This window comes from Gadus morhua, chromosome 7, assembly GCF_902167405.1.
Source record: "Gadus morhua chromosome 7, gadMor3.0, whole genome shotgun sequence".
NCBI classification, from domain to species: Eukaryota; Metazoa; Chordata; class Actinopteri; order Gadiformes; family Gadidae; genus Gadus; species Gadus morhua.
Genome location: NC_044054.1, coordinates 29256362 through 29363861, shown reverse-complemented (window position 1 = coordinate 29363861; position 107500 = coordinate 29256362). Strand labels below are relative to the sequence as shown.

The 107500-nt window shown below is 41.7% G+C and overlaps 6 protein-coding genes and 1 long non-coding RNA gene across 15 annotated transcripts; 5 read left to right on the top strand and 2 right to left on the bottom strand.

The window, feature by feature from the left end:
• The first annotated feature begins 18030 nt into the window (after positions 1-18030).
• Positions 18031-24061, top strand: ufm1 (ubiquitin-fold modifier 1). 2 transcript variants are annotated; one of them, XM_030361945.1, is made up of 7 exons: positions 18031-18118; positions 18221-18277; positions 18652-18709; positions 19441-19480; positions 20673-20705; positions 21281-21422; positions 23532-24061. In XM_030361945.1, coding segments are annotated over exons 1-6 (294 nt in total). In that variant the 5' UTR covers positions 18031-18116; the 3' UTR covers positions 21385-21422; positions 23532-24061. The 2 variants fall into 2 exon arrangements, with proteins under 2 accessions (XP_030217805.1, XP_030217806.1); XM_030361946.1 differs by lacking the exon at positions 21281-21422.
• Positions 24062-25797: 1736 nt separating this feature from the next.
• zgc:64002 (nicotinamide N-methyltransferase) lies at positions 25798-28884 on the bottom strand. The gene is made up of 4 exons (XM_030362571.1): positions 28781-28884; positions 28066-28271; positions 27112-27319; positions 25798-26341 (listed from the first exon to the last, which is right to left on the bottom strand). The coding sequence occupies exons 2-4, from the start codon at positions 28238-28240 to the stop codon at positions 25906-25908; spliced, it is 819 nt and encodes a 272-aa protein (XP_030218431.1). The 5' UTR covers positions 28241-28271; positions 28781-28884; the 3' UTR covers positions 25798-25905.
• Positions 28885-35586: 6702 nt separating this feature from the next.
• On the top strand, positions 35587-45698 carry LOC115546938 (toll-like receptor 13). Of its 3 annotated transcripts, XM_030360780.1 has the most exons (5): positions 35612-35751; positions 37094-37172; positions 39397-39720; positions 41598-41715; positions 43578-45698. In XM_030360780.1, the coding sequence occupies exons 3-5, from the start codon at positions 39441-39443 to the stop codon at positions 43837-43839; spliced, it is 660 nt and encodes a 219-aa protein (XP_030216640.1). In that variant the 5' UTR covers positions 35612-35751; positions 37094-37172; positions 39397-39440; the 3' UTR covers positions 43840-45698. The 3 variants fall into 3 exon arrangements, with proteins under 3 accessions (XP_030216639.1, XP_030216640.1, XP_030216638.1); XM_030360778.1 differs by lacking the exons at positions 35612-35751; positions 37094-37172 and having other exon boundaries at positions 38031-39720; XM_030360779.1 differs by lacking the exons at positions 39397-39720; positions 41598-41715; positions 43578-45698 and having other exon boundaries at positions 35587-35751; positions 37094-38339.
• A 762-nt stretch (positions 45699-46460) lies between these two features.
• LOC115546939 (uncharacterized) lies at positions 46461-47655 on the bottom strand. The gene is made up of 2 exons (XR_003977307.1): positions 47305-47655; positions 46461-46910 (listed from the first exon to the last, which is right to left on the bottom strand). It is a non-coding gene; the product is annotated as an uncharacterized LOC115546939 (long non-coding RNA).
• Positions 47656-50961: 3306 nt separating this feature from the next.
• On the top strand, positions 50962-79916 carry LOC115546935 (toll-like receptor 13). Of its 3 annotated transcripts, XM_030360776.1 has the most exons (6): positions 50962-51145; positions 52447-52525; positions 52666-52733; positions 54582-55073; positions 57005-57122; positions 57802-58686. In XM_030360776.1, exons 4-6 carry the CDS (start codon positions 54590-54592, stop codon positions 58061-58063), a joined length of 864 nt encoding a protein of 287 aa, XP_030216636.1. In that variant the 5' UTR covers positions 50962-51145; positions 52447-52525; positions 52666-52733; positions 54582-54589; the 3' UTR covers positions 58064-58686. The 3 variants fall into 3 exon arrangements, 2 of the variants coding, with proteins under 2 accessions (XP_030216636.1, XP_030216635.1); XR_003977305.1 differs by adding an exon at positions 78149-79916 and having other exon boundaries at positions 52447-55073; positions 57802-58427; XM_030360775.1 differs by having other exon boundaries at positions 52447-55073.
• Positions 70400-78142, top strand: LOC115546937 (toll-like receptor 13). The gene is made up of 4 exons (XM_030360777.1): positions 70400-70564; positions 72295-74907; positions 76838-76955; positions 77635-78142. The coding sequence occupies exons 2-4, from the start codon at positions 72423-72425 to the stop codon at positions 77894-77896; spliced, it is 2865 nt and encodes a 954-aa protein (XP_030216637.1). The 5' UTR covers positions 70400-70564; positions 72295-72422; the 3' UTR covers positions 77897-78142.
• A 15221-nt stretch (positions 79917-95137) lies between the features above and the next one.
• Positions 95138-104443, top strand: LOC115547548 (toll-like receptor 13). 4 transcript variants are annotated; one of them, XM_030361857.1, is made up of 5 exons: positions 95163-95304; positions 96630-96708; positions 98933-99256; positions 101238-101355; positions 102037-104443. In XM_030361857.1, the coding sequence occupies exons 3-5, from the start codon at positions 98977-98979 to the stop codon at positions 102296-102298; spliced, it is 660 nt and encodes a 219-aa protein (XP_030217717.1). In that variant the 5' UTR covers positions 95163-95304; positions 96630-96708; positions 98933-98976; the 3' UTR covers positions 102299-104443. The 4 variants fall into 4 exon arrangements, with proteins under 4 accessions (XP_030217716.1, XP_030217715.1, XP_030217714.1 ...); XM_030361855.1 differs by having other exon boundaries at positions 95143-95304; positions 96638-99256; XM_030361854.1 differs by having other exon boundaries at positions 95143-95304; positions 96630-99256.
• The last annotated feature ends 3057 nt before the right edge of the window (positions 104444-107500 follow it).

Genomic DNA, 107500 nt, shown 5'->3' with positions numbered 1-107500 from the left:
CGCACACACACACACACACACACACACACACACACACACACACACACACACACACACACACACACACACACACACACACACACACACACACACACGTGTGGGGGCGTGTGCGTCTGCAGCTTCGAGGAACACTTACAGACGCATCGATCTGCACTGGCTCCGATAAGCAAACACAACAGGTCCTCTGGCGTTTAAGGGACGCACATCTGTTTCCGATTTGAAAACCCACGCGACGTGTTTAATTATAGTTAAGCTTCATTAGGGGGGGGGGGGGGAATCTAATCTATCCCTGAAATAATTTGTATTTAATTTGTGTTGATTGCTCAGTACTTCTGCACTCGTGTTAATGAGGGTTTTCTTCATCGGATTTTGAAAAATAAGGACAAATCAAATATAATGGAACAATCCAAGTTATCTGATACCAGACTCATTACCGCCGTAATGAGTTGTTGTGATTTCATCACCGTCCGTTCTTAAGTTCTCATATTGATAATTATGGGCCTCGTATTTATAGACAAGACTTCAGTACTGCTTTCCAAGTCGTTTTTCTCTCCATTCATCGTCACATGCTTATTGTCCTTGAGGGAAGCCTGATTACTGCTTCAGATTCCAAGTGTCGAATGCATCGCATTTGACTTTTAGCGAGTGTGTTCCATCATCACCCCTGTGATTGATGCAGGGCGCTGTCTACATCCTTCTGGCCGGTCCTGATGCTGAGAGGAGTGGAAGAAGATGATAAGAGCCAATGATGAATGAGAGCTGAGCAGAGCGAAGGATGACGTGTGATGGAGCATTGACAGGAGGATAAGGAAGACAAATTTAACGCTGATGAGAGAAAGCGAGAGAGAGAACGTGAGAGAAAAGAGCGAGAGAGAGAGAGTAAGACAGCAGAATGAAGAGGACGAGGGGAAGAGGTGTGAAGGTGTGAAAGACGTCATGCTGGGAATGTCTGAATTTAGAAATATAACAGAGGGAAGGAAGGTGAGGACACTCACAGGGGTGTGCCAAATAATCGTCATGACGATGCATCGCGATTCTAATTTTCACGATCTACTGCATCGATTGTTGACGCCAAGAATCGATTATTAATTTAAAAAATAATTTAATGAAATCATTTAAATGAATAATTATTATTATTCTTTTATTTATTTATTTTTTTATATCGTTTTATAAAGCCTATTCACTTTTTGTGGCATCAGTTTGTCCTCTTATGTTTATGAAATGATATTGTTGTTATAATGGCAGCTACTTCCAAAAGGGGAAATGTTTGAATGTTTTCATTTCATTGGTTTAAAGGACCACTGAGGCCATGTAAACGGCACTGATTATCCTTATTTTGTTATTTTAAGTTTTATAGATCCTTAGCACTTCTTGTCAGTGTAGTAATAGTCGTTTCAATAAATACAGCTATGTATGAATTGAGTTGCTTTGAGTTATCAATTGAACACACTATCCAGATCATACACAGCCAGTCAGCCACTGGTAATGGCTTAATTTTTTTTTAACAGTGTTCAGTGAAAATTCGCAATGCATCGCAATGCATCGCAATAATTCAAGTATCGCGATGCATCGTGATAGAATCGCATCGTGGCATGTGAATCGTGATACGAATCGAATCGTGACTTCTTTGGCAATACCCACCCCTAACGCAGAAACACACACACACACACAGCCAAAGACACCCATTTCTACACTCAAAGACACATGTGAACGCACAGAGACTCATATACAGTACACCCATGCTCCACACACATAAACATTAAGGCCTGCATGTCACACGTTTCTCCCTTTATGCTGTTCAGACGGCTGAATCCTGCGTTGAGACACAGGCAGACCTATCCAGTCTGTCCGTGACAAACAGAAATGTTCAGCAGATATGAGCCTGAAGTTCTCCAAAAATGATAATTAGCTCTCTTAGGGTCAGGGTACCAGTAGTTTAATTTCTTCAATACCACAATGTAAGTATAAATCAAAATTATATGTGACCACCAAATTGCATTTGTTCTTACTTTTGGTATAGGGCTGTAAAAGGTTGTTATGACAAATGCCTGCACTGGTGTTTCACTGACTCAACTGTATTTGTCAACTGTAACTCATTGCTTTGTGTTTGACGGCTAGCTTTGCTGAGAGCGCTCTCTCGATACTGCTGTGGTGGAGCTCTACATAGGCACTGTGACAGACTATCCCACTTTCTGAAAAGCTAGGTCCCGTTGGTATTCCTGCAGACGCCTGTTGAATAAGCATTCTGACACCAGCGTTTGAAATAACAACAAAAGCAAAGAAGTGAAGCAGATATTTGTATCCAACGAAAGACCCCCCGTTGGGATGAGTTCCAGGAAATGGGCCTTCGTGCCCATAAGAATCCCATTTGTGCTTAAAGTGCTTTATGTTGCGTAATAGCAACTTTCAAGTTAATTGAATAACTTAATCATACAGAATCTTGTATGAAAATGTCAATTTAAAAATAAATACACAGGAATACAAATGTTTTACAACACCCACAGAGAAAATGGAGCGTTGCTCTTAGTTGCATAGGGGCCATAAAGATTGAATATAGATTTTGTTTACAGACTCTGCTTCTTAAGGATTTAACTAAACAAGTGTTGCTTTAAATGGTTGCCTTGAGGACAGAGGTTGAGAAAGCACACCGTCAAGGGAAATTCATTTTCACGATACAGACATTATTAACTAAACCAAGGCTATAATTATGGGTATGATTCTGTTTTGACACAGCAGTGCAAGTCCTTCAGTCAACAAACAAACAATAACTGATGCAATTCCCCAACGTGTAAAGTAGCATCCCGGTTGTCAAATCAAGTGAGATTTAGCAATGACCGTATTTGGTTTGCAGATTTTATGTTTTTTGTATTATTTCAAAGACATTGAATTGCTTTGAAATGGCAATCGAAATGCATAATTAATCAGCAATGTTTCAACAGGAAAATACATTGTTCATTATTGGATCAAACTAAAAATAAAATGCACTTCAATGTTGTTGTGGTCCTGAGCCCTAGATCTATACCTTCTGAAAGTTGTTTTTATCTTATCTGCGCTTACTGTAGACATGATTGCTTATATAAAAACTATATGAATACAAATGCAACATGAAACTGTGCCATTCAGTACATTTTACTCAAAATTCAATCAGTTCTTCCAATGTTTTCTTACGTCAACATAAAAGACTTAGACCAAATTTAAAGGCAGAAGGCTGGCGATAAACCGAGTTGATGTTGACCTCAGCTTCGGCTGAAATCAATTCTAATCGGCAAGAGGTCAAACACAATCTCTTCTGCCCGTCTGCACTCGTAGGTGTGGGTGTAACCGAGGTGAGAACAGGCACTTAGTCCTCCCACTCCCACGCTGAATCATCAGGGATCGCAGCAAAAAGGTCAGACGCTTTGTGTCCGTGTAACGTCTCAAACCATTCATCTTCTATTTGGAGCCTGAGACCTTTCTAGATCCATGCGCAGAATGGACAGGGAATGGGTCCCTAGTGTGAAGCGAGCATACTTAGGAGCCTATCTCGGGGGGATAATTTCGCATGACTGACTTAGCTGTGGTATGCTAACACAGAGAATAAAATAAATACACATTTAGCTGGCAAACCTTTCATGGACCTCTTTAATGTATATTTACATTTGAATAATTTAGTACATCGTTTTTTATTGAGCTTTCTTGTTTCTCTGCTAAAACATTGAATTCACTATCTGTTTGTGCTGTTCAGCAGTTTCTTTGGGATAACTTTTTTCTCTTGACTTTAGGTCCCTTGGGAACCTTTAGTTCTGTATTATGTTTAGTCTTGTGTTCTTTTCTTAGTGGTGTTCTGTAACAGAACTTCAGTTTTAAAGGGGGAAATGTGAAGTGACATTTAACAGCATCCCCTCAAATACCTCTTACGCCCTGTCCTAGAATCACAATAACGCTGTGAGTCATGATTAAAAGCATTTTTTACCATTTGTATTTTCATAAGTTCCAAGTCAAAATGTTTATCCAAACGGCAAGGCGTCTTGCAAGAGAAAAAACAGCACACACACGCGTGCACACACACACACACACACACACACACACACACACACACACACACACACACACACACACACACACACACACACACACACACACACACACACACACACACACACACACACACACATACACGTTTACCCTACCAACAGGGGACTATCGGTTTTCATCGACCAAGTGTGGACCTCTATTTCTGGTCATTTAAAAAATACAAAAACATAATACAGAGTTTAGTTTTAAGTTATTTTGTCATAATATAACTTCAAATGTGTTTTTTTGATTTCTTTTAAAGAAGTTGCCAAGAGGGGACTTGAATACTTAAGCGATATTTCAACCCGGTCTCAGGAAAATACTTGACACTGTCAGGTTATTTAATCTATTGAAACGTGATCAGGGACACGTATTTTCAAAATGTTCGTGTCAAAAAGCACAAATTTCAAACCCATGTATTTCAATTGGGAGTATTTGTCGTGTCACTAAGCACGACTTCCAAACTAAGGTTCTGTCCGGGAGCGTTCTCCCTAATGTCCCTTAAGGAGCTCTGTACAGAACATTTATTGTTAAAAATTGTCTGTGATAACTAACAATATGACAGCTTTTGGCCACCCGTTTCTACTTAAACTTGTCTCTGAACAATATGACAGCTTTAGGCCACCCGCTTCTACTTTCACCTTTGATTCTGAGAAATTGTGACAATTCACGGATATTTTAAATGCAGGTGCGCTGCTCAGGCAAACCGCAAAGGAAAAAAGGGTAGCTGCTTCATCTGTTCTTTTTAGAATTGTATGTCTTGATGTTTATTTTATCTAGCCATCTATTCTCTTGTTTTTGGCTATGTGAATGAACGTCCGCGTCGATGCCTCGATCGCAAGTCCAGTGTCGCGAGCGGACGTTGCCATGACATCTAGAAATCATACCGTACTTAATGGGTTGTAGTGAGTGTAACATAATTCACCTACAGTATTTTGTTATGTGTTGTTCTTTCAATTGTGTTAGGCATGTCGTTTACTGTGGTTCAGGGATTGCTGTCCCTTTTAAGGATTACGAGCGTCTCATGACGTCAGAGCCCATGCGGGATTTGTTTACCTTCAGCACGTTTTGATTTCCTGTTTCTCTCTTACTAAATAAACGAGTCACACAACTGTGTGCTCAACGTGCGAAATTGTGTCTCTCACTTATGGCAATTTCCACAGGGTTATCATTAATATTGATGTGTAGGGGTTGTTTATAACTCGTGAATAATATTGTTCCAGTCAGTGTTTAGATTCTCTGCCCGAGCCCGAGCCCGACGCAGGCCAGGTCGGGCCGATATTTCACTGCGGTCAAGCCAGCCGACTCATCAAGATCGTCGGTCAAGTCAGCCGACTCAGTCTTTTGTCGTACCTGTGTATACTAGCCATTACGGTAATAGCATCTCAGAACTAGTTTCAAATAAAAGCATTTGACGGGTACATACAAAAAGACAGTCAATAAAAGCAAATACTATCAAAGGAAGTGTACGGCCGTTGTGGTATTTACTTTCAAAATAAAAGCCCACCAGACATTCCAATATGAGACATATTACATATGATTTTGGATACGATTTAAAAGAAAATGCCCTGTTATTCCAGGCTCATTTCATTGCAGGGCGTTAGTTCAAGACCCCACAGGGTCACCCAAGAAGTTTCAGGACATTCTGATGCGTAGTTTCAAAATAAAAGCCAACCAAAGTTTCCAATATGAGACATATTACATATGATTTTTGATTCAATTTAAAAGAAAATGCCCTGTTATTTCAGGCTCATTTCACTTCAGGGTTATAGTTCACGACCCCATAGGGTCACCCAAGAAGTTTCAGAACATTCTGATGTGGAGTTTCAAAATAAAAGCCCACCAAACATTCCAATATGAGACATATTATATATGATTTTGGATTCAATTTAAAAGAAAATGCCCTGTTATTTCAGGCTCATTTCACTTCAGGGTTATAGTTCAAGACCCCATAGGACCACCCAAGAAGTTTCAGAACATTCTGATGTGGAGTTTCAAAATGAAAGCCAACCAAAGTTTCCAATATGAGACATATTACATATGATTTTGGATTCAATTTAAAAGAAAATGCCCTGTTATTTCAGGCTCATTTCACTTCAGGGTTATAGTTCCCGACCCCATGCGGTCACGCAAAAGGTTTCAGAACATTCTGATGTGGAGTTTCAAAATAAAAGCCAACCAAAGTTTCCAATATGAGACATATTACAAATGATTTTGGATTCAATTTAAAAGAAAATGCCCTGTTATTTCAGGCTCATTTCACTTCAGGGTTATAGGTCAAGACCCCATGGGGTCACACAAGAAGTTCCAGAACATTCTGATATGGAGTTTCAAAATAAAAGCCAACCAAAGTTTCCAATATGAGACATATTACATATGATTTTGGATTCAATTTAAAAGAAAATGCCCTGTTATTTCAGGCTCATTTCACTTCAGGGTCATAGTACACGACCCCATGGGGTCACGCAAAAGGTTTCAGAACATTCTGATGTGGAGTTTCAAAATAAAAGCCAACCAAAGTTTCCAATATGAGACATATTACAAATGATTTTGGATTCAATTTAAAAGAAAATACCCTGTTATTTCAGGCTCATTTCACTTCAGGGTTATAGATCACAACCCCATAGGGTCACCCAAGAAGTTTCAGAACATTCTGACGTGGAGTTTCAAAATAAAAGCCAACCAAAGTTTCCAATATGAGACATATTACATATGATTTTGGATTCAATTTAAAAGAAAATGCCCTGTTATTTCAGGCTCATTTCACTTCAGGGTTATAGCCCAAGACCCCATGGGGTCACACAAGAAGTTCCAGAACATTCTGACGTGGAGTTTCAAAATAAAAGCCAACCAAAGTTTCCAATATGAGACATATTACATATGATTTTGGATTCAATTTAAAAGAAAATGCCCTGTTATTTCAGGCTCATTTCACTTCAGGGTTATAGCCCAAGACCCCATGGGGTCACACAAGAAGTTCCAGAACATTCTGACGTGGAGTTTCAAAATAAAAGCCAACCAAAGTTTCCAATATGAGACATATTACATATGATTTTGGATTCAATTTAAAAGAAAATGCCCTGTTATTTCAGGCTCATTTCACTTCAGGGTTATATTTCCAGACCCCATGGGGTCACACAAGAAGTTCCAGAACATTCTGATGTGGAGTTTCAAAATAAAAGCCAACCAAAGTTTCCAATATGAGACATATTACAAATGATTTTGGATTCAATTTAAAAGAAAATGCCCTGTTATTTCAGGCTCATTTCACTTCAGGGTTATAGTTCACGACCCCATAGGGTCACCCAAGAAGTTTCAGAACATTCTGAATTGGAGTTTCAAAATAAAAGCCAACCAAAGTTTCCAATATGAGACATATTACATATGATTTTGGATTCAATTTAAAAGAAAATGCCCTGTTATTTCAGGCTCATTTCACTTGAGGGTTATAGTTGAAGACCCCATGGGGTCACACAAGAAGTTTCAGAACATTCTGATGTGGAGTTTCAAAATAAAAGCCAACCAAAGTTTCCAATATGAAACATATTACATATGATTTTGGATTCAATTTAAAAGAAAATGCCCTGTTATTTCAGGCTCATTTCACTTGAGGGTCATAGTTGAAGACCCCATGGGGTCACACAAGAAGTTTCAGAACATTCTGATGTGGAGTTTCAGAATAAAAGCCAACCAAAGTTTCCAATATGAGACATATTACAAATGATTTTGGATTCAATTTAAAAGAAAATACCCTGTTATTTCAGGCTCATTTCACTTCAGGGTTATAGTTCACGACCCCGTAGGGTCACCCAAGAAGTTTCAGAACATTCTGATGTGGAGTTTCAAAATGAAAGCCAACCAAAGTTTCCAATATGAGACATATTACATATGATTTTGGATTCAATTTAAAAGAAAATGCCCTGTTATTTCAGACTCCATAGGGTTAGGAAACTTTGGTTGGCTTTTATTTTGAAACTCCACATCAGAATGTTCTGAAACCTTTTCCGTGACCCCATGGGGTCGTGATCTATAACCCTGAAGTGATATGAGCCTGAAATAACTGGGCATTTTCTTTTAAATTGAATCCAAAATCATATGTAATATGTCTCATATTTGAAACTTTGGTTGGCTCTTATTTTGAAACTCCACATCAGAATGTTCTGAAACTTCTTGCGTGACCCCATGGGGTCTTGAACTATGACCCTAAAGTGAAATGAGCCTGAAATAACAGGGCATTTTCTTTTAAATTGAATCCAAAATCATATGTAATATGTCTCATATTGGAAACCTTGGTTGGCTTTTATTTTGAAACTCCACGTCAGAATGTTCTGAAACCTTTTGCGTGACCCCATGGGGTCGTGAACTATAACCCTGAAGTGAAATGAGCCTGAAATAACAGGGCATTTTTTTAAATTGAATCCAAAATCATATGTAATATGTCTCATGTTGGAGATTTTGGTTGGCTCTTATTTTGAAACTCCACATCAGAATGTTCTGAAACTTCTTGCGTGACCCCATGGGGTCTTGAACTATAACCCTGAAGTGAAATGAGCCTGAAATAACAGGGCATTTTCTTTTAAATTGAATCCAAAATCATATGTAATATGTCTCATATTGGAAAACTTGGTTGGCTTTTATTTTGAAACTCCACATCAGAATGTTCTGAAACCTTTTCCGTGACCCCATGGGGTCGTGATCTATAACCCTGAAGTGATATGAGCCTGAAATAACTGGGCATTTTCTTTTAAATTGAATCCAAAATCATATGTAATATGTCTCATATTTGAAACTTTGGTTGGCTCTTATTTTGAAACTCCACATCAGAATGTTCTGAAACTTCTTGCGTGACCCCATGGGGTCTTGAACTATGACCCTAAAGTGAAATGAGCCTGAAATAACAGGGCATTTTCTTTTAAATTGAATCCAAAATCATATGTAATATGTCTCATATTGGAAACCTTGGTTGGCTTTTATTTTGAAACTCCACATCAGAATGTTCTGAAACCTTTTGCGTGACCCCATGGGGTCGTGAACTATAACCCTGAAGTGAAATGAGCCTGAAATAACAGGGCATTTTTTTAAATTGAATCCAAAATCATATGTAATATGTCTCATGTTGGAGATTTTGGTTGGCTTTTACTTTGAAACTCCACATCAGAATGTTCTGAAACTTCTTGCGTGACCCCATGGGGTCTTGAACTATAACCCTGAAGTGAAATGAGCCTGAAATAACAGGGCATTTTCTTTTAAATTGAATCCAAAATCATATGTAATATGTCTCATATTTGAAACCTTGGTTGGCTTTTATTTTGAAACTCCACGTCAGAATGTTCTGAAACCTTTTGCGTGACCCCATGGGGTCGTGAACTATAACCCTGAATTGAAATGAGCCTGAAATAACAGGGCATTTTTTTTTAAATTGAATCCAAAATCATATGTAATATGTCTCATGTTGGAGATTTTGGTTTGCTTTTACTTTGAAACTCCACATCATAATGTTCTGAAACTTCTTGTGTGACCCCATGGGGTCTTGAACTATAACCTTGAAGTAAAATGAGCCTGAAATAACAGGGCACTTCCTTTTAAATTGTATCCAAAATCATATGTAATATGTCTCATATTGGAAACTTTGGTTGGCTTTTATTTTGAAACTCCACGTCAGAATGTTCTGAAACTTCTTGCGTGACCCCATGGGGTCTTGAACTATGACCCTGAAGTGAAATGAGCCTGTAATAACTGGGTATTTTCTTTTAAATTGAATCCAAAATCATATGTAATATGTCTCATATTTGGTGGGCTTTTATTTTGAAACTACGCATCAGAATGTCCTGAAACTTCTTGGGTGACCCTGTGGGGTCTTGAACTATCGCCCTGCAGTGAAATGAGCCTGGAATAACAGGGCATTTTCTTTTAAATCGTATTCAAAATCATATGTAATCTGTCTCATATTGGAATGTTTGGTGGGCTTTTATTTTGAAAGTAAATACCACAACGGCCGTACACTTCCTTTGATAGTATTTGCTTGTATTGACTGTCTTTTTGTATGTACCCGACGAATGCTTTTATTTGAAACTAGTTCTGAGACGCTATTACCGTAATGGCTAGTATATACAGGTACGGCAAAAAACTGAGTCGGCTGACTTGACCCCCGATCTTGATGAGTCGGCTGGCTTGACCGCAGTGATATTTCCCACCACTATACTCGGGCCGGGCCTTTAATCGAGCGTTTTTTATTTGTATTTTACCATTGGTTTATTGGCCTAATCTGAGGAGAAATCTATGCCTTAAACAGAAATATCATAGGCCTTTACTACACGGGTCTTCTCAATGCCGTGGAACGCTCCGTTCACTTGCATGGGTAGTAGTCCGGTGACTTGTCTACCCGAGCGTCTTCCGTTGCTAAGCGACGTCACCGTCTTTGCGGACAAATTATTTCTCTGCTGATCAACACTACGAATGGCCAAAAGACTTGTATCCCCCCCCCCCCCCCCTAAATAAATACTATGGCAGAATTATTATTATTATTCTCATTCAACTTGAACATGTGTTTGTACAGTAGAGTGGTGGAGGGATGACGTATGTTGGCCAACCCGGAAGTGAGCGTCGCCCTGGAATCCCCTGGATTTTGGATTATTATAAATTTAAACAATTTATTAAATAAATATTTGTGAGATGTCATTACTTCTCCTGAGTTTGCTTCCTATTTATGTTGAGTATACACCCCTACTGTCCACAAGCATCGCCCCCCCCCCCCCCCCCATATGGATTTGGAGAATTGTTGCCACGTCCCAGTGGTGCAGGTATCATATATATGAAAGAGGGCATTCAATAATACTATAATGATCAATAAGGAGGCCGAAGCCCTAAAGGAAGTGATGCAATAGGTGACTGAGGGTCAACATTTGAGAACCCCTTTTATCAAAGGGGGTCTCAAAGGACTCATACGCTTCAACCTGTGGCTCCAGCCCTACAGGAAATGACTCAGCAAGTGCTCCATCTCGTTGCACCTGCGACCAGCGGCTCGCTTGCAAGATTTTGGCCTGAAATTCTTCCCAGACCTACACCCTAGCCATCCAACATGCATATCTGAGAATCAGGCCTCTCTTTAATAATGACAAAAAGTTATGAGAGAAATACACATTCACTTTTGTTATCTCATAAGCGGCGTGGTGCCGGCTCCTTTTGACCTTTTGACCCCAGACTTCTGGGGGAATAGCTGAAACAATTCATTAGTCAATCAGAAGTATGTAAATATCTTCCCGGTTGCGTAAGAGGGCGAACAAGGTGTCCTTCAACATCTTCCAGGCGATTGCAACGGTGCCACACATGAGCATATTCGAATATGTTTAATGGTAGTAATTAGCTGTCGAAATTGGAGGCCTTAATCCATAATGAGCAGCTATTGATTTGCTTCCCGATAGAAATTTGTGATAAATGACATGTTATTTAGCATCTACACGTTGAGCTGAGTCCAAAGACACCAAGCATGACACTCTAGCAAATGGTAACATGTATTTGACATGGTACACCTATGGTCTAGGACATGATCTCGGTGTAGCAAGAGGGCGAGCTTGATCTCATTGGACTCAGCTTAACGTGTAGATGCTAAATAACATGTAATTTGTCAGAAATCTCCATCAGGAAGCAAATCTATAGCTGGTCATTATTGATAAAGGCCTCCAAAATCGACAGCTATTTATTTCATTCCATTGTTTCATTGATATGCATTATTGAAAAGATCACGCATATGGATTTAATGCAATATCCACAAACAGTTCAAAATGGTACCATGATACGCGGTCACAGCTACATAGTTATCACCTGACAAACATGTCACGAGTTGAAATCAAAGGCAGTACAAATAGATAAAAATGTAACTGAAGTTTCAAATGTCTTGTTTATTGTATTAACCAGTTCATTTCTTTTGTGAAAGTCACCAAAAGTCCAAAAAAGTTAAACGCAAGGTCACAGGCTAACAGTGGAGCTGTGTTGGGAACCAGCAGCCAAGAGCTTCCATGGAAACTTTCTACCCATGTTAAATAGATTTCGTTGGCAGTTCCTTTTCTGCCCATTTTTTAAACTTGTGGAAGCACTTTGCAGTACTGGGAGACACCATTTCTAACGGCAATGGAGCTAGATTCTAAAAATATAGTTGTGTTTTATCTAATTAAAAAATTTGAGTTTCATTGACCACAAATTGAGCAGAAATATTTTGCATACAAATCTTTAAATAGTTTAACCACATTAAGAAAAATACATTTGTTAATTTTTTTTTATTAGTGAAGCCACAAGTTTTGCACATTATCCAAACAGAATACCTGAAATGTTGATATTTTCAGCCCTTTCGGGTTAAAACAAGAGAAAAGGACAACCTAACAAGAGTGAAAAGTTTGGGTTAGGTGACCTATAGTTCAAAGATGTCCCTGGTCAGGTAGACTAAATAAAAGTGTATTCCCAATTGCTCCAGGACATTCGTGTAATTTACTTGTGAGCTCTCCCTCAAGCCTACAGAGACATCAGTGTTGAACCACCAACTGAAAGGGGGTATTTGCCATTAGTATGAGTGACAACATTTCATGGCTATTAATTTAGTTACTTATATTTAGCCGATTTGAATAGACTTTTCTAGCAGGTGAGGCTGTCAAAGAACTAAATATGGAGCAACTACAAAAAGTAAATTTGCAGCATGACCAAATTATACAAAAAGTATAGGAACTGTTCTAGCAGATATGTTTTAGAAGTCTCTTTTGATAGGCAGGGAATAATTGTCTTTGTCACCCTGTAGTCATGCCATCAAATCTGTTGGGCAAAGTACCGCTACTGATTAATCCAGTAGACTCACCAGTCAAGTCCCCCTAGTTAGAAAATGGAAGAAACCCAGTTAGTCATGTTAATTATTCTGTTGTTACAAATGAAGACTAATACTTTCCACATATTGCGATCCAAGTTACTGGCTGCAGTCTTGGATTTTATAGTTCTATATGAATAGATTCAATTTACTAAACTATTAATCATGCTTCAGAAGAATTAACCTTTCTTGGATGGCAGATCTACCACAAGCCTCCATTGCCACAACCTCCAGATGGCTTACGACCTACAGCAACTCCTCGACTACTGCAAGCCAACAAATTGGCTCTTGCACACCAGACACGCATTTTGCTTTATTTTAGGTTTTCAAGCATCTTAAAATACCCAAATCATTGCTCCAATACACAAGTCAGCTAATGGCCTACAAGGAAATGCTGAAGCTAGTGTTAGTGATGGCGATAGAAATGGACAAGCTTGCGTGTACAAATATGCAACTAGAATTGCAAGGTTCACAGCCCAGTTGCATAAGTGGTCGCAACCGTTGGATTGTAAGCAAGGGTTAAAAAAAAGAAAAAAACTTCCCACAAAGTAGTCAACATGGTCAATTGAAAGCCTGTACAAAACGACCCTGGAATAGACAAATGCAGCTTTACAGCGGATGAATTAAGCCAAATTGCATAAACATCCAATGGTAAACAGTATAAAAATGCAATCAAGGTTGCACTCACACTAGGCCATCTGGCCGTGGCCGTCGCAACTGTGGCCTGGCCACGGTAGGCTCTTGTACATACACCATCATGTCGCTAGCATCCAAACAATTCTACCAAACCTTAACCAACACGTGAAAAATGGAACCAAACTTTAGCACACACCCAGTGACTAATCACCTTGTCCAGGGGTGTTCCAACGTGGTTTACCAGAGGGCCTTGGGGACTTAAAGTAAGCCACACATTTGACAGACAGCACCGAATGACGTTAAACTAAGCTAATCTACAGCTTACCAGTGCAATTACATGAGCATTTTGCACAATATTTGTACTCTAATGCTACGTAAAGCAGGCTTCTTCAGAAACCCGTAGCCTGCTACATTGAAGGGCAACTGTAACAAATCCTGACCAAGACCGAAAGATGGCTCTGGAAGCCACTACGGCCCACGCAGCAGATTACTGCGTGGACCGTGGTGGCTTCCAGATCAACCCTTCGGTGGACCATTCATACACATGTATTCCGAGGATGTTTTGAAGACACTGGAGTCCCATGGCACTAGATTCCTTTGAAGACTAAGTTGGTATGGGGGGGCCCAAAGGGGGCCCCCCCATAGATCTTGTCAGTCATCTAACACCTGTTAAGAAAAACACACACACACACACATCACAAGATACAAATCAGCAAAGCTAGGTTAACAAACAGCGGCGACATGCATGTCAAGGTGCAAAGAGCAGGGATACTGATGGCTTGTGTCTGAGGAGACAGCCCAAAAACGTCAACATTTAATAAAGGAAAATAACTTTTACTCACTGCGGTGGTCTGTTTTGAAGGGCCATGTTGGTAGCAATATTTGTCTGGGCTGTTCAGTCAAATGCCCACAAAAACAAACATGCAACAACGCATACTTTCAGTTTGTATAAAGTGACAATAGTGATCTGCAATCTAGATCAAAAACTTTCAACCCTCACTAAACTCAACCTCGATTGACACAGGCCGATGCGAAAAGTAAACCAAACGCATTGTGTTCACCTTAATAAAGGGGTGCATGACAGGTGATCTCAATTAAGAGCTAATCAGAAAGAACACACTGATCGGCCATGAGTGAGACTATCAAAACGAGGACGAGGATTTAACGGAATTGTTACCATTCAAATTCAAATTTCTTACTCATCCATGTTGGAGTGTGAATGTCACTCTATGCTATCTAAGAGGGAACTTCTGTCATTATGTATAAGCCAACAGTGGACCACTGTCCTTCCATACAGTACAAGTGTGGACCATTTCCTGTGATGCAAATCAACAATTCAAATGCATTTCTTTAAAAATAGAGTACATTGTAAAATGGTAAATTAAGGCTAATTTGGGGATTGAACAATTTCAAAGATCTAGACCCATATTGTATTTTAATTGTATTTGTTTATCATTTGTATTGATACAAATGAATAGATAGGTTTTTGTTAGACTATTCTGTTCCTAAAAACACTAACATATCAAGTTTGACAAATTATTATTACATTAGTTGATATTACTATCTTTCCCTTACATTATATATTATATATATATACATATATATATGTATATGTATATATATATATAGATATTTCCTCTTTTCATAAAAGCAGGAGTGTGAATGTCGCTCCATGCTAAGAAGGGACTTGTGTCATTTTGTCATAGCCAACAGTGGACCCCTGTCATTAGAAAAACTTATGTTATGCAAATCAACAGATAACATGCATTCCTTTAACCGTAGACTAAGCACACAAGTTTGTAGTTGTAAAAAAATAAAAACCTTATTACGTTTAGATATTTGTGTTCATGACAACATTGTTGGGGCAACTTTAATTGCAAAATAACACTATGTATATAGATCATATTTTATTTAGATTGTTATCATCACTTAAGAACTATCAATTTTGCTTATTTATTTTTTTACTCATCCATGATGGAGTGTGAACGTCACTCTATGCTATCTAAGAGAGAACTTCTGTCATTATGTATCAGCCAACAGTGGACCCCTGTCGGACCATTTTCTGTGATGCAAATCAACAATTCAAATGCATTTCTTTAAAAATAGATTGGGGACTGGAGTACATTGTAAAATGGTAAATTAAGGCTAATTTGGGGATTGAACCATTTCAAAGGTCTAGACCCTTATATTGTATTTGTTTATCATTTTTATTGATACAAATGAATAGATAGGTTTTTTGTTAGACAATTCTATTCCTAAAAACACACTAACAAATCAAGTTTGACAAATTATTATTACATTAGTTGAGATTAGTATCTTTCCCTTACAGTATATATAGTTATTACCTCTTTTCATAAAAGAAGGAGTGTGAATGTCGCTCCATGCTATCTAAGAAGGGACTTGTGTCATTTTGTAATAGCCAACAGTGTCATCCAAATTAAATTTATTATTATTATTATTATTATTATTATTATTATTATTATTATTATTAGTGGACCCCTGTCACTGCATACAAAAAAAGTGTGGAACTTTTAAAGCTGAGCCTTTTTTGTTTGCATGTTTCAAGAGACTTTACTAAGTAGTCTGTTTAACAGCCCTCTGCACTCTGACAGACGTGTGAACGACTGCAGGTCGTTCACACAATAGAGGAGTGTTTGAAGCGACGTGTGTGGATTGGTCGTTGAAAATCAAGCTCTGGCCAGCAGAGGCGCTATAGAGTATGGACTAAACACTCACACACTTTCAGGTCCCCTCTTGGCAAAAGTTGTGAAAATGCGTCAAAATATTTTAGGCATGTTTTTAGGTTGATTTAAGGCATGACCAAAAGGGGAACTGAAAAATGTCCCCTCTTGGCTCGGAGGTCCCCTGTTGGTGAAGGTGTTACGACGCCGAAGTCCACTGTTGGATAGTTAGGCGAGTACACACACACACACAGACACACACACACCTACACACCCACCCACACACACGCACGCACGCACGCACGCACACACACACACACACACACACACACACACACACACACACACACACACACACACACACACACACACACACACACACACACACACACACACAGACCTGGTTATGCGAAACGTCACAAACCACTCGGCTCCCTAAGATGTTTATTCAGGGTAAGAGTAAAGGCTCCGATATGCTTCATCCGAAATAGAAATTGGCCTGGGACGTGAGGGAAGGTTTGCAACACATCGTCAAACAGTGCAGGCTTTTGATTTCCTGCTGTGTTGCACGGGCCGTCTGTCAGAAAACAACATGAATTAGCATACAGTGTGTTCACCCGCACCAAATACACAGCTGGACAGAATTGGTCAACAAACACGCATGCTTTGTTATGTTTCTGCATTTGTCCCCCCTGACTCCTGCTTCCAGTACCAGTCACCTCAAGTAAAGCCCTTAATCACAGTTACGGGCTTGAAGGGCTTCAAGTGGCCCACAGCGGAACTGCATAGAGAATACAGAACGTGTTCATAACAACATAGCAGCATTGAACATGAAGAATGAAGTAGCCTGGAAGGCTGAGGATTCTCCTCATTCATTATCCCTGTTGTCAATGAGTTTCAGTTTCGATGCGTCATTAAAACAGAAACAGGGACGTGGAATGCTGGGAGGTTTTGACTGGGTTCAGATTTGTGTTTGTTTTGTTGGTTCTTGGTATGTTTTAATTGCTATGATATATTTGGTCTTCATAATTATATAGTTTGTCGTTGCTTTTAGGACATTTGGTACAATAAATAAACAAATCTAAAGTTAGACCTAAACTGATACGGTGATACGGCTGCAACATCAGTCAATTTCTGATGCTCTGCTACTTCATATACTATTCTACTTAACCGTTAGGCATACCTGATAAATAAATGAACATCAATTTGTAACGCAAACGCACAGGAAAGATTGAGAAGGTAGCTCTTTTAAAAGGACATGATATAATAGCAGTCAACATCAACACTGAGTTTAATTCAGACAGGTTGAAAACACACAATTAAATGCCTTGATTAAATAAGGGGAATCCGGAATAAATGTACCAATAAATGTTAACGAAGAGATTATTCCATTGTGTTAATGCAATGCTCGATTCATATATGTGAAACTTTTATCCTATAGGCCTACATGTACACAAAGCTTAAAGTTAGCATAATAAATCCGTCACATATCTGTGTGCGTGTTGATACGGCAAACGTAGTATTCCTTATAATACTTAGTATAACAATTTTTCCTCGGACTTACCGTATTTTATGTTCGCTGAGTCAACGTCAATATCTGCAGGGGAAAGCATGACAAAAAGTCCGTCGTAAAGAAGTAAAGGCGCATGCAATGGTCCAGTACGGTAAAGCCTGCGTTTAGAAATGTAATACATCAGCCTAAATACATTTATTTTCAATTTAAAAACATTACTTTCTCTATGGAGAACATTTTAACAGGCGCGTATTGAAAAAAAGTTTGCTATAAACGCTAATATAAATAAATACATCCCTCAAAATGAGTGATGACGTGTTACTCGGGTCCTTTGGACTTCCGGGTCTGTGTGTACTGTGGTGAGGAATCCATCTAGCCAGAAAAGATGTGAGTTTCAAACCGTTTCTGGAAGATTTGCTCTTTAATACATGTTCCATTTCTGGGCTCACACTCTAGCTCTTAATAACGCAATATAATTATCTTCTTCAGGTCTAAAGTAACGTTTAAAATCACACTGACGTCGGATCCTCGACTACCATACAAAGTGTAAGTCTAGTGACAGCTCATCATACACACCGGTTTGTGTCTTGCTGTGGTCATTCATGGATGTATTTAATGGTTTGATTTACAGCTCATCGCCATACATTATCTTAGACGTGCAGCCTAAACGTACACTGTCAACCTAATAGCTGGTCCAATTGATCAATATTCCCCGTGTTGTTTTTATGTATCTGTGGGATGTCGTCCTTTTTGTTTACTCTGTTTTAAAGCAGGCTGCTCAATGTAACAGCTGCTAGTTAGTAGAGAGCCCGTGTTCTGTGTGTTTCGTGGTTGATTCATGGTGTGTGTGTGTGTGTGTGTGTGTGTGTGTGTGTGTGTGTGTGTGTGTGTGTGTGTGTGTGTGTGTGTGTGTGTTACAGACTCAGCGTCCCAGAGAGCACCCCATTCACCGCAGTGTTAAAGTTTGCCGCTGAGGAGGTAAGATTTCACCAACAGTAAGCCTTGATATTGTGACGGTTGTGTTGTTTGTTTGGAGGTTGGTACAAACATGTTTGTGGCGCATACAACTGTAATCTAGAATATAAGCATCCATACAGGTCCTACATACAATAGGCTTATTTGAGTTGTGCAGTGATTTAAGAAGAAATAAAAATCCAAATTCTCCAATATATCAGCGACCCTTTTAATATATATTAATCTGAATGGAATAAGAAGCCTATAGTCATGATTATTCAAACAGATGGGTTATCATTAATCTAACCAAGGCTACCCATTCCCAATATACATACATATAGTACAAGTACTATTTTTAAGTACCAGAAGGTACAACGTACAATAAGTGCAGTGGGGGGTAAGGAGGGAGGCTATGCAGAGTCAGGGTGAACATATTTGTGACTATTTGTGAAATCAGTTAACACCTATTTTTAATGTACTATAAAGACAGACTAGTCGCTGCTTACAGAATACTTGCTTGGAATACATGGTGTGTGTGTGTGTGTGTCTGTGTCTGTGCTTCTGTGTGTGTGTGTTTGTGTTTACCCGTTTGTCCTAAGGAAAAAATCGACACATAATTACCACCACTGGAGGGCTATGTGTGTTTTCTCGTTATGTGGGGACAGTTTTAAGAGCGGGTAACAGCCTCCCACAACGTCCTGCAAATTGGAGCCAGTGGGTAATAGGTAATGGGTTTGTGTGTCTCTGTCCCACAGTTCAAAGTGCCCGCAGCAACCAGCGCCATCATCACAAACGGTGAGCTCCCTCCGATACCCTGCTGCTGTATTATGGTCTGGTTTGACACTGCCTCCGGAGGGTTTCTCGTTGGAAAAATGGGCTTGGATTCAAACACTGGATCTCTATCAATGACATTGTAATTGGCCTTATAATAGGATACTTGTAATTGGAATTAATGCGTACTTTATCTTATTTTTATAAGATAAAGGGATAAAAACAATCATTCTTTGCACAATTGGTATTCTTAGTTACAGACGAAATGTGTGGTATCCATTAGGGCTGCTCGATTATGGAAGAAATCATAATCAGGATTATTTTGGTCAATATGGAAATCACGAAAAAAAAAAAAAGAACTTTGTAACTTGGAACTTTGAAATTTCGCCTTTAAAAAATACAAAAACGGTCAAAAAAATATTTTTCAAATCTAAAATAATGTACAGATATGTATCCAGCTGTAGAACACTTGTTTCAACTCGACAATGTTTCAACTCGATTATTTTAGTTTTCTGATCGTTAAAACGCTAAAATCAAAATCGCATTTACTATTGTTAAGGGTGGTACTGGTAACCCTTACCAGTACTTACTGCTTGAGACAGGAATCGTTGAAAATGTTGAAAATGGAGACTGCCGCTTTTCCACCGCACATGTAGCACGACTCGACTCGACTCGACTCGACACGGTAGCAGCACGGGTCGTTTTCCACCGCAAATAGTACCTCCTGGACGTGGGCGGGGTCGGCTGCGCGAAAGGGCCGTGACGTATTTTTGTACGCGACGCAAACAACACCTACGCAACCCACACATGGACAGAACCCACATAATAACAATGGAGGACATCGATGCGATCGTATTCGTGTTCGTATTATTAGCTGGCATGTTGAAGAAGTTGAAGAAGTGGAATATGTTGGCTGCGGCGCTGCTATGGCTGTTACCAGCATGGTTGCCATGTCGCTCTCGTGACTTCGTCACACTCTCTGGCCAATCAGTGGCCGGCCGTCTGCTGACGTCACCTTTTAGCATCGGCTCAGCTCGCTTAGAACCTAGAGCGAGGCGGTACTAAAAAAAGCAGCCACTTCAGGCACCAGATACCATGTTTTCGCGGTGGAAACGCCAAAAATGCGTGCTGAGTCGAGTCGAGCTGGTACCATGCAGTGGAAAAGCGGCATAAACCTCTGTTGACCCAACCCCTCTGTCTCTCGGCTCCTATGCAGATGGGATCGGAATCAACCCGGCGCAGACGGCAGGTGAGTCTTCACTCTCTCTTCGCCTTCTTCCTGATCTCTCAGCGTGACTGCAAAGGATACTATTGATCGAAGCCGCTGTCGCTGTTTTGGGCTTTATTACTTTGTATGGTTCTGCACATGGCTGAAGAGAATATGTGTGCAGGGTGACGTGTACCAACGCCCACTCGGCCCTATGTCTCTCGGGCCGCGCTGGCCTGTCGGAGGCTAGTAGGGCCGTACGTCTGTCGGGGTCTGAATATTAGGGCTGATCTCGTGGTTCAGATTTAATCAGCCTGATTCATTATCACCTGGGTGGCTCCCAGCCCGGCTTGTAAGTCGTCCTGGATAACAGCGGCTGCCGAATGCACGTGTCATTAGTCACAGCAGAAGGGTGCTCGTTTGGCTGGCGTTGTTCACTGTTTATTATTGACGCATCTTCAGATGCGAGCCACAGTGGAATTAAAAGGGGATTAGTGAAACACCAGAGGACCGCCCCCCCGCAGTCACTGCTGTTCTCAACAATATAATAAGCTTATACTTCTTATAGAGGTGTATCAATCTGGTCCTTCACTTTATGGCCTTTTGCTTCGACACAGATCGGGTAGCGGAAGCAACATGGAGGCTGAGCGAAAGGCATGGACCTGTAACCAATGGCATCGTTAACTCAGAGGGGCCACGAGCTGAAGTTCATAGGCAGTGACGCATGGTGGATGTTCAATGGCTGCCGACGGTTTCTGTGTAAGACGTAGATAAAGGCCGGCTGAGATGGGTGGTTTAATGGCAGCCCGAGTCAGGCTTCTCGCTCTGCCATTCATGCTGTGTCCGTCTAAGAATAGCTGCTATCTTGAGACGACTCTCTCAAAATGGTTCTCGCCTCCCGTCGAAGCTTTCCCTATCGCAGGGAAGAAAGGCACTCGTTCTTTTTCTTCAAACCCCTTTGTCTCGAAAGAGGCGAGATGAAAAGCCGAGCCTACTTGCGCACCGCTGACCCGTCAAACAGAACGAATGATTTGTGCGGACAAAACGGCTCACGAAACCTTCCACGAGAAAGGAACCCTCTTACAGTCGACCCGTCTGCCCTGGTGTACGGATCGTCTGGGCCGTTTTGCAATACGTTGTACATTGAGATGTTGAGCTGCAGAACAAACGGTATGCAAATCGCCGGCTTAGAAGCCGACGCGGTTGCCCCCGGCTGCGCTTTGATGCGCCGCACCTCAGAGCCTGACACCGCATCAACTCTATTTGTGGTCCATTATATTTCCATAGCCCTCCGTCTCGGTCACACTCGGCTCTACTGTAGTTTTGTAAATGTAAACGGTTCAAGGATTTATAAAAGGTTAGCGAATGCGTGATTCATTTTGAACACATGAATGGAGAAGGAAACCGAATCACTGGCATGGTGTCATAAACGGAGTAACCCTGATTTGATGAACGGCCAATGAGTCCACGGTTGCTCGCTGCACCCACTGGCTCGGCCGTGGGAAAGTGGGTGGGGGGGGGGTGACATCACCGTGTGTAGGGAGCCTCGCTTGCTTCAAATGAGGTCATTTCTGTCAAAAGGGACGTCCACTGATGAGGGACGGACTCTTCTGTTGCTAGGTCAGTCCTAGCAACAGAACAGAGTAGACAGCCTCTTGACGGATTTCACTCGCAGGCCATTGACACGACCACATCCGTCAGCCAGCAGGTGTACATAATCCCGCCGCAGTACTGCTGGATGCATAGGCGCCGCATACTCCCTCCCTCCGCCCAGAGCAACGTCGTTATCTGCCTGGCTTATGTAACCACCCACAGCTTCGATAGGTATCCATGTGTGCTTTGAATCTTTCTTTAGGAGCTTTAGTAAAAAGGTTTATATTAAGCTCTGCAGTGTTTCCTATGGGGAAGCCACGCTTTCAAGTAGTTGTAAGCAGGGTTTTTTTTTTTTTTTTTTTTTTTTTCTCCTTCCCTTGACGTTGAAGCCTCTTCAGATCCTCGCGTGCTGCTCGTTAGTGACAACGCCATGGTAACGAGGAGGCCGTATTTCGATCAGAGCGGGGAAAAGGGGCCCCCGGGGGCCCCGGAGTGCAGTTTAATCACATTCATCCTCTCGGCCCCGTGTTGAAGATGATCTAGGTGTCTGCCGGGGGCTGTGTGTCTCCGGAGGTCTGTCGTCGGGAGACGGTTACTGATGCTCGAAGGAACGGGACTCGAAAAGCTGCTGGGGAAGAGAAGCCAAGTCCGCCGTTTTCTGATGATTTAGTCGTGTTATGGGACATATTAATCATGTGATTGATGAGTCAAAAGCCTTCTATGATCGTAAATGCGTGGTTTTGAATTCAAGCCCTGTGGTTTTAATATCATTTTAACCATGTGGACCAAGGGACAGTAAATCCTGATTTAATTAACAATTTTCTACTCGTCAGTCCAAGCTTTTGTTTTTCTCAATGTTTTTTTGTATGACATATGCGTTTAGTCTTGTCAGCGGAGGCTTTTTTTAAAAAAAGAAAAGAAAATACAAAGCAGACTTAAGTTCTTAGGACATGTGTTCAAAGTGAGCGTGAGAGCAAGCATCAAAGCGCACAATCAAAACATTCCCTGGGCAGCCGACCTAGTTCGTAATTAACGACGAGACGGAAGTTCAGTGTCTCGCTATAGGAACCTGCGCACCTTAATAATTAATAATAAAAGCCCCAATCTCATTGCAGACATAGCGTGTAGAAAGTTTATCACATCCTTCTTCACATTTCCGAGAATGATGTGTCTTTTATTTGTTCATTTATTGATGTTTGACTTCCCTGTCCGCTAGACTACCGCTGTGACACCCACATCTCGTGGATCGATAACGTCTAACCTCTGCGTCTGCAGGCAACGTGTTCCTGAAGCACGGCTCGGAGCTGAGGATCATTCCCCGGGATCGCGTGGGAGGGAACGGACGGACGGGCAGCACGACGCCACAGTGACTCACCCGCATGGACCCCTGTAACCTCCACCACCACCACCTCCACTACCACCGCGACGACTCATCAAACCCAGGAAATACCCCAGACATCGCTTCTCGGTTATTTTTTCTTTTGGTTTAATTGTAGTTTTTTTTTTCTTTCTCCCCTATATTTATTTTTATCTGCAATGAGTCACCTGTATGGAAGCTTTTCAAATGCCGCGCATATATAGATATGAACGGACAGCATGCCAGTGGAAGTGTGTATGTCTGAACACTGCTTTGGCAGGGTTTCAGTCAAGCAGGGTCGCTCTTAACTGCACTGGAAAGGTGGAGCTGTAACAACGCGAAAACTCTTGCAAAAAATAACGAGCATGGAGTTGGCATTGCTAAATGTTATACCTTTTTTTTTGGACAATAAAACATACTACTAGGCCCTACGTGTGTCTAACCATCATTGTCTTCGCATGTTTACTTTCCTAATTGATCTGTCATACAATCGGGACAATAACATTGCTAAATTATTGAAAGCTTTAGCTTAAGGTATGTTTACATAGCTCTATAACTAGAACTAACGACGTTATTCATTCCCACAAGAAGATGCACTTCTTAATCAGTCAAACCCGGTATGACCCATCATGAACAAGTTTTAAACGACAGGTTTGAAACCTTGCTAAGTATATCATGGGCTATGGAAGAAATTACTATTTTTAAAATGTTATAAAATATGTATTGTGTGTGTTCAGGGACCTCTGGCATTTAATGATCTATTAAGCTTCGTCTGTAAGGATGTTTAACTACTTACTATAGTTGGAATAAGTCCCGCTTCTCACGAGCAACAGATCTTTGCTGACCTCTGTTGGGTTGGCGCTGTAATTTCACCCTTACTGTTTGAACAAATTCTTGAAAGCTCATGAAACACAGATTCACATGACGAGCAGGTTCATGCAGCATGGAAGATACTGGAGTCCATCTAGCCGGTGGTAACTGTCACTGTAGAAGGCTGGTAGGACCTATTCAAAGGTCAAACATGTGTCATGGACCTATCGGGTGACCAGAGTGTCACATGATCCAGTCGACATCCACAATCTGTGCCACCATTTATAACATGTAATTACTGAGAAGCTATTTTCTTTGTGTCTATTAAAGAACAACATTTGATCGTATCAAACTGTTTTCTGAACACGATAGTTCACATTGAACACAGCTCTGCTTGTCATTTGCATGTTTGACTTGTGCAACGGCTGCCATTAGTAAGTGTTCAGACTCGCAACACTTTCTTCTCAAATTGATCGCTTTCTTCAGCCTAGGTTTGAAGTTTCCTTTCACAACACTATACACATGTAAAGAAAAACTAAATCTGTGGCGCAAAAAGAAAAAGTGAGAAAGCCAATTTAGTGACCAATGTAGACTCTCTCCATAGCTCTCTCCTCAGTAGCTCAAAAATTCTAGCTGACCTTGACCGTGGTCGACTAGGAGAGAGATGGATGGATTGCTCCGTGTACAACAAGAAAAACAACCTTGTTTATGCTAGCCTGTTTTATTTCAGGGTTATGACACTGGAAACGTGAGATGCCCCCAGGGTCAATAGGTCATTATCAGTCAAGTCTAATAGGTGTAGGTTTGAAGACTCCTGACAATCTAAATTGTCAGGAAGTGGCATAGAACAAAGAAATCAATGTAAACCAATAACATTGAAATATCCCAATAATATTAAAGGTGGGGTATGGGATTTGCGAAACGCCAGCAGATTTTGAAAATACACAGCTCAAATGATCCTACCCCTTCTCCTTCAACGCTGATTCTGACTCCCCCCATTCCAAGTACATGGACGTGCAATCATGCACGAGCGAACACAGATGCGCGGGAGCGAGCCATTAGCTAGTTAGCTAGCTCCAGTAGCTACCGCAGGATAACAAACAAGCTTGCTCTGGGTCACGAGCTTTGAGTACGTGCACGAAGGGGTCGTGCGGGGAGCGGGGGAGAGGGAGTGCAGTACGACCGTTTGATTGACGTACTTACTGTCCAATGCCACTCGGTGGGTCTGGAAATCATTGGCTGGAGTTTTTCGAGCCCTGCCCGTTCCACAGATGATTGACTTGTTTAATTGCATGTCAGTACTTCTCACTCAGTGGCTGTAAGTGGGTTATGATAAGGATTTCAAGTAATTTTGCAAAAATGGCCAAAAAAGAGAATTCCATACCCAACCTTTAATAGAAAGAAAGCTGTTTGAATATAGACTTCCAAAGTGATACATATTGGTCTATATGGGTCCAGCTAAATAGGGACAGGGGTTACGGGTCATGCAGGGCCCATGTTCTTGCGGGCCACCAAGAAGAACGAGGCCTCGTAGTCGCATTTGTGGTTCTGCTCCCGGTTCTCCGCTGTCTGCGTGGCGAAGTCCAGCAGAACCAGCCCCAGCCGGGTCAGGCTCTCCTCGATGAAGTCCCGGCTCAGGCACACGATGGGGAACCTCTGCTCCCCCACGGTGTAGTAGTTCTCCCCCAGGTCCCCGATCAGCACCAGGACGCCCCCGGGCCGCAGGTGGCCCACCACGGCCGCCAGGGACCGCCGGTACGAGTCCCGGTCCGGGCAGGCAGCCTCCAGGCACAGGGAGGACAGGACGCAGTCGGCGGGCTCCAGGACCACGGGGTGGAAGGGGTTGTCCAGGGTCACGTCGCAGGCCAGGACCTGGCCGATCCTCTGCCGGAGCGTGGCGCTGATCTCCTCGGGCGTCCTCCGTTTTGAGAGGAGAGAGAGCGGGGAAGAACAGGGAAAAATGATGGAACGTTACGCCGGCGTCACAGTTTAACGATGTGCGATTTAGGAGAATGATAGAGACGGCGTACTAGACACGCTACTACCAGACATTGGGATGGAGCCCCCACAACCTGCTTTAAAGTGGTCCTTCTCCACCTGATACCCTACCCCCACCTACAACAACAGCGGTCATCTAACCACATTTGTGGATAGTGGAGACAGAGATTCCGGTTTTTTTTACTCTGTGTGTGCCGATTGTTTGATATGTAAACACACCATGGAGCTAGCTAGCGTGGTTTCTAGAACCTTTCGTACAGCAATAATGTATCAACAACTTGACCAGTGGAAGTTAAGCAATTGTTGTCATGGTTAAGCAAGGAAGCTGCAAGGAAGCTCTCTCTCTCTCTCTCTCTCTCTCTCTCTCTCTCTCTCTCTCTCTCTCTCTCTCTCTCTCTCTGTCTGTATATGTCCGTGTGTATGTGTGTCTTTGTGTTTGTGTGTTTTATTCGTGAGAGAGAGTGTATGTTAATCTGTGAGCGAGTGTGTTCTTTAGGGAGTGTGTTATTAGTGAGTGTGTTCTTAGTGAGTGGGTTCTTAGTGAGTGAGTGAGCGAATGAGTGAGTGTTCAGAAGGCCTCCCGACCAAAAAACAGCATCTGACCCAGACATCTGGCTCTCCTATCGGGCTGTCTTCCACTTCTTCCCCTGGGAGGTGGTGATCAGCATGACCCCGTCCTCCATACAATACCTGGTCCCCTCCAGCTCGCAGACAAACTGCATGTGGGCCCCCCAGTCGAAGTGGCCTTCCTCGGAGCGCAGCCACTTCTCCAGCTCCCTGCGGTTGACCTCCGTGTAGTCCGACAGCACAATCTCCTGGTAGTGGGCGCAGGCACTGAGTACCGTATGCAGGGTGGGGCCTGTCCCCACTTCAATCAGCCTCTGGCCCTTGTACTGGCCTGCACAGTCAGGAGGAGCAGCAGGTATAACAGGGACATCAGGAACCGACAGAGCTGCTCACAAAACAATACACTGAATTGAGCATTGTTGTGTCTTGTGTATTGACTGAAATGCTGACACTCAATCACAGTGTGGTTGTGTTATCCTCATGGTTTATGTAATCCATCTTTTTTTTTTTTTACGATTTTTTCTTTTTTTTTTGTATGCTTTATTGTAGATATATATCGACAGGGCGGTATCGGAGGAATGAAAATAGGTGAGGAGGAATAAAATAATCCTAACATTTTCTTTTCGAGATAACAAAATCAATATCTTAAGTAATAGATATCTAATATAATTAATATCTACTCACCCACAGGTAACTTATATCTGTGGTTACTTTGGGCGACAGGGCGGTATCGGAGGTAGAGGGGAGGACATGCAGCAAAAGACAACGGGCAGGAATCGAGCGCGGATCGCTGCGATCAGGACTAATTTGTATACGCGCTCTACCCAGTGAACAACCGGGGCGCCCCTTAACCCGTTTTTAACAGAAACGGCCGCGAGAAAGTGCAAAGCTCTTTGGCAGCGATTTGTGAGATTGATAGTTTGTCGCTAAACTGGTTGACCCTGTAGTAGGGTGACATCACTCAATCACAAAATCAAGCCATCCCATCCGCCCCGATATAATGGTTCTCTTTCTCTTTATCAAAGTGAGTGACCAGAAGAACGCAGTGTCAGACGTCTCAGTCCCCAGTAGGCCTACCTGAGGAGAAGGTGCGGCTCAGGTGGGACAGGACAAACTTCACAAAACGCCAGTTGTCGCTTTGCTCCGGGGACTGAGCTGGCTGATAGCAGTAGCCCAAGTACGTTCCGGCGTCGAATTTGGTCTGGTAGATCTCTTTTGAGGAGACCATTGGTGGGCTGGAGTCATGGTCCATGCCTTCTGAACTGCCTTTGAGGACGTATGGACTACATGGAAGAGACGACACAATGGTGAAACTGTTGTGGCTCGCTGCTCATTCTGCCTGTCTGTCTGTCTGTCTGTCTGTCTGTCTGTCTGTCTTCTCCTGCTGTCTGTCTGTCTTCCTGTTCCTGCTGTCTATCTGGCTGTCAACTGCCTGTCTGTCTAGTCGTCTTAGTGTCTCTCGTGTCCGCACCAAACTCAAAACTCAAGCACCCAAATTTAGATTGTGACTGACGGGGTAAAGAAGGTTAATACAAATAGATGGACAGAAATATTTAGTAGATATAAATAAAGTCATAATGAAATATAAATGGCCTGTCTCCGTTTATCTTGAAACAATATGACAGCTGATGACGACAACCACCAGTCAGTCTACAAAACGTCAGGGCTGAGTTAAACCAAACCGAAGTGCAAGATGAATTGCAAAGCAACCGTAACCTATAAACCTATAATAATAAATAAACTTATTCCTTGCAAATCCCTTGAGTAACCGTAAGGTCAAAGAGTAACTGACCTGACAGCCGTTTGTGAAGGACCGTAGGCTCCGACGCACTTTATTTTGGAGCGCCGGGTCTGGCCACGCCCACACAGCGCCTCGGCCTGGACGCGCGCATCGTCTCACCTTTCATATCTTGTTCGGCAAACTTGTTCAGCGATCAAACCCGTTGGAAAATCACGGAATGAAAATTGGTGAGGAGGAATAAAATAATCCTAACATTTTCTTTTCGAGATAACAAAATCAATATCTTAAGTAATAGATATCTAATATAATTAATATCTACTCACCCACAGGTAACTTATATCTGTGGTTACTTTGGTAGAGTAAAAGATGATAAAATAAATAAAAGAGCTGAGCATAAGTACAGACAGAAACGAAAAACAAAAAAGGATAGAAATGAAGACCACAAACACATTTGTCAAATATAATTTATGAGTCAAGTATTACAATGGGTCTGGCTCTGCTGGACTTCAACACGCAGCTGGAAAAGAACCGAAAGCAGAATACGAAAGGCGACTGGTAGGCCTCGTTCTTCTTGGTGGCTCGCAAGAACATGGGCCCTGCATGACCTGGAGGGGGAGCAAGAAGGCTTGTCTTGGTCCGGGTTCTCCGGACTTCTGAGGCGCTTGACAGTAGGGCTCTTCGTACAGGCCAGGGGCTACTCAATTTGACATTTGACTTCAAATTGTTTCAAAACACATGCGATTGCAACTCAACGTAGAAGAGACGTCCTTCACAAGCCTACCCGATAATAATCGAGCACTAATTCAAAACCAAACCTCTGGCACTGCGTTTAAACAATCCCTGCAGAATAAATAATAATAATAATAAATTAAATTTATATAGCGCTTAATATGGTACTCTAAGACGCTTAATATAGAAAATGAATAGAGAATGTATAGTCATCACGCCTGTTTATCATTTTATTATATAATTAAATGACCTTCGCATAATTTGCTGTTCCCCGGTATTGTACTGAGTAGGTGGTTCAGGTGGCTTCTACGTCAAACACAGCATTTGCATAATGTTTTAATTGCACAAATTCTCGTTTTATTTATAGCGCACCTACGCGCTATAATCCTCCAATCATACTCTGGCGCGTGTAGCGAGATTAGGGAAAGAGCAGCTGGTGACCTTCTCGTATTGAGGAACTAGATCTCTAGAAAAGGTTAATCCCGATTGGGTTTAATTTTTCTAATCAGAAAATTAATTTCAGCGTCTCCTCGTCGTCCCCTTATCATTTTGACTAGGTTTAACGTGTGGCTCTTCAGGTGGTTTAGGGGCTGATTCGAGATCCTCGGGTCCTACTGCAGGGTGGCCGTTTGTGGGTCGATTGCTCAAAGTCATTCAATGTTTTATCGACCCCTCCGTCTATCTCTCTCTCAGACGTCCATCCCTTCTTTTCTTCCCCCTCTCTATCCATCCGTCTTACAACTTTCATAAATATTGCTGTACTAACATCGTGTCAAACAACCATCATACTTGGATGCACATGTTCCATGTTACGTGCTTGTGATTGGCCAGACCCGGGCAAGTTCGGTTGCTAATCTGTCTGAGCGGGGCAGACGCTTGCACATGCCAGAGCATAGAAAAACATGAGCTCGCAGATTCGTCTGGTACCTAGGCTACCAGTACCCTGCAACACAAAATGTACCATGTCCCATGTCCCCAAAATGAAACAAAAGCATTCCTCAGAATGGAAATCAGCTATCCTGAAATGGAAAATCCTGACAGTGCATCGACTCAGAGTTCTGGTTCAAGTTTCCAGATATCCTAACCTTCTTCATTTTAAAACAGGCCTCCATTCTTCTGTGACTACCTGATATCCCGTCTGGGGTTCATAAAGTAGGGCCTACCTTCCTCTAAGCGTCTTGACATAAAGCCTAGAGGCAGTGGCGCAAAAAGTGGGTATGCACTATATGTGGCACATAGGGGCACCAAAGCGATGGTAAAAATACCATCAAATGACAAGAATTTGAGGAGAATGTGGAACCGAGAGGTGACGATGAGGTGGAGGAGGATGTGGAACCGAGAGGTGAAGATGAGGTGGAGGAGGATGTGGAACAGAGGGGTGAAGAGAAGGCCTTACTCAGAAGATCCATCTGGCCACCACCACACCAGATTGTGGACTCATTTATGCAGTGCATGGTTTAGAATGCCCCACAGAAATGTCCTGTTGGGCCATATCCAAGATCAGAGAAGAGTAACGGTATTTTTCCCTAGCATACTAACTTCGTTCAATGTCCAATGGAGAAAAAGTGCAGTGGGATTGGTTACTGGACTCCAAAAGTAAGAATAAGGTGTAGTGTTTTACATGTAATTTATTTGGTGGAGCTAGAGTTGTTGCACACGGGTACAATAACTGGTTGTGTCTTTCAAAAACATTTTGGGGCCCTAGGCATGATTGCTTAGTGATGTTTAACCCATCCAAGATCTTTTGTATCTTTTCTAATGACAATGATCCTCATCTTTTCTATCTTTGTCCCTTGTTACCTGATTTCTTTAGCCATATTTGTAATATTTATTAAAATAATGCTGTTTTTTGTGTAGTATTTGTATAGTCCTGATGTTTTTTCTGTGTCCTATTTGGTATATGGTTACTTAGTTTGTAGTTTGATGAAACCCCTCCATCCTCTTCGGTCTTCTGCCTTCCGATCCAGTTGTTGCCATGTCAGCCCTTTCGTCTTCATCTCCTGCTCTGTGGTTCTTCTCCAGGTGACTCTAGGTCTTCCCCTCTTTCTCTTGCCTTGTGGGTTCCATGGCCCGCTTTGTAATTGATTTGCTTTTTCTGAGTGTGTGGCCTATCCATTTCCATTTTCTCCTCCTGATTTGGGTCTCTATTGGTTCTTGTTTGGTGAGTTCCCAAAGGTTGGCATTTGAGATGGTGTTGGGCCAGTAGATTCCCAGGAGGCATCGTAGACAGCGGTTGCTGAATGTCTGTAGTTTGTTGAGTATGGTGGGTTGTCTTCCAGGTTTTGGATCCGTAAAGTAGAGTGGACTTGACATTTGAGTTGAAGATTTTTAGTTTGGTCTTGATTGGTTTGTTTTTTGTTTTCCAGATTTTATTCAAGATGTTAAATGTTGTCCTTGCTTTCCCAATTCTGGCTTTGGCATCCTCCTCCGATCCTCCTATATTAATTACACTCCCAAGGTATGTGAAACTGGTTACATCCTCTAGCTGGTTTGGATCCATGCTTATCTGTGTGTTGTTCTTGTTGTTGATTCGCATTAATTTGGTTTTTGATGAGTTGATTTTGAGGCCGAACGAAGCAGCAGTTATCTCTAGTTTGTGTGATTTCTCCTGCATCTGTTGGTGGGTGTGTGCAAGTAGGGCCAAATCATCAGCAAAATCCAGATCCTCTAGCTGTTCGGTCAGGCTGAAAGGCGGGACCCCTCTGGAAGGGCCCCTCTCGCTTCCTCTTTCCTGTGAGAAGCGAAGCAGTAAGCAATATACTAGGCTTGATCACGATGAACATTTAGCCAGTGAGCAACAGACTTTTACAATAAAAAGAAGAAACTGTGTTAATGCGAGATAAAATAATTGTCTGCGATAATAACGCGTTAACTTGCCCAGCCCTAGTAACAACTAATGTTAGCTTGCCATGGTTATTTGCCTCATGAACAATGCTTACAACATTAGAGATGATAAGATATTTGTTTGCTTACTTTATCAAGCTGGCTCAAGATGTTTCCTACCATAAATGTAACTTGCATGCCTAGATGACATATTTGCAGGATTTAAAAAAAATCTGAAAGAAAAGGTGAACTAAAACGTTTTTAACCTTAAATGTTGTCAGGGCCTTAGCTTGTATCATATCTTCAGGTAGTTTATTCCAGCTATGTGTTGCATACTAGCCAAATCTTTTTTTTTGTTTTGACTCTGGAAATAATTACCTGACTGAACCCAGTTGATCTTAAAGGTAGAGGGTTCATATCTGATACTTAGGGTTGATTGATGCTACAGCAATTTGAAGTCATATTCTCCTATTAAATCCCATTGTATGTTGAGTTTCAAACAAACCCGAGTTTACCTGAAGCAAAGTCAAATAATACACAAAAGGGTAAAATAGGACCTAGGCTGCTTTTATTTTCACTGATTGACATATCTTAACAATTTAAAAGCATTTTTGGTCATATTTTCCCTTAAACATCAAAACAAAAAGTTGGCCACCGATAGCTCCTAGGCAACATGTGGGCCCTACGTGGGTTTGAAGGCATGGGACATGCTTGAAGATGGGACCCCGCCTTTTTTCCTGCTCACCTGATTTATCCCCTGTATTCAGTGGCGGACTCAGGGGGGGGGGCAGGGGAGGCGACCGCCCCCCCCTCGTGGCTCAATGGTTGAAAAAGCGCGCTAAAGTGCCCTTCAAGAGTGTCGAAAACGAGAGGGAATGCCTTATTGGCTGCCCTTTTCACGTGCAAAACATGATTAGGTGCCCTCTAGGGTGGCCCTCTAGAACAAGAAAATTCAATGACGTGCCTTAATGAGTGCCCTTATAGTCCCCTTCTGCCCGTCTGGTGCCCTTTTAGTGCCCCCTTTAGTACCCTGATAGTGCCCTTCTGCCCGTCTGGTGCCCTTCTAGTGCCCTGATAGTCCCCTTCTGCCCGTCTGGTCTTTCTAGTGCCCTGATAGTCCCCTTCTGCCCGTCTGGTCCTTCTAGTGCCCTGATAGTGCCCTTCTGCCCGTCTGGTCCTTCAAGTGCCCTTCTAGTGCCCTTCTAGTGCCCTTCTGCCCGTCTGGTCCTTCTACTGCCCTTCCAGTGCCCTTCCAGTGCCCTTCTAGTGCCCTGATAGTGCCCTTCTGCTCGTCTGGTCCTTATAGTGCCCTTCTAGTGCTCTTCTGCCCGTCTGGTGACCTTCTAGTGCCCTTCTGCCCGTCTGGTGCCCCCATGGTTGAAAAAGTGTGCTAAAGTGCCCGCTATGGTGGTGAAGATGAGAGAAAGTGCCTTATTGGCTGCCCTTTATACATGAACAAAAATTAATGAGTTCCCTAGGTTGCCCCTGATGATGATGATGTGCCCTCTAGAGCAAGAATATGGCAAACCGAAAAAAAACATGTTGTGGTTAGCTATTGAGGTGCAGACGTTCCTCTCTTTGGTAGCTGAAGAACGGGGAATGCGAGGCGTTGCTTTCATGTGGCGTCGCCATGACAAACAGCTACATCGAGTGGTACTTAAATCTCCACTGGCTAACGAAGCAAAAAGCGGATTAAGAGTATGTCAGTACCCATAGTGGAAAAGCGCAATTAGATGCTACGTAATATTTTCAGTTTGCATAATCCGTTTAAAATGTATGTACATTTTTTGAGCGTTCAATATCATTCAAGTGTAGTTCATTTCATGCAAGAGAGACGATAATGGTCAGCTATCCCCTCAACATGAAGGAAAACTTCCTTAAATGTTTCTGTAGCTGGCTGTCAGCGGTCAAAGACTGTATGGTAGCGGCACATTGAATTTTCTCCAGTCTAATTTTTACTTAAATGTTAGTAAAGATGAAAGCAGTAAGGCATCCTCCTTTCTTTGGCTAAAATGTGAAAGTGCACAATGATGTGAACAACTCATTTTGGTGTTGATAAAGTCGCTAGAATAAGGGGAAACAGTGTCTTTGAAGCAAAAGAATGTCTGGGGCCCCAACATGGGGCCCCACCAGCGGACACGGTGGCTTTTCTAACTTGATGGTGTCTTGTTCCCCCAACGCACTTGTTACATCTCCATGTAACACTTAAAAGAATAGTTGGGCTCATAATTTGAACGGGGGGTCTGCGCAATGTGAAAGTGCACAATGATGTGAACAACTTGTTGTTCACATCATTGTGCACTTTCACATGATGTGATAATTTAAACGGGATGTGATCACATGATGTGATAATTTAAACGGGGGGTCTGCGCAATGTGAAAATGCACAATGATGTGAACAACTTGTTGTTCACATCATTGTGCACTTTCACATTGCGCAGACCCCCCGTTTAAATTATGAGCCCAACTATTCTTTTAAGTGCTACATGGAGATGTAACAAGTGCCCCGAATGGGACCTTCAAGGCAGCGTTTGCTAAGGTTAGGGGATAGGACCTTCCAGGCAGCGCTGCCTTTAAGGCTCCGTTGGGCGAACAAAACACCATCAAGTTAGAAAAGCCACTGTGTCTGCTGGTGGGGCCCCATGTTGTCCAGAATGTGCCCTTTTTCTTTTTTCGCCCCTGCCTTTCAAACAGTCTGAGTCCGCCACTGCCTGTATTGTTAGTGCCCCCTTGACAGATTGTTTTATGCTGTTTCTTAGCTCCCCTAATTGGTTCTCTCCGTCCTGTTTCTGCATGCCTACTTGTCCGCCTGTTTTTGGATTAAACCACAGTTTTGAAAAGCAGGGGTAGATTCTTTAAAAAAAAAAATATTTGCCTTGCCCTGCTTCAAATCCATCTTTGGAGCTTTACTCTGCTTTTGGGTTCAGATTTCACGCACACACCTGACAATTATGTATGTTGCCTACTTACCAACCTAGACCCAACCTAACACCAAGTTTAATCCTGCATGAAACCCATGTGGGCCATTGACATTGGGCCATTATCGAAACCGTGGATATTCCCATACAAGGCCCGTTTTTATGTTATTTATGTTTAACATTAATAAATAAAATGTCCATAAGAAAACAGCAAATTAGAATAAACTGATTCATTTTCATAATTAAATCAATGTGTTTAACCTTCAATTCTGATGAGGTTATTGTGTTGAATCCTGGTTGCATATCGACGTTGTCATTTATTAAAAAAAAGATAGTGTCAGTTCCCCTTAGATAATTCCCCTTTTCTTACGTCATTTGACCACTTCCTTAGCACCCAATAGATCACACACAAAAATACCATTTCCAACCAGCTTTTATCATTAACACATTATTTTGATTCGCCATAAGCATCGGGAAACAGACCAGATCGAGGAACATTTGTTTTGTGGAATTTTGATATTATTATTCTTTTTTAATAATAGAAATATGCACAGTAAGTATTTAACTTAATTTAACCCACTTCTTTCACTACAATACAGCTACAATTCAAGTACATTATCTTTCTGCAAAAAGGAAATTAACCTATTACCATTTCAAGCATGTGTTTATTTTTGCCTTTTATGTTAGTTTTTGATGAAAATGCTTTTTATTTCATCACTATTATCATCATTATAAGAAACCGTTGGAGGGGAGAGAGTAAATCAGTTGACGATCAAATAGGAGCTATTTTTTCTGAATTTATATCAAAATCATAGAATGTAGATTCTAGTTGTTCTCTAAAAGCTTGGTTGTGCAACCCGTCATGTTTTGGAATTATGCCAATATTAATTTCCTGCTTGGACTGTTCTCAACCTCACCTGAAAGTCACTTGGGATAAATGAGTCCATCTAACTGCCTGAATAAATAAATCAAGTAGGCATGCAAGCTGACTAAATATATGTGTAGAAGGTATATAAGGCCTATTAACTGATGCTTTCTCGATCTGTCCTCTGATGGTTGAGTTCTCTGGTTCAGGATAATCTTTGCGTAACCTTGCATAACCTAGCGAGCTGAATCAATGGGACACAAGGCATTATTTCTCAGAGAAATCAAACGTTTATTCAGATGCATTCAACCTAAATAAAGTTTGTTCAAGGGAAGAACACAACCTGGACTTGAAAAGTCTATGCATCTTATCTGTTATCTTCAGGGCTAACAAATAAGAGTGAAGCGAAACAGACACATGCTCAGAAAAGGGGCACAGATTGTAAATAGTGAAAATCGATGACATAAAATAACAAAACTCCAAAAGAGAAAGACATCCTTCACAATAACAAGATATCTGAGTGACATACATGCAGAATGTCGGTTACAGAAGTAGAGAATGTTCTACTCGGAAAGAAAACTCAATATAAATTATAACTTGGACTACTAGTTGACTCATATAAATGTAAAGCAGGTCTTCTAACTGACTAAAAATAAATGTAAGCAACTCTACCAGAGCAACAGGGACATCATCTCCTCATGTTAAAATTGGTTTAAGGCCAGCACTATTTAGCCTGAAAAAAAAACAGTTTCTCCTTTTTTATATATATTTTTTTATTATGGTTAAAAAATATATAGATTATAGAGGACTATGGCTATGACTCAAATTCATTATGTTCTTACAAAAGATTAATTACCATGTGATTATGTTTAACTGAGGCTGTTTAAATCATGTAGGCCTCGTGTAGGCCTATAGACGTTTTCATGAAATCTCAAACCCATAGCATCAGGATGCTATGCTTCAATTGCAGTATTTTGATAGCAGATTGTAATGACCGCTGTCTGTGTATCTTTGTGTGTCTGCTTGACAGTCTTTTAGGATTGGCGGTTTTAACCTGAGGGATTCCTCGGACTGAAAGAAATTAACAAACAAAACCAAAGATCCACCTGGTAGGACTCGAGATCCATTGTGTTGGAAATTAACAACATCACCAATCTTCTTTTTGTGCTGGAATGAAAACGAAAATTGCGATGCCGTTAAGGGAAATTTGTTTTTGTTCATTTGGAATATTATATTTCTCTTTGAATAGTTTTATTTTTCCAACTGCTGGTTACGTGGTGAAGGGCTGCCAGATCACACAGAACACACGGGCCATATGTAAGAACAGTTTAAAAGTGTTTCCAAAGGAAATTCCAGAAACAGTCACATTTATAGACCTGTCTGGAAACAACATTTCTAAATTAAATAAAAAAGCGTTGGAAAATTTACCAAATCTGTTGCACTTAAATCTGGGACACAACTTCATCTCCAAGATTGAATCTGGCACTTTTGTGGTTCAAATCTCTCTAAAGGTGATGTTTTTAGACAACAATATGCTTTGTAAGCTACAGGATGGTATGTTTGATGGCTTGGTCAATCTCATAGAATTGCATCTGACTTCCAATCAGATCCAAACAGTAGCACCGGCCTCTTTCATGTCTCTGAGCAAGCTTGGGTTTTTGGACCTAGGCCACAACAAACTGCGCGACTTAAAAAACATCTTACATCATACACCACATTTACAAAGCCTATACATTCCAGCAAACAACATTTCCATTTTTCATTCATGGGAGCTGTCAAATAAGTCTACAGAACTTGTTACACTTGATTTGTCTCAGAATGAGCTTATGTTCTTTAGGCTCACTGCAGGTATCTTTCCCAAACTCAAAAAGTTGCACCTTGAGGATAGTATAAAGAATGGTATCGTCTGGGAGGTGAGTAACACATCGTACCTTAGAAGTGTGCATAAACTAGATATCAGTGGGGTTCGCTCCTCATTACATGGACTGCAGGAAGTGCTAGAGACATGTAACTCCTCACTGCAGTATCTGAAGTTAAACCATATCAATAACAACCTGCAGGTTCTCATCAATATTTCCTGTAAAATCCCAACGCTGAACTCATTTTAAATCCGAAATAACTGCATCAAAGATATTAGATTAGACATGCTGCACTTGTGTACTAATCTAAAAGAATTGGACTTGGGGATGAATGAGATAACTGCCATCTCTAACAATTCGTTCAAATCACTTAGGAAGCTTAAGACTTTAATCATAAAGTCTAACTTTCTCACATCAGTCCCCTATGCCGTAAGGAAAACTCAAATCTTAAAACTGGATCTCAGCTACAATAACATCAATGCTCTTGGCTGTGACGATTTTGCCGATATGAAACAGCTCAGACATCTCAGTCTATACAATAATCCTCTCATGGCTCTCAAGGATTGTGTTTTCAAAGATTTGGTCCATTTAAATGTCTTAATGTTGCAAAACAGCGGCATTGATAAATTAAATGGCGCCTTCAAAAAAAACACGCCGAATCTTGAAAATCTTATTTTGTCAAACAATCATCTCACTGTTCTAGATCATGGAGAATTTAAAGCCCTGAATTCCCTCAAGAATTTGGCATTAGAAGTGAATAAATTAAAACAACTTAATGATGGGACTTTTTTTGGACTTTCCAGTCTTAGACAACTTACTCTCCGATCAAATGAAATAACTGAAATTACAAACGGTGCTTTCAGTCACTTGGAAGCTTTAAAGACATTGAATTTGGAGAGCAATCACATTAAATATGCATCGTTAGAGCCTATTCCGTATCCGCCATTTGCTGAGCTTTCACAACTAGATACTTTGTTTATTTCAGATCAACACAGACCTCGTAGGGACAAATTCCCTCAAAACTTTCTGCAAGGCCTGACAAATCTGTCAATAATCTATATACAACGTAACCAGCTTAAAACCTTGCATCCACACACCTTTAACTATACTCCTAATTTGAATAGGCTCCATTTGTCTGAAAATGCTTTCGCAGACATTCCCAACAATTTGTTTTCCCCGATTCAAAAACTAAAAAGGCTTCACATTTCACAAACAAACCTAAGGTCTCTAGATTTTCTGCTCCATGCTAACCTCACAGAGCTGGAGTTATTGCAGGTGGGGAAGAATACATTTTCTGTTATCACAGAGCCAGTGATGCTGTCTCTGTCAGCCCTTGAATACCTGGATTTGCAGGGTAATAGCTTCTCCTGTAACTGTGACAACGCGTGGTTCCTCCAATGGGTAATCAACAACAAGCAAACACAAGTGTTTGATGCTAACAACTTTGAATGCAACTTCCCACCAAACCTCAAAGGGAGAAAACTTTTGGAGATTGACGTCCGTTCATGTACGGTCGACATGGGGTTCATCTGTTATATTTCAACGACATGCGCGGTCATCATGACCATAGCAGTCTGCTTCACCCACAAGTTCCTGCAATGGCATCTGGTCTACGCGTACTACCTCATGCTGGCGTTCCTCTACAACTCAAAGAACAAGGACAAGGGTGCTCATCAATACGACGCCTTCGTCTCCTACAACACAAACGACGAGGGTTGGGTGCTGGGGGAGCTGCTGCCCAAGCTGGAGGACGAGCAGGGCTGGAGACTGTGTCTGCACCACCGAGACTTCCAGCCAGGTGAGGAGCCCTATCCTGAACATCCTCTTCACCTCTATTAGCATACATGCTAGCCTACAATATTTCATATATCGTACATGCCAGTGGATATGCTATTAGATATGCTCATCAACTTGGTAGGGAGATTTTTCCTGACTCAGAATGAGTTGTTTTTTTCATCTTGTCTTTGAATCAATAAATCTTGGCTTTGAATCTTGTCTAATGCCCACTGATTATATCCTGCTTGCTCACACTCACCTCTTCTCCATGTCAAATATAAAAAATCCAATGCGGCGCTAAACAGGGCGTTTAATTACAACAGATTTAGTTTGAAGCCGCACAACGCACATATTATTAAATTGCGTTTGAGCATTTCTGACATGGTCTATGTGGTGCACACATACGAATTGAACTATTTGTATTCATTGCAAGGCTGTTCTTGCTTTATCTTTTATAATTGCTTTGCAGATTGAAAGACAAACACATTGAAGGCAAAAGACAATTCGTTGCATGGTATAGTTCATTGCAGGAGCAGTTTCAAAAGAGACTAGAGGCCCAATACAGAGGATCCTTGCATGTTTTGTTTGTATTAAAGGCAATGGTTTCTGCATTTGCTCAGTTTGTTGGTAGGTTTTATCTATTGTGAATCAATGTTGTTTGTCTGTCTCTTAAACTTGTGGCCTATAGATATTTGGGCAAGAACATACAGACATGCAATATAAAACTAGAAAGCTATAAGCAATGGTAAGTTTCCAAATAAGACTTAATAAAATTCGGTAAATCAAAAATCAAACTTTGATATACTGAATATTATGAGTTGTATAGATAAATAATATAAATTGCACATTTTGCCTTATTAACATAAAAAACTATAATGAAAGCTAATCTTCAACTCGATTTCAAAGCAAGACTATCTTTAAGAGTTTAGTATTCAGACTGTAAAACATGTCAAAGAAATACTTAATACTTATAATATCAAATAAATGAAAACGGCTGTTCAACACATGTTGTGTTTGAGATACACCGTGGAATGGCATTGTACAGAGGCGCCCGCATGATGGGCACTGGTATAACAACTGACAAGCTATAACGCAGAGGACGGGACACAAATGACAAACTAGCGACAGGAAAAACTCTCTGGTTTCATTATATCTACTTACCTCAAATAATATTTTATCATTTTAAAATCAGTGTTGTTGGCCTCAGAAGTAAAGTGTGAAACAGAACAGATGCATGACTGCGTTAGCATCTAAGCTAATGAATGGTTCAAAGATGGCTAACATTGACTGACTCACTCGTCTCACTAGTCAGACTTTTTATTTATATCCTAAGTCTGACAAGCTCAAAATGGTGTGTTTTTCTTTCTCTCGATTCATTTGTTTCAATCAATTGTGTTTCTTGAGGATCTGTAGGCGAAAAGGAAAGAGGAAGCATGGCGTACCTCCCCCCGTAAACCCCAAAAAATTCTGCTATAACAGTCGGACGGGTGGACCTGAGATGAGTGACTAGCCAACTGATCTTAGGCAAGATCAGTTTGGCTAGTGCGAGAATGGACCCGCGTGGCTGGAAAAGCTATATTCATTAAAAACAGAGTTTAGATCAAGGACTAATCTAAATTATTTAAATTGGTTAAATCAATGTATTTTGGGGCCATGCAATCATGGTCTACTAATTCCTAGGATTTATAGCTCTGAGAGAGCGACAGAGCAAGAACGTTTCAGAAGAACTGCATTCTTACTGGTCGGAATTGGCGCGATTAAGAAGTTTATTCTGTTTGCCTTATCAATTATTATTAATGTTAGCCCTTCATTCTTTAGCGCTGTGATGTAACAAAGCTTCAGTTTGTTGTTTTACTTTTATATAATTTTTGTGCATTTTCACTGACCAATGCTTTTCAGGTAAACCCATTATGGAAAACATAACAGACGCCATCTATGGCAGCCGGAAAACCATCTGCGTGGTCAGTCGTGATTACCTGGAGAGTGAATGGTGCTCCAGAGAGATCCAGGTTGCCAGGTAAGAATCCAGAGTTTACATGCATGACCAGAATATGGTTGATCATTAATTCAGCTTCACATGTGTACTTGTGGTCTTATTGTATGACCCCCTCATACCTTCTCCCTCAAAATGTCAAGTGCAACGGACCAAAGCCTTAATCACACATTTACAGACATGCTATAACGCTCTAACCACTAAGCCAGAAGTTTGCAACCGGCAAACCCAGTTAGTTTGGAAAAGGAAAAAGATGGTATGGCAATAATTCAGTGCATAAGGACAAGTGGCCAAAACAATAGTGCTGCAACTCATTTTCCCGCAATGTGTCAGATTGACTGTGCTGTCCATGGAAAGAGTCCTGCATTTACCCTGTTTGAGCAGGGCACCCAATTATCTCCAACACGTATGTCAGTTAAAGAACCACAGGGGATTAAACGATTCAATCACCGCATCGCCATGGGTTCATTTTCCCTTAACTGACTTGCTGATCAATGACTGGCTACATCAATGCATGGAAAATGCCATAGGTTGAAAATTTGTCAAAAACAATCAAGTAAAGTACTTCAGTATAGTAGGAAAGTATTTCCACTCCAGGGCCAATACAACCATGTGGATAGGTATGGTCAACACATTCTCACTCTGAACGCGTCGATTTTTGACGAACGGCCAGTGACTTTGGCTTCAGTTTCTGACGCAAAAGGGTACCCTTGTGCTTCTTTTTTCGACGCATGGGGTTTTCAACTCGTTACAATGTAACCCCTTCACGGGGGACCCGACGGCTGCGCATAGAGACGCTATGAGCATTCATCCCATTGGCTAACGGTGGACCTTGCGCTTCTTTTTTCGACGCAGGGGGTTTTCCACTCATTGCAATGTAATCCCTCCACGGCAATATATGAAGCTATGAGCATTCATCCCATTGGCTAACGGAAGACCCGGTGGCTGCACATTAACGGCGATGGTACAGTGAAATCTGTGACATTCCTCAACACAACTACACCAACGTGTCCTTGTTAATTACAAAACATGTATGGGTTAAGTTTATGGGCAATCGTTTTTCTGATCAGCGTTGGCCGTTGGGTAGCTGAGGTCGTTGCTATAGAGGCCACGTCCGTGCGCTTTTTTTGACAACTGACAGAGCAACCCTTTCTCATCAAAATTACGTTCACAGAGTACTTTTCTGCATTCTCAATTACGTTTGTCTAAACAACGTATTTTGTCCGTGATTACGTTTTATTGAACATATTGTTTTGTAATTAACAAGGACACGTTGGTGTAGTTGTGTTGAGGAATGTCACAGATGTCACTGTAACATCGCCGTTAATGTGCAACCACCGGGTCTTCCGTTAGCCAATGGGATGAATTCTCATAGCTTCATATATTGCCGTGGAGGGATTACATTGCAATGAGTGGAAAACCCCCTGCGTCGAAAAAGTATGCACATGGTCCTCCGTTAGCCAATGGGATGAATGCTCATAGCGTCTCTATGTGCAGCCATCGGCTCTTCCGTTAGCCAATGGGATGAATGCTCATAGCTTCATATATTGCCGTGGAGGGATTACATTGCAATGAGTGGAAAACCCCCTGCATCGAAAAAAGAAGCGCAAGGTCCACCGTTAGCCAATGGGATGAATGCTCATAGCGTCTCTATGCGCAGCCGTCGGGTCCCCCGTGAAGGGGTTACATTGTAACGAGTTGAAAACCCCATGCGTCGAAAAAAGAAGCACAAGGGTACCCTTTTGCGTCAGAAACTGAAGCCAGTCAAAAATCGACGCGTTCGGAGTGAGAATGTGTTGGTATGGTTTGTGTAGGCTGGATGCCCAGGGTTAAACAGCTCACACATATAAAAAAAAAAAAAACTCTCCCTGTTTCCATTTCCCCAGCTTCCGTCTGTTTGACGAGCAGAAGGACGTGCTGATCCTGGTGTTCCTGGAGGACATTCCCATGCAGCAGCTTTCTCCGTACTACCGCATGCGGAGGCTCCTGAAGAGACAAACCTACCTGAGCTGGTCCCGCGCAGACGCACACCCAGACCTGTTCTGGGAGAAGCTCCGGCAGGCCCTGGAGACCCGAGAGCACCCAATGGGTGAGCATATACGGCTCACCGTGGAGGACGGACCCCCTGGAGAGAGACCAGACCATTAAAAGGCTTAGAAATGCTGGGGGGAGGGGGTGGGGGGGGGTACTGTATTGTAAAACACCTTCTTTTCATTTTTATGCTGATGATTCTTGGGTGTACTTACCCATCAAGCCCAACGACCCATATATGCTAAGTGCATTTCATGAATGCCTAAATGACATTAAAAGCTGGATGGCACTAAATATTCTGCAGCTTAATCACAAAAAGACAGAAATCCTGGTCATTGGCCCCCAGCAAATATCCGAACAAATACCGCCATCTAGCCTACTAGTGACCTGCCAAACTTATCAAACCTGTTGCAAAAAGCCTTGGAGTCCTGTTCGACAGTAATTTATGTTTTGAGCAACACATCACCAAGATCGTACAATCTTGTTTTTACCAACTCCGCAATATTTCTTAAATAGATCAATTTCAAATCTCAGTGATGCAGAAACGTTGCTACATTCCTTCATCTCCTCGCGACTTGATTATTGTAATAGCCTTTTTACCTGCTTAAACCAGAAAACACTCAAATGGCTACAGACGGTTCAAAACTCAGCTGCCAGGCTTTTGACAAGATCTAGAAAATATGACCATATCGCACCTGTTCTAGCGTCTCTACATTGGCTTCCTGTTTGTTTTACGATTGATTTTAAGATTTTATTGATTACTTTTATGGCTTTACATGACTTGGCCCCAGCTTATATCTCAGAGCTTTTAGTCCCCTATGTGCCGTCTCATAGTCTGAGGTCCTCAGGCTGTATACTGCTGTTCCTCCCAGTGTCCAGGCTCAAAACTAAAGGGGACAGAGCTTTCTCCATACAGCACCGAAGCTCTGGAACGACCTGCCAGAGGAAATTAGGTTGACTGAGTCACTGCCCATTTTTGAAACTCTCCTCAAAACCCACTTTCATCTAAGAGCTTTTCCAGATTTCATTTGAGCCTGCCTGTTTTTATTCCTGTCTTTTATCCTTTCATTTTCATATGGCTCATTACTGTATATCACATGTATTTTATGCTTTGTTTTAATTGTGCTTTTATTTTTTCCGCACTTTGTAACTGTGTTTTGAAAAGTGCTATATAAATAGAGTTTATTATTATTATTATTATTATTATTATTATTATTATTATTATTATTATTATACTAATATATACTGATCTCATGCATAATTGAAGACTCCTTCAGGGTGGGAGTTCTGTTGTTTGCCAATAGCTGAGTTTATTAGCTCAAGTTCTAATCATCATTAGCATGCAAAGGAATGTAGACCGCCTGCATTTCACCAAGATATTCCAGATCGGGTGGGCAGAGCCTGTCCATGACACTTGTGTCTGCGTACCAAACAATGTTATCGCTTGTTTTTTCCTTAGCTCAATAGCTTATTATTGTATCTAGGCCTTTCTAAAAAGGGGAAACTATGGTCACTGTTAATTTGAAATAAATCTTGTTTTCTAAAACACAAATCAATGACTGCAACTTTACCATCTGTAAAAAGTTGCGCGAGTATTTCTAAGCCTGACTTTGCCCCTGAGTCTATAAGAATCAAGTTTTATGATATTTATAACTAAGATAATTTGTAGTGTGGAATTGTTTGCCTGTTCAATATTAACCTAAGTTAGATAATGAACTTGAAACTGCCGTTTTCTTCAATAGTAATTGTACATCGCTGTCACACTGCACTCAATTTTGAAACCTATCACTATGTCAGACGTCATGATTATATACAAATGTAGGCTATACAGTGGTGTATAGTTACAAAGTAGAAATTCCTCGTTAATGTAGATCTACTTCAGTTTTTTCGGGATTTGTACTTCACTTGAGTATTTACATTTCTTGCAACTTTCACTTTTACTCAGCTACCTTTCCTCAATATAATGTATACTTTTACTTCGTTACACTTTCCCTTTGCATCTTTGTTACTCGCTAAAAAATAAAAGCTGAAGCAATGAGAAATGTCATGACGCTTGGACATGCGGGAACAGCGTGTTTGGCCAATCAATGGTGGTCCTAGCTAGATTGGTAACTTTAATTGACAAGTGCTCTCAACCAACACCAAATTTTGTTTACGTTCCCATTTGACCCAATAACATTAGTATTAAGGGATGTGAGATGGGCATGTCAGGACCACTTGGCTCGAGTAGAGCTGACATAACAAAGGGAGGCCACGCTGATTATAAAGATGGAACAATTATTTATTTAAAGTGCTAAATGCATCAGTAAGGGGAAGCCAAACCAAAAGTGTAGTGCATATCAGGGCCTAGATGTAATATAAAGCAAAGTGAGGGAAAGATGAGGAGCGAAGCTGCAGCCAGCCCTTCCCCGTCAGGCCATAGCAGTAGTGAGAGAGACCGAGCCGACGGGAAAGGCGTCTTTTATCTCCAGCTCAATCAGCCCAGTCATTAGCCTGGCACGGCCAATAGAGACAGCTCCCCCTAGTGGCGATAGAAGGAACACGGACACGGAACACGGATGATCATGACACGCCAAGCAAGGCAGGTAGAGAGGCACATCCAGCACGGCAAAGCTGGGCGTGACATCACTCCCCCCTAAAAGACAGAGGCCCATATTAACGGGGCTCTGTATCTACCCAACGATCCCAAATCACCAAAACACAATGAGTGAACTAACCAAATAATAAATTCACACTGGAAGACTCATACACTTTATTGTGCACATTCACCCATTTAACCGTGCGGACACAACTGTTAGAAACCATCACCAACACCGGCCATTCTCACCACCCGATCTTCACCCCATCATACCACCAAGCAGATCCTGCGGAAGCTACTTAAGGGGGACAGACAAAGAAACGGATGGAACAATAACACATTGACTCATCCGGTGCCCGACAAACTCAGAAATTAAAACCTTCAACTCAACACATGCCACTTGTCCAAATGTCCCAACAGGCTGTCCAACTTGTCCAATGTCTGTTGTTTAGCCGAGCCCGTAGGTCCCCGTACGTCCTGCCGCTCTTCGTCCGTCCTGCCGCTCTTCGTTTCTTCCTGCCGCTCTCCGTTCGTCCTGCCTCGCCGAACTCAAGGGGCCCGCAGACAATACCTGTTTCTCCTTTAAACGCTCCCGAATGAAATCCACAAACTGATCTTTATTAGACCTCTTTGGAATGGTCACCTCAATCAAATAATAATCTGCTATACAAAACAACTGCTCTTTTGTCAACGCTACCAATAAACTCTGATGGAGCAACCAAAAAGTCATCATATCCACTCATTATACAAGCTCACAAATTATCCAATAACATGATCAATGTAGGCTACACAATCCAAAAGCAGAACTAACCATCGGTCTTCCAGTACTTATCCAATAATCTAACCACATAGCCCAAACAAAACAAAAGATATAATGCAAAGTGAAATCAAATCACGCAGAAGAGCAGACCAATTAGAGCCCTCCCCCTAAACATTTACCCCCACTACTATAACCTATCTTCGCACTGAGTCCGAGGACCAGGATGATGACATCATTTCCTCACCAAACGCTGCTGAAGCCCGTACCGTCCCGACAGAAGCCAATGCGGTCGGTTCTCCACAGCGGTGCCCTGGCCCAGAAACAGTGACACGGCAGCCTATAAACCCAGCGCGGAAGCGCTCTAGAATGGGGATGACAATGGCTCCAAATGACTGGTCGCTCCACTACGAGGAAAGCATTCAGCCTTTCAAAAAACAAACAAAAACAATATGTGGCTAAATGAAAGCTCCCCAATTTTCCTCAAAACCAAGCTTAACCAAAGGATAACCAGCGCTGATCTCCGCAAATCAAACAATCGTCGTTCAGAAGCCGGTAGACCCAAACTACGCCTACCCCGACTTCAATCACAAAAAGTAATCGCCGATCACGTGACTACACCACACTCAGCTGTTGAGTGGGAATTAGAGTAAACCTACCAAATGACCACCAAATTCAGGGTTACAATACGGCTGGACGAGCCCCCATTATGTCAGGACCACTTGGCTCGAGTAGAGCTGACATAACAATTATTTATTTAAAGTGCTAAATGCATCAGTAAGGGGAAGCCAAACCAAAAGTGTAGTGCATATAAGTAGATGTAATATAAAGCAAAGTGAGGGAAAGATGAGGAGCGAAGCTGCAGCCAGCCCTTCCCCGTCAAGCCATAGCATGGACATAATAAAGGACGTCAGGCCATAGCAGTAGTGAGAGAGACCGAGCCGACGGGAAAGGCGTCTTTTATCGCCAGCTCAATCAGCCCAGTCATTAGCCTGGCACGGCCAATAGAGACAGCTCCCCCTAGTGGCGATAGAAGGAACACGGACACGGAACACGGATGATCATGACACGCCAAGCAAGGCAGGTAGAGAGGCACATCCAGCACGTCAAAGCTGGGCGTGACAGGCACCTGTCCAATAATTATTAGGGACAAGGGAGGGCCATTGTCCCTAGTTTGGCACATGTGCCAAGAGATAGTTTCATTTGGTGCTAAAACAGAAAGGCTTCCGATTTACATTTCGTCAGTCACATCAAATCTGTTACAAAATCGGCCTATTATCACCTTAAAAACGTAGCAAGACATAGAGGGCTCATGTCCACTCAAGACTCGCAAAAACTTGTAGGCCTACATGCCTTTATTACTAGTAAGCTTGATTACGGCAATTGTCTCATTACAGGTATTTTTTTTCAGAATGCTGCTGCTAGAGTTCAACAACAGCTTGTTCAGAAAGCTGGTGCTAGAGATACATATTTTTTAACACATTACACCAATTCTAAAACCGTTACATTGGCTCCCTGTATGTCAGAGAACTGATCGAAAAATCATGCTGCTCACATAAATCCCTACATGGTTACGGGCCAAATATGTAACTGATATGCTTGCACTACATAAGTCTTCTATGTAGACCACTCAGATCTTCTGAGACCAATCTGTTAATTATCCCCAGAGTAAACACGAAACATTGACTTTGACCACTTTTAAAACAAGACTGAAGACTTTTATGTTTAATTTAGCCTTCTGCTAAATGTATACATTTATTTTTCTATTATGTTCTGTCTCTTTCGGAGGGATGTATCTACCCCTCGAAAACATTTTTTTTTACAAAACAAGTCCTGTTGATTACGCAATGTATTAATGCACTGGGTGTACAGCTCAGCTACGATTAATCGTCCAAAGACGGAGGATGAATCGGATGGCATGCTAATGGTTGTTTTGAAGCAGGAGCGATTTACACTAGGCTAGCCAAGATGAGTAGCTATTACTTCTATTCTAAATATGGCAGAATATCTCCATTTAGTGACGTAACCACTTGGGCTGGGCAATGATTAAAAGATTTAATCGCATTAATGGCGTGAGTTCCTGTGATTATTCACGATTCGTGTTAGTGTCCTTTTGCCATATTGTAATTTAGGCTCAGATTTAGATATTATATTATTCAGATTAATATTTTGTGATTGTTTATTATATTGAATGACTAATAGTTTTGCATAGTTTTGCATTTTAGTTTAATAACTGTTTAGTGTAGGCCTACTTGCGTTCATTGCTTAGAATTACAGATGCATAGGATATATTAGTTGACTTAGAGCCAGCTGTTATGACGTAGGGATTAGCACATTAAGGGAGATACTGTGTGTATTTGTTCATTTGTTTCATTCAACCCACTGTTTTTCTACCGTTGTTTCAACACAGTAAACACGCGTAGACCTCGTTCTTTCTGTCATAGAGTGGTTAAATGACTGAATATGTTTAGAGATATTTACTGATCACAACAAGGGAGCTTTAGCCACTACAATCGCATTGTCATACGCAAAATCCAATAAGGAATTCAAAAGTAGTGCAAAGCGCACTTTTAATGTAAATGAACTGCCATATGAATGAAAGTGGCTTAACTTGTATTGTGCAAACACTTTTACATCAAGTTCCGTACCCTTCTCCATGTTTTTTTTATCTGCCTTTTGGCGGATTGACAATATACAGTTAGATTCCTTCCTCTTTCCTGTGAGAAGCGCAGCAGTAAGCAACATACTAGGCTTGATCACGAGGAACTTTTAGCCAGTGAGCAACAGACTTTTACAAAAAAAAAAAAAGAAACAGTTAATGCGCGATAAATGAATTGTCTGCGATAATAACACGTTAACTTGCCCAGCCTTAGTAACTGCTAATGTTAGCTTGCCATCAGTGCTTAATTTGTCCAGTGGGAGCTCCCGGAGCGCTGAGGACGGGGGGGGGGGCGATTGTTGACGGGGGGGGGGGGGGGGGGGGGGGGGGGGGGGGGGGGGGTCCGTAGCTGAATGTGTCGTTCAGCTACGGACTTCATTGAGGGTTTCATTCCATCTATACACGGGTGTACGCCTGCAGCACGGGGCGCCAAAGTACCTATTCCTCACGCAATGTTATGTCGTACTTCATTGATTACCGCTACGCAGCGCATTTTTTTTTTTATACTGCTCATGGCGGAGCTGGCGGAGCGCACGTCGGAGCTGGCGGAGCGCACGTCGGAGCTGGCGGAGCGCACGTCGGAGCTTCCGGAGCGCGCGTCAGAGCTTCCGGAGCGCGCTCCCCCTTGCTCCCCCTCAAATTAAGCACTGCTTGCCATGGTTATTTACCTCATAAACAATGCTTACGACATAGAGATGATAAGATATTTGTTTGTTTACTTTATCAAGCTGGCTCAAGATGTTTCCTACCATAAATGTAACATGCATGCTTAGCTGACATATTACAGGATTTTTAGAAAATCTGAAAGCAAAGGTGAACCAAAACGTTTTTAACCGTAAATGTTGTCAGGGCCTTAGCTTGTATCAGATCTTCAGGTAGTTTATTCCAGCTAGGATATGTGGTGCATAGCCTACTAGCCAAATGTTTCTTTCCCGTTATTTGTTTTGACTCTGGAAATAATTACCTGACTGAACCCAGTTGATCTTAAAGGTAAAGGGTTCATATCTGATATCTAAATAACATATCTTTATGTTATTTATGTTCAACATTAATAAATAAAATGTCCATAAGAAAACAACAAATTTGAATAAACAGATTCATCTTCATAATTGAATCAATGTGTTTAACCTTCAATGCTGATGAGGTTATTGTGTTGAATCCTGGTTGCATATCGAAATTGTCATTTATTAAAAATAGATGGTGTCAGTTCCCCTTAGATAATTCCCCTTTTCTTACATCCTGACCACTTCATTTTGCTTCATCACTAAGCACCCAATAGATCACACCCAAAAAGACCATTTCCAACCAGCTTTTATCATTAACACATTATTTTGATTCGCCATAAGCATCGGGAAAAAGACCAGATCGAGGAACATTTGTTTTTGTGGAATTTTGATATTATTATTTTTTAATAATAGAAATATGCACAGTAAGTATTTAACCTAATTTAACCCACTTCTTTCACTACAATACAGCTACAATTCAAGTACTTTATCTTTCTACAAAAAGAAAATTAACATATTACCATTTCAAGCATGTCTTTATTTTTGCCTTTTATGTTAGTTTTTGATGAAAACACTTTTTTATTTCATCACTATAATCATCATTATAAGAAACTGTTGGAGAGGAGAGAGTAAATCAGTTGACGATCATATAGGAGCTATTTTTTCTGAATTTATATCGAAATCATAGAATGTAGTTTCTAGTTGTTCTCTAAAAGCTTGGTTGTGCAACACGTCATGTTTTGGAATTGTGCCAATATTAATTTCCTGCTTGGACTGTTCTCAACCTCACCTGAAAGTCACTTGGGATAAATGAGACCATCTAACTGCCTGAATAAATAAATATGGTAGGCATGCTAGCTGACTAAATATATGTGTAGAAGGTATAGAAGGCCTATTAACTGATGCTTTCTCGATCTGTCCTCTGATGGTTGATTTCTCTGGTTCAGGATAATCTTTGCATGCAAAGCAGCGAGCTGAATCAATGGGACACAAGGCATTATTTCTCAGAGAAATCAGACGTTTATTCAGATGCATTCAACCTACATAAAGTTTGTTCAAGGGAAGAACACAACCTGGACTTGAAAGGTCTATGCATCTTATCTGTTATCTTCAGGGCTAACAAATAAGAGTGAAGCGAAACAGACACATGCTCAGAAAAGGGGCACAGATTGTAAAGATTGTGAAAATCGATCACATAAAATAACACAACTCCAAAAGACATCCTTCATAATAACAAGATATCTGAGTGACATGTATGCAGAATGTCGGTTACAGAAGTAGAGAATGTTCTACTCGGAAAGATAACTCAATATAAATTATATCTTGGACTACTAGTTGACTCATATAAAGGTAAAGCAGGTCTTCTAACTGACTAAAAATATCTCCTCATGTTAAAATTGGTTTAAGGCCAGCACTGCTTAGCCTGAAAAAAAAAAAAAAAAAGTTTCTCGTTTGCTTTTTTATGCATTTTTTTTTATTATTATGGTTTAAAAATATATATATTATAGAGGACTATGGCTATGACTCAAATTCATTATATTCTTACAAAAGATGAATTACCATGTGATTATGTTTAACTGAGGCTGTTTACATCATGTAGGCCTATATAAGACGTTTTCATGAAATATCAAACCCATAGCATCAGGATGCTATGCTTCAATTGCAGTATTTTGATAGCAGATTGTAATGACCGCTGTCTGTGTATCTTTGTGTGTCTGTTTGACAGTCTTTTAGGATTGGCGGTTTTAACCTGAGGGATTCCTCGGACTGAAAGAAATTAACAAACAAAACAAAAGATCCACTCGGTAGGACTCGAGATCCTTTGTGTTGGAAATTAACAACATCACCAATCTGCTTTTTGTGCTGGAATGAAAACGAAAATTGCGATGCCGTTAAGGGGAATTTGTTTTTGTTCATTTGGAATATTACATTTCTTTTTCAACAGTTTTATTTTTCCAACTGCTGGTTACGTGGTGAAGGACTGCAAGATCACACAGAACACACAGGCCATATGTAAGAACAGTTTACAAGTATTTCCAAAGGAAATTCCAGAAACAGTCACATTTATAGACCTGTCTGGAAACAACATTTCTAAATTAAATAAAAAAGCTTTGGAAAATTTACCAAATCTGTTGCACTTAAATCTGGGACACAACTTGATCTCCAAGATTGAATCTGGCACTTTTGTGGTTCAAATCTCTCTAAAGGTGATGTTTTTAGACAACAATATGCTTTGTAAGCTACAGGATGGTATGTTTGATGGCTTGGTCAATCTCATAGAATTGCATCTGACTTCCAATCAGATCCAAACAGTAGCACCGGCCTCTTTCATGTCTCTGAGCAAGCTTGGGTTTTTGGACCTAGGCCATAACAAACTGCGCCACTTAACAAATATATTACAACATACGCCACATTTAAAATACCTGTACATTCCAGCAAACAATATTTCCACCTTTGATTCATGGGAGCTGTCAAATAAGTCTACAGAACTTGTTAGACTTGATTTGTCCCAGAATGATTTTATGTTCTTCAGGCTCACTGCAGGTATCTTTCCCAACCTCAGAATGTTGGACCTTGAGGATAGTATAAAGAATGGTATCGTCTGGGAGGTGAATGACACATCGTACCTTGGAAATGTGTTTACACTAGACATCAGTGGGGTTCGCTCCTCATTACATGGACTGCAGGAAGTGCTAGAGACATGTAACTCCTCACTGAAGTATCTGAAGTTAAACCATATCAATAACAACCTGCAGGTTCTCATCAATATTTCCTGCAATATCCGAACCCTTAGCTCTTTTGAAATCCAAAATAACGGCATCAAAGTTATTACAGTGGAAATGCTGCACTTGTGTACTAATCTGAAATTATTGGACTTGGGGATGAATGCGATAACTGACATCTCTAACAATTCGTTCAAATCATTTAGGAAGCTTAAGACTTTAATCATGAAGTCTAACTGTCTCACATCGGTCCCCTATGCCGTAAGGAAAACTCAAATCTTAAAACTGGATCTCAGCTACAATAACATCAATGTTCTTGGCTGTGATGATTTTGCCGATATGAAACTTCTCAGAATTCTCAGTCTAGACAATAATCCTCTCCTGACTCTCAAGGATTGTGTTTTCAAAGATTTGGTCCAATTAAGGGTCTTAATGTTGCAAAACAGCAGCATTGATCAATTAAACGGCGCCTTAAAAAAAAACACACCGAATCTTGAAGATCTTTCTTTGTCAAACAATCAAATAACTGTTCTAGATCATGGAGAATTTAAAGCCCTGAATTCCCTTAAAAATTTGGCATTAGAAGGAAATAAATTAAAACGACTTAATAATGGGACTTTTTTTGGACTGTCCAGTCTTAGGCAACTTACTCTCCGATCAAATGAAATAAGTGAAATTACAAAGGGTGCTTTCAGTCACTTGGAAGCTTTAAAGACATTGAATTTGGATAGCAATAAAATCAAATATGCATCGGTAAAGCCCATTACGTATCCACCATTTGCTGGGCTTTCACAACTAGACACATTGTTTATTTCAGATCAACACAGATCTCATAGGTCCAACTTCCCTCAAAACTTTCTGCAAGGCCTGACAAATCTGTCAATAATCTATATACAACGTAACCAGCTTAAAACCTTGCATCCACACACCTTTAACTATACTCCTAATTTGAATAGGCTCCATTTGTCTCAAAATATTTTCACAGACATTCCCAACAATTTGTTTTCCCCGATTCAAAAACTAAAAAGGCTTCACATTTCACAAACAAACCTAAGGTCTCTAGATTTCCTGCTCCATGCTAACCTCACAGAGCTGGAGCTCTTGCAGGTGGGGAAGAATACATTTTCTGTGGTTACAGAGCCAGTGATGCTGTCTCTGTCAGCCCTTGAATACCTGGATTTGCAGGGCAATAGCTTCACCTGTAACTGTGACAACGCGTGGTTCCTCCAATGGGTAATCAACAACAAGCAAACACAAGTGTTTGATGCGTCCAACTTTGAATGTAACTTCCCACCAAACCTCAAAGGGAGAAAACTTTTGGAGATTGACGTCCGTTCATGTACGGTCGACATGGGGTTCATCTGTTATATTTCAACGACATGCGCGGTCATCATGACCATAGCAGTCTGCTTCACCCACAAGTTCCTGCAATGGCATCTGGTCTACGCATACTACCTCATGCTTGCGTTCCTCTACAACTCAAAGAACAAGGACAAGGGTGCTCATCAATACGACGCCTTCGTGTCCTACAACGCAAACGACGAGGGTTGGGTGCTGGGGGAGCTGCTGCCCAAGCTGGAGGACGAGCAGGGCTGGAGACTGTGTCTGCACCACCGAGACTTCCAGCCAGGTGAGGAGCCCTATCCTGAGCATCCTCTTCACCTCTATTAGCATACATGCTAGCCTACACTATTTCATATATCGTACATGCCAGTGGATATGCTATTAGATATGCTCATCAACTTGGTAGTAAGATTTTTCCTGACTCAGAATGAGTTGTTTTTTTCATCTTGTCTTTGAATCAATAAATCTTGGCTTTGAATCTTGTCTAATGCCCACTGATTATATCCTGCTTGCTCACACTCACCTCTTCTCCATGTCAAATATAAAAAATCCAATGCGGCGCTAAACAGGGCGTTCAATTGCAACAGATTTAGTTTGAAGCCGCACAACGCACATATTATTAAATTGCGTTTGAGCCTTTCTGACATGGTCTATGTGGTGCACACATACGAATTGAACTATTTGTATTCATTGAAAGGCTGCTCTTGCTTTATCTTTTATAATTGCTTTGCAGATTGAAAGACAAACACATTGAAGGCAAAAGACAATTCGTTGCATGGTATAGTTCATTGCAGGAGCAGTTTCAAAAGAGACTAGAGGCCCAATACAGAGAATCCTTGCATGTTTTGTTTGTATTTACAGCAATGGTTTCTGCATTTGCTCAGTTTGTTGGTAGGTTTTATATATTGTGAATTCAATGTTGTTTGTCTGTCTCTTAAACTTGTGGCCTATATATAATTTGGCAAGAACATACAGACATGCAATATAAAACTAGAAAGCTATAAGCGATGGTAAGTTTCCAAATAAGACTTTATAAAATTTGGTAAATCAAAAATCAAACTTTGATATACTGAATATTATGAGTTGTATAGACAAATAATATAAATTGCACATTTTGCCTTATTAACATAAAAAACTATAGGTAATATAGGCTAATCTTCAACTCGATTTCAAAATAAGAATATCTTTAAGAGTTTAGTATTCAGACTGTAAAACATGTCAAAGAAATACTTAATACTTATAATATCAAATAAATGGAAACAGCTGTTCAACACATGTTGTGTTTGAGATTCACCCCGTGGAATGGCATCGTACAGAGGCGCCCGCATGATGGGCACTGGTATAAAAACTGACAAGCTATAACGCAGGGGGACGGGACACAAATTACAAACTAGCGACAGGAAAAACTCTCAGAGACGAAAATCACTTAAAACTCCCTCATAACATAAATGCAATCTGGTTTCATTGTATGTACTTAATAATATTTTATCATTTTAAAATCAGGGTTGTTGGCCTCAGAAGTAAAGTGTGAAACAGAACAGATGTATGACTGCGTTAGCATCTAAGCTAATGAATGGTTCAAAGATGGCTAACATTGACTGACTCACTCGTCTCACTAGTCAGACTTTTTATTTATATCGTAAGTCTGATGGCAGACAAGCTCAAAATGGTGTGTTTTTCTTTCGCTCGATTCATTTGTTTCAATCAATTATGTTTCTTGAGGATCTGTAGGCGAAAAGGAAAGAGGAAGCATGGCGTACCTCCCCCCGTAAACCCCAAAAAATTCTGCTATAACAGTCGGACGTCTGGACCTGAGATGGGTGACTAGCCAACTGATCTTAGGCAAGATCAGTTTGGCTAGTGCGAGAATGGACCCGCGTGGCTGGAAAAGCTATATTCATTAAAAACAGAGTTTAGATCAAGGACTAATCTAAATTATTTAAATTGGTTAAATCAATGGATTTTGGGGCCATGCAATCGTGGTCTACTAATTCCTAGGATTTATAGCTCTGAGAGAGCGACAGAGCAAGAACGTTTCAGAAGAACTGCATTCTTACTGGTCGGAATTGGCGCGATCAAGAAGTTTATTCTGTTTGCCTTATCAATTATTATTGATGTTAGCCCTTCATTCTTTAGCGCTGTGATGTAACAAAGCTTCAGTTTGTTGTTTTACTTTTATATAATTTTTGTGCATTTTCACTGACCGATGCTTTTCAGGTAAACCCATTATGGAAAACATAACAGACGCCATCTATGGCAGCCGGAAAACCATCTGCGTGGTCAGTCGTGATTACCTGGAGAGTGAATGGTGCTCCAGAGAGATCCAGGTTGCCAGGTAAGAATCCAGAGTTTACATGCATGACCAGAATATGGTTGATCATTAATTCAGCTTCACATGTGTACTTGTGGTCTTATTGTATGACCCCCTCATACCTTCTCCCTCAAAATGTCAAGTGCAACGGACCAAAGCCTTAATCACACATTTACAGACATGCTATTCCGCTCTAACCACTAAGCCAGAAGTTTGCAACCGGCAAACCCAGTTAGTTTGGAAAAGGAAAAAGATGGTATGGCAATAATTCAGTGCATAAGGACAAGTGGCCAAAACAATAGTGCTGCAACTCATTTTCCCGCAATGTGTCGGATTGACTGTGCTGTCCGTGGAAAGAGTCCTGCATTTACCCTGTTTGAGCAGGGCACCCAATTATCTCCAACACGTATGTCAGTTAAAGAACCACAGGGGATTCAACGATTCAATCACCGCATCGCCATGGGGTCATTTTCCCTTAACTGACTTGGTGATCAATGACTGGCTACATCAATGCATGGAAAATGCCATAGGTTGAAAATGTGTCAAAAACAATCAAGTAAAGTACTTGAGTATAGTAGGAAAGTATTTCCACTCCAGGGCCAATACAACCATGTGGATAGGTATGGTTTGTGTGGGGTGGGTGCCCCGGGTTAAACAGCTCAGACATATAAAAAAACAACTCTCCCTGTTTCCATTTCCCCAGCTTCCGTCTGTTTGACGAGCAGAAGGACGTGCTGATCCTGGTGTTCCTGGAGGACATTCCCATGCAGCAGCTTTCTCCGTACTACCGCATGCGGAGGCTCCTGAAGAGACAAACCTACCTGAGCTGGTCCCGCGCAGACGCACACCCAGACCTGTTCTGGGAGAAGCTCCGGCAGGCCCTGGAGACCCGAGAGCACCCAATGGGTGAGCATATACGGCTCACCGTGGTGAACGGACCCCCTGGAGAGAGACCAGACCATTAAAAGGCTTAGAAATGCTGGGGGGAGGGGGGGAATGGATTATACTAGAGACATCCGAGGTCTATCTCGAGGTCTGTCTCAAGTGAACCAGTTATCCTTTAAGGCTGTATTATAAAACACCCTCTTAATCTGGTTAATGGGTACATCTGCTGTTCATTTGTATTTGTATGCATTGCGACATTGGTTTGAACATTGTCTAATGTGTTCCAATGTGTGCGGTTGGGCATGTCAACATCTGATGAAATCTGCGGAGAACTAACCTGAGGTTTGCCTGCAAAATTGAAGACTCCTTCAGGGTGGGAGTTCTGTTGTTTGCCAATAGCTGAGTTTATTAGCTCAAGTGCTAATCAATCATTAGCATGCAAAGGTATGTAGACCGCTATCACTATAACAAGGGTGAAGTTCCCTAAGTGTATGGAAGGGCCTGCATTTCACCAAGATATGTTCCAGATCGGGTGGGCAGAGCCTGTCCATGACACTTGTGTCTGCGTACCAAACAACGTTATCGCTTGTTTTTTCCGTAGCTCTATAGCTTATTATTGTATCTAGGCCTTTCTTAAAAGGGGAAACTATGGTCATTGGTCAAGCAGTTTCTCATTACTTTGAACAAGTTGCAAATGCTTTGGTACATCCATGCAAATGATTATGTACAATTCTCTGCTCTTTCCTACATTATCAATTGCTTATGTCATGTTGATCAAAATGTATCGTAATGGGTCTCTATTGAATAGTCCCATCCTCCCAACATTTTGGCATTAGTGCATTGCAGAAGTCTGTACATGCAAAATGGTTCAACAAGTTGTCATAATATGTCAAGCATATTTCTAGAATTTTTTTTTTTCTTTTTATTCTTCCCCAGCTGAATCTTGAGCTTCTCTGATGAAGGGAAATGTGTGAAGCGTAACCAAGCGTAACCAACGATCAACCAGTTTACTGAAATAGCTCAAAGGTGCATCTCATGAACCATCACTGACAAGTATATACATATACCTGGAGCTGGAGGACAACACAATGTTACAATGTCTGATAATGGAAGGACAAGGAATTGGACGGGGTCAAAAGCCAGAGAGAAGAAGAAGAGGAAGAGGAGTGAGGCTGCATGAGAATGAGAATTTGTTGCCCACCAGACAGGAAAGTCTGGAGGTTTAGGAAGACTGCACTGTAATTCCTACAACACTGCATGTACAGTTTTCCCTACGGACATTGTCGTATGTTCACATTTCTATTTTGTTTTTTTCTTTGTGCTATGCAGTGCTGTCTTTTCCTTTCTGTATCGCAATGACATGGTCTTTCGACAAATTACTGTACAAACAGTAAAAGGGTAAATGTGAATCTTGTCCGGTCTTTTAATCAATCTCCCACATACACTAAGGTGTAACTTAGAATTTACAATAATTGTCTTCAAAACTTTAGCCATAGTTAACATCAGAACATCCACACAGAGTTATATTGGAAACATGACTAAGCAATTTGACTGTCTTATCCGTACACAATGACATAAGGACTTGTCATTCTGATGGCACTGACATGTTCATTGACACAGATATTTACTTTTGAGAGATGAACTAATGATTCTGAGCAAGACTGGCTTTTGCAGGTAATCCATGGTGATTTGCTATTCGTACGAATTGTTTTGAGAAATGCACTTACTGTTTTGCAAATTTCGAGGATGATTCGAGAAATGTACCAAAGAAACTGAGAAACTGAGAAAATCTTTAATCGAATGGTTTGCATAAGAATCAAGTTTTATGATGGATGAATTTAACTAAAAGATTATTTGTAGTGTGGAATTTTTTGCATTTTCAATATTAACCTAATTTAGAAGATGAATTCGAAACTGCTGTTTTTATCAATAGTAATTGTATTATAAATACAATGCTTGTTCACAGAAGATATTTTTTTCTATATCACTGTTACACTGCACTAGATTTTTTTTTAAACCTTAAACATATCACTATGTCAAATGTCATGATTATATACACATGTATACAGTGGTGTAGTATCAAAGTAGACATACTTAGTTAATGTAGGCCTACTACTTCATTCGTTTTTTCGGGATTTGTACTTCACTTGAGGATTTACATTTCTAGCAACATTCACTTGTACTCAGCTACTTTTCCTTAATAAAATGTATACTTTTACTTCATTACATTTTCCCTTTGCATCTTTGTTACTCGCTAAAAAATAAAAGCTGAAGCAATTAGAAATGTCATGATGCTTGGACATGGGAACAGCGTGTTTGGCCAATCAATGGTGGTCCTAGCCAGATTGGTAACTTTTATTGAAAGTGCTCTCAACCACCACCAAATATTGTTAATGTTTCGATATGACTCAATAACATTAGTATTAAGGGATGTTAGATGGGCACCTGTCCAATAGTTATTAGGGACAAGGGAGGGCCATTGTACCTAATTTTGCACATGTGCCGAAATTTCCTTCAACCAAATGAGGACAAAACTAGATCGTTTTATTTGGTGCTAAAACAGAAAGGCTTCCGATTTACATTTCGTCAGTCACATCAAGTCAGTTACAAAATCGGCCTATTATCACCTTAAAAACGTAGCAAGACTTAGAGGGCTCATGTCCACTCAAGACTTGCAAAAACTTGTACATGTCTTTAACACTAGTAAGCTTGATTACTGCAATTTTTTCCTTACGGGTCTTTTTTTTCAGAATGCTACTGCTAGAGTTCAACAACAGCTTATTCAGAACGGCTAGAGATACATATTTTTTAACACAATGCACCAATTCTTAAAGGCCCACTATGCAACTTTTTTAGCCAAAATTACATTAAGTATGCAGGTTGAGAGTTATGCTGATGGTTCTGCATCCATTTCTGGGTCGATTGGTGGGTGTGTCATTTACCCATGTCGCCTCTCCAGTGAAAAAGCGCATATGCAGAGTAGGGTCTATCTGCAGCCGGAGCCACTTGCCAAACACGCCCATTGCTCTGCCAGACACACCCATTGCTCTGCCAAACACGCCTATTGCCAAACACGCCCATTGCTCGTTCTATGTGGTGGTGTCACGGCAAATTTGTACCGGCCTACGTCATCAGTTGTTGACAACTTGACAACTGATTTGATTGGGTTGTCCGTTCCCGGGTGGGTTTCAAAAAACATTCGGCTCATGTTTCCAAAGACGAAATAACATAATACAGATAACGGATCGCTAGATAACACTTGTTTTTCATTTATATTTGTATTGTATTGAATTGTTTAATCGAATTTAAATCGTGTTTAAAGCAGGTTTCAAAAACCATTCGCGCTTGTTGCCGAACACGTGGTAGTCGACCACGTGGTAGTCACACGTGGTAGTCGACCACGTGGTAGTCACTTGACTGCAATGTAACAGGACGGGACTGGGCGGCGGGCTTATATTCTGTAGCATTACGCACGCGCACGAGCTATGGGCGTGTTTGGCAGAGCAAGGGCGTGTTTGGCAGAGCAAGGGCGTGTCTGGCAGAGCAATGGGCGTGTCTGGCAGAGCAATGGGCGTGTTTGGCAAGTGGCTCCGGCTGCAGATAGACCTACTTGCATATGCAACTTGCTCTGTTCGGACCGACACAATCCGGATGTGACGCAACGGAAGTATCCTCGAAAATGTAGTCAGATTGTAGTTTCGAAAATGCTTTACGGCGCAGACACACACCCAAACATGGCACCGGCTAGATATAAACAGCCAGTTGCGAGGCAATTGTTGCATTCATCATGGATCAATCGACTAATGGTACGGCCACACCAACCGCGTTACTCGCGTTGGATAACGCGAGTAACGCGCCTAACCTGACGCTTGATCATTGTGTGTCACAAAAATGGTTCAACGCGCCCAACGCGCCTGTGGCTGCGCTAGAGTCCGAGGTAGGAAACCCAAACGCCGCCGTGTTTGGGTGCATGATAGAGTTTAGATCGGGTTAGATTAAATAATCTCGGATATAAATAACGATCTCATCTCATCGTCATCCGTTTACCCGGGGTCGGGTCGCGGGGGGAGCAGCTCAAGCAGGGGGCTCCAGACTTCCCTTTCCCGGGACACATTGACCAGTTCTGACGGGGGGATCCCGAGGCATTCCCAGGCCAGTGTTGAGATATAATCTATCCACCTAGTCCAGGGTCTTCCCCGAGGTCTCCACCTAGTCCAGGGTCTTCCCCGAGGTCTCTTCCCCACTGGACGTGCCTGAAACACCTCCCAATGGAGGCGCCCAGTGGGCATCCTTGCCAGATGCCCGAACCACCTCAGCTGACTCCTTTCTGAGTAAAGGAGCAGCGGCTCTAATCCGAGTTCCTCACGGATGACTGAGCTTCTCACCCTATCCCGAGACGCCAGCCACCCTTCTGAGAAAACTCATCTCGGCCGCTTGTACCCGCGATCTCGTCCTTTCGGCCATCACCTAACCCTCATGACCATAGGTGAGGATAGGAACGAAGATCGACCGGTAGATCGAGAGCTTTGCATTGCGGCTCAGCTCTCTTTTCGTAACAACGGTGCGGTAAAGCGAACGCAATACCGCCCCCGCTGCTCCGATTCTCCGGCCAATCTCACGCTCCATAGTACCCTCACTCGAGAACAAGACCCCGAGGTACTTGAACTCCTTCACTTGGGCTAAGGACTCATAAATAACGATAATCGGGTTAAATAACTTCACATGGTGTGTCTGGTGTGTTTCCAGCATTCGTAGTGTTGAGCAGCAGAGAAATAGTCCGCCAAGACGTTGAGGTTGCTTAGCAACCAGAGACTCTGTCCATGCAAGTGAACGGAGCGTTCACTCTTCGTCATAACTATCAAACCAAACATCCTTCACATTCACCGAGCGAACATTATGAAAGTAAAATGCACATTTCTCGCTAAAAATGTTTCCATAAACGCATTTAATGGCGTAACTATGTTACTATTTCCACCCCCAGAATAAAGAAAGATGTCGGCCGTATGCTTCTGTGCAAGGGTCACTACTCTCTGTCGGTGATGTCGGGTCAAGTTCCACGCTGATTGGCTATCGTGGCTAAGCGTCACGCGTTGGAGCGTTGAAAGTTCTGAACTCCGGGCGTTGGTGCTTTACGGCACAGACCCCCAAACGCGGAACCGGCTCGATATAAACACAAGTAACTAAGGGATTGTTATATTCATCATAGATCAGCCGACTAAAAAGAGACAGAGAAACCCAATGTCGGAGGAACAGAAGAAGAGAAAAGGGAGACTGACCGACAGAGAGGCCAGACAAGAGTAAACGTTGAGCAAGCTTTTCAGGAATAGCGTGAACTGAAAGAAAAAGAAAAGTTCACCCAAAGTACCTTTGGGTGAACTTTGTCGTGGTATTCTTGATGTTGATAGTCTCTGTACAAATGTGTTTGCTCAACCATTTTGTTGTGAGCCCTGTAAAAATTGTTTTCTCGACCGTTTTGTTGTGAGCCCTGTATGTTTCTAGCTTGCTTGGTTGCAACCATATAAACACCTTTGTTTCCATGGGTGTTTTGCTGTTCGTCCGTCTCGTCCCCCAGATACAGACTGAATCCCCGAATCCAGGTTCTTGTTTATTTAGATTATTATGTTGGCCAAACCTCTTACACTGATTGTTCTGTTCAACCTAAGATATAACAATTATAATCTAGGATATACATTCTCCCCGTCAACTATAAAAAAGGATGGATTTATGTTTATTGCAATACAAATACACCTTTCTAAAAATGTATAACCTTGCCTACACTTTATGAACATCTACTTCGGACATGGCTCCACGCATTCGCCGGCTTCTTTGAAAACAAATGCACATGGCTCGCGTAGAAGTGCATGGGGAAGGGTCGTCAACGAGTTGTTACGACAGTGTTGTGAAATATCTACTACGAAGCTGTAGGGGGCGCTGTGTAGAGAAATGTGCGTGCCAAAACCAAGAAAACAGCCAAGAAATGCCCGAAGTTGCATAGTGGGCCTTTAATAGCGCACCTACGCGCTATAATCCTCCAATCATACTCTGGCGCGTGTAGCGAGATTAGGGAAAGAGCAGCTGGTGACCTTCTCGTATTGAGGAACTAGATCTCTAGAAAAGGTTAATCCCGATTGGGTTTAATTTTTCTAATCAGAAAATTAATTTCAGCGTCTCCTCGTCGTCCCCTTATCATTTTGACTAGGTTTAACGTGTGGCTCTTCAGGTGGTTTAGGGGCTGATTCGAGATCCTCGGGTCCTACTGCAGGGTGGCCGTTTGTGGGTCGATTGCTCAAAGTCATTCAATGTTTTATCGACCCATCCGTCTATCTCTCTCTCAGACGTCCATCCCTTCTTTTCTTTCCCCTCTCTATCCATCCGTCTTACAACTTTAATAAATATTGCTGTACTAACATCGTATCAAACAACCATCATACTGGATGCACATGTTCCATGTTACGTGCTGGTGATTGGCCCGACCCGGGCAAGTTCGGTTGCTAATCTGTCTGAGCGGGGCAGACGCATATGCCAGAGCAAAGAAAAACATGAGCTCGCAGATTCGTCTGGTACCTAGGCTACCAGTACCCTGCAACACAAAATGTACCATGTCCCATGTCCCCAAAATGAAACAAAAGCATTCCTCAGAATGGAAATCAGCTATCCTGAAATGGAAAATACTGACATCGACTCAGAGTTCTGGTTCAAATTTCCAGATATCCTAACCTTCTTCATTTTAAAACAGGCCTCCATTCTTCTGTGACACCCTGATATCCCGTCTGGGGTTCATAAAGTAGGGCCTACCTTCCTCTAAGCGTCTTGACATAAAGCCTAGAGGCAGTGGCGCAAAAAGTGGGTATGCACTATATGTGGCACATAGGGGCACCAAAGCGATGGTAAAAATACCATCAAATTTGAGGAGAATGTGGAACCGAGAGGTGACGATGAGGTGGAGGAGGATGTGGAACCGAGAGGTGACGATGAGGTGGAGGAGGATGTGGAACCGAGAGGTGACGATGAGGTGGAGGAGGATGTGGAACCGAGAGGTGAAGATGAGGTGGAGGAGGATGTGGAACCGAGAGGTGAAGATGAGGTGGAGGAGGATGTGGAACAGAGGGGTGAAGAGAAGGCCTTACTCAGAAGATCCATCTGGCCACCACCACACCAGATTGTGGACTCATTTATGCAGTGCATGGTTTAGAATGCCCCACAGAAATGTCCTGTTGGGCATATCCAAGATCAGAGAAGAGTAACGGTATTTTTCCCTAGCATACTAACTTCGTTCAATGTCCAATGGAGAAAAAGTGCAGTGGGATTGGTTACTGGACTCCAAAAGTAAGAATAAGGTGTAGTGTTTTACATGTAATTTATTTGGTGGAGCTAGAGTTGTTGCACATGGGTACAATAACTGGTTGTGTCTTTCAAAAACATTTTGGTGCCCTAGGCATGATTGCTTAGTGATGTTTAACCCATCCAAGATCTTTTGTATCTTTTCTAATGACAATGATCCTCATCTTTTCTATCTTTGTCCCTTGTTACCTGATTTCTTTAGCCATATTTGTAATATTTATTAAAATAATGCTGTTTTTTGTGTAGTATTTGTATAGTCCTGATGTTTTTTCTGTGTCCTATTTGGTATATGGTTACTTAGTTTGTAGTTTGATGAAACCCCTCCATCCTCTTCGGTCTTGTGCCTTCCGATCCAGTTGTTGCCATGTCAGCCCTTTCCTCTTCATCTCCTGCTCTGTGGTTCTTCTCCAGGTGACTCTAGGTCTTCCCCTCTTTCTCTTGCCTTGTGGGTTCCATGGCCCGCTTTGTAATTGATTTGCTTTTTCTGAGTGTGTGGCCTATCCATTTCCATTTTCTCCTCCTGATTTGGGTCTCTATTGGTTCTTGTTTGGTGAGTTCCCAAAGGTTGGCATTTGAGATGGTGTTGGGCCAGTAGATTCCCAGGAGGCATCGTAGACAGCGGTTGCTGAATGTCTGTAGTTTGTTGAGTATGGTGGTGGTTGTCTTCCAGGTTTTGGATCCGTAAAGTAGAGTGGACTTGACATTTGAGTTGAAGATTTTTAGTTTGGTCTTGATTGGTATGTTTTTTGTTTTCCAGATTTTATTCAAGATGTTAAATGTTGTCCTTGCTTTCCCAATTCTGGCTTTGGCATCCTCCTCCGATCCTCCTATATTAATTACACTCCCAAGGTATGTGAAACTGGTTACATCCTCTAGCTGGTTTGGATCCATGCTTATCTGTGTGTTGTTCTTGTTGTTGATTCGCATTAATTTGGTTTTTGATGAGTTGATTTTGAGGCCGAACGAAGCAGCAGTTATCTCTAGTTTGTGTGATTTCTCCTGCATCTGTTGGTGGGTGTGTGCAAGTAGGGCCAAATCATCAGCAAAATCCAGATCCTCTAGCTGTTCGGTCAGGCTGAAAGGCGGGACCCCTCTGGAAGGGCCCCTCTCGCTTCCTCTTTCCTGTGAGAAGCGAAGCAGTAAGCAATATACTAGGCTTGATCACGATGAACATTTAGCCAGTGAGCAACAGACTTTTACAATAAAAAGAAGAAACTGTGTTAATGCGAGATAAAATAATTGTCAGCGATAATAACGCGTTAACTTGCCCAGCCCTAGTAACAACTAATGTTAGCTTGCCATGGTTATTTGCCTCATGAACAATGCTTACGACATTAGAGATGATAAGATATTTGTTTGCTTACTTTATCAAGCTGGCTCAAGATGTTTCCTACCATAAATGTAACTTGCATGCCTAGATGACATATTTGCAGGATTTAAAAAAAATCTGAAAGAAAAGGTGAACTAAAACGTTTTTAACCTTAAATGTTGTCAGGGCCTTAGCTTGTAACATATCTTCAGGTAGTTTATTCCAGCTATGTGTTGCATACTAGCCAAATCTTTTTTTTTTGTTTTGACTCTGGAAATAATTACCTGACTGAACCCAGTTGATCTTAAAGGTAGAGGGTTCATATCTGATACTTAGGGTTGATTGATGCTACAGCAATTTGAAGTCATATTCTCCTATTAAATCCCATTGTATGTTGAGTTTCAAACAAACCCGAGTTTAGCTGAAGCAAAGTCAAATAATACACAAAAGGGTAAAATAGGACCTAGGCTGCTTTTATTTTCACTGATTGACATATCATAACAATTTAAAAGCATTTTAGGTCATATTTTCCCTTAAACATCAAAACAAAAAGTTGGCCACCGATAGCTCCTAGGCAACATGTGGGCCCTACGTGGGTTTGAAGGCATGGGACATGCTTGAAGATGGGACCCCGCCTTTTTTCCTGCTCACCTGATTTATCCCCTGTATTCAGTGGCGGACTCAGGGGGGGGGCAGGGGAGGCGACCGCCACCCCTCGTGGCTCAATGGTTGAAAAAGCGCGCTAAAGTGCCCTTCAAGAGTGTAGAAAACGAGAGGGAATGCCTTATTGGCTGCCCTTTTCACGTGCAAAACATGATTAGGTGCCCTCTAGGGTGGCCCTCTAGAACAAGAAAATTCAATGACGTGCCTTAATGAGTGCCCTTATAGTCCCCTTCTGCCCGTCTGGTGCCCTTTTAGTGCCCCCTTTAGTACCCTGATAGTGCCCTTCTTCCCGTCTGGTGCCCTTCCGGTGCCCTGATAGTCCCCGTCTGGTCCTTCTAGTGCCCTGATAGTGCCCTTCTGCCCGTCTGGTCCTTCTAGTGCCCTGATAGTGCCCTTCTGCCCATCTGGTCCTTCAAGTGCCCTTCTAGTGCCCTTCTAGTGCCCTTCTGCCCGTCTGGTCCTTCTAGTGCCCTTCCAGTGCCCTTCCAGTGCCCTTCTAGTGCCCTGATAGTGCCCTTCTGCTCGTCTGGTCCTTATAGTGCCCTTCTAGTGCTCTTCTGCCCGTCTGGTGACCTTCTAGTGCCCTTCTGCCCGTCTGGTTTCCCCATGGTTGAAAAAGTGTGCTAAAGTGCCCGCTATGGTGGTGAAGATGAGAGAAAGTGCCTTATTGGCTGCCCTTTTCACGTGCAAAACATGATTAGGTGCCCTCTAGGGTGGCCCTCTAGAACAAGAAAATTCAATGACGTGCCTTAATGAGTGCCCTTATAGTCCCCTTCTGCCCGTCTGGTGCCCTTTTAGTGCCCCCTTTAGTACCCTGATAGTGCCCTTCTGCCCGTCTGGTGCCCTTCTAGTGCCCTGATAGTCCCCTTCTGCCCGTCTGGTCTTTCTAGTGCCCTGATAGTCCCCTTCTGCCCGTCTGGTCCTTCTAGTGCCCTGATAGTGCCCTTCTGCCCATCTGGTCCTTCAAGTGCCCTTCTAGTGCCCTTCTAGTGCCCTTCTGCCCGTCTGGTCCTTCTAGTGCCCTTCCAGTGCCCTTCCAGTGCCCTTCTAGTGCCCTGATAGTGCCCTTCTGCTCGTCTGGTCCTTATAGTGCCCTTCTAGTGCTCTTCTGCCCGTCTGGTGACCTTCTAGTGCCCTTCTGCCCGTCTGGTTTCCCCATGGTTGAAAAAGTGTGCTAAAGTGCCCGCTATGGTGGTGAAGATGAGAGAAAGTGCCTTATTGGCTGCCCTTTACACATGAACAAAAATTAATGAGTGCCCTAGGTTGCCCCTGATGATGATGATGTGCCCTCTAGAGCAAGAATATGGCAAACCGAAAAAAAACATGTTGTGGTTAGCTATTGAGGTGCAGACGTTCCTCTCTTTGGTAGCTGACGAACGGGGAATGCGAGGCGTTGCTTTCATGTGGCGTCGCCATGACAAACAGCTACATCGAGTGGTACTTAAATCTCCACTGGCTAACGAAAGAAAAAGCGGATTAAGAGTATGTCAGTACCCATAGTGGAAAAGCGCAATTAGATGCTACGTAATATTTTCAGTTTGCATAATCCGTTTAAAATGTATGTACATTTTTTGAGCGTTCAATATCATTCAAGTGTAGGTCATTTCATGCAAGAGAGACGATAATGGTCAGCTATCCCCTCAACATGAAGGAAAACTTCCTTAAATGTTTCAGTAGCTGGCTGTCAGCGGTCAAAAGACTGTATGGTAGCGGCACATTGAATTTTCTCCAGTCTAATTTTTACTTAAATGTTAGTGAAGATGAAAACAGTAAGGCATCCTCCTTTCTTTGGCTAAAATGTGAAAGTGCACAATGATGTGAACAACTCATTTTGGTGTTTATAAAGTCGCTAGAATAAGGGGAAACAGTGTCTTTGAAGCAAAATAATTTCTGGGGCCCCAACATGGGGCCCCAACATGGGGCCCCACCAGCGGACACGGTGGCTTTTCTAACTTGATGGTGTCTTGTTCCCCCAACGCACTTGTTACATCTCCATGTAGCACTTAAAAGAATAGTTGGGCTCATAATTTAAACGGGGGGTCTGCGCAATGTGAAAGTGCACAATGATGTGAACAACTTGTTGTTCACATCATTGTGCACTTTCACATGATGTGATAATTTAAATGGGATGTGATCACATGATGTGATAATTTAAACGGGGGGTCTGCGCAATGTGAAAGTGCACAATGATGTGAACAACTTGTTGTTCACATCATTGTGCACTTTCACATTGCGCAGACCCCCCGTTTAAATTATGAGCCGAACTATTCTTTTAAGTGCTACATGGAGATGTAACAAGTGCCCCGAATGGGACCTTCAAGGCAGCGCTTGCTAAGGTTAGGGGATAGGACCTTCCAGGCAGCGCTGCCTTTAAGGCTCCGTTGGGGGAACAAAACACCATCAAGTTAGAAAAGCCACTGTGTCCGCTGGTGGGGCCCCATGTTGTCCAGAATGTGCCCTTTTTATTTTTTCGCCCCTGCCCTTCAAACAGTCTGAGTCCGCCACTGCCTGTATTGTTAGTGCCCCCTTGACAGATTGTTTTATGCTGTTTCTTAGCTCCCCTAATTGGTTCTCTCCGTCCTGTTTCTGCCTGCATGCCTACTTGTCCGCCTGTTTTTGGATTAAACCACAGTTTTGAAAAGCAGGGGTAGATTCTTTAAAAAGAAAATATTAGTTGAGACTTGCCCTGCTTCAAATCCATCTTTGGAGCTTTACTCTGCTTTTGGGTTCAGATTTCACGCACACACCTGACATTTATGTATGTTGCCTACTTAGACCCAACCTACCACCAAGTTTAATCCTGCATGAAACCCATGTGGGCCATTGACATTGGGCCATTATCGAAACCGTGGATATTCCCATACAAGGCCCGTTTTTATGTTATTTATGTTTAACATTAATAAATAAAATGTCCATAAGAAAACAGCAAATTAGAATAAACTGATTCATCTTCATAATTAAATCAATGTGTTTAACCTTCAATTCTGATGAGGTTATTGTGTTGAATCCTGGTTGCATATCGACGTTGTCATTTATTAAAAAAAAGATAGTGTCAGTTCCCCTTAGATAATTCCCCTTTTCTTACGTCATTTGACCACTTCCTTAGCACCCAATAGATCACACACAAAAATACCATTTCCAACCAGCTTTTATCATTAACACATTATTTTGATTCGCCATAAGCATCGGGAAACAGACCAGATCGAGGAACATTTGTTTTGTGGAATTTTGATATTATTATTCTTTTTTAATAATAGAAATATGCACAGTAAGTATTTAACTTAATTTAACCCACTTCTTTCGCTACAATAAAGCTAAAATTCAAGTACATTATCTTTCTGCAAAAAGAAAATTGACATATTACCATTTCAAGCATGTGTTTATTTTTGCCTTTTATGTTAGTTTTTGATGAAAATGCTTTTTATCTCATCACTATAATCATCATTATAAGAAACCGTTGGAGAGGAGAGAGTAAATCAGTTGACGATCATATAGAAGCTATTTTTTCTGAATTTATAACAAAATCATAGAATGTAGATTCTAGTTGTTCTCTAAAAGCTTGGTTGTGCAACATGTCATGTTTTGGAATTGTGCCAATATAAATGTCCTGCTTGGACTGTTCTCAACCTCACCTGAAAGTCACTTGGGATAAATTAGACCATCTAACTAACTAACTAACTGCCTGAATAAATAAATCAAGTAGGCATGCTAGCTGACTAAATAAATTATTATTTTTTAAAGTATTTTATTGTTTCAATAAATTTTATGAAATCTTACATCTTGTCTCTAAACTTTTCTTAAATGTGGTGGGCTTTTTACTCAGACATGTTTGTGTTGCAACTTATTGGCAAACAAATCTTACTCGCTCTGACCCTCTAGTTCACTAAAGTTGTGTTTTTGTATAAAAACGCAGACCAGTCCAAGTGAAGATGTTACCACTTTGCATCACTGACTTGGCATTAATAAAATTAAAGACTTTTCTGTCTCTTCCACATAGAAATGCATGGCGTAGACTGGGGTTTGCTAATAGAGGGGGTACCAAACATGGTATAGTTGGCCAGTTTTAACCAATTTCACTATTTAGGAAATATATGTGTAGAAGGTATATAAGGCCTATTAACTGATGCTTTCTCGATCTGTCCTCTGATGGTTGAGTTCTCTGGTTCAGGATAATCTTTGCGTAACCTTGCATAACCTAGCGAGCTGAATCAATGGGACACAAGGCATTATTTCTCAGAGAAATCAAACGTTTATTCAGATGCTTTCAACCTACATAAAGTTTGTTCAAGGGAAGAACACAACCTGGACTTGAAAAGTCCATGCATCTTATCTGTTATCTTCAGGGCTAACAAATAAGAGTGAAGCGAAACAGACACATACTCAGAAAAGGGGCACAGATTGTAAATAGTGAAAATCATACGTAGATTAAATAAAATAACACAACTCCAACAGAGAAATACATCCTTCGAAATAACAAGATATCTGAGTGACATACATGCAGAATGTCGGTTAGAGAAGTATAGAATGTTCTACTCTGAAAGATAACTCAATATAAATTATATCTTGGACTACCAGTTGATTCATATAAATGTGAATCCGGGCCCAGGTCTTCTAACTGACTAAAAATAAATGTAAGCAACTCTACCAGAGCAACAGGGACATCATCGCCTTATGTTAAAATTTGTTTAAGGCCAGCACTGCTTAGCCTGAAAAAAAATAGTTTCTCGTTTGCTTTTTTATATAATTTTTTTTATTATGGTCTAAAAATATATATATTATAGAGGACTATGGCTATGACTCAAATTCATTATATTCTTACCAAAGATTAATTACCATGTGACTATGTTTAACTGAGGCTGTTTACATCATGCAGGCTTCATGTAGGCCTATAGACGTTTTCGTGAAATCTCAAACCCATAGCATCAGGATGCTATGCTTCAATTGCATTATTTTGATAGCAGATTGTAATGACCACTGTCTGTGTATCTTGTCTTTTAGGATTGGCGGTTTTAACCTGAGGGATACCTCGGACTGAAAGAAATGTATGAACAAAGATCCACTTGGTAGGACTGGAGATCCATTGTATTGGAAATTACCAACATCAGCAAACTTCTTTGTGTACTTGAATGAAAACGAAAATCGCGATGTCGTTAAGGGGAATTTGTTTTTGTTCATTTGGAATATTACATTTCTTTTTGAACAGTTTTATTTTTCCAACTGCTGGTTACGTGGTGAAGGACTGCAAGATCACGCAGAACACACAGGCCATATGTAAGAACAGTTTAAAAGTATTTCCAAAGGAAATTCCAGAAACAGTCACAATTATAGACCTGTCTGGAAACAACATTTCTAAATTAAATAAAAAAGCTTTGGAAAATTTACCAAATCTGTTGCACTTAAATCTGGGACACAACTTGATCTCCAAGATTGAATCTGGCACTTTTGTGGTTCAAATCTCTCTAAAGATGATGTTTTTAGACAACAATATGCTTTGTAAGCTACAGGATGGTATGTTTGATGGCTTGGTCAATCTCATAGAATTGCATCTGACTTCCAATCAGATCCAAACAGTAGCACCGGCCTCTTTCATATCTCTGACCAAGCTTAGGTTTTTGGACCTAGGCCACAACAAACTGCGCCACTTAACAAATATATTACAACATACGCCACTTTTACAATACCTGTTCATTCCAGCAAACAACATTTCCACTTTTCATTCATGGGAGCTGTCAAATAAGTCTACAGAACTTATTATACTTGATTTGTCCCAGAATGATGTTATGTTCTTTAGGCTCACTGCAGGTATCTTTCCCAACCTCAGAAGGTTGGACCTTGATGATAGTATAAAGAATGGTATCGTCTGGGAGGTGAATGACACATCGTACCTTAGAAATGTGGTTAAACTAGATATCGGTGGGGTTCGCTCCTCATTACATGGACTGCAGGAAGTGCTAGAGACATGTAACTCCTCACTGAAGTATCTGAAGTTACACCATATCAATAACAACCTGCAGGTTCTCATCAATATTTCCTGCAAAATTCCAACCCTTATCTCTTTTAAAATCCAAAATAACGGCATCAAAGTTATTACAGTGGACATGCTGCACTTGTGTACTAATCTAAAAGAATTGGACTTGGGGATGAATGAGATAACTGACATCTCTAACAATTCGTTCCAATCACTTAGGAAGATTAAGACTTTAATCATGAAGTCTAACTGTCTCACATCGGTCCCCTATGCCGTAAGGAAAACTCAAATCTTAAAACTGGATCTCAGCTACAATAACATCAATGTTCTTGGCTGTGATGATTTTGCCGCTATGAAACTTCTCAGAATTCTCCGTCTAGACAATAATCCTCTCCTGACTCTCAAGGATTGTGTTTTCAAAGATTTGGTCCAATTAAGGGTCTTAATGTTGCAAAACAGCAGCATTGATCAATTAAACGGCACCTTCAAAAAAAACACACCGAATCTTGAAGATCTTTCTTTGTCAAACAATCAAATAACTGTTCTAGATCATGGAGAATTTAAAGCCCTGAATTCCCTCAAAAATTTGGCATTAGAAGGAAATAAATTAAAACTACTTAATAATGGGACTTTTTTTGGACTGTCCAGTCTTAGGCAACTTACTCTCCGATCAAATGAAATACTTGAAATTACAAACGGTGCTTTCAGTCACTTGGAAGCTTTAAAGACATTGAATTTGGAGAGCAATCACATCAAATATGCATCGGTAAAGCCCATTCCTTATCCACCATTTGCTGGACTTTCACAACTAGACACATTGTTTATTTCAGATCAACACAGATCTCATAGGTCCAACTTCCCTCAAAACCTTCTGCAAGGCCTGACAAATCTGTCAATACTCTATATACAACGTAACCAGCTTAAAACCTTGCATCCACACACCTTTAACTATACTCCTAATTTGAATAGGCTCCATTTGTCTCAAAATGCTTTCACAGACATTCCCAACAATTTGTTTTCCCCGATTCAAAAACTAAAAAGGCTTCACATTTCACAAACAAACCTAAGGTCTCTAGATTTTCTGCTCCATGCTAACCTCACAGAGCTGGAGTTATTGCAGGTGGGGAAGAATGCATTTTCTGTGATTACAGAGCCAGTGATGCTGTCTCTGTCAGCCCTTGAATACCTGGATTTGCAGGGTAATAGCTTCTCCTGTAACTGTGACAACGCGTGGTTCCTCCAATGGGTAATCAACAACAAGCAAACACAAGTGTTTGATGCTTACAACTTTGAATGCAACTTCCCACCAAACCTCAAAGGGAGAAAACTTTTGGAGATTGACGTCCGTTCATGTACGGTCGACATGGGGTTCATCTGTTATATTTCAACGACATGCGCGGTCATCATGACCATAGCAGTCTCCTTCACCCACAAGTTCCTGCAATGGCATCTGGTCTACGCGTACTACCTCATGCTGGCGTTCCTCTACAACTCAAAGAACAAGGACAAGGGTGCTCATCAGTACGACGCCTTCGTCTCCTACAACACAAACGACGAGGGCTGGGTGCTGGGGGAGCTGCTGCCCAAGCTGGAGGACGAGCAGGGCTGGAGACTGTGTCTGCACCACCGAGACTTCCAGCCAGGTGAGGAGCCCTATCCTGAGCATCCTCTTCACCTCTATTAGCATACATGCTAGCCTACACTATTTCATATATCGTACATGCCAGTGGATATGCTATTAGATATGCTCATCAACTTGGTAGGGAGATTTTTCCTGACTCAGAATGAGTTGTTTTTTTCATCTTGTCTTTGAATCAATAAATATTGGCTTTGAATCTTGTCTAATGCCCACTGATTATATCCTGCTTGCTCACACTCACCTCTTCTCCATGTCAAATATAAAAAATCCAATGCGGCGCTAAACAGGGCGTTCAATTACAACAGATTTAGTTTGAAGCCGCACAACGCACATATTATTAAATTGCGTTTGAGCCTTTCTGACATGGTCTATGTGGTGCACACATACGAATTGAACTATTTGTATTCATTGAAAGGCTGCTCTTGCTTTATCTTTTATAATTGCTTTGCAGATTGAAAGACAAACACATTGAAGGCAAAAGACAATTCGTTGCATGGTATAGTTCATTGCAGGAGCAGTTTCAAAAGAGACTAGAGGCCCAATACAGAGAATCCTTGCATGTTTTGTTTGTATTTACAGCAATGGTTTCTGCATTTGCTCAGTTTGTTGGTAGGTTTTATATATTGTGAATCAATGTTGTTTGTCTGTCTCTTAAACTTGTGGCCTATATATAATTGGGCAAGAACATACAGACATGCAATATAAAACTAGAAAGCTATAAGCGATGGTAAGTTTCCAAATAAGACTTAATAAAATTTGGTAAATCAAAAATCAAACTTTGATATACTGAATATTATGAGTTGTATAGACAAATAATATAAATTGCACATTTTGCCTTATTAACATAAAAAACTATAGGTAATATAGGCTAATCTTCAACTCGATTTCAAAATAAGAATATCTTTAAGAGTTTAGTATTCAGACTGTAAAACATGTCAAAGAAATACTTAATACTTATAATATCAAATAAATGGAAACAGCTGTTCAACACATGTTGTGTTTGAGATTCACACCGTGGAATGGCATCGTACAGAGGCGCCCGCATGATGGGCACTGGTATAAAAACTGACAAGCTATAACACAGGGGGACGGGACACAAATTACAAACTAGCGACAGGAAAAACTCTCAGAGACGAAAATCACTTAAAACTCCCTCATAACATAAATGCAATCTGGTTTCATTGTATCTACTTAATAATATTTTATCATTTTAAAATCAGGGTTGTTGGCCTCAGAAGTAAAGTGTGAAACAGAACAGATGTATGACTGCGTTAGCATCTAAGCTAATGAATGGTTCAAAGATGGCTAACATTGACTGACTCACTCGTCTCACTAGTCAGACTTTTTATTTATATCGTAAGTCTGATGGCAGACAAGCTCAAAATGGTGTGTTTTTCTTTCGCTCGATTCATTTGTTTCAATCAATTATGTTTCTTGAGGATCTGTAGGCGAAAAGGAAAGAGGAAGCATGGCGTACCTCCCCCCGTAAACCCCAAAAAATTCTGCTATAACATTCGGACGGCTGGACCTGAGATGGGTGACTAGCCAACTGATCTTAGGCAAGATCAGTTTGGCTAGTGCGAGAATGGACCCGCGTGGCTGGAAAAGCTATATTCATTAAAAACAGAGTTTAGATCAAGGACTAATCTAAATTATTTAAATTGGTTAAATCAATGGATTTTGGGGCCATGCAATCGTGGTCTACTAATTCCTAGGATTTATAGCTCTGAGAGAGCAACAGAGCAAGAACGTTTCAGAAGAACTGCATTCTTACTGGTCGGAATTGGCGCGATCAAGAAGTTTATTCTGTTTGCCTTATCAATTATTATTGATGTTAGCCCTTCATTCTTTAGCGCTGTGATGTAACAAAGCTTCAGTTTGTTGTTTTACTTTTATATCATTTTTGTGCATTTTCACTGACCGATGCTTTTCAGGTAAACCCATTATGGAAAACATAACAGACGCCATCTATGGCAGCCGGAAAACCATCTGCGTGGTCAGTCGTGATTACCTGGAGAGTGAATGGTGCTCCAGAGAGATCCAGGTTGCCAGGTAAGAATCCAGAGTTTACATGCATGACCAGAATATGGTTGATCATTAATTCAGCTTCACATGTGTACTTGTGGTCTTATTATATGACCCCCTCATACCTTCTCCCTCAAAATGTCAAGTGCAAAGGACCAAAGCCTTAATCACACATTTGAAGACATGCTATAACGCTCTAACCACTAAGCCAGAAGTTTGCAACCGGCAAACCCAGTTAGTTTGGAAAAGGAAAAAGATGGTATGGCAATAATTCAGTGCATAAGGACAAGTGGCCAAAACAATAGTGCTGCAACTCATTTTCCCGCAATGTGTCAGATTGACTGTGCTGTCCGTGGAAAGAGTCCTGCATTTACCCTGTTTGAGCAGGGCACCCAATTATCTCCAACACGTATGTCAGTTAAAGAACCAGAGGGGATTCAACGATTCAATCAGCGCATCGCCATGGGTTCATTTTCCCTTAACTGACTTGCTGATCAATGACTGGCTACATCAATGCATGGAAAATGCAATAGGTTGAAAATGTGTCAAAAACAATCAAGTAAAGTACTTGAGTATAGTAGGAAAGTATTTCCACTCCAGGGCCAATACAACAATGTGGATAGGTATGGTTTGTGTGGGGTGGGTGCCCCGGGTTAAACAGCTCAGACATATAAAAAAACAACTCTCCCTGTTTCCATTTCCCCAGCTTCCGTCTGTTTGACGAGCAGAAGGACGTGCTGATCCTGGTGTTCCTGGAGGACATTCCCATGCAGCAGCTTTCTCCGTACTACCGCATGCGGAGGCTCCTGAAGAGACAAACCTACCTGAGCTGGTCCCGCGCAGACGCACACCCAGACCTGTTCTGGGAGATGCTCCGGCAGGCCCTGGAGACCCGAGAGCACCCAATGGGTGAGCATATACGGCTCACCGTGGTGAACGGACCCCCTGGAGAGAGACCAGACCATTAAAAGGCTTAGAAATGCTGGGGGGAGGGGGGGGAATGGATTATACTAGAGACATCCGAGGTCTATCTCGAGGTCTGTCTCAAGTGAACCAGTTATCCTTTAAGGCTGTATTATAAAACACCCTCTTAATCTGGTTAATGGGTACATCTGCTGTTCATTTGTATTTGTATGCATTGTCGACATTGGTTTGAACATTGTCTAATGTGTTCCAATGTATGCGGTTGGGCATGTCAACTTCTGATGAAATCTGCGAAGGTATGTAGACCGCTATCACTATAACAAGGGTGAAGTTCCCTAAGTGTATGGAAGGGCCTGCATTTCACCAAGATATGTTCCAGATCGGGTGGGCAGAGCCTGTCCATGACACTTGTGTCTGCGTACCAAACAACGTTATCGCTTGTTTTTTCCGTAGCTCTATAGCTTATTATTGTATCTAGGCCTTTCTTAAAAGGGGAAACTATGGTCATTGGTCAAGCAGTTTCTCATTACTTTGAACAAGTTGCAAATGCTTTGGTACATCCATGCAAATGATTATGTACAATTCTCTGCTCTTTCCTACATTATCAATTGCTTATGTCATGTTGATCAAAATGTATCGTAATGGGTCTCTATTGAATAGTCCCATCCTCCCAACATTTTGGCATTAGTGCATTGCAGAAGTCTGTACATGCAAAATGGTTCAACAAGTTGTCATAATATGTCAAGCATATTTCTAGAAATTTCCATTAGACTTTTTATTCTTCCCCAGCTGAATCTTGAGCTTCTCTGATGAAGGGAAATGTGTGAAGTAACCAAGCGTAACCAACGATCAACCAGTTTACTGAAATAGCTCAAAGGTGCATCTCATGAACCATCACTGACAAGTATATATATACCTGGAGCTGGAGGACAACACAATGTTACAATGTCTGATAATGGAAGGACAAGGAATTGGACGGGGTCAAAAGCCAGAGAGAAGAAGAAGAGGAAGAGGAGTGAGGCTGCATGAGAATGAGAATTTGTTGCCCACCAGACAGGAACGTCTGGAGGTTTAGGAAGACTGCACTGTAATTCCTACAGCACTGCATGTACAGTTTTCCCTACGGACATTGTCGTATGTTCACATTCCTATTTTGTTTTTTTCTTTGTGCTATGCAGTGCTGTCTTTTCCTTTCTGTATCGCAATGACATGGTCTTTCGACAAATTACTGTACAAACAGTAAAAGGGTAAATGTGAATCTTGTCCGGTCTTTTAATCAATCTCCCACATACACTAAGGTGTAACTTAGAATTTACAATAATTGTCTTCAAAACTTTAGCCATAGTTAACATCAGAACATCCACACAGAGTTATATTGGAAACATGACTAAGCAATTTGACTGTCTTATCCGTACACAATGACATAAGGACTTGTCATTCTGATGGCACTGACATGTTCATTGACACAGATATTTACTTTTGAGAGATGAACTAATGATTCTGAGCAAGACTGGCTTTTGCAGGTAATCCATGGTGATTTGCTATTCGTACGAATTGTTTTGAGAAATGCACTTACTGTTTTGCAAATTTCGAGGATGATTCGAGAAATGTACCAAAGAAACTGAGAAACTGAGAAAAACTTCCGTTTGCATAAGAATCAAGTTTTATGATGGATGAATTTAACTAAAAGATTATTTGTAGTGTGGAATTTTTTGCATGTTCTATATTAACCTAATTTAGAAGATGAATTCGAAATTGCTGTTTTTATCAATAGTAATTGTATTATAAATACAATGCTTGTTCACAGAAGATATTTTTTTCTATATCACTGTTACACTGCACTAGATTTTTTTTTAAACCTTAAACAAATCACTATGTCAAATGTCATGATTATATACACATGTATACAGTGGTGTAGTATCAAAGTAGACATACTTAGTTAATGTAGGCCTACTACTTCATTCGTTTTTTCGGGATTTGTACTTCACTTGAGGATTTACATTTCTAGCAACATTCACTTGTACTCAGCTACTTTTCCTTAATAAAATGTATACTTTTACTTCATTACATTTTCCCTTTGCATCTTTGTTACTCGCTAAAAAATAAAAGCTGAAGCAATTAGAAATGTCATGATGCTTGGACATGGGAACAGCGTGTTTGGCCAATCAATGGTGGTCCTAGCCAGATTGGTAACTTTTATTGAAAGTGCTCTCAACCACCACCAAATATTGTTAATGTTTCGATATGACTCAATAACATTAGTATTAAGGGATGTTAGATGGGCACCTGTCCAATAGTTATTAGGGACAAGGGAGGGCCATTGTACCTAATTTTGCACATGTGCCAAAATTTCCTTCAACCAAATGAGGACAAAACTAGATCGTTTTATTTGGTGCTAAAACAGAAAGGCTTCCGATTTACATTTCGTCAGTCACATCAAGTCAGTTACAAAATCGGCCTATTATCACCTTAAAAACGTAGCAAGACTTAGAGGGCTCATGTCCACTCAAGACTTGCAAAAACTTGTACATGTCTTTAACACTAGTAAGCTTGATTACTGCAATTTTTTCCTTACGGGTCTTTTTTTTCAGAATGCTACTGCTAGAGTTCAACAACAGCTTATTCAGAACGGCTAGAGATACATATTTTTTAACACAATGCACCAATTCTTAAAGGCCCACTATGCAACTTTTTTAGCCAAAATTACATTAAGTATGCAGGTTGAGAGTTATGCTGATGGTTCTGCATCCATTTCTGGGTCGATTGGTGGGTGTGTCATTTACCCATGTCGCCTCTCCAGTGAAAAAGCGCATATGCAGAGTAGGGTCTATCTGCTGCCGGAGCCAAATTGCCAAACACGCCCATTGCTCGTTCTATGTGGTGGTGTCACGGCAAATTTGTACCGGCCTACGTCATCAGTTGTTGACAACTTGACAACTGATTTGATTGGGTTGTCCGTTCCCGGGTGGGTTTCAAAAAACATTCGGCTCATGTTTCCAAAGACGAAATAACATAATACAGATAACGGATCGCCAGATAACACTTGTTTTTCATTTATATTTGTATTGTATTGAATTGTTTAATCGAATTTAAATCGTGTTTAAAGCAGGTTTCAAAAACCATTCGCGCTTGTTGCCGAACACGTGGTAGTCGACCACGTGGTAGTCACACGTGGTAGTCGACCACGTGGTAGTCACTTGACTGCAATGTAACAGGACGGGACTGGGCGGCGGGCTTATATTCTGTAGCATTACGCACGCGCACGAGCTATGGGAGCAAGGGCGTGTTTGGCAGAGCAAGGGCGTGTCTGGCAGAGCAATGGGCGTGTCTGGCAGAGCAATGGGCGTGTTTGGCAAGTGGCTCCGGCTGCAGATAGACCTACTTGCATATGCAACTTGCTCTGTTCGGACCGACACAATCCGGATGTGACGCAACGGAAGTATCCTCGAAAATGTAGTCAGATTGTAGTTTCGAAAATGCTTTACGGCACAGACACACACCCAAACATGCCCGAGGTCTCTTCCCCACTGGACGTGCCTGAAACACCTCCCAATGGAGGCGCCCGGTGGGCATCCTTGCCAGATGCCCGAACCACCTCAGCTGACTCCTTTCTGAGTAAAGGAGCAGCGGCTCTAATCCGAGTTCCTCACGGATGACTGAGCTTCTCACCCTATCCCGAGACGCCAGCCACCCTTCTGAGAAAACTCATCTCGGCCGCTTGTACCCGCGATCTCGTCCTTTCGGCCATCACCTAACCCTCATGACCATAGGTGAGGATAGGAACGAAGATCGACCGGTAGATCGAGAGCTTTGCCTTGCGGCTCAGCTCTCTTTTCGTAACAACGGTGCGGTAAAGCGAACGCAATACCGCCCCCGCTGCTCCGATTCTCCGGCCAATCTCACGCTCCATAGTACCCTCACTCGAGAACAAGACTCCGAGGTACTTGAACTCCTTCACTTGGGCTAAGGACTCATAAATAACGATAATCGGGTTAAATAACTTCACATGGTGTGTCTGGTGTGTTTCCAGCATTCGTAGTGTTGATCAGCAGAGAAATAGTCCGCCAAGACGTTGAGGTTGCTTAGCAACCAGAGACTGTCCATGCAAGTGAACGGAGCGTTCACTCTTCGTCATAACTATCAAACCAAACATCCTTCACATTCACCGAGCGAACATTATGAAAGTAAAATGCACATTTCTCGCTAAAAATGTTTCCATAAACGCATTTAATGGCGTAACTATGTTACTATTTCCACCCCCAGAATAAAGAAAGATGTCGGCCGTATGCTTCTGTGCAAGGGTCACTACTCTCTGTCGGTGATGTCGGGTCAAGTTCCACGCTGATTGGCTATCGTGGCTAAGCGTCACGCGTTGGATGGTTGAAAGTTCTGAACTCCGGGCGTTGGTGCTTTACGGCACAGACCCCCAAACGCGGAACCGGCTCGATATAAACACAAGTAACTAAGGGATTGTTATATTCATCTTAGATCAGCCGACTAAAAAGAGACAGAGAAACCCAATGTCGGAGGAACAGAAGAAGAGAAAAGGGAGACTGACCGACAGAGAGGCCAGACAAGAGTAAACGTTGAGCAAGCTTTTCAGGAATAGCGTGAACTGAAAGAAAAAGAAAAGTTCACCCAAAGTACCTTTGGGTGAACTTTGTCTTCGTGGTATTCTTGATGTTGATAGTCTCTGTACAAATGTGTTTGCTCAACCATTTTGTTGTGAGCCCTGTAAAAATTGTTTTCTCGACCGTTTTGTTGTGAGCCCTGTATGTTTCTAGCTTGCTTGGTTGCAACCATATAAACACCTTTGTTTCCATGGGTGTTTTGCTGTTCGTCCGTCTCGTCCCCCAGATACAGACTGAATCCCCGAATCCAGGTTCTTGTTTATTTAGATTATTATGTTGGCCAAACATCTTACACTGATTGTTCTGTTCAACCTAAGATATAACAATTATAATCTAGGATATACATTCTCCCCGTCAAATGTTAAGCTTGCTGGTAGTTCTACCAGGAGGACTCAAATCACGCGCGGCTGGCCGCCAATCACCAATCACCAGCTACCAATCACCTGCCTACACCTGCTCTATAAAGAGTAGTCTAACATATGTCTTTGCTGCTCAGGTCTTCGTTCGACGCATGCTGCTGCTTTACTGTGCTTCTGATTATCTCGCATATCTCGTCGCTTAGTTGCTACGTCGGTTAATACACACCAAGAGGTCATAACTTTGGATTCGTGCTGGTCGGCCTACTACTTCTGGTCCGGGCAAGTGAGCGCAGAAAGCCGTTAATTTCGGTCCCCGGTATCCTCAACAACACCACCAAGAAGTTCCCAACACGGACATCCGCCTTGTTCTACAAACCCTCGCCGAGTTGGTGCAAAGCATTTGGCGCCAGGATGGACGCCGTCGAAACACCATGCGGAACTCCCGGACGGGTCCAGGCCCCCAACCCGCTGTCGTCAGTCGCCACGGCGCCTTTCTACTTCCAGCAACCATCAGGCTCGGCTTCCTCCGCCTTCACAGGCTACGCACCTGGCACGTGCCCTGCTACCATGGCTATTGCAGTCCCCGCGTTAGCCCCCGCAGCGTATTCTCTCTCACAGCTCTACCAGTCCAGCTTCAGGATGCGGCTCCCTCGGTCGGGTTAGGGGGTTTCTCCAAGGGCAATGGTTTGCTGAGAGATGGCCAGTCGAAGCTGGCACGTTTGCCCTCGGGTCGAGTCGTCTGCGCTGTTCGAGCTTTACCCTATCGTAGCAGCTAGCGTTCTGTGGGGCAAAGCATGGCGGCGTTAACGTATAACCATGTTTTGCGATAACAAAGCAGCGTCAAAACGGCTGGGAAGGTGGTCTTCCACAGCATACGGATTTTACATCCGGTTGAATTCGGTGAGTTCGTTGCACACGTCGGTGTGGTACAACACAGAACTCTACGTTCGCAATCAAAGGTTCATAATTATCTTTATACCGTGTACTAAAAAATGTGTAAGTTTTCTCTTCATAATGCCACCTCAAGCGTTTTATTAGCCGTTTTCTGTTATTACTTTTTGCTGGAGAAGGAGGGGTGGGCAGCTGAAAGGAGTCGTAGCGAGACATGTTGTTTCGGCCTGGCATTCGAGAGGGCCTAGTGCACTGTTCGGTTAACTTCTTGTGTCTGAGGTTTTTCACTTTAACATGCATGAAGTTGATGGGTTTTAGGCACTGTGGTAACTGAATATCACTAAGGTTTTAGATTGGTTCAGCTGCTGCTCACTAACTCTCACGTTCCTCTGCTCGCGATGCGATTCACATATCGATCAATTTATTCAAAAGATCCAAAGACAAAGAACAGGTACATTATGGTATAATTTTATATTATTATTTATAGTCTTATTGTTAATAGCTTCAGTCGTGTTGGTATTTAATTTTTCATTTGCTCGTTTAGCTATGTATGACAGTTAACAATGTTGGTGTATTACAATTATTTACGCGTGTAGGCCACTCCAACTCTCGATATTTCAAATAGATTAGTGTGCTCTCTCAGAGCTGGGAGATTTCATCCTTATTTTAACATATTACTCGAGACGGTGTTTCTCACAGCGTTCTCGGGTTCATGCGTTCTCGGGTTCATGCGTTCATGCGTCCATGCATACATGTCTCCTACTCAGACTTTTCCCCTACACGGGGTATTTAATTTTTCATTTGCTTGTTTAGCTATGTATGACGGTTAACAATTTTGGTGTATTACAATTATTTATGTGTGTTGGCCACTCCAACTCACACTCGATATTTTGAATAGATTAGTGTGCTCTCTGGGAGATTTCATCCTTATTTTAACATATTACTCGAGACGGTGTTTCTCACAGCGTTCTACGGGTTCATGCGTTCTACGGGTTCATGCGTTCTACGGGTTCATGCGTTCTACGGGTTCATGCGTTCTACGGGTTCATGCGTTCTACGGGTTCATGCGTTCTACGGGTTCATGCGTTCTACGGGTTTACGCGTTCTACGGGTTTACGCGTTCTTGCGTTCATGCGCAAATGCGTACACGTCTCCTACTCAGACTTTTTCCCCTATACGGGGCCTGACTTTCGCCGATGTCACCTTCTCTTCTTGCAAGGCATTTTTCCATCTAAAAGCGATAGCCTAGGAGCAGCTGTTACTATTATCATTTCAAGAATCAACAACTCTGTCCTTACGCTTCCATGTTCCTTTATCTCAAGCTTCGGCAATGCACGTCCCCGAATCACCTGTTTATTTGCGGCCTGCCAATGCCTCAAGGGTGGTTCAGAGTCCATCTCGCGACGGTGGTAGAAGGGTGCGGCCTACCATCTCCCCTCTACACTCAGTGGCGCCACCATGGGGTGGCGAGGGGTGGCTACTGCCACCCCAAAATCATTCTTTGCCACCCCTAAGACAATTTTTATTATGCATATTTATTTAAAATATATAATGTAGTCTAGATTATATTATAATGTAGTCCCCCCCCCCCCGGCCAACAATCGCTGCCCGGGATGTTTATAGATTTGCTGTGGCCCCCATTGGCCACCCCTGGAATAATCTTCTGGAGGCGCCACTGTTTACACTGGCCACTCCTCCCGGATTGGAGCGGCAACCACAGCCGCTGAACAAGGGTTGCCGGTCGCGTCTATCAAACGGCTGGGAAGGCGGTCTTCCACAGCTTACGAATCCTACATCCGGTTGAATTCATGGTTCTTCCTCCAAGCGCACACGATGCTCTAACGTCGGTTAAGGCAGGTTTATCACGTTTGCTACTACAGCTGTTTTTGGCGGCCTGTTTCCTTTCTAGTTTTAGTCTTGGTGTCAAGGTGTCATTTTTGTTTGTATTAGTTTAGTCACGTTCATACTCTTTCCAGTGATATCGAAATTCCGTTTAGGTATTATCAAAGATACAAGTGCGTAGATTTGTTAAATAAGGTAAACGGTCGAAAATTGATGTCGTTATGTCTCAACAGTTGAAGTTCCAGTTGGACAAAATAACGTATTACAGTTTATCGCCTAGTTTAGGTCAACGGAAATGAAGACATTTTAGCAGTCTTATTTTGTAAAACACTTTCAGTCTCGTTTGTATTCGCCAACAACATTGCACTACGTATTTAATTATAGTTATTGTCATATGACCAGCATTGTTCTCCTCACGCGATAAAGGTTCGTTGATGACGACATTTAGTCATAATTTTCGGTGTCAAAAGCAACACTATTTGCAACTACTGGTGGTGGTGGTGGTGGTTATCAGGTACTAAACTCATAAAGCAAAATTTGGCTATATAACTCAAGGTTAACCTGCAGCAACCCCGGCAAGTTTGACCACGTCGGTGGATCATCTAGAAAACACTCGAGTTCGGTGTCACGTTGGTGGCATATCATGGAAAAAATAAAACTCAAGGTTCGCAGCGGCGACCCCGGTGAGTGCGTTGGCCAAAGCGCAGTGGTAACAACTCGGGCACTCGTAACTATGACCACGTCGGTGGCACGTTATCTATTACTCATGGTTGACTGCAGTAACCCCGGTGAGTGCGTTGACCATGTCAACGCACAATTGGGGCACAACTCAGGCACTCGTGAGTTTGTTGCACACGTCGGTGCGGTACAACACAGTACTCAACGTCCTACATCCGGTCGAGTTCAAGGTTCTTTCTTCAAGCGCACACGATGCTCTCTAACGTCGGTTAAGACAGGTTTTACACGTTTGCAACCATAGCTGTTTGTGGCGGCCTGTTCCTTTCTAGTGTTAGTCTAGTCTTGTGTCAAGCTGTCATTTTAGTTTTTATTAGTTTTAGTTACATTCATACTCTTTCCAGTGTCATCGTAATTCCATTTAGATATTATCGAAGTTACAAGTGCGTAGTTTTGTTAAATAAGGTAAAAGGTTGAAAATTGATGTTATGTCTGGAACAGTTGAAGTTCCAGTTGAACAAAATAACGTTATAAGTCTTTATCGCCTAGTTTAGGTCAACGAAAATGAAGAGACATTTTAGCAGTCTTATTTTCGTAAAACACTTTTTAGTCTTGTTTTATTCGCCAACTATATTGTACTATGCTTTTAATCACAGCTATTGTCACACGCCCAGCATCCACGTTGCGTCCAGTCTCGTTTTTCTCACGCGATAAAGGCTTGTTGATGACGACTCTTAGTCATAATTTTCATTGCCAAAAGCAACACTATTCTGGCGGCCTGTTTCCATTCCAGGGTTATTCTAGTCTTAGTGTCTAGCTGTTATTTTAGTCTATTCGTTTTAGTTACGTCTATATTCTTTCTAGTGTTATCGAAATATATTGCACTATGTATTTAACTACAGTTATTGTCACACGCCCAGCATGCACGTTGCGTCCTGTTTGTTTTTTGTTTGTTTGTTTGTTTTTTCTTTCTCACGCGATAAAGGTTCGTAACCCTAACCCTTTCGTTGCTAAAAGCGACATTATTTGCAACTACTGGTGGTGGTGGTTATCGGGTACTAAATTCATAAAGCAAAATTCGGTTTCATAACTCAGGTTAACCTGCAGCAACCCCGGCGAGTGTGACCACGTCGGTGGATCACCTAGAAAACACTCTTGAGTTCGCTGTCACGTCAGTGGCGTAAAATAGGAAAATAAAACTCAAGGTTGCAGCGGCAACCCCGGTGAGTGCGTGACCACGTCGGTGGCACATCAAGGGCACTCGTGAGTATGACCACGTCGGTGGCACGTTATCTAGTACTCATGGTTTGACTGCAGTAACCCCGGTGAGTGCGTTGCCCACGTCGGTGGGAACAACTCAAGCACTCGTGAGTTCGTTGCGCACGTCGGTGCGGTACGACACAGAACTCTACGTTCGTTGCAGCAAATCCGGTGAGTGCGTTGCCCACGTCGGTGGGCACTACTCAGGCACATGCAAATTTAATTACCACATCGGTGGCATAATATCAAAAGCTCAAGTGCAGGGCACTCGGAGTTCATTGACCACGTCGGTGTTTAACACGGAAGTTCACAATATTTGCTGCAGCAACACCGGTGAGTGCGTGACCACGTCGGTGGCACAGCAAGGGCACTCGTGATTTCGTTGACCACGTCGGTGTTCAACACGGAACTTCACAATATTTGCTGCAGCAACACCGGTGAGTGCGTGACCACGTCGGTGGCACATCAAGGGCACTCGTGAGTTCGTTGACCACATCGGTGGTTCAACGCGAAAGCACTCAGGTCACGCAGCGACCCCGGAGAGTGAATCGACCACGGCAGTTGGTACAGCACGAAAGCACTCGTGGCTCGCTGCGTAACAGCTGCAGAGTGCTCTAAATTTTAATTGATCTCGCTGAGGTATTTTATGTCGACTGCTTTTACGTGATTCATCGATCTCGCTGACGGTTTTAAGCTTATCGTTTTATGGTATGTATGATTGACTCTTAATATGTCGTGTATATTGGGTATGCCTTTTATCTTCCAGAAGCAGTATAGATCCTTGTCCACTTCTTCTTCGCGGGTATGTATGGTCTCATTACCCCCTTTCGCTATTCTATTTTTGGGGTCGGCTCCGCCCCTGCCAGTCCCGGCAGGACATGCCGAGTTATCTCCTACTTCTGGCGAAGGCCTACGTCCTCTCTTTTGGGGAAGGCTCCGCCCCTGCTAGTCCTGGCAGGATACGCCGAGTCCGCACGTCACCCTGGATCAGTGACGAGGCTCATGCCAAAGATTTACCATGCAAAATATTCCCATGTCGTTATTTAAATAAATCCTGTTCATACTTATCGGTGATCGAGTCTTTATGGGAGAAATGTTAAGCTTGCTGGTAGTTCTACCAGGAGGACTCAAATCACGCGCGGCTGGCCGCCAATCACCAATCACCAGCTACCAATCACCTGCCTACACCTGCTCTATAAAGAGTAGTCTAACATATGTCTTTGCTGCTCAGGTCTTCGTTCGACGCACCTCCATCCACCCCACCACCACCAGGTCGGCCTCAGTCTACTTGTCCAGGGGAAGGCTCCGCCCCTGCTAGTCCTGGCAGGATATGCCGAGTCCGCACGGCACCCTGGATCAGTGACGAGGCTCATGCCAAAGATTTACCATGCAAAATATTCCCATGTCGTTATTTAAATAAATCCTGTTCATACTTATCGGTGATCGAGTCTTTATGGGAGAACTATAAAAAAGGATGGATTTATGTTTATTGCAATACAAATACACCTTTTTAAAAATGTATAACCTTGCCTACACTTTATGAACATCTACTTCGGACATGGCTCCACGCATTCGCCGGCTTCTTTGAAAACAAATGCACATGGCTCGCGTAGAAGTGCATGGGGAAGGGTCGTCAACGAGTTGTTACGACAGTGTTGTGAAATATCTACTACGAAGCTGTAGGGGGCGCTGTGTAGAGAAATGTGCGTGCCAAAACCAAGAAAACAGCCAAGAAATGCCCGAAGTTGCATAGTGGGCCTTTAATAGCGCACCTACGCGCTATAATCCTCCAATCATACTCTGGCGCGTGTAGCGAGATTAGGGAAAGAGCAGCTGGTGACCTTCTCGTATTGAGGAACTAGATCTCTAGAAAAGGTTAATCCCGATTGGGTTTAATTTTTCTAATCAGAAAATTAATTTCAGCGTCTCCTCGTCGTCCCCTTATCATTTTGACTAGGTTTAACGTGTGGCTCTTCAGGTGGTTTAGGGGCTGATTCGAGATCCTCGGGTCCTACTGCAGGGTGGCCGTTTGTGGGTCGATTGCTCAAAGTCATTCAATGTTTTATCGACCCATCCGTCTATCTCTCTCTCAGACGTCCATCCCTTCTTTTCTTCCACCTCTCTATCCATCCGTCTTACAACTTTCAGAAATATTGCTGTACTAACATCGTGTCAAACAACGATCATACTTGGATGCACATGTTCCATGTTACGTGCTTGTGATTGGCCAGACCCGGGCAAGTTTGGTTGCTAATCTGTCTGAGCGGGGCAGACGCTTGCACATGCCAGAGCAAAGAAAAACATGAGCTCGCAGATTCGTCTGGTAGGCTACCTAGGCTACCAGTACCCTGCAACACAAAATGTACCATGTCCCATGTCCCCAAAATGAAACAAAAGCATTCCTCAGAATGGAAATCAGCTATCCTGAAATGGAAAATCCTGACAGTGCATCGACTCAGAGTTCTGGTTCAAGTTTCCAGATATCCTAACCTTCATTTTAAAACAGGCCTCCATTCTTCTGTGACACCCTGATATCCCGTCTGGGGTTCATAAAGTAGGGCCTACCTTCCTCTAAGCGTCTTGACATAAAGCCTAGAGGCAGTGATGCAAAAAGTGGGTATGCACTATATGTGGCACATAGGGGCGTCAAAGCGATGGTAAAAATACCATGAAATGACAAGAAATGGAGGAGGATGTGGAACCGAGAGGTGACGATGAGGTGGAGGAGGATGTGGAACAGAGGGGTGAAGAGAAGGCCTTACTCAGAAGATCCATCTGGCCACCACCACACCAGATTGTGGACTCATTTATGCAGTGCATGGTTTAGAATGCCCCACAGAAATGTCCTGTTGGGCCATATCCAAGATCAGAGAAGAGTAACGGTATTTTTCCCTAGCATACTAACTTCGTTCAATGTCCAATGGAGAAAAAGTGCAGTGGGATTGGTTACTGGACTCCAAAAGTAAGAATAAGGTGTAGTGTTTTACATGTAATTTATTTGGTGGAGCTAGAGTTGTTGCACATGGGTACAATAACTGGTTGTGTCTTTCAAAAACATTTTGGTGCCCTAGGCATGATTGCTTAGTGATGTTTAACCCATCCAAGATCTTTTGTATCTTTTCTAATGACAATGATCCTCATCTTTTCTATCTTTGTCCCTTGTTACCTGATTTCTTTAGCCATATTTGTAATATTTATTAAAATAATGCTGTTTTTTGTGTAGTATTTGTATAGTCCTGATGTTTTTTCTGTGTCCTATTTGGTATATGGTTACTTAGTTTGTAGTTTCATGAAACCCCTCCATCCTCTTCGGTCTTGTGCCTTCCGATCCAGTTGCTGCCATGTCAGCCCTTTCGTCTTCATCTCCTGCTCTGTGGTTCTTCTCCAGGTGACTCTAGGTCTTCCCCTCTTTCTCTTGCCTTGTGGGTTCCATGGCCCGCTTTGTAATTGATTTGCTTTTTCTGAGTGTGTGGCCTATCCATTTCCATTTTCTCCTCCTGATTTGGGTCTCTATTGGTTCTTGTTTGGTGAGTTCCCAAAGGTTGGCATTTGAGATGGTGTTGGGCCAGTAGATTCCCAGGAGGCATCGTAGACAGCGGTTGCTGAATGTCTGTAGTTTGTTGAGTATGGTGGTGGTTGTCTTCCAGGTTTTGGATCCGTAAAGTAGAGTGGACTTGACATTTGAGTTGAAGATTTTTAGTTTGGTCTTGATTGGTATGTTTTTTGTTTTCCAGATTTTATTCAAGATGTTAAATGTTGTCCTTGCTTTCCCAATTCTGGCTTTGGCATCCTCCTCCGATCCTCCTATATTAATTACACTCCCAAGGTATGTGAAACTGGTTACATCCTCTAGCTGGTTTGGATCCATGCTTATCTGTGTGTTGTTCTTGTTGTTGATTCGCATTAATTTGGTTTTTGATGAGTTGATTTTGAGGCCGAACGAAGCAGCAGTTATCTCTAGTTTGTGTGATTTCTCCTGCATCTGTTGGTGGGTGTGTGCAAGTAGGGCCAAATCATCAGCAAAATCCAGATCCTCTAGCTGTTCGGTCAGGCTGAAAGGCGGGACCCCTCTGGAAGGGCCCCTCTCGCTTCCTCTTTCCTGTGAGAAGCGAAGCAGTAAGCAATATACTAGGCTTGATCACGATGAACATTTAGCCAGTGAGCAACAGACTTTTACAATAAAAAGAAGAAACTGTGTTAATGCGAGATAAAATAATTGTCTGCGATAATAACGCGTTAACTTGCCCAGCCCTAGTAACAACTAATGTTAGCTTGCCATGGTTATTTGCCTCATGAACAATGCTTACGACATTAGAGATGATAAGATATTTGTTTGCTTACTTTATCAAGCTGGCTCAAGATGTTTCCTACCATAAATGTAACTTGCATGCCTAGATGACATATTTGCAGGATTTAAAAAAAATCTGAAAGAAAAGGTGAACTAAAACGTTTTTAACCTTAAATGTTGTCAGGGCCTTAGCTTGTATCATATCTTCAGGTAGTTTATTCCAGCTATGTGTTGCATACTAGCCAAATCTTTTTTTTTTGTTTTGACTCTGGAAATAATTACCTGACTGAACCCAGTTGATCTTAAAGGTAGAGGGTTCATATCTGATACTTAGGGTTGATTGATGCTACAGCAATTTGAAGTCATATTCTCCTATTAAATCCCATTGTATGTTGAGTTTCAAACAAACCCGAGTTTAGCTGAAGCAAAGTCAAATAATACACAAAAGGGTAAAATAGGACCTAGGCTGCTTTTATTTTCACTGATTGACATATCTTAACAATTTAAAAGCATTTTAGGTCATATTTTCCCTTAAACATCAAAACAAAAAGTTGGCCACCGATAGCTCCCAGGCAACATGTGGGCCCTACGTGGGTTTGAAGGCATGGGACATGCTTGAAGATGGGACCCCGCCTTTTTTCCTGCTCACCTGATTTATCCCCTGTATTCAGTGGCGGACTCAGGGGGGGGGCAGGGGAGGCGACCGCCCCCCCTCGTGGCTCAATGGTTGAAAAAGCGTGCTAAAGTGCCCTTCAAGAGTGTAGAAAACGAGAGGGAATGCCTTATTGGCTGCCCTTTTCACGTGCAAAACATGATTAGGTGCCCTCTAGGGTGGCCCTCTAGAACAAGAAAATTCAATGACGTGCCTTAATGAGTGCCCTTATAGTCCCCTTCTGCCCGTCTGGTGCCCTTTTAGTGCCCCCTTTAGTACCCTGATAGTGCCCTTCTGCCCGTCTGGTGCCCTTCTAGTGCCCTGATAGTCCCCTTCTGCCCGTCTGGTCCTTCTAGTGCCCTGATAGTGCCCTTCTGCCCGTCTGGTCCTTCAAGTGCCCTTCTAGTGCCCTTCTAGTGCCCTTCTGCCCGTCTGGTCCTTCTAGTGCCCTTCCAGTGCCCTTCCAGTGCCCTTCTAGTGCCCTGATAGTCCCTTTCTGCCCGTCTGGTCCTTCTAGTGCCCTGATAGTGCCCTTCTGCCCGTCTGGTCCTTCAAGTGCCCTTCTAGTGCCCTTCTAGTGCCCTTCTGCCCATCTGGTCCTTCTAGTGCCCTTCCAGTGCCCTTCCAGTGCCCTTCTAGTGCCCTGATAGTGCCCTTCTGCTCGTCTGGTCCTTATAGTGCCCTTCTAGTGCTCTTCTGCCCGTCTGGTGACCTTCTAGTGCCCTTCTGCCCGTCTGGTGCCCCCATGGTTGAAAAAGTGTGCTAAAGTGCCCGCTATGGTGGTGAAGATGAGAGAAAGTGCCTTATTGGCTGCCCTTTATACATGAACAAAAATTAATGAGTTCACTAGGTTGCCCCTGATGATGATGATGATGTGCCCTCTAGAGCAAGAATATGGCAAACCGAAAAAAAACATGTTGTGGTTAGCTATTGAGGTGCAGACGTTCCTCTCTTTGGTAGCTGACGAACGGGGAATGCGAGGCGTTGCTTTCATGTGGCGTCGCCATGACAAACAGCTACATCGAGTGGTACTTAAATCGCCACTGGCTAACGAAGCAAAAAGCGGATTAAGAGTATGTCAGTACCCATAGTGGAAAAGCGCAATTAGATGCTACGTAATATTTTCAGTTTGCATAATCCGCTTAAAATGTATGTACATTTTTTGAGCGTTCAATATCATTCAAGTGTAGGTCATTTCATGCAAGAGAGACGATAATGGTCAGCTATCCCCTCAACATGAAGGAAAACTTCCTTAAATGTTTCTGTAGCTGGCTGTCAGCGGTCAAAGACTGTATGGTAGCGGCACATTGAATTTTCTCCAGTCTAATTTTTAATTAAATGTTAGTAAAGATGAAAGCAGTAAGGCATCCTCCTTTCTTTGGCTAAAATGTGAAAGTGCACAATGATGTGAACAACTCATTTTGGTGTTTATAAAGTCGCTAGAATAAGGGGAAACAGTGTCTTTGAAGCAAAATAATGTCTGGGGCCCCAACATGGGGCCCCACCAGCGGACACGGTGGCTTTTCTAACTTGATGGTGTCTTGTTCCCCCAACGCACTTGTTACATCTCCATGTAACACTTAAAAGAATAGTTGGGCTCATAATTGAAACGGGGGGTCTGCGCAATGTGAAAGTGCACAATGATGTGAACAACTTGTTGTTCACATCATTGTGCACTTTCACATGATGTGATAATTTAAACGGGATGTGATCACATGATGTGATAATTGAAACGGGGGGTCTGCGCAATGTGAAAGTGCACAATGATGTGAACAACTTGTTGTTCACATCATTGTGCACTTTCACATTGCGCAGACCCCCCGTTTAAATTATGAGCCCAACTATTCTTTTAAGTGCTACATGGAGATGTAACAAGTGCCCCGAATGGGACCTTCAAGGCAGCGCTTGCTAAGGTTAGGGGATAGGACCTTCCAGGCAGCGCTGCCTTTAAGGCTCCGTTGGGCGAACAAAACACCATCAAGTTAGAAAAGCCACTGTGTCCGCTGGTGGGGCCCCATGTTGTCCAGAATGTGCCCTTTTTCTTTTTTCGCCCCTGCCCTTCAAACAGTCTGAGTCCGCCACTGCCTGTATTGTTAGTGCCCCCTTGACAGATTGTTTTATGCTGTTTCTTAGCTCCCCTAATTGGTTCTCTCCGTCCTGTTTCTGCCTGCATGCCTACTTGTCCGCCCGTTTTTGGATTAAACCACAGTTTTGAAAAGCAGGGGTAGATTCTTTAAAAAAAAAAATATTAGTTGAGCCTTGCCCTGCTTCAAATCCATCTTTGGAGCTTTACTCTGCTTTTGGGTTCAGATTTCACGCACACACCTGACATTTATGTATGTTGCCTACTTACCAACCTAGACCCAACCTAACACCAAGTTTAATCCTGCATGAAACCCATGTGGGCCATTGACATTGGGCCATTATCGAAACCGTGGATATTCCCATACAAGGCCCGTTTTTATGTTATTTATGTTTAACATTAATAAATAAAATGTCCATAAGAAAACAGCAAATTAGAATAAACTGATTCATCTTCATAATTAAATCAATGTGTTTAACCTTCAATTCTGATGAGGTTATTGTGTTGAATCCTGGTTGCATATCGACGTTGTCATTTATTAAAAAACAGATAGTGTCAGTTCCCCTTAGATAATTCCCCTTTTCTTACGTCATTTGACCACTTCCTTAGCACCCAATAGATCACACACAAAAATACCATTTCCAACCAGCTTTTATCATTAACACATTATTTTGATTCGCCATAAGCATCGGGAAACAGACCAGATCGAGGAACATTTGTTTTGTGGAATTTTGATATTATTATTCTTTTTTAATAATAGAAATATGCACAGTAAGTATTTAACTTAATTTAACCCACTTCTTTCACTACAATACAGCTACAATTCAAGTACATTATCTTTCTGCAAAAAGGAAATTAACCTATTACCATTTCAAGCATGTGTTTATTTTTGCCTTTTATGTTAGTTTTTGATGAAAATGCTTTTTATTTCATCACTATTATCATCATTATAAGAAACCGTTGGAGGGGAGAGAGTAAATCAGTTGACGATCAAATAGGAGCTATTTTTTCTGAATTTATATCAAAATCATAGAATGTAGATTCTAGTTGTTCTCTAAAAGCTTGGTTGTGCAACACGTCATGTTTTGGAATTATGCCAATATTAATTTCCTGCTTGGACTGTTGGATAAATGGATAAATGAGTCCATCTAACTGCCTGAATAAATAAATCAAGTAGGCATGCTAGCTGACTAAATATATGTGTAGAAGGTATATAAGGCCTATTAACTGATGCTTTCTCGATCTGTCCTCTGATGGTTGAGTTCTCTGGTTCAGGATAATCTTTGCGTAACCTTGCATAACCTAGCGAGCCGAATCAATGGGACACAAGGCATTATTTCTCAGAGAAATCAAACGTTTATTCAGATGCATTCAACCTGAATAAAGTTTGTTCAAGGGAAGAACACAACCTGGACTTGAAAAGTCTATGCATCTTATCTGTTATCTTCAGGGCTAACAAATAAGAGTGAAGCGAAACAGACACATGCTCAGAAAAGGGGCACAGATTGTAAATAGTGAAAATCGATGACATAAAATAACAAAACTCCAAAAGAGAAAGACATCCTTCACAATAACAAGATATCTGAGTGACATACATGCAGAATGTCGGTTACAGAAGTAGAGAATGTTCTACTCGGAAAGAAAACTCAATATAAATTATAACTTGGACTACTAGTTGACTCATATAAATGTAAAGCAGGTCTTCTAACTGACTAAAAATAAATGTAAGCAACTCTACCAGAGCAACAGGGACATCATCTCCTCATGTTAAAATTGGTTTAAGGCCAGCACTATTTAGCCTGAAAAAAAAACAGTTTCTCCTTTTTTATATATATTTTTTTATTATGGTTAAAAAATATATAGATTATAGAGGACTATGGCTATGACTCAAATTCATTATGTTCTTACAAAAGATTAATTACCATGTGATTATGTTTAACTGAGGCTGTTTAAATCATGTAGGCCTCATGTAGGCCTATAGACGTTTTCATGAAATCTCAAACCCATAGCATCAGGATGCTATGCTTCAATTGCAGTATTTTGATAGCAGATTGTAATGACCGCTGTCTGTGTATCTTTGTGTGTCTGCTTGACAGTCTTTTAGGATTGGCGGTTTTAACCTGAGGGATTCCTCGGACTGAAAGAAATTAACAAACAAAACCAAAGATCCACCTGGTAGGACTCGAGATCCATTGTGTTGGAAATTAACAACATCACCAATCTTCTTTTTGTGCTGGAATGAAAACGAAAATTGCGATGCCGTTAAGGGAAATTTGTTTTTGTTCATTTGGAATATTATATTTCTCTTTGAATAGTTTTATTTTTCCAACTGCTGGTTACGTGGTGAAGGGCTGCCAGATCACACAGAACACACGGGCCATATGTAAGAACAGTTTAAAAGTGTTTCCAAAGGAAATTCCAGAAACAGTCACATTTATAGACCTGTCTGGAAACAACATTTCTAAATTAAATAAAAAAGCGTTGGAAAATTTACCAAATCTGTTGCACTTAAATCTGGGACACAACTTCATCTCCAAGATTGAATCTGGCACTTTTGTGGTTCAAATCTCTCTAAAGGTGATGTTTTTAGACAACAATATGCTTTGTAAGCTACAGGATGGTATGTTTGATGGCTTGGTCAATCTCATAGAATTGCATCTGACTTCCAATCAGATCCAAACAGTAGCACCGGCCTCTTTCATGTCTCTGAGCAAGCTTGGGTTTTTGGACCTAGGCCACAACAAACTGCGCGACTTAAAAAACATCTTACATCATACACCACATTTACAAAGCCTATACATTCCAGCAAACAACATTTCCATTTTTCATTCATGGGAGCTGTCAAATAAGTCTACAGAACTTGTTACACTTGATTTGTCTCAGAATGAGCTTATGTTCTTTAGGCTCACTGCAGGTATCTTTCCCAAACTCAAAAAGTTGCACCTTGAGGATAGTATAAAGAATGGTATCGTCTGGGAGGTGAGTAACACATCGTACCTTAGAAGTGTGCATAAACTAGATATCAGTGGGGTTCGCTCCTCATTACATGGACTGCAGGAAGTGCTAGAGACATGTAACTCCTCACTGCAGTATCTGAAGTTAAACCATATCAATAACAACCTGCAGGTTCTCATCAATATTTCCTGTAAAATCCCAACGCTGTACTCATTTCAAATCCGAAATAACTGCATCAAAGATATTAGATTAGACATGCTGCACTTGTGTACTAATCTAAAAGAATTGGACTTGGGGATGAATGAGATAACTGCCATCTCTAACAATTCGTTCAAATCACTTAGGAAGCTTAAGACTTTAATCATAAAGTCTAACTTTCTCACATCAGTCCCCCATGCCGTAAGGAAAACTCAAATCTTAAAACTGGATCTCAGCTACAATAACATCAATGCTCTTGGCTGTGACGATTTTGCCGATATGAAACAGCTCAGACATCTCAGTCTATACAATAATCCTCTCATGGCTCTCAAGGATTGTGTTTTCAAAGATTTGGTCCATTTAAATGTCTTAATGTTGCAAAACAGCAGCATTGATAAATTAAATGGCGCCTTCAAAAAAAACACGCCGAATCTTGAAAATCTTATTTTGTCAAACAATCATCTCACTGTTCTAGATCATGGAGAATTTAAAGCCCTGAATTCCCTCAAGAATTTGGCATTAGAAGTGAATAAATTAAAACAACTTAATGATGGGACTTTTTTTGGACTTTCCAGTCTTAGACAACTTACTCTCCGATCAAATGAAATAACTGAAATTACAAACGGTGCTTTCAGTCACTTGGAAGCTTTAAAGACATTGAATTTGGAGAGCAATCACATTAAATATGCATCGTTAGAGCCTATTCCGTATCCGCCATTTGCTGAGCTTTCACAACTAGATACTTTGTTTATTTCAGATCAACACAGACCTCGTAGGGACAAATTCCCTCAAAACTTTCTGCAAGGCCTGACAAATCTGTCAATAATCTATATACAACGTAACCAGCTTAAAACCTTGCATCCACACACCTTTAACTATACTCCTAATTTGAATAGGCTCCATTTGTCTCAAAATGCTTTCGCAGACATTCCCAACAATTTGTTTTCCCCGATTCAAAAACTAAAAAGGCTTCACATTTCACAAACAAACCTAAGGTCTCTAGATTTTCTGCTCCATGCTAACCTCACAGAGCTGGAGTTATTGCAGGTGGGGAAGAATACATTTTCTGTTATCACAGAGCCAGTGATGCTGTCTCTGTCAGCCCTTGAATACCTGGATTTGCAGGGTAATAGCTTCTCCTGTAACTGTGACAACGCGTGGTTCCTCCAATGGGTAATCAACAACAAGCAAACACAAGTGTTTGATGCTAACAACTTTGAATGCAACTTCCCACCAAACCTCAAAGGGAGAAAACTTTTGGAGATTGACGTCCGTTCATGTACGGTCGACATGGGGTTCATCTGTTATATTTCAACGACATGCGCGGTCATCATGACCATAGCAGTCTCCTTCACCCACAAGTTCCTGCAATGGCATCTGGTCTACGCGTACTACCTCATGCTGGCGTTCCTCTACAACTCAAAGAACAAGGACAAGGGTGCTCATCAGTACGACGCCTTCGTCTCCTACAACACAAACGACGAGGGCTGGGTGCTGGGGGAGCTGCTGCCCAAGCTGGAGGACGAGCAGGGCTGGAGACTGTGTCTGCACCACCGAGACTTCCAGCCAGGTGAGGAGCCCTATCCTGAGCATCCTCTTCACCTCTATTAGCATACATGCTAGCCTACACTATTTCATATATCGTACATGCCAGTGGATATGCTATTAGATATGCTCATCAACTTGGTAGGGAGATTTTTCCTGACTCAGAATGAGTTGTTTTTTTCATCTTGTCTTTGAATCAATAAATCTTGGCTTTGAATCTTGTCTAATGCCCACTGATTATATCCTGCTTGCTCACACTCACCTCTTCTCCATGTCAAATATAAAAAATCCAATGCGGCGCTAAACAGGGCGTTCAATTACAACAGATTTAGTTTGAAGCCGCACAACGCACATATTATTAAATTGCGTTTGAGCCTTTCTGACATGGTCTATGTGGTGCACACATACGAATTGAACTATTTGTATTCATTGAAAGGCTGCTCTTGCTTTATCTTTTATAATTGCTTTGCAGATTGAAAGACAAACACATTGAAGGCAAAAGACAATTCGTTGCATGGTATAGTTCATTGCAGGAGCAGTTTCAAAAGAGACTAGAGGCCCAATACAGAGAATCCTTGCATGTTTTGTTTGTATTTACAGCAATGGTTTCTGCATTTGCTCAGTTTGTTGGTAGGTTTTATATATTGTGAATCAATGTTGTTTGTCTGTCTCTTAAACTTGTGGCCTATATATAATTGGGCAAGAACATACAGACATGCAATATAAAACTAGAAAGCTATAAGCGATGGTAAGTTTCCAAATAAGACTTAATAAAATTTGGTAAATCAAAAATCAAACTTTGATATACTGAATATTACTAGTTGTATAGACAAATAATATAAATTGCACATTTTGCCTTATTAACATAAAAAACTATAGGTAATATAGGCTAATCTTCAACTCGATTTCAAAATAAGAATATCTTTAAGAGTTTAGTATTCAGACTGTAAAACATGTCAAAGAAATACTTAATACTTATAATATCAAATAAATGGAAACAGCTGTTCAACACATGTTGTGTTTGAGATTCACACCGTGGAATGGCATCGTACAGAGGCGCCCGCATGATGGGCACTGGTATAACAACTGACAAGCTATAACGCAGGGGGACGGGACACAAATTACAAACTAGCGACAGGAAAAACTCTCAGAGACGAAAATCACTTAAAACTCCCTCATAACATAAATGCAATCTGGTTTCATTGTATCTACTTAATAATATTTTATCATTTTAAAATCAGGGTTGTTGGCCTCAGAAGTAAAGTGTGAAACAGAACAGATGTATGACTGCGTTAGCATCTAAGCTAATGAATGGTTCAAAGATGGCTAACATTGACTGACTCACTCGTCTCACTAGTCAGACTTTTTATTTATATCGCAAGTCTGATGGCAGACAAGCTCAAAATGGTGTGTTTTTCTTTCGCTCGATTCATTTGTTTCAATCAATTATGTCTCTTGAGGATCTGTAGGCGAAAAGGAAAGAGGAAGCATGGCGTACCTCCCCCCGTAAACCCCAAAAAATTCTGCTATAACAGTCGGACGGCTGGACCTGAGATGGGTGACTAGCCAACTGATCTTAGGCAAGATCAGTTTGGCTAGTGCGAGCGTGGCTCGCACTAGCCGAAAAGCGTGGAAAAGCGTGGCTTTTCCAGCCACGCTTTTCCAGCGTGGCTGGAAAAGCTATATTCATTAAAAACAGAGTTTAGATCAAGGACTAATCTAAATTATTTAAATTGGTTAAATCAATGGATTTTGGGGCCATGCAATCGTGGTCTACTAATTCCTAGGATTTATAGCTCTGAGAGAGCGACAGAGCACGAGCGTTTCAGAAGAACTGCATTCTTACTGGTCGGAATTGGCGCGATCAAGAAGTTTATTCTGTTTGCCTTATCAATTATTATTGATGTTAGCCCTTCATTCTTTAGCGCTGTGATGTAACAAAGCTTCAGTTTGTTGTTTTACTTTTCTATAATTTTTGTGCATTTTCACTGACCGATGCTTTTCAGGTAAACCCATTATGGAAAACATAACAGACGCCATCTATGGCAGCCGGAAAACCATCTGCGTGGTCAGTCGTGATTACCTGGAGAGTGAATGGTGCTCCAGAGAGATCCAGGTTGCCAGGTAAGAATCCAGAGTTTACATGCATGACCAGAATATGGTTGATCATTAATTCAGCTTCACATGTGTACTTGTGGTCTTATTAGGTATGACCCCCTCATACCTTCTCCGTCAAAATGTCAAGTGCAACGGACCAAAGCCTTAATCACACATTTACAGACATGCTATAACGCTCTAACCACTAAGCCAGAAGTTTGCAACCGGCAAACCCAGTTAGTTTGGAAAAGGAAAAAGATGGTATGGCAATAATTCAGTGCATAAGGACAAGTGGCCAAAACAATAGTGCTGCAACTCATTTTCCCGCAATGTGTCAGATTGACTGTGCTGTCCGTGGAAAGAGTCCTGCATTTACCCTGTTTGAGCAGGGCACCCAATTATCTCCAACACGTATGTCAGTTAAAGAACCACAGGGGATTAAACGATTCAATCACCGCATCGCCATGGGGTCATTTTCCCTTAACTGACTTGCTGATCAATGACTGGCTACATCAATGCATGGAAAATGCAATAGGTTGAAAATGTGTCAAAAACAATCAAGTAAAGTACTTGAGTATAGTAGGAAAGTATTTCCACTCCAGGGCCAATACAACCATGTGGATAGGTATAGTTTGTGTAGAGTGGGTGCCCCGGGTTAAACAGCTCACACATATAAAAAAACAACTCTCCCTGTTTCCACTTCCCCAGCTTCCGTCTGTTTGACGAGCAGAAGGACGTGCTGATCCTGGTGTTCCTGGAGGACATTCCCATGCAGCAGCTGTCTCCGTACTACCGCATGCGGAGGCTCCTGAAGAGACAAACCTACCTGAGCTGGTCCCGCGCAGACGCACACCCAGACCTGTTCTGGGAGAAGCTCCGGCAGGCCCTGGAGACCCGAGAGCACCCAATGGGTGAGCATATACGGCTCACCGTGGTGAACGGACCCCCTGGAGAGAGACCAGACCATTAAAAGGCTTAGAAATGCTGGGGGGAGGGGGGGGGAATGGATTATACTAGAGACATCCGAGGTCTATCTCGAGGTCTGTCTCGAGTGAACCAGTTATCCTTTAAGGCTGTATTATAAAACACCCTCTTAATCTGGTTAATGGGTACATCTGCTGTTCATTTGTACTTGTATGCATTGTCGACATTGGTTTGAACATTGTCTAATGTGTTCCAATGTGTGCGGTTGGGCATGTCAACTTCTGATGAAATCTGCGGAGAACTAACCTGAGGTTTGCCTGCAAAATTGAAGACTCCTTCAGGGTGGGAGTTCTGTTGTTTGCCAATAGCTGAGTTTATTAGCTCAAGTGCTAATCAATCATTAGCATGCAAAGGTATGTAGACCGCTATCACTATAACAAGGGTGAAGTTCCCTAAGTGTATGGAAGGGCCTGCATTTCACCAAGATATGTTCCAGATCGGGTGGGCAGAGCCTGTCCATGACACTTGTGACTGCGTACCAAACAACGTTATCGCTTGTTTTTTCCGTAGCTCTATAGCTTATTATTGTATCTAGGCCTTTCTTAAAAGGGGAAACTATGGTCATTGGTCAAGCAGTTTCTCATTACTTTGAACAAGTTGCAAATGCTTTGGTACATCCATGCAAATGATTATGTACAATTCTCTGCTCTTTCCTACATTATCAATTGCTTATGTCATGTTGATCAAAATGTATCGTAATGGGTCTCTATTGAATAGTCCCATCCTCCCAACATTTAGGCATTAGTGCATTGCAGAAGTCTGTACATGCAAAATGGTTCAACAAGTTGTCATAATATGTCAAGCATATTTCTAGAAATTTCCATTAGACTTTTTATTCTTCCCCAGCTGAATCTTGAGCTTCTCTGATGAAGGGAAATGTGTGAAGCGTAACCAAGCGTAACCAACGATCAACCAGTTTACTGAAATAGCTCAAAGGTGCATCTCATGAACCATCACTGACAAGTATATATATACCTGGAGCTGGAGGACAACACAATGTTACAATGTCTGATAATGGAAGGACAAGGAATTGGACGGGGTCAAAAGCCAGAGAGAAGAAGAAGAGGAAGAGGAGTGAGGCTGTATGAGAATGAGAATTTGTTGCCCACCAGACAGGAACCTCTGGAGGTTTAGGAAGACTGCACTGTAATTCCTACAGCACTGCATGTACAGTTTTCCCTACGGACATTGTCCTATGTTCACATTTCTATTTTGTTTTTTTCTTTGTGCTATGCAGTGCTGTCTTTTCCTTTCTGTATCGCAATAACATGGTCTTTCGACAAATTACTATACAAACAGTAAAAGGGTAAATGTGAATCTTGTCCGGTCTTTTAATCAATCTCCCACATACACTAAGGTGTAACTTAGAATTTACAATAATTGTCTTCAAAACTTTAGCCATAGTTAACATCAGAACATCCACACAGAGTTATATTGGAAACATGACTAAGCAATTTGACTGTCTTATCCGTACACAATGACATAAGGACTTGTCATTCTGATGGCACTGACATGTTCATTGACACAGATATTTACTTTTGAGAGATGAACTAATGATTCTGAGCAAGACTGGCTTTTGCAGGTAATCCATGGTGATTTGCTATTCGTACGAATTGTTTTGAGAAATGCACTTACTGTTTTGCAAATTTCGAAGATGATTCGAGAAATGTACCAAAGAAACTGAGAAACTGAGAAAAACTTTAATCGAATGGTTTGCATAAGAATCAAGTTTTATGATGGATGAATTTAACTAAAAGATTATTTGTAGTGTGGAATTTTTTGCATGTTCAATATTAACCAAATTTAGAAGATGAATTCGAAACTGCTGTTTTTATCAATAGTAATTGTATTATAAATACAATGCTTGTTCACAGAAGATATTTTTTTCTATATCACTGTTACACTGCACTAGATTTTTTTTTAAAGCTTAAACATATCACTATGTCAAATGTCATGATTATATACACATGCATACAGTGGTGTAGTGTCAAAGTAGACATACTTAGTTAATGTAGGCCTACTACTTCATTCGTTTTTTCGGGATTTGTACTTCACTTGAGGATTTACATTTCTAGCAACATTCACTTGTACTCAGCTACTTTTCCTTAATAAAATGTATACTTTTACTTCATTACATTTTCCCTTTGCATCTTTGTTACTCGCTAAAAAATAAAAACTGAAGCAATTAGAAATGTCATGATGCTTGGACATGGGAACAGCGTCCCCGGTTCATTCTGACCGGGGACATTAAAGGCACCCAGTGCAACTTTATGTAAACATTCATGAAAAATAAACATTCAATTTCTAGTCTTTTTTACACGTAGTAAGTTTCAATAACTCCATACCATTACATATCGACATTCAAGGAGCAAAGATGAGACGTCGTTGTGTGGTGAGAACTGATAGAAAATCATAAACAACAACAATCGCCGGTGGGGAGAAGCCATTTTTCCATTGACTGGAAACCTGCTTTATTTATTGTAGGTTACAAAAAATAAAGAAAATGGCGGCATTGTTGTTGTTATCGTTTTTGTATCAGTTCTCACCACACAACCGACGTCTCATCTTTGCTGCTTAAATGTCGGTATGTAATGGTATGGAGTTGTTGAAACTTACTACGTGTAAAAAAGACTAGAAATTGAATGTTTATTTTTAAGCCTCGAAAGTTGCACTGGGTGCCTTTAAGAAATTTCGGTCTTCCTCATTTTTTCCCCGGGTCAATGACCGGTAATAACCGGAAAACAGAAACTCTGCTATAAACCGACCTAACTTTCATCGTCAACACCGAACCCGATTTTCTCAAACAGAAGTTTCAAAATAAGATCTAGTAGTAAGTACGGGTAGCATAGAACTAATGTTAGCCAAGTGGGGGCTCAATGATTGCTAATTGAGAGAGGTACAATTGCCATTAAGGAAGGAAAGCATAGTATGCCTTGCGACTGTGCTTCGCAGTATGCCTTGCGAAACCCAGTATGCCTTTCGAAACACCTCGTGATTGGTCGACGAAACGCTACAGGAAAGCCTAAAGGGCGTTCTTGTGTCATGACGGAAACGCCCAAGCCTGCGGATGGACCCTTCTCAAATACAGAAGCCCAGTTACGCGACGCGCGTGTCCTAGCAGTCATGAACGAGCACACACACACACACACACACACACACACACACACACACACACACACACACACACACACACACACACACACACACACACACACACACACACACATCTTATATTAAAAGTGAAAAGCCTATATGGTTGAAAAGGTTTTTTCATCGCCTTTCTATTCACGCAAAACATTACCTGTTAAAGATTATATTAAAGGGGTAAATTCCACCAATGATCCATTATGCATTTATTTATTATAACAGCTTTGATATATGGCAGAAATCATCGATATTTAAATTTCCTATAATGAGTGGACCTACCACTCGGCGGTTCCCAATTGTCACCACCAGAGGGCGATCGTTTATTAGGTAAAGTGACAGCTGAACCTTACCCGTTTAGAACTCGTATTTGGTTGTAATTTGGTTGCATCAGGTTTCCAATGAAACATCGCCAAGCCCTCTCTCGCCATAAAACTCAGCAGGCCATCCTCACTTGGCATATTGCATTGGCCTCAATGTCACAGCATTGTTGGCAACTGCTGTTTTCGAGTGTTTGGGTAAGGGTAGGGACTTTGTAGACTATACTTTGTCATTGAGAGTTTGTTGACACCGTTATAAAGGGGAGTTTAGCTGCTTTTCTGTTTATTTTGTTTCTTCCTCATCTATTTGCTCTTTCCCCTTCTCTCCTCTAGCCTCCCTCTCCTCTCGTTTCCTCCCCTCTCCTCCTCACCACCTCTCCTCATTTCCTCACCACCTCTCCTCATCTCCTCACCACCTCTCCTCATCTCCTCACCACCTCTCCTCATCTCCTCACCACCTCTCCTCATGTCCTCAACACCTTTGCTCATTTCCGCACCGCCTTTCCTGGCCTCAGAACTATTACCTTGCAGACTCGTACAGCAGACGCACGTAAGCCATGCTACCTCAAGGCAAGGCATGCAGGTGTATTTATAGCACCCTTCAAACACAAAGCCTGTCATTTTGCCGTGCAAAGGAATTTATCACATATAAACAAACATGAAAAAGAAAATCATGAAAAGACGGATACAAAACAAAGACAAGAGAAGGCACCACATCTCACTGGTATTCACACTGTACTGTATACAGTACTGGTATTTCAATGGGCTCGTGAGCTACGCCAACTACCAACACACGGACACAGAGATAGCTGTTTCTCTTAATAAGCTGGCTCGATTAGGTAGTTAGTCGGACTCAAGTGCAGGGCAGACCTCTGACACAAAAAGGTTTGTGATAAAAAAGGTTCTTTACTTTAACAAACAGAATCCACTCCGAAGAGGTTTGACAGCCAAAGGTTAACTCAAGAATAAGCGAAAAAAGGTCTACAAAACACTTCTTTCTTGCACGCTCTTAACAGGAGATTACCAATAACCTTGAAAAGTCTAAATTGGAATCTAATTAAAGATGTTAGAAAAATAAATATTGTAGTGCAGACGTACATAATAAAGGTGACTTATTATACCATCAGGTGTGAGTGTGATTAGCCGTTACAAGCTGTTTTGAAAAACGGCCTCTTCTGACATCACAAGTGGGTTTACTACAGTCCACTAGGTTGGCTGTTGGACGGATCTATCAAGCATACATCTAGGTGGACACGCCCACTTGTGACGTTAGAAGAGGCTGATTTTCAAAACGGCTCGTAACGGCTAATCACACTCACACCTGGTGGCATAATATGTCACCTTAAATACAAAGCATATTGAAATAAGAATCACATTTTTGGATTTAAAATAAACAAGCGATGAGGCAGACGTGTTCTGGAGGTCTGTTTCAGTGGCGGCAGAGAAAAGCTAAAATATGCTTTCCCATGTCCGGGGGGAGCAGTGGGCTGTCAGTCCCCTGAGGGCCCAAGGAGAGCTCTCCTGATAAGAGCACTAAGAGTTCTCTATAAACCATCAGTGTTGAACTCCAATCTCTACAGTACATGACCCCAGTGCAGATATCCCATCACCGGAGTAGTGTGGGCTGCTTTCGTTGGTATTTGTTGAAAGACTATAACCGTCATGGCTCGGACATGACATGTCCTCCGGTGTTGTGTTTGGTGTGTGTGGGTATGTGCGTGTGT

Coding starts and splice junctions, on each gene's coding strand:
- ufm1 (XM_030361945.1), top strand. Junction 18,710..19,440: donor TAAAGTTTGCCGCTGAGGAG/GTAAGATTTCAC, acceptor TCTGTCCCACAG/TTCAAAGTGCCCGCAGCAAC. Junction 19,481..20,672: donor CAGCGCCATCATCACAAACG/GTGAGCTCCCTC, acceptor GCTCCTATGCAG/ATGGGATCGGAATCAACCCG.
- zgc:64002 (XM_030362571.1), bottom strand. CDS start 28,240: ATGGACCATGACTCCAGCCCACCAATGGTCTCCTCAAAAGAGATCTAC. Junction 27,320..28,065: donor GAGCCGCACCTTCTCCTCAG/GTAGGCCTACTG, acceptor CTGACTGTGCAG/GCCAGTACAAGGGCCAGAGG. Junction 26,342..27,111: donor TGCGAGCTGGAGGGGACCAG/GTATTGTATGGA, acceptor CTCAAAACGGAG/GACGCCCGAGGAGATCAGCG.
- LOC115546938 (XM_030360778.1), top strand. CDS start 38,208: ATGCTGCACTTGTGTACTAATCTAAAAGAATTGGACTTGGGGATGAAT. Junction 39,721..41,597: donor CCACCGAGACTTCCAGCCAG/GTGAGGAGCCCT, acceptor AATGCTTTTCAG/GTAAACCCATTATGGAAAAC. Junction 41,716..43,577: donor AGAGAGATCCAGGTTGCCAG/GTAAGAATCCAG, acceptor CCATTTCCCCAG/CTTCCGTCTGTTTGACGAGC.
- LOC115546935 (XM_030360775.1), top strand. CDS start 52,589: ATGAAAACGAAAATTGCGATGCCGTTAAGGGGAATTTGTTTTTGTTCA. Junction 55,074..57,004: donor CCACCGAGACTTCCAGCCAG/GTGAGGAGCCCT, acceptor GATGCTTTTCAG/GTAAACCCATTATGGAAAAC. Junction 57,123..57,801: donor AGAGAGATCCAGGTTGCCAG/GTAAGAATCCAG, acceptor CCATTTCCCCAG/CTTCCGTCTGTTTGACGAGC.
- LOC115546937 (XM_030360777.1), top strand. CDS start 72,423: ATGAAAACGAAAATCGCGATGTCGTTAAGGGGAATTTGTTTTTGTTCA. Junction 74,908..76,837: donor CCACCGAGACTTCCAGCCAG/GTGAGGAGCCCT, acceptor GATGCTTTTCAG/GTAAACCCATTATGGAAAAC. Junction 76,956..77,634: donor AGAGAGATCCAGGTTGCCAG/GTAAGAATCCAG, acceptor CCATTTCCCCAG/CTTCCGTCTGTTTGACGAGC.
- LOC115547548 (XM_030361855.1), top strand. CDS start 96,772: ATGAAAACGAAAATTGCGATGCCGTTAAGGGAAATTTGTTTTTGTTCA. Junction 99,257..101,237: donor CCACCGAGACTTCCAGCCAG/GTGAGGAGCCCT, acceptor GATGCTTTTCAG/GTAAACCCATTATGGAAAAC. Junction 101,356..102,036: donor AGAGAGATCCAGGTTGCCAG/GTAAGAATCCAG, acceptor CCACTTCCCCAG/CTTCCGTCTGTTTGACGAGC.